A 118,641-nucleotide genomic window follows, 5' to 3' on the forward strand; every position below is an offset into this window, starting at 1 on the left:
CTCCTCCTCCTCCTCCTCCTCCTCCTCCTCCTTCTCCTCCTTCTCCTCCTTCTCCTCCTTCTCCTCCTTCTCCTCCTTCTCCTTCTCCTTCTCCTTCTTCTTCTTCTTCTTCTTCTTTGAGACAGGGTTTTGCCCTGCTGCCTAGGCTGGTCTGGAGCTCCTGGACTCAAGTAATCTATCACCTCAACCTCTAAAAGTACTGGAATTACAGGCATTAGCCATCATACCTGCCTGAAAATAATTTAAAATGAGATTAGAGTGCGACCAAAAAAATATTGACCTTGCAGTTAAAAAAAAAAAAATTGGATTCCTAGCTCCAGCACTTGAGATTTATGCATGGCATGATGCAAATAAGTAAACTGCATTGAAGTTTTTTCGTCTGTAAAATGAGCATAATGTTGTTTGACACCTGACTGCTGTGAAATAAAAATGGGATAACAATGGAGGGCCCAACAGTATCAGCACACAGTAGGTCCTCACAGATGTTTCTTTCCTCTGGAAAGCAAATTTGCTTGGTTGGTTTTCACTTTTTTGTAAGACATAGATCAAAAGAGTCGGATTAGGCCTGGAGTGCACCCTTATTCTCATTTGAAAAGTCTTGTTATTTAGGGCCAGGGGTTGTCCATAATTTAAAAAAAAAAAAAAAAAAAAACCATTGATAGACCAGTGGGAGATCCTGAGTTAGTGTCTTTGCCAGCACTTGGCAGAGGTACAGTAGCACACATGGGACGTTAAAGTGCCACTTAAAGTATCTCCCCCAATATTCACAGGAAGGCTATATGTCCATTTAGCCCTTTAGTCTGAGAGCTTCATAATGAAAGAGTTTCAAGGGACCCGAAGTTCCAATTCTCCCAAACAAGCTAATGCTTCTCTTATTTCTCAGAAGTTTTCTGTCCAGTGATCTGATCTGCTATCTCCAGATATCTTGGTGGTTGGGTTCTGAATGAAAGAGAGTAAAGTGAGCAAGATCTTCAGAAAGCACTCAAGAGTACTAGAAGCATGAGAAGGTTATGTCAGCTCATTTGATTTTTTTCACCCATTTCCATAGGCTACACCACCAGGAGTAGATTCAAAAGCTACAGGTAAAGCTGTTGGCATATAGCAAACTATCAACAAATGCCAATTCTTCTCCTCCTAGAAGAAATCTTCATATCACAGCCACAGTATTTACGGAAAACCTCAAAGCTGATCCAAAACAAACTAAGAAAGTATAGTGCAGTAGCTTTAGCAGTTACCAGGCATTTGGCTTTCAACAAGGTTTTTCACTAGTGTTGTCAAGTGACAACCACTTGAATCAATTATTTCTTTCTATCCTATTATCAGTTCTGTGAGACAGATATTGTTGTCCTCATTTTAGAAATAAGGACAATGTCAAAAGTGTTAGAAAGCTTCCTAAGATCTCACAGCCTGTGAGTGGTTAAAACCTTAGATCCCTTTGACTGCAAATTAGTTTTCACTATACTTCTATATCTTCAGCTCTGAAATGTTATCTAGAAAAATTTTCCCCAAATCTAAATATCTACATTTTTATTATGTGATTTAATGAAAAAATTGAAGTTCTACTACTCAGGTTTTCCTATGCTAGGGATAGTTAGGTGATGTCAGGAAGAATAAAATATGAAATTTGTATTGATACACACACAATAATAATCATAATACAAGATAGAAGTGGCAACCGTCATCAAGAAGCACTAGAAAAAGGGCTCAGGGCCTTCAGAAAGGAGAGGAATTGGGTCTTCCAATTGAGCAGGCGAAAGGAGACTTCTGGGAGGAGGAAGAAGAGTATGCTCTAGACCTCTCAAATGTCTACTCAGTGTTCAAAGAAAGATACTTGTATTTCACAGGCACCAAGACTTTTGTGCTTTTTCTGCTTCTCCGTCTGGGTTGAGAGAACCCCTTTATGAATTGAGAGCTTGATATTATTTTGGACAATTTAAAGGCAAGAGAACTCCAAGTGCCCATAACAAAGCACATTTCAAAATGCTTGCTTTAGAAAACGACTATGACATTGAAGGTTCACTTTCACTTCATCATTATTGTCATTTCATCTATAAATCATGTACACATGGACATCTAAATAATTCAGAAGCCTTACTGTCAAGCTTCTCCTCTTGGTTCAAGGTGGGCAGGTAGAGAGTTTGGATTTCAAACCTTGGACACTAAACAGAGCTCTGCTTGTTTAGAAAGCATGTAATGGCAAGAGAAAACACAGGTTGCACTTACCCCCCTGCCAGGCATGATTCTAAGTGCTTCACGTATACTATTCTCATTTAATACATGCAGTCATCCTATGAGATAGATACTATTAATATTTCCATTTTACAAATGAAAAAGCTGAGACACCAAGAGGTTAAATAATTTGCCAAAAATCGCTCAGCAAGTAATTGTCAGAGCCCAGGTTTAAACTAACAAAGCCTAGTTCTTGAAAATGTATTCTTCACCATGGTTCCGCATGGCCTCTTCCTATGTGTACACGAATTGACTCAGCTGGATTAAAATTAATAAAAGGGGAAAAACTATCATGATTCTAACATTTGGGGAAAAACAAAAGAGAGGGGGAGAGAGAGAGAGAGAGAGAGAGAGAGTGTGTGTGTGTGTGTGTGTGTGTGTGTGTGTTTTACTGTAAACTTTTGGCTCAGTGTATGATTCACAGTTTTAATGGCCTAAATTTTATAGGCTTAGATTTTTTAAATTATTGTTAAAATGCATATATTGTAATACATGTAATATTGAATTTTTTTAATACTGAGTGTAAATCAAGATTATTGTAGAAAAAATGATATACACATTATAGTACAAAGAAGACAACAAAATCACTTATGAGACTTCGACTTACATTTTGGAGGATTTCCTTGTAAATAATTTTTTTCTATGTATAGCTATGTATTTGCCTTCTCTATGCACATATTGGGGACCATGATATACCCAGTTTAAACATTGATCTTTGTCCATGTTGTCCCATCTTATTAAAAAAAATTTTCAGTCTCATTTTCAGGACAAAAAATAATCCATCTTATATATATAATAACTGTACCTTATATATATAATCCATTTTATATATATATATAAAATGAACATTCTATATATAATATATTTAATAAAACTTCTATTGTAAGCATTCAGGTTGTTTACATTTTTCCTGTTAAAATAAATGGTTCAATAAACATCCCTGTACAAGTTTATAACTGATTATTACTTTCTTAAGCTTGTTAGGTTTATATCCAATTTAATTAATTCCATAAATATATACTAAATATCTATAAAGGACCAGCTGCAGTTGAGGGGCTAAGGACACTATGGTTTCACTGAGTCAAAAGGGATGAATATATTTAAGAATCTTGACACATATGACTAACTACTTCACTTGAAAGGTTGTTCCAGTAATTTAACCCACATGAGCTGTTTAAGATTTTGCATCTCGCTAAATCCTATATGCATTAAGCATTATATTCCCCAGTTTGAAAGGTGAAAAATTATATCTCATCATTACCTTTACATTTCTCTTATTTTTTGTGAGATTATACCTTTTTTGTATATTTATTATTCATAAATGTTTAATTTTTAAACTCTTGTTCAGGGCCTAGTCTAATTGAAAAAAAAAATCCCATTCCATATTTCTTTATAGCTTGAGAAAATGCATATCAAAAATACTCCCTGAAAGCCTTAATATTGCCTTTTAGTACCCATAAAAGTCAAGGTCAGGCTTTTAATACTTCTAGCTCTCAGAAATCTGGGTTATTGGAGAACATCAAAATGGGCTCACTGTCTGCATTGAGAGCTTAGAATGACCTGGGCAGGGAAATTAAACCAAATTAGGTAGAAGACATAAAATCTGTTGGTCTCAGCTCAAGGAAGTTTAGCAGGCATATCAATAGTTAGAGGAGTTCTTCCTACAAAATATTTTAAAAGACCCAAATTTGTCTCTAAGGCAAATTGTTATTTAATGTAACTTAAAATAATGTACTAATGTTACTGAATATAACGTGTGCATTTCACTGAATCCTATATGCAAAAAGCATTTCAAAATACTTTACAAAGTCTCTTTGTAACCTATTCTTAGAAAGAGCATCCTTTCATCTTTGCCGTATTCTATTCATTAGAAGTGAGTTACTAAGGCCATGCACATCAAGTCATTATAAAAGGGCATGAATACAAGGAGGCAAAGATTATCAGGGATGACTTCAGAAACTGCCAATTACACTTTCTATCCTTTACCATATTTTATTTTCTTCATAGGACTTAGTATTCACTAAAATTATTTGTTTGCATATACATACATACATATATATATATAAATTTTTTTGAGACAGAGTCTCGCTCTGTCACCCAGGCTGGAGTGCAATGGCCAACTCTCTGCTCACCACAACCTCCACCTCCTGAGTTCAAGTGATTCTCCTGCCTCAGCCTCCCAAGTAACTGGGATTTCAGGTGCACTCCACCACGCCCAGCTAATTTTTGTATTTTTAAGTAGAGATGGGGTTTTACCATGTTGGTCAGGCTAGTCTCGAACCCCTGATCACTTCAGCCTCCCAAAGTGCTGGGATTACAGGCGTGAGCCACCACGCCCAGCTTCTTTGCATATATTTTTATCATCTATTTCTCTTCTCTAGAATGTAAGCTCCATGAAAGCAGGGACTTTATCTGTCTTGTTTGCCACATTATCCCCAGAGCTTCAACTGTACCTGGAATATAGCAGGTATTAAATAAATATTATTTAGTTGATTAATCAGTTGATACATCTGATAGAATACAATGGACTGAGAAAGCATGTTTATTGGTCATGAGCAAGGTCTGTTGAGTCAAACAGACTTGAGTTACATTCCTGTATTTGCCACTCACAAGCTGTGTGACCTTCAGCACATCACCTAACAATTTTCTTTCTCAATTCCCATATTGCAGTTAGTTGACTTGCAGATTTAAGTTGACCTTGACATAAATCAGAGGCAGAGAGAGAACTTGGCATATAGTAAGTGTCCAATCCATAGTCATTATCTTTATAAATCAAACAATGCTTCTGATATGTATGTAAGACTAAGCCCAGCAGCTCAGCCTTGCACTGGGACCCATTTCCAATGAAGATATCTGCGGGGAAGGAGTGTGTGCCTCACTTCCCAGGAGGCTTCACTTCTTCCCCACCCACCTGGGGCCTTGTTTGGCCGAACTTACCCATGGAGAAAAAGAAAGGGGGTTGCCAAAGCAGAGATCCACATTGCCAGGAACCCATTTCCAGTCACTACCCAGCTCCTGGCCACTGCCCTCAGGCTGAACTGCTGACCACTCTGCTGAGTTTGTGCTGACCCCTCTGCACTCTTTCACTCTGTCCCCCTTGCCCTTCAGAATTTCCCAGTACCATCTGATGCTGAGGCGATAACTAACCCCAAATAGGAGTGTAACTGAGAAAACCAACCTTCTGCACACATTCTGACTGACTGAACTAAACCACTGTCAGGCCACAATCTGATTAAGCAAGTCAAGTTGGTTGAGTAGGGGTTAAATTTTTTCACTTACCTCAGATGAGCTGAAGATTTTCACAGTAAACAACAGTACATACAGACATTTATAGTAGTTAGAACTTGTTTATTATTTATTTGTCCATCTACCACCACATTTATTTAGTTTAGTGCAAAGCACCATGCATGGATCTTATGAGACTGACAGATGGAAGAACTGATTTAAGAAAATTGTGACAGAGTACAGTGGGATCTGGGAGGGAACGCCTAACTCAGGTATTTGTTTACAAAAAATCTTTGAAATGCATCTTGAAGAATAAATGACTCCTTTCTTCAACTCATATTTATCAAGTTTTTACTATACGTTGAGGAAAGTATTAGGGAATAGAGAAAAAACAGTGAATTGAGGTCAGGTGCAGTAGCTCATGCCTGCAATCCCAGCTCTTTGAGAGGCTGAGGTGGGAGGATTGCTTGAGCCCAGGAATTCAAGACCAACCTGGGCAACATGGCAAGACACCATCTCTACAAAAAACAAAATATTGACCAGGTGTGGTGGCCCATACCTGTAATCCCAGCTACGTGGGAGGCTGAGGTGAGAGGATCACTTCAGCCCAGGAAGTTGAGGCTGCAGTGAACCATGTTCATGCCACTGCACACCATCCTGGACAACAGAGTAAGACTGTCTCAAAACAACAAACACAGGCCGAGCACAGTGGCTCATGCCTGTAATCCCAGCACATTAGGAGACCAAGGTGAGTAGATCCCTTGAGCCCAGTTTGAGACTAACCTGGGCAACACGGCAAAACCCAGTTTCTACAAAAAACGGTGGTATACACTTGGGCATGGTGGTATACACCTGGGCATGGTGGTGGGCATGGTGGTGTAGGCCCAAGTCCCAGCTACTTGGGAGGCTGAAGTGGGAGGATAGCTTGAGCCTGGAAAATTGAGGCTGCAGTGAGTTGTGATTGCGCCACTGCACTCCAGCTTGGATGACAGAGGAGACCCTATTTCAAAACAAAAACAGTGAAAGAAACAAATTCCTCAAATTGCTCCCTGTTTTGTGTAAAATAAAAGGGTAGGTGGGAAGTCTCTAAGAGCAGGTGGGTGCAGGATATAAGAAAAGAAAAGTTCATGACTTAATATTTTAGTATGGCTAAAACACATGAAATGTGGATATGAGGGGAACTGGGAGGGAGTTCATGGGAGACAAACCTGAAGAGAGGTGTTTGGTCCAGATTTGAAGAGGCAGGTGTCAAGCTAAAAAGTTTGAACAGGATTCTGTAAGCAGCATCAGCTGTAGAGGGGGTGTGTAGGGGAATTACATTATCAGATCTCTGTCTACAAAGATTCCAAAGGGACTTGTGTTGTACAGTGAGGAAATGAAAGCAAGAAAAGTTTTACAGTTTTCCAGGCAAGAAATAACTGGGCCCTGAACCAATATATAGGCAAGTAGAAACAGAGAGATGGGAGGGAGTCAAGGCGTAGATCAGGAAAGCTATAAAACATTGGGAGATACTACCTACTCTCAAAAGAGTTTAGAATCGTTTTAAGTCACCTACTCCACTCCTATTTCACAGGTAAGAAAACTTTCTTCCAGAGGGGTCAAGTTATTTGTTCAAAATCACACACAGCTGGCAGCTTTTCCCAGTCTGGTCATTTTGGTTGTTGTCATATATATTAGTTTGCTAGGGCTGCTGTAACAAAGTACTACAAATTGGGTGGCTTAAAATCATAGAAATTTATTGTCTCCTACCTCTGAAGAAGTCCAAAATCAAGGCATTAGCATGGCCAAACTCCCTCTGAAACCTCTAGGGAACCCTGCCTTGCCTCTTCCTGGCTTCTGGTGGTTTTCCAATAATCTTCAGGGTTTCTTGGCTTATAGATGCACCAGTCCAATCCTCTGTGTTCACGCGGTTTTCTTCCTGTGTGCGCCTGCCTTCACACTGTTAACTTTTTTTTTTTTTTTTTTTGAGACCAAGTTTCGCTCTTGTTGCCCAGGCTGGAGTGCAGTGGCTTGGTCTCGTCTCACCACAACCACTACCTCCCAGCTTCAACTGATCCTCCTGCCACAGCCTCCTGAGTAGCTGGGATTTCAGGCATGTGCCACCACGCCCAGCTAATTTTGTATTTTCAGTAGAGATGGGGTTTCTCCATGTTGGTCAGGCTGGTCTGAAACTCCTGACCTCAGGTAATCTGCCCACCTTGGCCTCCCAAAGTGCTGGGATTACAGGCGTGAGCCACTGCTCCTGGCTGTCATCTTCTCATAAGGACACCTGTCATGTTGAATAAGGAGCCCACCCTACTTCTGTATACCTCATCTTAGCTAATTATATTCCCAAATAATGTGACCTTTCCAAGTAAGAAATTTATTTAACCCATGATGCCATATCAAATTGTTCTGACAAAAAAGAAAAATGACACTCTTGGAATGATTTGGCTTCCTTTTGCCCAAATAGAGGTAAAGATCTCTTAGAGACAATATACAGAGATTCAATTACTCAAAAATAGGCAGGTCCTAGACATAGAAATTCCATTTGACCCAGCAATCCCATTACTCGGTGTATATCCAAAGGATTATAAATCGTTCTACTATAAGGACACATGCACTCGAATGTTCATTGCAGCACTGTTTACAATAGCAAAGACCTGGAACCAACCCAAATGCCCATCAATGATAGACTGGACAGGGAAAATGTGGCACATATACACCAGGAAATATTATGCAGCCATCAAAAACGATGAGTTTGTGTCCTTTGTAGGGGCATGGATGAACCTGGAAACCATCATTCTCAGCAAACTGACACAAGAACAGAAAATCAAACACCGCATGTTCTCACTCATAGGCGGGTGTTGAACAATGAGAACACATGGACACAAGGAGGGGAGCATCACACACTGGGGCCTGTTGGGGGGAAATTTGGGAAGGACAGCGGGGGGTGGGGAGTTGGGGAGAGATAGCATGGGGAGAAATGCCAGATGTAGGTGATGGGGAGGAAGGCAGCACATCACACTGCCACGTGTGTACCTATGCAACAATCTTGCATGTTCTTCACATGTACCCCAAAACCTAAAATGCAATAAAACAAAAAGATATTTTAATCAGAAAAAAAATATAGGCAGGTCCTACACTCTTGGTTAAAGGCACTCATTTTTAACTTCTCCATTTGGACGTGAAGTGATTAGAATAATGGAGGTACTGTCTGGAGATCTCAACTTTCTGTTTCATTGTTTCTGCATTCAGTATCTCCATCCTGATGTTCTAATGTGATCTTTCGCAAGTCCCTGAGCTTACCCAGAGGCTGTCAGTTTATCTCTCTGTACGGTGGGACAAAAGAGACCTTCTCTGTGTTGCAGTCAGCTAAGCCTTAAGTGGACAGCGAATCTACAAAGTTATATCTCAGTCAGCAAATGTATTACTCAGGAGAAAGGACCAGTGACAATAGCAGAATGTGGCCAATTCTGTAGTCTTCTTGACTACTGACTAATGAGGAACCAAAGAGTCCAAAATAGCTCATTAGCCCTCACCCAGGAAATGCATCCCCTACCCAACTTCCTCCAGAAGTCTCTGGGTTCTACAGCTGCTATAACCTCATACCTTCCCAGGGCTTTCACCTCTGCACAGACGCCTAGTATGCTCTGCTCTGTCCAAAGCTTTTCTAAACTTCTCTAGGTACCAGAAGCACCCCTTGAGGGATGTTCAGATGAGGAAGGGGAATGGAGATAACAGCATCGGTTCAGATACTTCACATTTACATCTGTCTTGTAAAGAGTGCCAGGGCCTTATAGAATCACTTGAGGGCCCATTGCATTAATCCCAAGGCTCCCAAACAAGTGAAAGTTAGATCACACTAAAGCCACCTTCGTTTAGAGTTTGTGGTCAATCAAACAGAGCCTAAACTGAAATTTAATTTTGCCCTAGCAGTGAGAATTTGCTAAGCAAATTAATGCTAGATGGCAAACAAGGCTTCTTGAGTCTGCCTAAGAGCCTTTAAAGGACAACATGCTTTCAAGGCCTGGAAGCAGTCTTTTTACATGCTAATTACAAATCCTACAGTATTTGTGAAAGCAGGTTCCTCTGGGATTTCTATTAGCCAATAAGTTGTTTATTTCCAGTTTAAAGGGGGTGAAGGGTCTATGAATTATTGAGTAGCTACTATGTGTTTTGCCTATGCTTGGTGGTGAGAGATTGTTTATCTTCACAACCGTCCTTGGAGCTAAGCATTGCCCCAATTTGCACCTGTGGGATACAGAAGTGGCTGGCAGCACAGAGCTGGTAAGGGATGGAGAGGGGATTCAAGCGCTGGAGAGCCTAAACTCTGGAACCTGTGCACTCTCCTCCAGCCTATTACCAACCTTTGAATGTAATGTCTGCTTTTCTTAAAGGAATATTCTCCAATTCAGCCTTCTTAATATTTCAGAATAGCCCATCCCTAATTAGTTCAAATTAGTTAGCTTTGTAAACCCTTTTTCACTTCAGTAATGAGGAAAACGAGGCATTCAGCCAAGAAGCAAACTGTGGAAGGGTAGGTTGCAGTAGGTCTGGGCTAAGAAATGGCAGTCCATGGTGCTTCCTGAGAACTACCAAGGACTCTGAAAGAAGACAAGATGAAAAATCACTCCCTCTTTTAGATATATAGTTTCTTTTGGGAAGACGTGTTTTCACCACTCACAGGAAAGACTGCTTTCTAGCCTTAGCACAGAAATAGTGCTCAGATGATACCAGTGAGAAACAGCCTGAGAGGTCTAATCAACCTGGGATTTGTAAAAGGTGATGTCAGGTTGGTAGGTTTAACCCTTCGATTGCACCCTTTTCCAATACAGCTGTCACTGCCTACTAAGATAAGAAAAACTGACAAAATATTGGGAAATAGCTTCATGTTTTGAGAAATGCTACAAAGACCCTTCCCCACCCCCACCCATGAGACAATATCTACAAGTCACATCATATCTTTCCAGCTTAGACTTATTTTTAAAGCACACACAGAACACATTTTAGTGTAATTGGAGAATTAGTGCTTTTGTCCCAGAAATGAAACGGCTGTTGATTTCCAGGCTGCTTGTCATTAAAGAGAAGACTTGAAACACCAGAGGCAAGTTCAAACTCTCTTCTAAGATGCAGCATTCAACTTTACTTGTAGCTGATGTGCCAAGAGCTGCCCAGCAGCACAATGCATGAAACAAAACAGGTTTCAAGCAATTATAAGGCACAACGTATAAATCAAGACTTCAGAATATTTATTAAGGCTGAATTTTTTATTGCAAAAAAATACTTTCAGAAAAACAAATATGACTCTTAGGACTTATGAAACTGGCTGTTTGGATGCAGATCATCTTAACTGCTTGCACACTCCTTGATATCTTTTCAGCTAAAGAGCCATTCAGGCTCAGCTTCAAGCGCAGAGGAAGTGCAAATAACCCCTGCACTTCAGAGCACAGCTTGCTTTGCTAAGAGACAGTTGAGCAAAATCCCAGCACGCTCTGATTCATTCTGCCTGCTGATTGGTCGTTCTCCCTGGCCGCTGACATCATCCTGTTGCTGGGTGGAAAACTTATGCAGCACAGCCCTCATACAGACTTCAGATTCTTGTGAAGGGGATGTTGTTGTACTCAACCCCGAAATCAGATTGTAGCTCAAATGGAATTGGAAGATATCTTTTTTTGTGTGATCACTTCAGTCATCTTATGCCTCTTACATTATAGCGCCCTCCCAACCCCCATGCCGTAATCTAGCAAGGGCTTTTGTGTGGCAGTTTCTGTTCCAAGCCACCCAACCCCCAACAGCCTCTAGAATACAAGAGAATAAGAAAAAAACCTTATCGTTTGCCTTTGACTGTAGATGGAAGATGTCTTTCGCGTCTCCTAGATGGGGCTGGCTTTCTGATTAGCTCATTTGCCTTTACCGTCAGAATTAAACTATGTCTTCACTTGCTGCAAGGAATTGTGAAGTCATATTTAGGACTTTCTATTAAAAATGCCTTTTTACCTCTCATTTATTTTCCCAGCATTCTGTAAGCCTTAGGTAAACTGGGGAAGTGATGGCAAAGGCCAGCCTGTCTGTTGCCCTTTACAGTGTGCAAATAACTTTTTTATATGCAGTGCCTCATATGTTCTTCACAGCAGTCCTATGAATTAGCTACTATTACTTTCCCCACTCTATAGATAAGAAAACAAACTCCCAAATAGTAAATCCTTTGCCAGCCACATAGCTCGCACATGACAAAGCTGGGACTCAAACCCATGTTTTTTAATCCTAGTTTCTGAACTCCTTTCACTCAGACATAGGATCTTTCAACCTTCCGAGCCTAAGCGATTTGCAAGAACCAGTCCAAATTAAGTAGTTAAACCAGTGCCAGAGCCCAGCAATTCTTGTTCTTCACACAAGGCCTTTTCTTCCAAACCTCTTGGTAGCTCTCAAGACAACATTGGAGATGCGCTTAGATACACATTTATTTTAGAAATCTTTAGGCTTTCACAAGCTTTTACTGATTAAGTGCAGCTTTGAGGGAAAAATATAGAAGCCTAATAATTCAGATGCACATTTCCATTTATTACATAAGGCTTCTGTGAGGGGTAAGATTATCCAGTTGCAGGCTTATTTTAAGTTTTAATGGAATGACTTTGACAGAGCAGAAATAGCAGGCTTAGTAACCAGCTCAGTAACTTAGATGTCAGAGACATTTCCATGGTGGATAGCAGGGCTCCTCAGCTCTCAGGAGACACTGGATTTCTCTTGTTTAACTCTGGCTAGGATGATTAACCACCCTTTGCTTGGCTTTCATCTTTCCTGGCACAGCTTTGTCTTTTATCTCATTCTTTGCTCCAAAACCTTCTTCTCTTTAACTTTTAATACACACACAAAATATTTCAGCTTCCCTAAGTAATTTTTACATAAACAGAGCGGAAAACATGGATATACTTCACGGAACCTGCCACATCTGGTTTGCTCAGGTGAAAACCATACTCCCTTACACATCTTTATTTTTAAATGAGACAATGAATCCTTCAAAAAAGGCTTAAGAGATGAAAATGTTGGATAAAGGAATGAAAGAGTGGGGGAGAAAGATTAGTCAGACATAGAGGTGAATATTTTTATTTTCTATCTTGATCTTTATGACTGTAGCCCCAAAACACAGTGTTGTGACTTATAGTCACTATGTACATAGCTGATTCCACGCACTTTGCATTCTTCTCTCATCTTCCAGTTGCCTTTTTGGGTGGTGGGGGGACATTGCGGGGCTGTGTGTCCCCTGGACAGGTCTTCTACTTTCTATGTATGACTTAGGCACATGTAGCTCACCCTCAATTTCAGCAAAACGTTTTCTCTGAAAGTGACTTCATTTCACACCACTCAGATCTTCACATTTTCACTGCCTGTGGAAATACAAACTTACCGATTTTTGTCTTTCTGTGTTATTTGAAGGTAACAAACAGTTTGTTGTGCAGAAAAACAGAATCTTTGTCTCATAGACTCCCCAGAGTGAACCTGGCCAGTTCCTACATCCAGCTCTCTCCCTCCCTGTTCAGTGGACGTACCACACCTTTGTTCCTGCTATCTTTTTTGCCTAAAGTGTATGTCTTAAAATATGGCACAGTAAATGCTGAACAAAAACAACAATAAAATCCTATGGTCACATTGTTAGTGGCAGTTAAAACTGAAATTAGACCCCAACCTCACATGATTATTAAACGAACATTTTAATGATGAAAAAAGACATTAATGAGGTTTTTTAAAAAATGTGTGCAACATCCAATTCTGAAACTCCAGACAGGCACAGTGGCTCATACCTGTAATTCTAGCACTTTGGGAGGCCAAGGTGGGCAGATCACTTGAGGTCAGGAGATCAAGACCAGCCTGGCCAACATGGTGAAACCCTGTCTCTACTAAAAATATAAAGAAATCAGCCAGGAGTGGTGGGAGGAGCCTGTAATTCCAGCTACTTAGGAGACTGAGGCTCGAATTCTTAAGGCTTGAACTCCAGAAGGTGAAGGTTGTGGTGAGCCAAGATGGCACCATGGCATTCCAGCCTGGGCGATAGAGCAAGACTCTAACTCAGAAACAAGCAATAAACAAAAAAACAAAATTCCGGACGTGAAAGTCCATCCTGGGAGTCTGGGACTTGGAATCAACCCACTCAGCCCCCACTCCCACTTCATCCATTTCCCTTACCTGTTTTTTACTCTGGGAGATTCATTTTGCCCAGAAAGTAAGAGCAAATCAGGTCCACAACTAGACATTATGTTCTAAGCTAAATGATCTCTAAGGACACTTCCAGCATGGCATTCTATGTTTTTGAGCCCTTTGCAAAATCATGTGCTGGGTAAAGAGTTTAGCCTCTGGAATCAGGTCCCATTCAAGCTTCAGCTCTGCAACACACCAGCAGACTACAGGGAGAGACAGAAACCAAGATAAGAGTGGGGATGATTTAACCTCCCTCTGTCTATTTCTTTTCTTTTTCCTTCTTTCTTTCTTTTTTTTTTTTAAATAAATCAAGCAGAATAATGTACCTGCATCTTATAGATGAGGATTAAATAGGATAATAGCTATGAAATCCCTAAATCCCTAACACAGAACTGGATGTGGGATGTTCAAAAATCCCAGTAAATGTTGCCAAGTATTTTTGCCAAACTGATAGAAACTTGGATACCTTTAAAAAAAAAAAAAAAAAAGATGGAGAGGAATTAATGAAAGCAAATTTCAAAAATGAGTATCTGTGGTACTCATAGTTTAGTTAATCAAAGAAGAAGGCAAAACATGTGGGGACAGAATGAAAAACTATAAATATCTCAAGATGGTTTACATTAAAAGAAGATTTTTTTTCTTATTTCTCTTTCAATGAGCTTTCCCAAAATAAATTGTAGTTTTTTATTATATTTAGTATAACTGTTAACCAGAGTTCTATTCTCAAATTCCAGGCTCTTTCTACATGTCCTGCCAATGAAACTGGAGATCAGTGATAAGGAGGTTACACATCTCTTCTCTCCTGATTTCACTGCATCATATGTGGAATCTCTGAGATGATCTGAAGACACTGATAACTCCTGTGACATATCAGGAAGTGCTCCAAAGACCTAAGTGTATGATTCTGTGGAGCCAACACCAACACAAAAATGTGGGACCCAGTTCCTAACCACGTAGAGCTAAACTGGCTGCAGACCTGAGAACTGTCAGAAGGGCTAAATTTTATATTTTAACCCTCAAAATTTATCAAATAGCCTGGGTGTTTGGAAAGTCCATAGAAATCATGCAGGTTAGGTCACTGAACATTGTTTATTGAGTGTCAGTCACATGCAATACACTGTGCTCAATGTTGAGACCTTGGTGATGAATAAAATGGCAGCCCCATACTGACAGATACATGATATTAAAATATAATGTCACAAATAGTGTAGCACAGGTGTTCACAGGTGCTATGGGTGCCCATAAATAGGGCACTTATTTCTAGCTATAAAATAGAGGCTTTCCAGGTTAAAACATTGTATGGTACCCTACAGGTACTGACCAATCAATTAAGAACCACCTGGAAAGAAACCTTGACTGGTGCCATGCTAAAGGACTTAAGGACCCTCTGAGACCTGTCACCAATATTTTTTTTTTTTTGAGACAGTCTCACTTTGGCGCCCAGGCTTGAGAGCAGTGGCACGATCTTGGCTCACTGCAACCTCTGCCTCCTGTGTTCCAGAGATTCTCCTGCTTCTGCCTCCTGAGTAGCTAGGATTGCAGGCACACACCACCATGCCCAGCTAATTTTTCTGTTTTTAGTAGAGATGGGGTTTCAGGCTGGTCTTGGACTCCTGACCTCAAGTGATTTGCCTGTCTCGGCCTCCCAAAGTGCTGGATCCATTTTTTAAATAAGATCTTGAGTTAACAAAAAGAAGACATGATCATCAGATCTGCATGTAGCATAAAGTTGGAAGAGAGAGCTAGTAGCAAATGCAAAAAGATACCGCAGGCTGGGAGGATGGCCTGAAACCAAGAAAAATGTAAAAATTTGTATTAAAAAAAATCAAGTGTATAAGAACAGGAGGTGAAAAAACTGGTTCAGAAGCACTCCATGTGAGAAGACACAGGGAATGGTTCCCTGGAAGTTCTTGGTTTGACTATTAGCTTCTTTAATGAAGCAAAATGTCATTTCTAAACTGTCATATCCTTAAGGGCAGGGATCACATCTTAGATATCTTAATATCTCTCCTTTATCTAGCATATGGCCTAAAACAGAGTATGTGCTCAATATATCTTTCTGAAACAGAGTCAAAACTAAGAATGCCCAAAGGAACTGGCTCCACTAATGAATGGGCTGTGGTCAGAACCACCAGAGAAGGCTGTTTCAGTTGTTCTCTTATGTACAGTCTTTCTGACACTGTTCTGGGCTTTCTCCTCCCATTTTCTTCTTAAGATAAAAATCAAAATCTTTTGCATGATTTAGGAGGTTGGACCTCTTCCCCATTTGACCTCAAGCCCCACTTCCCACTGCTCTCTTCCTGGCTCACCTACTACTTCCACCCTTTGAACTCCTTCCAGTCTGCACACGTGCCAGTCTCTTTTCATGGAGCACTCCTTGCAGCCTCTCACGCTCACACACATGCACATACACTTTCCACCTGTTTAACCTGTTTCATCTCTGCTTGTCTTTTTAACCTCCCCTGAACCCACAGCCCAGGCTGAGTCCCTCTATTACATGCTCTCCCACTTCCCCAGCACTAAGCACAGTCATTATTCAATGCAAGCTATTATTCAGGGTTAATTATTGTTTCAAACCTGCCTTCCTGCTGGAGTGGAACCTCCAGGAAGGCAGGAACTTCAGCTGTCTTGTGTCTTAACCATTGTATGCCAAGCACCTGGGTCAGTGTTTCTCAGACTTTAATGTACCTGTGAATGATCTGGAGCTCTTTTTAACCTGCAGCTTCTGATTCAGTATGTCTGTGGTGGACCCTGAGGACCTGCATTTCTTGCAAGCTTCCAGGTGCTTCGGATGCTACTGGTCACCTGACCCACTTTGAGCAGCAAAGGCCTGTTGGACAGCCTGGCCTCTCATCTTCACTGCCTTTAAACCATCCCCAGCTTTCCATCCTCACAGCTACTGCCATAGTGGCATTTCTTGGTACCTCTCATCCAGATAATCTAGTCTCCCAGCTGGATTTTCTGCTTTAGTTTCCTAGAGGTCCAGCCCATGGGTCACATACTCTCAAAGTATCATTCTAAAATATAAACTTAATCATGTTGTTCCCCTTCTTTAAAAACTTTAGATGCGCCCTGTCAACTTGTAGAAAAAAAAAAAAATCCAAGGTCATCAAGGTATTGGCATGGCATTCAAGGCTCTATCATGAGCTTATCCCCAAATAGTTTTCCAATTCTACCTCTTCTATACCCTTATCTCACATTTCACATTTCTGCCCTATGAAAGCCTTTGTATTTCCTTGGACTCACTAGGCTGATCCATTCCTCCTATCTCTGCTCAGGACATTGACTTCCTGGAATACCTTCTCCCACTTCCATCCACCTGTCAAAGGTCTACATTCCTCTCCTGACTTCCCTCCATTATGTGAGAAGCTCTTTAGGGATTCCCCTCTCCAAGAAGAGTTGGCAGCTTTCTCATTAGGTTCTGTTATAGGTGCCTGTGCTTGACTGGCCTATTTACATGGCCGCCTCCTCCTTCTGGGCAGGGAGTCCTTCGATCACAAAACTGTATCTCATTCATCCTTGCTATTTTCGTGCCTCACACTTGGTTAGGACCTAAGAAATGTGTAACACAAATGAATTAATGCTATCATGCTCTGTTCCATATTTTTAAAAAGGATGATTTGACACAGGGGAGTCCTTCTAAGGAAAGAGCAGCAGTATTGGTCCAGAATATCTGTGACATGAGAAATGGTTTAAAGAATGATCTAAACATACAGCTTGGAGAAGAAAATGTGTCTGCACATAGTAGGCACTCAGTAAATATTTATTGAATGAAAGAATGAGTAAAATGAGACCTAAGTTCTCTCTTCACATGGAGTTGTCAGATGGAAGAAAGAGTACATGAATTTGAGTTTTCTGTAGCTTCAGAAGCTGGAACATTGTATCTAGGTCAGCAGATTTTAGTCCAATAATACAACACATTTCCTGATAACACCAAGACCTACCAAACTTCACTTCCACTAAGAGCCATCTAAATGAGCCCTTTATTTTGAAAATATAAAAACTAAGTAACATAACTTAGTCTCTGTACTAGTGTTATTTTTGTGGCAAATGACAGAAAAATAAAGTTGTGGGTGATTTAAAGCCTCTAATGGTGTCATCAGGACCCTCTGTCTCTTTCTCTTTCTCCCACCTTTTCCTGTGTGGCTTCAGTGTAGGAGCCCCACAGGTCTCGCACGTTTCTCCCCAAAGTAAAGGACAGCCTTTCACTCAGCGGCTCCTCTGACAAGACCAGCTGAGTGTATGGATGAACAAAGCCTCATGACCGCAGTGGGGGCTGTTCCCTGGAGGAACAGAAGATCACATGCTAATGCTAGACCCACTGCATCTCGGGGAGGAGACTCCTAGAACAAGGACAGGGCTGAGTGCAAAGGAGGGGGCAATTTCTCAGACCCAAGCTGGCTAAGAGTTACCCAAAGAATGACAAAAGTAGCAGTTATCTACTGCAGCCTGAACACTAATTCCTATCCTGAAACTTACAACTACATTCAACATTACATTTACACATAATACATGATAAAAATTCAATTTACAACCACTGGTTATTAAAAACTCTTGAGTAATGCAACTCATATTTGATTAACCTGATAAGAATTCACTATTCCTGTGACATAGACCAGATGACTTTTTTGCATGGACTTTCTTTATTCATTTTCTCCCAAAACATTATTGTATTGAGGATATAATGATGAGAAAAACTGTCCTCATGAAGCATATAATCTCATGGAGAAGGCAGCCAAGCAAAAAAACAATTGCAAAGAAGGTGAGAAGTATTGCAAGAAAATAACCTGTATCCATATTATTGTATCAAGATGTAAAATGATAAAGTGGAACAGTTTAATCAAGCTCCTTCATGAATAAATATCAGTTTTCCACGTTAACTTGATGAAGATGGCAGAAAGGCTATTTTTGCTGAAGTAGTTTCAGTTTTTTTTTCCTGACATATCTGAAGAAAAGGTATCTACTTGCTTGGAGTATCCAGTTTCAAACTCAGCAAAGACACCACTGTAACACAGCAGACACTGAAATCGGCACCTTCAGAGGCACAGAAAACATAACAGATTAGTTCAGGTCAAACAAGTGGCTTCTGTCAGTGGTTGGGGTTGTAAAGAACAAAAAGTAAGGAAAGTGAGGATATTGCCAATGTCTTGAATTCCACACCCCCTCAATCCCTTATGTTATCCTTAGTTCTGATGTGGGTCCTGAGTTTCACTTATTTTTCTCAGATTGATGCTTTCAGCTTTTTCTCCCAGGGAGTATGACCTCTGAGGTGTCACCTGTGCTGTGGTTATTCTTTTTTCTATCTGCAATGACATGGCATATGACTCAACCTTCAGAATTTGAAGTTAGTGAAAAGGTTTGGATGATCCTCACTCTTTTCCTGGGCAGAGAATAGCAATGCTTTATCTTACTTGCCACTCCAGCCTCCATCATATATTTCAAGTTATTTTGCTCCTGAATAATGGCAGTGGTAGCTGAATTACGAAGTTCACTGGAATTCTGATCTCAGCTTTTCACCTATTTTTAAAAATGTTTCCTGTTGCTTGTCAAATCTTAGTTGCTATTGTTAAGTAGCACACTGTATTTACAGTGAGTTAAGGAACATCAAGAAAACTGCTCTGGATTACTTTGTCAACTCTTTTACAGAAAGCACAGATGTACTACCCTCAGGTGACCTAGGAGGCAATGGGTTCCATTGTCATTGTTGGCCCACATTGTGTACCCAGCTGGACTGACATTTTAATTTCTGCCTCTTTTGTGCCTTCCATTATCCTGGGGAGCAAGGTATAACGTGTCTGGAATCACAATTTGTGGAACGTTAGTAAAATTTTGAAATAGGGCCAGGACTATTCAGTGCTTGGGATGGATTTCTTGGAGTCTCTCCAAATGTATGGGTTGTCCATTTGTGCCATGTGGCCAGACTTGAGTCTAGAATAGACAGTTAAGACAAAATTATGCCTACTGCAGGCTAGTTTTACAATGGAAAAAAACTGAAGGGACCAGTCTGGAGAGGGTTGCCTCTGTGCTTTAGAAGGTTTGTTCCATGGGGGAATGCCGCTTGAACATAGTAAGGCTTTAGGATCCTTAGGAGGCCGCTACTATATAAAGGATGATTTAAATGGAAAATGATCGCGAAGACTGAAAAACCTCTGGTTCTTGGCAAATGTTCTGTCTACTCAAAAGGAGTATAGTTCTATGTGATATATAAAAGCAGGGCATTTTGATTCAGCCTGAGTTAGTATCCCAGCAGCACCAGGTATCAGCTGTATGAATTTGAGAATGTTAACTTACTTCTTACAAAAAAGAGTGGTATTATGAAGTTAGGGTTAAATGAGTTATTACATATAAATGTTTAGCATGATAACTGACACATTCAAAGTGATCTGCCAAATCTTATAGACAACTTGAAAGATTATACTCTTAGGTTTTCAGGGTCCCCTTTGGGAATCTGATGAAAACTGCAGATTCTTACTCCTCAGGAAAAATATATATACAAAATTTTTGCGCAGTTTTAGGAAATTCAAAGATCCAAAGCAGTACAGTATTTTAGATTAAGATCCTTTGTTCTAGGCTTAACCCATTCCCAAAAGAAAGAATAAAGTTCTGAGTTTAATTTATATTGTATACATTTTTGATCATTTACAATCATAATCTTCCTTTTAAATTTAGAAGGATCTTATCTAGTCTAAATTACCTATTTTATTTATTTTACTTTATTGAGGAATAATGGTGCTAAGGTCCTGAGAAAAATACTTAGTATTTCAGTTAAGCAGATAACTCTTTATCAATTTTGCATCTCTATAATTTAAAAAAATGCATTTTATCTTGATCCACTACCTTTCATATTTGAGATCTTCCTTAAATTTTACTTATTTCTACTTTGCCCCAATCCTGTTCTCTGAGATACATTTACAGCCCTTATAAATTAATGTTTATTCAAAGGCCCATGATGGATATAATGATCTTTTCATTTCTGTGTATTTAAATTAGTACATTAAACTCTACCCTGCCATATCCAGCTGACATTGTGCTATTTAATGGAAAAGAACTTCATGCTGTGCTAGAGTAATAACTTCATCGGGTACGAATTTAAATTAACAAAGACTTATTCACCTATAATAGGTGAAGCTTCATTCTATGTCACCTCAAATACATGAATGAACAGAATCCAGACACAACGTGTGCCCTCATGAAGCTTAGAGTCTAGCAATGAAAATGGTCTTTCTTTCAGGAGAACATTCTGGGGTTGGAATTCAATTCATGGGTGGGGCCAGAGATGAGCTGCAAGTTTTCAGCCATGTGAATGCCACCAATGTCTCCATTACCACTTCACAAGGACACTTGCTTTCACTTGCTTAAACAATAGCTGATTAATGATGGGCAGCACAAAACATAGGATGACCAAAGTATGTCTAGGTAAAATCCCACCCATAACTTCCCTCTGGCAGGAGCATGAACCATGGGTGGCAACTAGGACAGATTTAGGCAAGTCATCTCTAGGCTTTTTACTGCAAAAATATTTTTAAACTCTTCTACTTTGCTACCAGGATAATTTGGGTGACTTTTGAGGAGAATTTAACAATAAAGCAAAGGTCCTAGGGTTTAGCAGTTTGTTCTAGTTAGAAGGTGGCAGGAAGTAGGGCAGATGATTTAGAAAGAAGCAGATTAATAAAAGGGTTGGAAGACTGGGACATGAAAAATTGGAAGTAGATCAGATATATGTGACAGGGCCAAAACAAAAGACATGAAAAGGCCTTGAAATCATGTAACATTGTTGAAACTGCTTATTCCTCAGAGCCCTGGGTCCCAATGACATGTTAGCTCTTCTGACTTTGTGTCACCAGTGGTGATCCATGGGCTCTGATGAATTCACCTAATCTTACTCCAGAATGGGGTCGAATGATGTTGCTGGAGCCCTGTAGGCAAAAGGCAAAGAGAACAAAATGATGAGCTGGCTCAGAGCAGGTAGGGTATGGCTCCAGCCTCTACTCACCCTGGGTTGTTGCCTTATCTAGGGGAACGGACTGCTGGTCTTCATTTCAAAGCTACTATGGGAAGCACCAGGGCTAGGGAAACTGTGATGCCAACACATGAAGGCATCTACCTTTCCTTTGCTTTTTCCACTCAGAAAAATGTTACCCCTCTCGGTTACCCTCCATATCTAGAAACTTATTCTTGTGTGGCTAAATATACCCCCTAGTTCTTTGAAAAAGGGAGAAACTCTTCTCAATATTCTTAGGAGGACTGAACTCAGACGTTGCTTCAGCCCCTCTTGCCTGAGATGTCACTGCACAATGAGCTAAGGACTATAGATGAAAGGCAGAAATTAGGTTTATGACATCTGAGGAAGGCAAAATCAACGTAAACGAGTTGCATCATTAACTCAAGAGAACAAAATCATTTACTTATAACCTGGTAAAGCAGGACTTTTTCATATACTCTTATAATTCATAGGCCACAATATATTTAGTGGAGGAATTGCTTTTCTCTTCTTCCGGTGAATGCTTTGATAGACGACAGTATAAATATCCTGTAGAATGGGTCTATGGTTTTATAAACAACCAGAAATAAATAAGGCATTTTGCTTGATGACTAAGCCAGACTTATAAAAAGGCTTCTACAGGCAGAAGGCAATCGTAAAAGGCAAGGAAGACTTTTTAGAAGAAGAACTGTGGTGCTCGCAACATGCTTAAATACTCTTAGCTATTTACCACCAAGGGGACTCTCTCAGCCTGGCCCCATATTTATAAAAATCAGACTTATTTATAATATGTTTGGATTATTCCTTGAGTCATACAGAAAATATTGGGCACATTATCTTTTCCGTTTTGTTCATATCACAAAAGGTAATTGCTTCCTGTAGAGTAAAAGTAGAAATCATTAGCTAAGCTAGTAGACAAACCTCTTGAAGTATTCCAAAGAGCTCTATCTCAGAGTTCCAGCTCTTCAATGGGAATAATATTTCCTTTTCATTAACTGGCAAACTGTTATTTTTCAGTTAAAAACTTAAAGGATGGTCTTTAGCTTAGAAAAAAAAAGAATTTGTTGAAAGCAGGACACATAAAGGTATATATACATGTGTGTGTATGTATGTGTATGTACACATACACTCACCTGCATACATATGTAAAGCCACATTTTAGATATCATCTTTCTTCATTTAGAGGGAGGTTAGAATGAAGAATACATTTGTGCCATTTAATTTCTCCATGACCCTAGCTTCTTCATTATTCAACAGTATCACTGACGCTAAGTTTTCGTAGAATGTGACTGGATAGACTAACAGAAGACAAAAATGTACTTTGCAAACACAAGTGCAATAAAGATGTTTAACGATAAACCCTGAGTGGTATCAAGCACTTGAGGCCCTTTTAAATCAAAACAAACTGTCTTGTTAAATGGTACTAGGGAACCCCAAACATTAAAATTCAAGTAAATTTTGATTGCTATTTTAAAAATATATTATTTTTGTATGTAACTTTTAAAAAATAATACAAATAGCTAACATTTACTTAATACTCATAATAGGAGAGACACTGTTCTAAGTGCTTTACATATGTCTTTTAATTTACTCCTCACCAAAAAAAAAAAAAAAAAAAAAAAATCCTATAAAGTAATGAAAAGTGAAGTTTGAAGAGTTTTTGAACAGTGACTAGATTATACAATATTGAGGTAAAAAAATCAGAGAAAATTTTCAATTTTACCCTTATAGAAGTCTTAGGCAATACATTTTAGGTCACAGCTAGTTATACTTGCATAACGAGAATGTTTCCATTTGCTTCCATTCCTGGACATTCTAGTTCCCCATAGACAAGTGGAATGCCTAGATGTTCATGTCTTCACTGAGAATAGAAAATGCAAAGTGACAGGTCTGGTATATACAGATATAACAGTAGTGCTATCTCACCAAGAGCAAGGCCAGAACAACCACAACCCATCTAGTATTGCCCAGGGAGGACATTTTCTTTTCTTCACCATACCTGAAAGATGGCAGAGCGAAGTACCTTCTTTATTTTCCAAAGGTTTAGTGAATCCTAAGAACTATTTCACATATCAGATAGAAAATGAGTTCAAGGGTTGCTGAGCTCAGCATGAGTCCAGGATAAACTAGGGAGAGATAGAGAGGCAGAGAGAGAGCGAGAGAGAGAGAGAGAGAGATGGATTTAGAAAGGAAAGGAAGGAGCAGTGGCTCCCGCAGAGATGAGAAATATGATACAAAGGAATGGAAAACCAGAACAGTCCAGCTCTGCTGTGATTAGCTGAGTCTCCTCTAAAGTTAGCAATTGACCCTAAAGAAACATATCAGTTAGTTGTCCAGGGACATTCTACCTCTGGCAAGTTGAGTGACATTAAAACATTTACACGTTTACATTTCCAAAACTAAATGACCTCCTAGTATACACCTGGTCCCCTTTATAACCACCCCACAGAGGCTACCACAGTGATATTTAATTTGCCTCCTGACATAAAGTACCCTCATTCCCTTTATTTTTGTCCTGACAACTTCCTTCTTAAAAGCCTTTGAGGAAATTTAACTTTGATTTTTGTTTTTATTGCTTTGCTTTTCTTTTTCATTCATAAACTCTCGGAAATCATTAAACTGGACCTGGAGGCCTTAAGTCTGAATGAAGGATAATGTGTGGAAAGGGAGAAAGCCTTTGTCTCTCAGTTTTCTGTGTAGGCAGTTGATAGCATAGACATACTAGAATCACTTTAACCTGAAACCTGGAGAGGAGAAGCACTCTGGGTAATAGATTACTGATTGTTGTTCTCTAACTTGGAACAAAAAAAGGTTCTAAAAAGTTTGAGGTTTTTGCACAGCAAACATTCTTAGTGAAACATAGACTGTAAGAATTTTTCTGTGTAAAAACTGAAACGGGGGTTTTCTGGCTCGGTAAGTTCTAGTTCTTTCTTTTGGAATGTCCTGACTTTCACATCCATTTACTAATGAGAACTAAGGGTAATATTTCATATGTATAAGTGCCTGACATTGAAATGAAGGAAGATTATTTCCATCAGTCTCTTTCGGTTGAAAGAAACAGAATTAAGTTACTTCACAAAATCAGCAGTGGGAGGAGATTAGATCAGTGAAGGAAATTATTACAAAGATACACAAGGACTGGAAGTGGAAAGGCACCAGGATTTAAGGAACTCTAAATACCAGCATCTTAAGCTTCTTTGCTTGCTTTCTGTGTCTTGCCCCATCCTCCTTCCCCTTCCAGCTTCCTCACCCTTTACTTCCTATCCGTTTTGTTCCTTCTTCGTTTTAGTTTGCATATGGTTCATGACATCCTCTTACAATCTGACTTTGCTGCCAACTGGCTTAGCATCGTAGTTTCCTGATGCCAAATTTCCAAGAAAGGAATCTGATTGGCTCAGATTATCATCTTGAGCTAGTCCATACAGATGGATGGCTAGGTTACAGAATGACTGTATTTGAGTCAAGTGTCTATTCCTTGGTTGACTCACATAGTACAGAGCATGATTATTTAGAATAAGGCCACCAGCAGAAAGATTTATTTGGAGGAGGCTGTGGGTAGGACAGGTTGATATGAACATCTTGAATTTGCTGGCAGGTTATGTGGAAACAAGTTTATTCATCATATTTCTAGAGAATCTAATCCCAGTTCATTGCATTAGGCCTTTACTTGCCTTTATATATCATGTGAAAGTACCAACAGCACCTCCTTCTACCCTTGTTAATTTTATCAACTTTGTCTTTATCATGTCCATCATTTTATCTCCATGACTAGCCAAGTGCTTAGGAATCTTCAGACTTATATATCAGAACATTTGGAATTTTGACTTGAGTGCAAACAAAAGTATTTTTCTTATCCAAAGATCACCCAAAATTTTTTTTAGCATAATATGACAGTAGGTAGTAAAATACTGAAATAGAGAATAATGGATATGGGTCTTTGTCTATGTTCATAGCATTTATTTCAATAGGTGTCCAGTGACCTATATTTGGTGGATATACAAGAGATTTACTCTAGTGGACCTTATAGTTCTATAACCTAACAGAGATAATTAGTTCAGAGAATATAAAAATGACTAACTGAATAATGCCAAAGCATGATTTTATAACGCTGTAAATGCTAGTGGCATCAAGCAGACCTGGGTTCAAATCAGAGCTCTACCTTGTGTGACTCTGACCAAACTTTCAATTCCTGGAAATCACATGTAAAATGAAGATAATAATTATTATTTCATAGGTGTTTTATAGATATTAGGCAAAACAATGCAGGTAGGTTATTGAATAATTATTGGCACATACTAAGTACTCAGTAAATGATAGTGGTTGCTTCTATTACAATACCGATGATGATTATCACTACCATGAGGATGGTGGGGATTACAGAATATAGATTAGAAATATGATGGTTATCATCAAGTACTTTACTGTCTTAAGACAGATAATATAGATGTACTTGTTAGAAGGTGCACACATATCACTTGCACATACAAATGGAACTCAGCAGAGTGGGAGCTAAGTGTGAAATGCTAAATGTTAGATACTAAAGTGATATTATTTAATTTGGAAAAAGATATTACAATTTTGGTGAATTTTTAATAGGGATAGTGCCCGTTAGAAAAGAAAGGAAGATTTGCACTCCTCATGAAAATTTGCTTGCTGCAATGTAAAAAGCCAGGATTCATAGGAGTTTTGCAATTGGAACATGAACCATATTAAAATGGGGAACTGGAACACTCAGAAATGACCTACCAGGTAGAGTATCTGGGAGTTACTGTTGGAAATCAGGAGACAGCCCATTTCTTGGGTTAACATTTCACTTCCTCAGGGAGGCCTAGAGCAGGTTTGATCCCCTGGTCTTTGTGTTCCCTTCTGGAGTTTTCTCCTACTATGACACTCATTACACACTGCTACTATGACACTCATTACACACTGGCATTATTTGTTTAAAGTCCATCTTCTCTGCTGGTTTACAAATTCTGACTCACATTCATCACTTGTGGCCATGACTAGTCAAGTGACTGGCACATAGTAAGCACTTCACAAACACGGAGTGCTTGAATGCATGAATGAGTGAAGTAATGAACATGGAATTAGGAGATGATTTCATTATATACTGTTTTGTATTGTTCTCTGGTATTTATAGGAGTTAAGCCTATCTTCCTGTTGACATTGTAAATTGCACTGAAACACAGCAAGAGTTTTGCATATATGTCTTCGACACTACCACTGAGATGTACCCAGTTACAGGCATAAATGCACAGAAGATCTTTCAGGACTCTGCTGATAACCCTTTTTATATTCTATTTTCTATTTCTCTTCTGTACCAATGCAGAGATTATACTTCGGTCTCACTGTTAGATTATAAGCCTGTCCTTTGTTACTTTTATCACCAGGACTTACTACTCGGTAAGGGTTCAATAAATAAATGACTAATAAAGCATTATCTAGACAGCATATATTTCAAACCATAATTTTCCAATTTTGCAGCTTTACAGAATCTCAAAAGTTGCTGCTGTGATTCCAAGCTTGCAGCTCATGTGAGAATGCATCATCTCAAGACATTTTATCTTTGAAATTGCTGTCTTTGTTGCCGTGATTCACATACGTTTTGTGAAATGTGTCTTCTTGCTCATAAGGCAAATTTTACCCTTTGTATAAAAATATATTTACAATTTTAAGACATTTGGGAATTGTTTGGTTAAAATAATCTGTTCACTTGATTTCTAGTTAAAAACTCTAATATATCCAATCATTTCATTCAGTAAGTTTTTTGAGCACTTCTTAGATTCCATCTTTGTCCCTAAAGATGCTCAAAGTCTGGATATGCCGTAGTCACATCCAGAAGATCTGAAAATGGAAGTATAAATTATTCCCTTCAAAGGGCTCTTTCAATCCCACCTATGTCCTGTGTCAATTTCCTGTAAATTCCTTACAATAGAATACTACTTTATCTAAGACTTCTAAATCAACAAATTATAACTCCTTTGTACTTTCATTAACCATATCCTACTCCTAAACTGCCTTATGCCTGTGTGAATTTTTCTATTCTATTCATCTATTCCCCTTTTTAACACTCAGACAGCCAGTATATTTTACAATAATGCCATATATATATATATACATAATATTTCTGTCTTAATTTCCTCAGTTCTGAAGAAGGATTGAATATTTGGGACAGTGGATTTGGAAGATCAAGAAGACTGTGGATAACAGAAAAAATAATCCCTGAGAGAACAAATGAAAACCAATACAACTCTAGTGATATCTGAGAATAGAGTTGATTTTTCTTTTTCCCTGCCTACTTGAAAACATTCTCCTACTTCTTCTATACACTGTTTCCACTAGATTCTCATTGAAATATACTAAGACAAAACAAATTCACAAAATTATGGAGTTTAAAGAGGTCTTTGAAATTCTCTACTCAGACATGAATTAATCATGAATTTAATAAAGTTTAAACTTTAGGGTCTCTCACTAGCATTGGTCCCTTTGAGGCCCTGGGAGAGGTCCAAGCAATTTACTCACATGGTCATACTTTTAAAAACATTCCAAAAGTAAGCTATTATAACCACTGTTGGTAAAGACGACAGTTTCTTTGTATTCCAATTTCCATCCTTCACAGTCTCCCTCATGCTGGAGGCATTGGAGAAGCTGTGGGTATCACTGTTGATCTGGCTAAGGGAAAGTTGAAATGGATATACCTTTAGCTTGAGTTTAGTGAATTAAACTTATGGGTACCACAGTCATTTCAGGTACTGTTGTTATTTCCAGTGGTCCCAATAAAAGAATGGGTTCTAGGAATACTCCCACTGCCCACTGGGCCAATTCACCAGGCATAATATCACAAAGATGTAAGATTACAGACTATTTCATGACACACATATGTCCTAGGACACTCAGCACTGGGAATGTATGCTAGGGGAAAGACTGAATTATCTTTCCATTCCCTCTAAAAAAGATAGTATTACAAAAATCATTAATAGGCCAGGCATGGTAGCTCACGCCTGTAATCCAGCATTTTGGGAGGCTGAGGTGGGTGGATCACCTGAGTTCAGGAGTTCAAGACCAGCCAGGCCAACATGGTAAAATCCTATCTCTACTAAAAAAATACAAAAATTAGCCAGGTGTGGTGACATGCACTTGTAGTCTTAGCTACTTGGGAGGCTGAGGCAGGAGAATTGCTTGATCCCAGGAGGCAGAGGTTGCAGTGAGCCAAGGTTGCATCACTGCACTTCAGCCTGGGTGACAGAGCAAGACTTCGTCCAGAAAAAAAAAGAAAAGAAAAGAAAAGAAAAAAAGTCATTAACATATGAAGAGGAAATTGGAATATACAGCCTGAAAGATGTAGGGAAAAAGTAATACGGGGTTAATAAAAATATATTATTTATCTGGATTCTGTGATTTTATAGTATTTTTCATCTTTTAAAAATGTATTGTGATTTTATTTCTAATTTTAAGTGACTATTCAGTTTCATAACTATTAATAATTTTGCACCCAAGATTTTACATTCCTTTTTTCAAAGAAGGTTCCTATAGCATATAAGTTTTGGTCCCCACAAAACCTGATCTACTTTGACACAATTTAATCACCCTTCCACATTTAATAGATAAGGAAGATGAGGTCTAATATCATCTAGTTCACAGTTACTGAATTAAACCCTAGGTCTCTTGACTTTCTGTACAGTGCTATTTCTACTACCCTATATTATCTTACTTTTGAGACAAGTATCCCAAAATCAAAGATCTTCACTGGAAAAAAGAAAAAGGTAAATTTTAAAAAATCTCCTGGGCCAAGAGTGGTGGCTCACACCTATAATCCCAGTACTTTGGGAGGCTGAGGCAGGAGGATCACCTGAGGTTAGGAGTTCGAGACCAGTCTGACCAACATGGAGAAACCACATCTCTACTAAAAATACAAAATTAGCCAGGTGTGGTGGTACATGCCTGTAATCCCAGCTACTCGGAAGGCTGAGGCAGGAGAATCGCTTGAAGCTGGAAGGTGAAGTTTGCGGTAAGCTGAGATTGCGCCATTGCACTTCAACCTGGGCAACAAGAGTGAAACTATGTCTCAAAAAATAAAAAATAACAAAAAAGACTCCTGACGACAGTATATAATAATATAACTTACATGACATTTATTTTAAGCTATGCATTGTTTTAAAGTGCTTTATGTAGAATTCATTTAATCTTCAAAAAACTCTATGACAAAGCTAATCTTAATATCTTCATTTCTGCAGATGACAAACATTGAGATGCAGAAAAGTTCAGTAACTAGACCAAGGTCACACAATATGTGGAGACTATAACATCCTTTATATCGTGTCAGATCACAGCAAGCACTTATTTAGGGCTTACAATGTTTCGGTCACTTTGCTGAGCACTATAATGCATTATTTCACTCCATCTTTACAATTTCTCTTTGAGTCAGGTAGCATTGTTACTCCATCTTATAGATGAGGAGATTGAAAACAGAAAAATTTAGTAATTTGCCCAAGGTCATACATTTAGTAAGAGGCAAAGTCAATACTCAAATTTATGTCTAACTCCAGAGCCAGGGCTGCAAATTTATGTCGAACTCCAGAGCCAGGGCTGCTAGCCTGTATGTGACTGCCCATCAAATAAAACACTCTCAATGCATCAGGCCTGACTTCCTTGCTTTTTCAATATTACCACATTCCCTGTGGCTCCTTTATCCTAAAGCAACAATTAGAATAGGGATTTGAGCAGAATAAGGATAAGAAGTGGAGTTAGCAACATAAAGGACATAGTAGTTCCTTCTTAGTTAATTTTCCTCCCCACTGTGAGATATATATATATATACACACGCACACACATACACACACACACATATATATATAGTATATATGTGTGTATGTATATATATTAGTTCATTTTCACACTGCTGATAAAGACGTATCCAAAACTGGGAACAAAAAGGTTTAATTGGACTTACAGTTCTACATGGCTAGGGAGGCCTCAGAATCATGGCAGGAGGCAAAAGGCACTTCTTACATGGTGGAAGCAAGAGAAAGATGGAGAAAAAGCAAAAGTGGAAACCTCTGATAAATCAGATCTCATGAGACTTATTCCCTGTCTCAAGAATAGCATGGGGAAGACCGGCTCCCATGATCCAATTACTACCCCCGGGTCCCTACCACAACACATGGGATCTCTGGGAGATATAATTCAAGTTGAGATTTGGGTGGGGACATAGCCAAACCACATCATTATACATATATATTTTTTTCAGGGTACCTGATATCATCATACATCACAATATTGCTTGCATATTCTTAGCTTTTGTTATAGTAAAGAGATGACAAATTTATTTTTAATTAATGTTTTCTGATAAAGTTAACAGCGATAACTAACAGATCAGTAATTTAGATACTGGAGAAGGTTTATGGAGTTTGCATATTCAAATCCCTACAAAGGGTGAGAAGATAATAGAAATAAAGTGGGAAAAATTTAACCCCTAGGGAGTGGCAGGGACTTTAGTCCAAACCAAATAGCAGGTACAGAGCTCGACAGATGGTCGCCATGTGGGAATATAAGCTCAGTGTGACCAGATCTGATAATTTTTCTAAAGAAACTGGAAATCTAGATTTTTGGTGTAAAAATTCCTAAATTGTGAATATTTGAAAGCAATTCAAAAAAATTTTAAAAAGCATCATGGTAGCTGACATTGTATAAGCCAAACAAATAAACCACACCCTTCACATCTGTAGGTCTTTTGTAGTCTGCTTTATACGGAGGTTAAATACAGAAAATTCTGATCTGAAAGGTTAGAAGAGAAAGCTGACAGGAATTTGAGTCCTGGTGGAATATTTGTTTTTTTGAAAAATGAGCTTTGATAAGAATAATCTTAGTGGAGGTGGGTGATTGAAGAGGTGAAATAAGATGGGAACGAAAGTAGTGGTCTTTTGGGGAACAGATCATCTTATTTTTCCTTTGGTGTAATATTGGTCTTGGGCCTTACAAAAAAAATAGCAGGAATCTAATTAACAGCTCTAAGGGAGCAATCAATTTACAATTGTGTGAAGTGTAAATTCCTTTGTGCAAGAAACAAATTACAGTATTTGCAAATGTGTAAATAATGCAGCACTTTCCAAGCAATCCAAATGCTTTGGGTGTCCCCATGAGAAAGAAAAAGAAGCTGGAAGAGGCAAAATGTTAGAAAATGACTTCTTGTCCCAAGAAATGGAATTTAAAAAATATCTTTAGTAATTAATTTTTCTCAATTAACTCTTTATCTAGAAACTATATAGATGATCTTAGTTCTTCGGTCAATAGAGTGAGAATATCTAAAGTAGTAAACAATTTCAAGTCCAAAAGTCACAGCATATTAATAACAGGGTAACTTCTTTCAAAAGTGCTGAACACAGAAGTTTTCCTTCATCCCTCCCCTACATTTCTGGTTTGTAGGCAACAACTTTCATTTTATAAAAGAGAGAATGATGCCCAACCCATAATAGTTAACATGTTTAATGTCAGAGAAGAATTGGTGAGAGATAAGAAGATGAACCTAAACTCTCTACTTCAAAGTAGCAGATTTTTGTGAACAATTCAATTCACACTTATTGGGGCACTTAAAGAGTGAAACTCATTACTTTCTCCAATATTTTTTTGAGCACTTCCCTATGGAGTGAGCTAGGAGCCAATGATACAAAGTAAATGTTACTTTATCCTGCCTTCAAGAGGTTTGAAGTCTAATGAGAAAACAGGATTTAAATCTATCATTTCCATAGTGAGCTTTTTGGTAAACAAGAGGTATAGAGGGGCACTACGGGCACTTGGGCCAGTGCTTCATTCAGCAAATGTTTCAACAGGCAGAAGGAAGAAAGGAAAGGGATTAAAGGCAGAGGTATGTGGAATACTGACAGGCCTTATGTAGAATTATAGCTTTCAATGATTGCTCTCACCTGTGTTCTTATTCAATCTTTCTATAAAATATTTTAGCAAGTTGCACCAGGAGCCTTAAGACATATGTATATCGCTTTGCTCAGAAATTCCAGGCCTAGGAATCAGAGATGCTGCCAGAAACTTAACATAAACTTACAGGAAGTTTATTTCATTATTTGCAACCATGAAAAACCTGAAACAACTTATACATTCAACAGTAGCATAAGAATTAAGTAAGTTATGGCACATCCAAGCCATGTGATTTTATGGATTCCTTGTTTTAAAAAAAATCATATTTTAAAAGAACATTTCAAAGTAAGCAAAATGATTATAACAGCTTTGAAATGATATGCAATGTTTGTGAAGTATCATCCTAATTTTGTAATAAAAGAATTAAAAAGTAGTCCAGTGGCAGGGTCTGAGGAAGGGGTGGCAGGTGCCATGTCCGTCCAGGAAGGTGGCAAGAAGAAGCCCCTGAAACAGCCCAAGAAGCAGGCCAAGGAGATGGATGAGGAAGATAAGGCTTTCAAGCAGAAACAAAAAGAAGAGCAGAAGAAACTTCAGGAGCTAAAAGCGAAGGCCAAGGGGCAGGGGCCCCTGGCCACAGGTGGAATTAAGAAATCTGGCAAAAAGTAAGCTGTTCCTTGTCCCTGAGGAGATGGTGGTCCTTTATTTCATCTGTATTTAAACATCTGTATTCCCTGCCATAACATCTTTTGCCACCGATAGCTGGAATTAAGTGTTGTCTTGGAGTTGTTCTACATTTAATAAACTTTTGTTAAAAAAAAAATTAAAAAGTAGTTCTCAATATTGGTGGTAATTTTCACTCATATCCTACTTTTCTAAAGTTCTTTCTTATTTGAGACATACCAGACAACAAAAGCGTGGAGTTTCTCCTTGTTCTATGTAAAAGAAAAATAACTGGCTTTTGTTTCCTTTCCCCCTGGGTTTGCAGATCACATTCTCTTTATGGTATTCAGCTGGCTAGGAAAGGAAGAAAAGCCAGGTGAAGAATGAAAGAGAAAGGAGATGTCCAAAACTGGACATTTCCATGGGAGAGGAGAACAAGTATGATGGGAGCGAGTGTGTGAGGACAGAACAGAAAGGGTGGCTGCTGTGTTAAGAATAAGGAACTGGCATTGAGTAGTTGAGGGCAGTACATAAACACATATACGATGGTTCAGTATAAGAAATGTCACAATGCAATACATGATTAACTGCCAAATAAATAGCACTACAGACAGTACATATTATAGTAGTTTGGAGGAATTTGGTGGAGTGAGCCATCATATGTCAGATACATGTATGTGACCATACATTATTGAAGATATTCATCCTCTAAAATCTCCTGTTAGCAATCTTTGTTAGAGGGTGTTATTGTATAGGGCTAGATTCTCTTGGCTTTACTTTCTGGGGGATTGAGTTACTAAAGAACTTAAAGGATTTCATTTTGAAAGGATTTTTAGCTGTCAAATGAAAAAAGAAAAGGTTATAAGAAGAATGTGCTAGAAAACAACATGAATTTAAAGTATTATTTGAGAAAATTCAATCTGCACAAAAATTCACTTCATCCTTCAATTTCTCCTTTCCTTTAAAATGTACTCACATAAAATCTGCTTTAAAAGACAGAACCAGCCAAGAATATAGCCCAAGAAATTTACCACTAAATGGGGACACATATGTGTTTCTTAGAAAAACTGTGCCTTGCTGACTTTCTCCTTAGATTTCTTGGTTCTCTGCATCGAAGGGCATGTGGTAATTCCTTCCTTTTCTGAATTCGGTTGCTTTTACAGTTTCTTCTAACTGAATGTTAAGCACCTTCCCCACACTACTGCTATTTAGGTTATATATGTCTACACAGCATCAAGCTACCTTTAGCCAACACTGGCTAAATGGATCAACGCCTTTACCCAACTACATAACTTAGACTCTTTTGGGGTTTTCTACTCTATTTTAATCTATTTAAACCTGACACCAGCAGATTTCCATTTCCTTTGTTCCTTGTGTAGACTTGGTTTATATGTGTTGGCCTCTAAAAAAGGACAGAGAGGAGACAGCTGTTGATAAATGAGATTGGCAGTTTTAACCACACAATTTGGTCTAATAGCTTTGATATGCTAAACTTGCTAGCTCCTCCAAATGTACCTTTCCCATTTTGCATAACACCACCCTGAATCCCTAAGGAAACGAGGGTGTTTTTTTAAAAAAATTAAAAAGAAAAGAAAGAAATGCAAACCAGTGAAACTGTTCTTTTAAATCATCTCCACACAGATTTCATTCTACGAACTGCAAGCCTTCACAAATCCTGGTACGCTAGAGATCTTTAAAAGAGGAGAAGCCTAGAATGCTGATTAGGTTCTAAAAATCGAAAACAGGTGATGTCATAATGCATAGTCCTGTGGCCACGGCCATGGCCGAGTTGGAAGCTGGGCTCCAGTGAGCACAGCGCTCCGTGCCAGTAGGCGATGCAAGTTATCTCTGAGGCCCAGAGCACACGAGTGAGAACCTGGCACCAATCAGGTTTTCACTCTGCGCCTGCCTTTGTTCTCACTCGGGAGCAGGTTGCGGGCGTCCAGCATCGGGAACCCGCATTCGACTCGCACGCGCATTGCTAGCCCCTTCGGGAGACCTAGCTCCACTGCCGGTCTGTACCCCCAACACTCCGTCAGCCTGCGCTTTCCCCAGTCACGTCTGCCTTCTCTCCGCATAACGTGGACGCTAAAACCCTGACTCAATTTTTAGCTTTGGAAGAGGCAGGTTTGGTCTAATAGTTTTAAAAGGTAATTTGTTCTTTGAACCTTTCTTTCTGAGCAGGGCTCTGTTCTGCATGTATCCGAACAGCTGCCTCAGGAAGGACTTTTGGGCGAGAAAACAAGACCCTTTGGCCTTTTCGTGCTGGACAAGTAAAGAAACTTTCATCTCTTAAGATAACTGCGAGAAAGTGCTTCTATACATAGAGGAGGAAACTGCTAAACCAGAGGTTTTGTGTTTCTCCCCTCAAACTCGATTACTTGCATAAATATACATGTAACTCAGACATTTATCCTCCATCCGCCTCCCAAGCCTCAAGTAACTGAAGTCTTTGCAGAACAAGGTTCACAATAAATGATGCATAAAGTTCTTTGAGATCGCTGGATACAAAGTGCTACATAACTGCAGTCTTTTTCACAGATAAAGTTAGATTTTGGTGGAGAGAAAGCCTAACCACTGCCCTGAAGTAACATTTAATCCTCCCGCCCCCCTCCCCCTTTCTCGAGAGATCAGGAAATATTTAGCTGAATCTTAGACTCTCTAGCGAGCTCTAGCTCCCAACTATTTATCTCATTCTCAGCATTTCTGCAGGGAACCTAGATAAGGGGGCGTGGCTTGTCTTGGGGGTGGGGCTTGGAGGGCGGTATATTTGCATATGGCACACCCTCGTCCTCTTATTGGCAGAGAAGAGCAAGCTGTTCCTTGCTACCCTGCTACTTAGCTAACCGCCATCTCCCTGCAGTTCGGAGCCTCGGAGATAAACTTAACTTGCCCGGAGATTCAAGGCGTCCTCGGCCCCTGCGATTGGCCGGCGCGACTCTCAGTCCGGCTCTCGTTGCTCATTGGCTGCGGGCTAGCGCCCTGGGGGCGTAGCCGGAGCTGCCCGATTGGCGGGAGGGGCGGTACCGGAGCGTGGAGGTGGTGAAGGTGGTGGGGCGGCGGAGGCGGGGCTGCACTGAGGCGCTGCGGCGGCGGCGGTGGCGGTGGCAGCGGCAGCGGTGGTGGCTGCTTGTCCTAGCCTGGCGGGGGCGGGGGTCTGGAGGATGGGGGCGGGTGGAACAACGGGCCGGTGAGGTGCAGCCGCCGCCGTCTCCGCCGTCGCCGGGGCAGCTGCCGCGGTGGTCGCCTCAGGCACTGCCGCTCGCTTTCTGGCCGTCGCCTCTCCTCCCGACATCCCGCCCTGAGGAGGCTGAGGCGGAATAGCGGCTGGCGGCGGGGGGACGGACCGGCCCCGCAGTGGCCGCAGTGACAGCCCAGCTCCGGCCCTCCGCCCGCTCTCGCCTCGGAGTCCGCAGCCAAGATGAACCGGGGCGGCAGCAGCCCGTCGGCCGCCGCCAACTACCTGCTCTGTACCAACTGCCGGAAGGTGCTGCGGAAGGTACGGGCTCGGGTCTGGGTCATGCCGGCGAGGGTCGCTTCCTGCAGGCCGGGGCTCGGGCGGCTCGGCCCCGGGTACGCACTGGGGGAGGCGCAGAGGGATCACCGGGCACCGTCCTTCCGCAGGGACTGAGAAAGGGGGCGTGGGTTGAGGGCGGGAGGGTTTGGACTGCTGCTGCTTTTTTATCTTCGCAGGGACAGACCCAAGTCCGTAGGGGTTGGGATATTTTTTTCTTTGGTGCCTTTGGTCTCCTTTCCGGCTCGTTTCCCTACCTTCCTATGCCGGGTCGGCTCCTTGGGCGGAGGGAGAGAGGGACCAGTTCGATCCTCCTCCCTGTGCAGTTGAGCTGTTGTTGGAGGTCGGTGTGAAATCAGAGCAGCCGGGTCGGATCCGGAGGAACCTGGCCCCTCTTTGCGAGTGTTGTTTTTGTTTATTCGGTTGCTTCTGCCTTGCGCGCCTTGCCCAGCACCCCCCTTTACTAACTGTTTGGATGGTCGTCCTGTGCCTGTAGTTCAGACTCGAAAGGAACCAGTAAAGCATCTTGAACTTTATGCCCATGGGAAATGCAATTCGACCTGGCCAGTTTCTGAGGCTGGGGTTGGGGGAGGAGAAGACTGAGGTGGATGTGGGTTATTCCTTCTTAGCACCCTCCTCCCCCGGTGTTGAGCCAGAAAAATTAGACACACCTGATTTCAGTTTATTGCTGCTGCCTAGAGTGACTGATAGAAAGTTTACTCCAGTATTGTTTAGCTTACTTGGCTTAATCACCCCGTGGGGAAGGGCGAGAGGGATGGGGAAGGGAATGAAAAAAAAGGTCTCTAGAGTTTTTGATCACATTTTAACAGCTGCCCCAAAATAATATTATGGTTTATTTGTATTCAAACTCTATTTTTACATTTTATTAAGTGAAAACGTTAGGTGAGATGCTTCTGTTTGTTCGCTACAAATGAATTAAAATTGCTGAGCTGTGCAAATGCATCGGTACTGAAAGCGGAGATGAATATGGTATCGTTTTTAGTCAATTTCTCTAAATACAGTTCACTTTGGGATTGTTCTTTCTACATTTTTTTAAAAGGAAGAAAGAAAAAAAGCACATAAGTAAGCAAGCTCAAATATTTGCGCTCTTTGTCCAAAAACTGTTTTTCTTCCTCTGTGGGTCAGGCCAAGTGCCAATCAAAGTTGTTTTTCAAGCCTCTTTTCCCTGCAGTGGGGCTGCTGCTTTTTTTTTTTTTTTTCTTCCTATTTTATTTGAGAGCGTGAGAGCAAAATGATTGCAGATTTGACGTTAATTGAACAGTTAAATATGCCTTAAATTGTGTTTATTGGATATGTTTCTCTTGAAACAGATTTTCATTAAATGTGCATGTTGAGTATGTGCAGTTATTTTTTTCCATAAACTCTAGGATCAAATTACAGTTGATACTTGTTCAGCTCTTTGTAGGGCAGCTTGTGAGAAATGGATCAGAAGTGCAGATCAGCTTAGGTGAATGTTAACTCTTTCACTGCAGGGCCAGATGTCATCTGAACTTAGCTTTCAAAAAATTTTATTTCTTAATTTTAAAATTGATGTTATGTCTTTAACATGAAAAAATGTGTGTTTAAGACACGTTTGATTCAACTGCAGCCTGTTTAAAATGAGAGCAAGTTTTTTAATTGAATAAGGAAAAAGAGCACTGAATTGACTTGGATAAAATTTTTTAAATGCCTCTGGCAATTTGTTAGGCTAATAAAATGTTTGGAGGTATTATTAGGCTTCAAAATGTATTTCACCTTTTTTTTTTTTGAGAGAGCTGTGGCTATGGATCCATGACACTTTGCTGGCATTTAAGATATTACATCTTTCCTTTAGCTTTTAATAAACTATTTCTGTTTACCTAGAAAGAACATCCTCATTTCTAGCCATTATTAAAAGAAACATGTGGAAAAGGAGTATTCACATTTTCATATTTTATAATTGCTGTGCACATCTCTGCCAGTATTCCAGTTTTTAGTAACTCCAAGGTATTTAATATTGATTCATGCAGTGGCATGAAATAACTTAATGGAAATAGGATTCTTTGAGCCAGTTATAACATGACTTGGCAACATTTGCAGCTTTTTAAGAGTGTCATTTTTAAGTGCTATTAAGAGAATCAGTATGTAGCATTTTAAATGTTTCATCATTCTTAAAATAGCAATGAAGAGATTATTTCTAATAAATACATGTCTTTTCTTGTTGATAAAACTCTAAAAGTCATCTATAACTCATAAAATGTGGTTCTTTGAATTTATCTTGTTTTCTGTTTAATATTCAGTAGTATAGCAAGGTGAGTCATAGCATTTTGAATGTTTGTTCAGTGTAATTCATAATGGAAGAATGAAACTCATGCTGATCCAGTGTGAATTACTTTTGCTTTTATATTTCTGTATAATGATGGAAGAAGTGTCACCTTTATATGTAACAGAAAGTGTTTTTCTCTCATTAAGTGGCTTAATTTGTTGCAATGTGTTGAATTTTAGGGGAACTTGAAGAGGAACAGAATTCACCTTCAAATGAAATAATTTGGGTTAACACAATGCCTGAATATTGAATTGTGTATTTTATGAGAATCACCTTTATTCTTAGAAGTCCCTTTACAGTTTTGATTTAGTGTCCTCCAAAATAAAGAGACTTACTAAAATATTGAAAGTACCTAATTTGATAACCTTAGGTCAGTAAAAAGAATGGAGAGGTAAAAAATATCCAGAAATAAATGAACCATCCAAACTACCCTAAAATCTATAACTCTTATTAAGTTATAATAAGAGTTGCTCCATTGTCTATGAGATAGTTCCGTAAAGTTTTTAATAAAAGAGGAAATGCTTCTATTTATTTTGTAAAGTTAATGAGTTTTTAAGTTTAACATTTTATTTAAAGAAATTCTAGTGATAACTAGAAGAACATAATCCTTTAATTTGAAAAGTGATATGTCAGACTACATTAAGGAAGGGAGGTAATTATCAGTCTACTCATCTTCCAGTAAATAAAAAAGTGGCATATTACAATGTACTTTTGAGTATTGAGCAGTTAGTGCTACTTGAATGAATAGTTTTGTGCTCTATGTTTACAGGATCTAACATTTAAACTTTCTTAATGTTACGATAGTTATAGTGCTATATCTTTGTATTGTTATTATACTTTTCACTGCTTATATGATCATACACTTTCACAACTTTTTGATGGTTTTATAAACAAAGATACTGTCAAAATGAAAAATACTAGATTGAACCATATGAGCCTCATTTTTATAGTCAAAAGTAATAGCAACTTTATATGATTTAGCCAATAGATTGTATTCACTCTGTGGACCACTAGTTATATTATGCCTTGGTTAATCTGTTTTCTTGTGTTACATATTTTTGATTGTCAAAGGCAGTTTTCATATTGATTATCTGAAGTATTCTAAGCAGAGATCAAGTAGTAAATTCTTGATGACAACACTTTATCCAATGGTATTCAAACTGTTTCGTATAGACTTTTAAGATTCTTTGGGGTTTTAAAATGATGGAGTTGTCTCCAAATTTTACATGTTTTAATTTATTTTAAAACTGTAATTTAAAAATATGGGTACCCCCAAATATGTGTACATAATTTTAACACACTGGTGTCTACCACCATTATCTTTTGTTACAAAATTATTCTTGTGCAGGTCTTGAATTACAATTTGTTCTGCTATCTTTGTACAGATACTTGAATTTTTTTGTTACTGTTTCATGAATGTGAAAGACTGTCATTGATTATGAGGGCCTTTTCAAAAGAATTCCTTCTATATTTGTTAAATGTTGACATGTGAGAACAAAAATTTAGTAATATTTGTTACTTTATTACAAAAATATTAAAGTTGCTTGGTATATTTATATGCTTTATAGTTCAGGTTCAATAGAAGATTTAATTTGTAAAAAGAGTACTGCTGCTTCCCCCAATTCCCCACCATTTAATAAATACAAAACATAACTACTAACGTAGTGATACTGGAAGCCATAGATGTTCTTGCATTTAGGTCTTTGACAGGTGTTTTGATTTCGAAGCAGTGTTTTCTCTGTAAAATGTTGATAATTTTTACTTGCCTTACAGGTTGCTGTATAGTTGGAGAGAGATGTGTGTTAAGAACTTTATAAATCATGAAGTACAATTGTAAGAAAGAAAAGGACAAATCTACATATTTTTCCATTTTCCCAGAATACCTTAGTTCTTTCTGTGTTATGGGACTATATTTCAATACATACTGAGTAATTTGGTTAATACTCACTTTTCTGTCCTGTTTAATTATTGCCTGTAAATGAGAGGTAAAAATTATGCTTTTAGTTAGAATGACTTCTCTAAACTTATTTTTGATTTCCATGTTTCTATCTGTATTTCCAGCCCCTTTCCCACCCCGGCACTTAAATAGTAATTCAAGGCATTGGCTTTTAATTATCAAATAATTAAATTGCCTCCTTGACACATCAGCATTTAAGGGGAATTGGTATTTAGTTTGAAAAGACTAAGAGGCAAGGATAATTGTGCTTAATAAAAGTGGGGGTAAATCTAGTAAAGCAAAAAAATTTTAATTATTTTAGTTTAAGAGAAGAGTTATGGAAGTAAAAGTCTCTTAATCTTTTCTCCCCATCTCTTCATCTTTTTAATTTTCTTTGTTTGAAAGAATTGGATTATAACTACTTAAGTTTGTATTGACCTTCACCCCAAAGTTTTTGGGGTACTTTCACATTGTCTCAGCTGATGGTCACAAACTGAGAAGATTTAAGTGGCCTGGTCTCTGTCATACAACTAATAAACAAAGGAATCCATTTAATTCTTAATACTGCCTTTGTAATAAGCTGTTTCTAATTGTCCTCTGCAATTAGAATATACCTACTCTAATTGTCCTCTAATAGGGAATATCCCTACTCCCAGCTTCAGCATCTGTGGAATACCCAAAGGTACTTAGGATTCTCCAGGTAATATTGGTTGGAAACATGAAAGTTAGCCAATCTTTGACATACTATTGTAGACTAACTGAAAGAGTAGAAGAGTAAGCTGGCAACTTTTATCTAATGGTTGTTTAGCTAATTCCTTAGTAAGATAAAGCAGCAATTCTCAAAGTGTGGTCTTTGGATCCCTGTGGGTCCAAAACCCTTTCAGAAGGCCTGAGAGGTCAAAACTGTTTTCATAATTATACAAAGACTTTATTTACTTTCTTCACTGAGTGCACAAGCAGTGGGGGTAAAACTATGCTAGCCCTTAGTATAAATCAGGATAGTGGCACCAGACAGTTATCACTGTATTCTTTACCACTGCACATTCAACAATGCGGGAGAAATTTCAGTATCGCTTAAAGTCCTTGAAGAAGCAGTAAAAATTTAAATTTTGTTAAATCTTGACCCTTTTGTGTCCATCTTTTTAATATCTTGTATGACAAAATGGCAAGTGTATAAAGTGCATCCATTGCGTAGCAAACTGTTTGGCTCAAAGGGAAAACTTGTGCAGTTGTTTTAGTTGCAAGCTGAACTAGCCACTTTTTTCATGTAGCTCCATTTTTACTTGAAACAGCACTTGTCAGACAAACTTTGGTTACTGAGACCTGGGTATTTGATAAACATTATCTTATAAATGAGTAATGTGATCCTGAAAATTCAAGGAAACTAATTGACAATATTTGATGCCAGTCAGAAAATTTAAGCTTTCAAGGAAAAATCAGAATTTTTGAAAATATGTATCTGCCACCAGTAGCCTTAAAGCATCCCAGTTTTTAAAAGCTGTCCCCTTGAGATCAAATATGATATTAGTGAATGTAATTTTTTGATAATGTATAAATAGTTAATATTTGAAAGATCTACATAACTCATTGAACCAATATTTTTCAAATGACCAACACAGAAATACATTATTAACCGGGGTCTTTCTTTTCTTTTCAGCCAAAAGCAGCCAATAAGAGCGTAATGGCCAAGGTAATCTTTGGATCTGACCATTCTTTTTATCACTGGCAATGAATATTGTCAGTTGTTTTCCTCTAGTTTTCAGGATCACTTTGCTCATTTTTGAGGAAATGTTTATCAAAATCGTGTATGGGTAAAATCTATTCAAACTTTAAAAAATGTACAAATAGATTTTAATGTGTTATAAACAGTTGAGATCATGGATATGATTTCAGATACCACATTGCAATCAACCTTTAAGAAGCTATACTTGTTGAGTTTTAGTGTGGTATCAAAGAAAATATACTTACCCTCCTTTTCCAACTATGTAGCTGTGTCAGGTTGGATTTTTCTCACATAGTTCAATCAAAACATATCACAACAGATTGAATGGGGAAAATTCAGCTGTCTTGTATTAAATAGACATTAAAAAGATTTGCAAATAAATGTAAATATCACTGTTCTCACTTTTTTTGTTTTGGAAAATACAATTATATTCATAAAAATCTGTGATTTATGTTAACATGTAATAGATTTTGTTACTATTGTAAATGAATTAAACATTTAAAAGTTTTCTCAGGTTTAATTTCTAATACAATAAATATGGCAGTTATAACCCACACATAAACAAAGCTCTTTGGGGTCCTCAATAATTTTTAAGAGTGTGAAGGGGTTCCAGGACCAAGACATTTATGAACTGCTGAGCCAGAGTTAACTACTGATGCCAGCATATGGTATATATAAATGTACATAATTCTATGGGGAAAATAAAAAGCTTAATACCAGTGACAGAAAATATTGATAAGGCCAACTCAGTTACTCCTGTTTGGTGTGTGTTATCACTTGCAGATGCTGCCTGCCACCTTTTCAGTGACATCCTAGAAGCTTCTCTACTACCACAGTAACTGGCTAACTGAAAATGGTCTTTCCCTAATTTTCATGAGCATCTTTGTATCTGATAGAAACCAGGGAGGGAAAAAAAACAAAGTTCATTTGCTTTGAAGGGAATATTCTCCTTTAGTACTGTGCAACAGCTGAAGAAGGGTCAAACCCAAATATTATAACTAATTGATTGGTTCTTGGCTGCAAGGGAAAGAAAGACCCTGAGTTGCAAGGTTAGCTTCGTTGCCTTGAAAGATGAGAAGTGTGGGAGAAGCACCACCAGCAGCAGAAGGAATAAGAAAAAATCAGAGAGAAGAGACAGAACTATTAATGCAGGGTCCTGATAACAAGTGTTGTTAAGACAGGAAAACAAAAACACTGCTGTAAACAGGAGATAGGATAGCTCTGAATGTGGGAGTTCCTTAATAAATCCACAAAGGTATAGTGAACTTTCTATTGTGTGTGCGTGGTGGGTTTGAGAGGGCAGGGTGGAGGGGGTGTGATACACTATACACAAAAGCTATGACAGCCAACAATTACCTGCATTCAGTGTGGTCTTGAAGGCATAAGCATAAGGATCTATTTACTCTATCTGATTAGCTCTGGTGAGACCTACAAGTGACTACCTGTATCTAACTTGTTCCTTAGACATCACTGCGATAGGAGTAGTGATGGTGGGACGGAAGGGGAATTCACTATATAAAGTAAATGCATTACCAAGCCAAAACGTTTAGTCATCTATCCCTATAACAGTTACCTTAAACATGTGTGATATAAACTATTTAAAAATATATATTGCATATAATTTAAACCTGTAGTTACCATATAGAATTCCTATTTGTCTTTCAAAGATGTTATTCAAAAGTCTGATGACATTTCCAAAGAGCCTTTTCTAATCTTCCAACTCTCTTCCTTCTCTGTCCTCTAAACTGCCATGTTATTCAATTGCACTGCATTTATTGCACTTAGCATATTGAATTATAATTAACAATTACATAAACCTTTCTCCTACTAGGTTGCCTCTTACTTTGGATCTAGTTAATCGAGAGTTTATTAGCAAAATAGGATTTTGATTTAAAGATATTTATCTTGAAAATATCAGTAGTATATTTACATTATATGCAATACAATATAACAAATAATAAAACTTTTCTTATTTTACAAAATATGTCTGTTCTTTATGGTTTTCTTCTCTATAAGAAACACTTTCAGAAGTGCCATAGCAAAAATTATTTGAGAAAGTAGACTGAGTGCATTGATGCCTAGACTTCTTTGTTTCTTTGTTTTTGCTTTCAAGCATTTCATCATCCTTGTGGCCATGAAAATGTTTCAATTAAATGGCATATCACTTTTGAAGGAAATTGTGATAAGGAGTAAGAATGTCCTACCAAGAGACAGGGTCAAGACACCAGCCTTAGCTGCTGATTCTTCTCCGAAATGTGAAGTGGCCATTGCTTTTAAATGGACACATGCTCCACCTCTTGGAATCTGCTAGTATTTTTTAAGGGATGGCTGTGTTAAGAGTATTTAAGGATATACTTTCAAACTTCCAAGATTATAGGTGAGCCTAGGATTCCAGTTTGAAAGTCTAAGCCAGAATTCTATAGTCAGTCTTCTACTTCCTCATAAGCCCTTTACTTTGAAAGTCTCCCAAACCAGCTGTGATCCCCTTGGCCACCAGGCACTCCCTTAGTAAGTGTAAAATAAAATTGGTCATAAGCCCAGACTACCCTGTAACTAGGCTTTACTTTTTAAATCCACCCAGAAGTGAGTCATTTATTTTATAGGCCAGTATATTGGCTGCCCCTTGAGAGACACATTAATATTATGAGACATTTTATTCCTATTTAGACAGGTTGAAATATCTTGCATCATACTGCTCAAAACTTCTAATAAGGTATAATAGGCATTTAACCTTATGTTTTACAAAGAATGTATTGAAAATATTATATGTGAATAGATATGACCAAAAATAAAAATAGCAGATTTAGGGCCATATGATTTCTTGCACCACCAGAGACTTCTTTACAAGTATCAACTATGTATTTTAGTAAGACTTATTTTCTTTTTATTCTCTGCTAATTAATACAAGTAGTTATTAATTTGTTCTCCTTTCTAGATACATATTTTATTTTTACATCTTCCTATACTGAAAAGATGGAACTGGTCAGTTGAAGAAATGAAATTTATCTTTTCAATTATCAATATACTGAATATTTAGAAAAATCACATTTACCTCATGGGTAACTAAAGCTGGGTTTTGTAGAAGATCATTGTAATTATCTGAGACTGTGACTCTTTTTTTTTGAGATGGAATCTTGCTCTGTCACTCAGGCTGGAGTGCAGTGGCAGGATTTCTGCTGCAACCTCCCCATCCTGGGTTCAAGCGATTTTCCTGCCTCAGCCTTCTGAGTAGCTGGGATTACAGGTACCCGGTACCACTCCTGACTAATTTTTTTGTATTTTTGGTAGAGATGGCATTTCACCATGTTGGTCAGGCTGGGGTGAACCTCTGACCTCAAATAATCTGCCCACCCTGGCCTCCCAAAGTGCTGTGATTACAGGCATGAGCCACCGGGCCTGGTTGTGACCCTTACTTTCAAAACACATCTTATAATATCTATAATGACAATATCTTCTACTGAATACGGTTTATATGCTATGGTCTGTGCTAAGCATTTAAGCTCTACATATGTTATCACATTCAAGCATCACAATTAACCTGGATAAAGAAACCAGGGCTCACACAGCTTTATTAACTTCTTAAAGGTTATCATACCAATAAGTAACGGACTCAGGATTTGCAGTCAGGTCGAACTCAAAAGCCTAGCTCATTATACAGGTATGAACACTGCCTTGTCTTATATTTCACGTTTTTCTTTGTGTGAAAGCCTGTTATAAAATGTAAAACTAATGAAACTCAATAGGACCTGATTATTCAAGAGTTTATAGGAGTGATTTCAAATTCACATGTATTCTATCTTACTTTTACATTAGAAATTCAAAAAATCATTTTATAAGGTTAAATCAATTGAGAAACACATTAAAGTTCTTATGAACAATTTTAACCTATATAATTATCTCTTTTATTCATATAAATCCCAATTATGTGACCATTCTTTCTTAACCTCTGGATTTCTTCCCTAACTTACCAGCATAGTTTGCCCTCCTCCTCCTGCCAAGCAGTCTTCAATTAGTTCAATAACATTGAATCATTTAATACTGCTCTATTGTCTGTGACAAACAATATTATTTGGAAACATTTTGAGTTTAAATGTGTCTCTTGAATTGGACCTCTAAGAAACAGTCTCACTTTTGGTAATTTTTTTTTTCAGTAAAACAATTATTTCTGAAGGTAAATAATAACATGAATGCTCATTTCCACCACTCATTTGGCTTTTATTATATGTTGAGACAAAAATTTTGTTAAAAGGAAGCAAAGAAACCTACATCTCTAGAAGAGTTTCCAGTCTTACAAAACGTTTGTGCTAGGGAGAGGGATTTATGGGGAGATGTGGTTCTGCTATTTATTTTTAAGTTAGAACTCTGACTCTGAGGTTTTCCATGGAAACACAGTAAGATAAGTGGTTAAGTTCCAGAGTACTGTTAATATTACAGGTATGTTCAGGCATTTGCTAATTAGCCTAGAAACCTAACCTCTAGGTATAATATTGTTTTCAAAGGAACATACATCCTGAAATTCAAGTAATTGCTTCACAGGAGACTCTCTTTCCTAACTTGTTTACTCAAAAAGGTAATGATTTTGGCAAAAAAATATTTTTCAATATGTTTACTCCAAGGATGTGTTTGCCAGTTGATTGCTGTGTCTAATAGAAAAAATTGTGTTAAAGAAGTTCCATCCAATATTTAGATAGGAGTTGAAATGAAGAAAGAGATAAACTAGGATAATAAGCAAGATGTTGGGACAACTGATGGCCACTATCAAGCTGGCTTATCCTTGTTCACACAGTACTGACTAAGGCTTGGGCCCAGCATGGTGAATTTTAAGTTGGGTGGCATATTTGTTACTACTTATTTTTGCCTTTAACACAAATGAAAAAGAAATCATGTCTTACCTATGAAGAAAGTTCCTCTTTGATATAAAATGAGACATTTAATATGTATTTTTTAATTTTTTGGTGTAAATTAGTAAAGTCAGTGCAGCAAATGTGCTCCACTAAAGAAAAAAAACTAATAAAAATAAATGACATTTAAGCTAAAGATACCTTAGCACTAAATCCCATATACTGTTCAAATTCTTTTATTAAAACTGTTTTGTATGTTACTTGAAATTAGTGAATCCTTAGTAGGGATGTGGAATAGCTATTTGTATTGTAGTTTTATTGTTTTAATAGGGTATGACCTGTATAGTTAATAATCTTATGAGATCAGGTTTTATATTGCATAGCTATTAAAAATAAAGCTCTAGTTTCTAATATTCTTTAGGCAAAGTGCATTATTGAACACTCAAAATTTGCATAAAACTAGTATTTTGGTTACACAAGAAACCTATTTAGTATTTGGTACTCTTAAAAATGAGGGTAAATATATGTTTAGGTAGATAGGAATGTAGAAAGTTTTCTTTCTTCATAAAATTATACAGATTGCCATTTTGTGCTTATCAGAATTCTATGTCAAGTGGTATTACCTTTTACTGGCCTTCAGATTCTTAGGCAAGAAGTGTTAAGGCTGTTAACATTTATACATCACTGAGTACTATATGAATATCCTTAATTTATTTATTCATTTAGCAAACATTAAGTGCTCTCACCTGTTAGGCACTGAACAAACTCAGAATGAAAACATCAGGGTGTTTACCTATGTAGCATGATAACTTCCAACATATGTCTGGGTCTCATAGAGATCTTCAAGGTTATGCCTTTCACTTGACAAGACAGTCAAGAGCAGGATTTTGTAAACTTTCTGTGGAGGGCTGGGTAATAATATATGGGCTTACAGGCCATATACATAAGCATAGTAGTTTGTCTATAGTAAATAATTGTAAAGCTTTGAACTAATCATCTTACTGTGTTAAAATCCTAATTTCCTACCTACCTTCCCAACCAACATTAATATAGTGTGGTGCTCAAGAAATGTGTCTTGTATTAAATGAACCATACACTTACTCCAGAGGGGACAAAAAAAATAGTGATACCTGATGCAGGAACATGTGAGTGTTGGTATTGGGAAGTGTTGTAAAAGGAAGGTAATTCAGCAGAAACAAACCCTTCCTCTGATGAGCAGAAGTGGTAAATGTCAGTAATTAAAAAATGGAAAATCAAGTGATTCAGAATACTTTTTTTTTTGAGACAGAGTCTCACTCTGTTGCCTAGGCTGGAGTACAGTGGCACAATCTTGGCTCACTGCAACCTCTGTTGCCTGGGTTCAAGCAGTTCTCCTGCCCCAGCCTCTGAGTAGCTGGGACTACAGGCGCCTGCCACCACGCCCGGCTAATTTTTGTATTTTTAGTAGAGACAGGGATTTACCATATTGGCCAGGCTGGTCTTGAACTCCTGATCTCGTGATCTGCTCGTCTCAGCCTCCCAAAGTGCTGGGATTACAGGTGTGAGCCACCGTGCCTGGCAGAAGAGTATCTAGTGCAGTGGCACAATCTCGGCTCACTGCAACCTCTGCGTCCCAGGTTAAAGTGATTCTCCTGCCTCAGCCTCTAGAGTAGCTGAGATTACAGGCATGTACCACCATGCTCAGCTAATTTTTGTATTTTTAGAAGAGACAGCGTTTCACCCTGTTGGCCAGGATGGTCTCAATCTTCTGACTTCGTGGTCTGCCTGCCTCGGCCTCCCAAAGTGCTAGAATTACAGGCGTAAGCCACCATGCCTGGCCCAGAATACTTTTTGTGGGGATAAGCTTTTAAAATTGCACACTGATCATTTAATCAATGTAATTAATGTGGCACCATTACCATGGATGCACATTTGTGAAAGCATTTATGATGCTTTCCATGGTTGAGAGCTAATGAAACCCAGATCAGGCCATGACACAACCAGTGCAATGTATAAGATTCAAGCCCTAGTCAGAATTCTTCCTTTGAAATGAGAATTGAGATTAAGCTTTTTTTTTTTTTTAAGATGGAGTCTTGCTCCACTCTAGCCTGGGCAACCCTAGTCTTGTTGCCCAGGCTAGAGTGCAGTGACACCATCTCATCTCACTGCAACCTCTGTCTCCCAGGTTCAAGCAATTATCCTGCCCCAGCCTTCCAAGAAGCTAGGATTATAGGCACCCACCACCATGCCCAGCTAATTTTTGTAGTTTTAGTAGAGGCAGGTTTCACCATGTTGGCCAGGCTGGTCTGGAACTCCTAACCTTAAGTGATCTGCCCGCTTTTGCCTCCCCAAGTGCTGGGATTACTGGCCTGAGCCACCGAGTCTGGCCGACAATTAAGCATTTTAATAAAGTATGTGTATCCTTCAAATTGGATTTGGTAGGGAGTCAGTCCCTTGATGAACTTGTTATTTTTATGTAGTTTTATGATTAAATATGGGAGAATTAAATGCACAAAATGCATGCATTGAAATGGGTGATCTTTCTTATTCTCTTTTATCTTTTATCTAAATGCATGTGGTTTTAAAAAAATTCCCCGTGATGTATAAGCATATAGTGGTAGAAAATGTTTTACTCTTAATTGATGTTAAACTGTTTTGTTTTGTTTTTTGAGACAGTGGTTTCGCTCCTGTTGCCCAGGCTGGAGTGTAGTGGCGAGATCTCGGCTCACTGCACCCTCCACCTCCTGAGTTCAAGCGATTCTCCTGCCTCAGCTTCCCAAGTAGCTGGCATTACAGGCACCTGCTACCATGCCCGGCTAATTTTTTGTATTTTTAGTAGAGACAGGGTTTCACCATGTTGGCCAGCCTTGTCTCAAACTCCTGACCTCAGGTGCCTCGGCCTCCCAAAGTGTTGGGATTACAGGTGTGAGCCACTGCACTCAGTCTGATGTTAAATTTTTAAACTACTAAGATATCTGTGTTTTTTTGTTTATCTTTCCTCATTTACTAATTATTGCTAACATCTATGTGATTTTTGTCTTCCTTTACTAATTATTAGATTTTTATTAGCACTATTGTGGAGAACATATTTGTCACAATGGAAAATGGAAAGAACTGAAAATAAATACCTCAGTGATAACTCTATTTAGAGTTACATAGATATGTATAGAAACAATTGGGACTTCTAAAAAAAACACTGAATAAGAAATTACCTAGGATGTGCTGCAGCATCAATGTGCTGCAGCATTTCAATTTTTCGTTTTAGATGCTACTAAAATTTGAACTCATTGTGACAGTGTATATTTAGTAAATTTTGCATTTAATAACAACCACTGTGTTATTCATTAAAAGTATCCTGATGTCACAAAAATGGAGTAATATGTCCTCTAGCATGCCTAACATGTCCATTGCCTTTTAAGGGATAGGTATACATTACATGACTGTAAAAAGTTCATTTTCACCATAAAAGGCTATTTCTTTTTATATAACATTTATAGTCTTCTTAACACATTGTAGTGTTTGTGGATCATCAACTATTTGACAGAAAGTGTAGAGCACTTAGAAACTAAAATGCAGTATGCTGTCTATTGTATATCAATCAAGATAAATTATTTCTAAAATGAAGACTTAAGTCAGTAGAAAAGCTAGATCGAATTCACAGTAACTTGATACATACCTTTTCTAGAACATATGTAACACAAAATTGGTTTACAGTTATTTCTAGGAAAAATTTACATTCAAATACTAAGTTCCTCTTCATTATTTTATAATAGATATTTGTTTGTTAAAGCCAGTTGAATTAACAGGGGACACAGACCGTTTACTACATGCCAGGTGTTTATTTTCCTGAATGTCATTGTAATTCAGTTCACCAAACTAGATAACAATTTTTAAATATTTAACTTGGTCTTCATTGAATTAATATCCTTCCCAAATTGCTACAATTTACTGTTCCTACCTCCCCTTTCCCAGAACGAAGCTATTGTTTTATTTAAAATGATTGATTTTGAGAAAGGCTTAAGTATTTACCAGCAAGGCATAACAATTCCGTAGGAGAATCAGTTTGTTGAATGTCTAGGATGGTGATTTTGTAGTGTGGTTCTAGAACCAGCAGCATCAGTATCAAATGGGAGTTTGTTAGATTACTGTCCCACCCTCCACCCCTAGACCTGCTGAATCTTCTGAAATTCTCGGGATGGGACCCAACCATCTGTAGTGTAACAAGCCTTCCAGGTGATTCTGATACTCTTAAGAATTTAGAACCACCGGTCTAGTATTATTAACCAAATGCTTTCACAAATGAAAACTGTTTTTAGTTCAACATCTATTATCAGTTGTTTGAGACAGATGATACTGGCAGTACCAGTGCTAGAATCAGGAAGATTCCTTTTGCTTGTTTTAAAAAATACCGATTTGAGACCTTCAGGTATAATGTGGTCTAACTGTAAGAAAAATAGGTCTTACTGGCCAGGGGCAGTGGCTCACGCCTGTAATCCCAGTACTTTGGGAGGCTAAGGCGGGCGGATCACCTGAGGTCAGGAGGGCAAGACCAGCCTGGTCAACATGGTGAAACCCTATTTCTACTAAAAATACAAAATTTACAAAATTGGGCACGGTGGTGTGTACCTGTAGTCCCAACTACTTGGGAGGCTGAGGCAGGAGAATCACTTGAACCTAGGAGGTGGAGGTTCCATTGAGCTGAGATTGTAGTCACTGCTCTCCAGTGTGAAGGACTGAGCAATACTTTGACTCAAAGAAAAGAAAAATATGTCTTATTTTATTGTGCTACATTCTGAACTTTAGGGGAAAAGGAATCGGGTTTTGAAAGCTTGTTTACGACTGAAATCAAGTGAAAATATCTCTTGGAAGTGCTTGCTTACATAAAAATAAGTGTTTTGGCACTAACATTAGTAGACTCTGGTAGGTCTTTCCATCTTAGATTATTTTTATTTCAAGTAAGACTGATTTTTTAAGCTTTTGTAAAGAAAACATTTTTTTAATCAAAGAAGAAATAACATTTGTCCTGATGACAGATTTGGGATTGATACATTGTTTTTTAAAAAATTCTTTTGAATCTCTTGGACAATATTAAATATATATATATGATCTCTTTCACCTATAGTAACTTACTCTTCAATTAAAAATGGAGTGAGTGTCAGAAAGTCTCCATTTGGAGATGGGAAGCCTGCAAATGAAAACAAAAGAAACCCATGGCATGTGTCTTATATATAGACCATAGATAAATAGAAGATTGCTCTTTGAAAAGCAAAGATTGTTTCAGTTAGTTGCAGTTCTATCTAGGACAGTAACTATAAGCAATTTTATTTTGTTCTTTGGTTGCATCTAATTTTGAGGTAATGGGTATTTCCTCATATTGCCTCTAAGTTAGTACTAAAATTTAACCTGTATTGTGTTACTTATGTGAATAATGGGCTGTATTAAATTCCCCCACTCCAATTCCAAATTTCCTAATGAATGGGCTGCCCCAGAAGCATATGTAGTTACTGAATTCTAAACCATGGTAAGTCATGCTTTTCTATTGACCATTTTTCTATCCTCCTCCTGTGAGGAAAAGGCTAATATACTACCTTAAATAGAATTGTCTCCATGGCAATGGAGAGTCAGCTTTTGACTTTGAGTCTCATGAAAAAGGAAAATTTAAAAAGCATTTTAATGGTCTAAAATAGCAGGATGGCAAAAGTAAGGGATGAGAATATTTCCTCTCAGTTATTGCATGACGGATTAAGGTAACAGAACTTAATCTTTTTTTCTTTTACATAGGACTTTTTGAGTATTTTGAAATGTTACAGAATTCCTTCTTTGAATTAATAAATGATAATTATTCTCTTTCTATCCAATTGATAGAAAACTTGAGAAGCTTAGATATAAATTTTTAGGATGGGGTCCATGCCTGAGAAAAAAGGGTTGCCTAGCTCTGTTTATAATTTTACTCTTATAAAGAATAAAAATACTGACTAAATTATGGGTCATTCATAATTACATTTAAACAGAACTATCTCTGGAACACTGGAAGCAATAACAAGATTAAAAATAAAAGCTTAACAAATTATGCCAGTTTTTTCCTAGGCAACTCCTACGATTTGGGATCTACAAATTACTTATTTTAAAGACTCCACTGGCGATCTGTCTCCCTTGTTTACTCTTCATCCATACTCACTTAACAGGCAGAGCCCTTTGATTCTAGCTGCTTGTTCACCTAGCTTTCAGTAAAGGTCAGTGACAGTGCTGTATATTAGAAGCTAAGAATAAGACCACATTGTCATCTGTAATCTTACTTTGTCTTTTTCCTTTCTATAGTTGTTTCCTCCTTGACTAAATCTTATGTCCATATATGGCTCATTTCCAGTTGAATAAGCTCTCATCTTTAAAGTATCTTCAGTAAATGCTTACTACTCTGAGTTTACTGTTAATGAGGGAATTGGTTAAACAAATTATGTGACATAAATATAGTAGAATATTGGGCAACTCATGGGATATAGATCTATGTATAAAAGTGGACAGGTATAATAGGTTATTGAGTGGAAAAGACAGTTTTTTTGTTTTTTAAGAATATGAGGATTTTTGTTTTCATTTTTAAAAAATACACAAGGAAGGTATCAAAAATTAACAGTATTAATTTCTGGGTGGTGGGGTTACAGGAGATTATTTTTACCATTTACTTCTCTTCATTGTGCTTTGTTTGTTTTTAACAATAAATATATATTTTATAAAAATTTAAAAAGCTATTACCATTTTGAAATAATAGAGAACAAATAATTTAAGTGATGGATGGTACAGAGAGCAGATTCAAATGACATGGCAAATTAAAGATGCATTGAAATAAAGACAAATGTTCACAGGTTTAATAGATATCCAAAGTAGCTATGGGTAAATCACCAAGGGAATAATAATGTGTGTGTAGGAGGCTAATGAGGACTCAGATGCATAGACATAGATAAATACAATCTGGAAATGAATGAAGGTACTGTGCCTATCTATAGCATATTTCTGTATGTTGTCATATCAATCATTCTCTTTAGGAATCTGATGGGTTTATTAATATTTCATCAGAATATTAGTTCTTCTCCTTAATGATGAATTCAAAAGATAGCGGCAGTTCTATTGCTCTACTTTTATACCATATGGTAGATAATAAAACTTAGGGTATAAATTTCAGGAACTTAACAGATATATAATTTGAGCACTATATGTTAATCTAGAGATATTATCTATTAGGAACTGAAATAGAAAAAGATGCCTACTTTATAAAATAATGTAATTTTAGAATTATTTAATTAATATGTATACTAGGATTTTTGAAGACTAAGAAAAGGTGTATGGAATCTGACCTAGGTTTTAGCTTACTGTGTGGTTAGAGAGAAAGATGTTTTCTGAATAACTATAAAAATAGCGAAAACTGGGAAATTATACCTTTTAACTTTTTGTAGAGGTTGTAGATTATTATGTATGTTCTCTTGTGCAAGCATGGATAATGTTTCAATTTAATATACTACTGTATGGAAAAGAAGGGTAGTTAAATATTAAATACTCGTTCTTATGTTTAAAGCAAAAGTATGTGGTTTCAATGGACTGTCTCTATTTTTAATGATTTTTTAAAATTATATATTTTAATCCTCAAAAATGCAAAATGTGCTATAGAATCACATTATAAAGTATCTATAACCAGTTATTTTATAAATGGGCATTTTTAATGTAAGTAGTTTTACTTCCAGTTTTCTTTTCCATTTCTAATAATTTGGGTCATTTATTGAACAAAATATTGAATTAACGGCCTACTGTGAGCCAGTTGATAGTTTTCTAAATCCAGCCTATTCTTTAAATCTTTAACTTGTAAGATAATTTCTAAACATTTTGGCTAGTTATGTTGTATTAAGGGACTCAATATTGCATAATTCTAATAGCAGATACTTTTATTGTTGTATAGATAATGTCACACTCTTTTAAGAGGTTACAGATATTTACTCATAATATTTTCCCTGCCTGTTTAAATAGCCTTCAGTTCACCCACTGCTATGGGAGAGACTGCCACCCTTGGGTCATGGCGGTGGCTGAACATATAACTAACACTGGGCAGATGAGATCAACAGTGGTTTATTAGTCACATACACTCATAGCCCAGGGGAAAAGGACACTCCACACCATGCAGTGCACTTGGAAGTTGTACTGTGGAACATAATGAATAACCAGTGACAGTGAGAGACAGGCTTTGTAGAATAAAGAGGGTGAGATGCTCCAAGTTTCTACATGAAGCTGTGATTGGGTTGTTTACATAATTGCATGAACTGGCAGTAAACTGAAACCTGCCACCTAGGAATAAGTAGAAATTATACCTGGTTCATTTGATAAGGTGAGCTGTTTGGCCAGGGGACCTTATCCCCATGAGCAAGGTGGGGGAGGTGAGGGGAACTTGGAATTAGCATTTAAGATCCTCCCAATTTTACCAGATGTCAAGGGATCATATAATATTGAACCTCAATTTTAGGCCTTATACCACACTTACCCTATGAGGTATGAGCTGTTACTCTCATTTCGTAGATGAGATTATTAGATAAATAAGGTAACTTGCTTAAAACCATAGCAACCATTCCCTCAATTGTTTTCTTCTATGTTTGCTTTCTTTCAACCAAGATATTATAAAAATTCTTGGCCGGGTGCAGTGACTTATGCCTATAATCCCAGCACTTTGGGAGGCTGAGGCGGGCTGATCACCTGAGGTCAGGAGTTCGAGGCCAGTCTGACCAACATGGAGAAACCCCATCTCTACTAAAAATACAGAATTGGCCAGGTGTGGTGGTGCATTCCTGTAATCCCATCTACTTGGGAGGCTGAGGCAGGAGAATCACTTGAAACCAGGAGATAGAGGTTGTGATGAGCCGATATTGCACCATTGCCCTCCAGCCTGGGCAACAAGAATGAAGCTCGGTCTTAAAAAAAAAACAACAGAGAAATTCTCAATGCCCAGAAATAAAAGGAAAGCATATAGATATGTGATGTTTTAACCCATTTCCAACTCAGAAATGAACTACTATTTTTACTAATTGCCAAAGTTTTTAATCCAAGTCCTCTAATGATTATATTTTCATTTATTACTACTTTAAAAAAATTTTTTTTAATTGCATTTTAGGTTTTGGGGTACATGTGAAGAGCATGCAAGATTGTTGCATAGGTACACACATGGCAGTGTGATATGCTGCCTTCCTCCCTATCACCTATATTGGCATTTCTCCCCATGCTATCTCTCCCCAACTCCCCACCTCCCACTGTCCTTCTCCTATTTCCCCCTCACAGACCCCAGTGTGTGATGCTCCTCTCCCTGTGTCCATGTGTTCTCATTGTTGAATACCCACCTATGAGTGAGAACATGCGGTGTTTGATTTTCTGTTCTTGTGTCAGTTTGCTGAGAATGATGGTTTCCAGGTTCATCCATGTCCCTACAAAGGACACAAACTCATCATTTTTTATGGCTGCATAATGTTCCATGGTGTATATGTGCCACATTTTCCCTGTCCAGTCTGTCATTGATGGGCATTTGGGTTGGTTCCAGGTCTTTGCTATTGTGAACAGTGCTGCAATGAACTTTCATGTGCATGTGTCCTTATAGTAGAACGATTTATAATCCTTTGGATATATACCCAGTAATGGGATTGCTGGGTCAAATGGAATTTCTATTTCTAGGTCCTTGAGGAATCGCGACACTGTCTTCCACAATGGTTGAACTAATTTACACTCCCACCAACAGTGTAAAAGTGTTCCTATTTCTCCACATCCTCTCCAGCATCTGTTGTCTTCAAATTTTTTAATGATCGATATTCTAACAGGCGTGAGATGGTATCTCAATGTAGTTTTGATTTGCATTTCTCTAATGACCAGTGATGATGAGCATTTTTTCATATTTTCATTTATTAGTCTACAAACTCTGATATAGGTAAATTTGCATTTTGTGATTGAGAGCAGATAGACATAGTCTTTTTAGAGAGAGGTAAGGGATTTGGTTTCCTCTTTAAGAACCTTTAAAAGCAGAATGAATACTAAGATAATTTGGATTTTACTACTGTTTGGAAGGAATGGTCTACTGATCATCATTTCTAAAGACCAGGTTTTCTGTGAATAATTTTAATTATCTGTGTTTCTTAAAAATGTATAAAAACCTTTTGGTCAATAGAAATTTTGCTGGTTTACTTGATTACAACTTTAGAGTTTCCAAACTTGGTTTGTCATTATTGTTTTCACACATATTTTTCTATATGCTGGGAAGTAATTAATGATTATCTGAGATATTTATTACTATTTTTCTATTTAGGAACAGCTAATATATAATAAATAGATATTTATTATTCTCTTCTGTAGGTCTTACAGTAACCACTATAATTGTGTCAGAGCATCTTTTCATTTCTCTTGATAAAACTGGCTATCTTTCTCTGAATTTGTTTTCATAAAATGCAAGTATAATGCATTTCACATAATGCAAATGTAAACTAGCTGCTTTTGTTTTTTCCCTTTAGTGTGGCCAAATCTTTGATATGAAGAAGAATATTTATAGAGTATTATTTATAATGAACTCTTGTGTCCTAATTAAAAGCAGATTTACCAAGTTTGGGTTTCTCTCATTCCCTTTATCTTGCCTGTGAACTTTGTCAAATTAACTTTTTAAAAATACAAACAATTTAACCTCTGTTTATTAAAGAGTCTTGAATCTAGTATATGGGATAATAAGTTTCTTTAGTCTTCCTTTTTGTTTTAATAGGAGCTATGCTTAAGTAATGTAGTGGTAGAATACAAAATGCTCACAGTTCTGCTATAACACTTATGCAGATTTGTTTCAATCGATGTATTAGGGAATAATTTGAGCATTAACAGTGAATTTTATGTATTAGGATACCTACTTCAAACATCTACCCTCTATCTTAGTTCATCAGTGTGTTACAAGCTCCGTCCATTCATATCTGGCGTTGCATTGTTCCATCTTATTTCAGATCATCCTTCTTCTGCTCATTCATAACTTACAGGATTATAGGCCTTGCGGTAACCACCTCCATAAGCAATTTTCTTTTTTAAGGTAGGGCGCCATATATTATTGTACTATTTGTATATTTCTTAACCATTTAACCTGTGTAAAACTGTGGTACCATATTTTATTAGATTTCTTTTTTTTTTTATGTATAACTTATGCAGGTTTGTTTAGTGTTTTGCCCTTAACCTCATTTTTACCCATAATTGCTGTGGTTTTTATTGTATGATTTTTGCATAGTAGGGGCACATATGTTATATTATAATCGAATTACTGTAATTGAAAATTAGGACAATTTCTATTTTTTTATTATTCGATGTAGTTAATTATTGTAATAGTATGATTAATTTAGTAAGTGTGCTAATTATAGATGTGATAAATTTGGTATAGAAATTCAGTGGTTTTATTTCTTTTTTAAAATATAATTAGATAATTATAGGTCATAAATGTCTTTGAAGTATGCCATCTGTGAGGGCACTATAGAGAGCTGTCATGAACTTGTCACCTAAATTCATAATTAAAAGTACTATTAATTATTGTGAAGTTCTTAAAATTTAGGATTTGGAGGAAATTATGGAGAAAAAATTATAAAATAGTATAAAATTCCCATTTCTATTTAGTAATTTTATACTTTTTATTTCCACTTATTTCGTTTTTGAAATGGAGTCTCGCTCTCTTGCCCGGACTGAAGTGGCAGAATCACAGTTCACTGCCACCGCTGCCTCCTAGGTTCAAATAATTCTCCTGCTTCAGCCTTCTGAGCAGCTGGGATTACAGGTGCTCACCACTATAGCCCACAATTTTTTTTTATTTATTATTTTTAGTAGAGATGGGGTTTCACCATGTTAACCAGGCCGGTCTTGAACTCACAACCTCAAGTGATCCTTCCACCTTGGCATCCCAAAGTGCTGGGATTACAGGCATGAGCCACTGTGCCTGGCCATATTTAGCATGGCCTGGCCATATGTAGTAATTTTAAATTTATGCATAAAACTTTATGCATAATTTTTATTTATGCATATACATTTAAAATTAGTCATTTAGTAATTTTAGTAAATTAGTAATTTAGTAATTTTAGTAAAATTAATAATTTAGTAATTTTAAATGTATATGCATAAATAAAAATTATGCATAAAACTAAAAATTATGCATAAAATTTTACGCATAAATTTAAAATTACTAAATTTTAGTAATTTTAAAATTACTGTGCCTGGCCATATTTAATAATTTTAAATTTATGCATATATGTATGTATGCTTAGAAAAATATTTCAGAAAGATAGAAGCCACCATGTTAATAATGGTTATTTTTGTATGGTGAGATTATAATGAATTTTTGTTTGCTTGTTTTTACTTTATTTTCCACCTTGAGGAAATATTACTTTTATAACCAGAAAAAGGAAAAACCTATAGAGGCAGAAGGAAAGTGCCCACAAATGGGTATTGGAGAGGGTGCAGTACTACTAATAATTTATTTCTTAATGAAGCTCTTGGGAAAGCATAATCTAGAATAGGGTAAATTAGTAAATCATGCCAGAAATGGTTCTAGTGAAACTTTGAATATAGGACTATTTTTCATTTCATGTTCACTGTGTTCTTGATATAATAGGTTTTTTTCCTTCGTATATTATCTCATTTAATCCTCAACAATCTTATGAAGTTGAGATCCCATCCTCACTTTATGACCGAGTAAATTAAAGTTTGAAAGATTAAATATTTACCTGCTGGTTAGATACTGCACTGTTATTATTACAGCATATTACTTTTTATTTTCTTTGGAAAATGTGTATTTTTTGAACATTTTCATTTTTTAATTTGTAATACGAAAAATACTATCATATTTTTCTCTATGTTAGAAAAGGCATACATTTTCTGGGGGAAAAAAGTTGTCAACTTTTACGGAAAAGGACCCAGTTGCCTTATAATCTTAAAGAATATTCTCTCTCAAGACTTATGAATCTATATTTCATGTTATGGCACAGAAGACTAAATGTTATTTCAGTACCTATTAATAAAATTAAGCTGGTGCCTGTGTTTCATATAGCCTTCTTATTTGGTACTTTCATGTTTTTATATAAGAAATGAAATAGCAGTAACAAAAAGAATTTTGTATTTATATGAGTTATGTGAAATGCACATCTGTTGGTCTGTTAAAACTATTTAAAAACATTTACCAACTAAATTCTGCAGGTTAAACAGTTATGTATAGCTATCCAATCGTATTAAAAATATTTTTATTCACATTATGGGTAAGAGTGACCTAACTTTGCCTTGATAATTTTACTTTACTCTTGACCATAAAGTAAAATCACCATTTAATTATTTTTAAAATCCTCTAAAAACGATCATCGGACTAGTTTTACTAATTTGGAAATGTTCTTTGTCATGTGGACCTTAATTCTTAGGTCTTCTTACCACTCATGTAACTACTGAAAAAATACAAGAGTTGTTCCTGCTGTAATATGAAGAAATGATTGGGTTACAACCAGGCAAACTAAACTACTTTGCTTTTGAAAGTAAAAGTAGCTTTTGAAAACCTAACAATAAAAACTCATGGGGTGCATCTGCAGCTTTACTCTTTGCCCATTTGGATGTTTCCTTTTGGACCCAAGCTACCATATTTGGAGGTGACAAAAGCAGCTCACTTGAAGGAAAAGCAAAGAACTCTAGCCAACACCAGCACCAATGGTCAGCCATTTAAGTGAGGCATTACTACCTACCAGCCAACCCATGTGCTCTGATACTTATAAACACATTTGGCACACTGATGATCATGTAGCTCTTCTTAAAAATGTGTTTTTTGGTGATTATGTTCTTGGAAAGGAACAGCTGTATTTGAAGTCCTGTTATGATTATATGAACTCTCTACAAAACAGTTACGTAAAGTTAAAACTCACTAATATACACAGGCCCAGTAATACTTCATGCTGAAGCTAAAATTGTTTAATACACTTTTAAAATAAATACATGTAAGGACTTTGAAAAGTCATTCATATACTACTAGATTATAAAGGTTATAAGACTACTCTCATCATTTACATAAAACACTATAGTGTAATCCCTTGATTTATAAAAAGCTAGGGAAAGAAGAAAATCATTGAATACCATAAATCCTGATAATAAATAGATTATTATTATTATTTCTTTTTTTTAAGAGTATAGTATGCTTTCTTAACTGGATCATTTATAAAGAACATAAAGTGGCTGGGCATGGTGGATCACGCCATTAGTCCCAGCACCCAAGGCAGGCAGATCGCTTGAACTCTCGAGTTCGAGACCAGCCTGGATAACATGGTAAAACCCTGTCTCTACAAAAAAAAAAAAAAAAAAAAGGTGGTGGGGGGGTGGAGAGAGAATCTAGAGTGTACAACATTGAAGAGAATTTTAGATATATTTAAAATTACAATTCTGCTATGAAATTATGTAAAGTATGTGATATATATCTACAATAGAGCTTTTTTCTAATCTTGATTTTATAACATTTTACCAAAAATCCAGAACCTATCAGTTTATTAATAGGTTAAGTAAAATTATTTTTAAAATAAGAAAATATTTTTTAAACTAGCAAAATAATGGGAAAGTAATTTTAAAGCATTTAGCTTATTTTCTTTCTGAAAACTTTCTACTGGCATTTAGAATCTCTCACAGCATTCTGTATAATCATGGAATGTTAATGCCAAAAGGCCTCATGGAATGTCTCTCTCTCTCTCTCTCTCTTTCTCTCTCTCTCTCATTTTTCAAATGTGAAAATTGATTCCTTATAAAATGATCAAAGCACTGATCCTTTCCGTGCTAAGAAGGGAAAATAACTCAGGTTTTAGTACCCTTTTCATTATATCACCTTACTGCTAGCATTCAGTTATACATTATTTTGTTTATTGCTCTTTGCGTGTCTGCCTCTAATTTTACCAGCTAGTTTGTAAACCCCTTTAGGCAGTTTTTACACTTTCTGTTCTTAAAAGAGCTATTACATGAGCTATGTAACAAAGAATTTAGTTCGTATGTACTGATTGGTTGGTTGATTTCTTTGATTTGAAAGTGTTTTAAACTTAGAATGCTTAGTGCAGTTCTCTGGTCTTCACTGATGTCCGAAATGACATGCTTAAAAAGTAGTAATGTTTAGGTCGTATGAGTGATTATTTTGAGCTAACTGAAAAACTGTTGATTTAGTACACTAACATTGAAATCTTAAGTATTGGCAAAGGATAACAAATCCTGTTATCCTTAGTTAAGTTACTGAAAAAGAATGATAAAGAAAACAAACGGACCTGAATAGCATCTGTATGCAAAATATGCAAAAAATGGGAGGAGATATTAGGAGAATGACAAATTAAAGGAAGTCTTTGTGATTATTAGAAGATAATTACTTTCACAGATCTTAATTATAGCATAATTATAGCTTTTTCTTTCTATCAAAAACTGCACTCTGAGAATTTTCTTGCCAAAACAGGATAGGATGTTGTGAAGTAATTATATTAAATTGTGTGTGTGTGTGTGTGTATATGTGTGTGTGTGTGTGTGTGTGTGTGTGTGTGTGTGTGTGTATTTTAGGACTAGCATAAATCCAGGATGCCAAAAAACATTTTAAGGTGGTTATTGTTCAAAATAGTTTCTAATATTATTAAATGTGTAATAGACTGAGTAATATATAGAAATGGTATGTTAGCAATCAACATTTATTGAGCACCTGATTTGAATTAGTCACTAAGATGAACACTTATAATCAAATTAGTGAAAGAGAAGATAAACACCTTTATATAAAAGGTGTATAAAAGAGGTTTATCTTCTCTTTCACAAAATGATACCAGGTGTCATATAAATGAAAATTCAGAAGATGAGAAAACTCACTGTGGGTTTGAATGAGTCAATATACAGAATTTTGGAACTGTGTTGGGGCTTATGGTGATGACTTAGAAACGCAGTAAATTATGAAGAACAGTTGCGGCATTCTACATAGAGGCTCAAGAACAAAGGAACTAAGTAAGGTGTAGGAATAATAAGTAAAAGAATGTTTGGAGAATACAAAAGTTGAAAAGTTAGATTAAGAGTCAGAATGTTGGAGATTTGCCTTTCTGCCTCTACTGTCCTTCTCCCCACTCCACCCCCTCAATAACTAAGGATAAAATAATAGTCTAACCTGGGGTAGTAGTGTTAGAAATAGAAAGCAAATTAGAGTCACTGAGAAAAAGTTTGTGAACAGGTGGTGAGATAACCTAGTATAAAGTTGTTATTAAATATTAGAGTGTAATGCATAATAAAAGTTTGGGTCTTTAAATGCGAAAATAATGAAACACTTGATTCTTGACACTTTAATCTCCCTGAAACCCATATCCTTCCACATGGCTGTCTTATAAACATGTATCCCTGGATTGTGACAATCAAACTAAATCTAAGCTGCCTTATTGTGTTGATTTCTTTTATATCAGTTGGTGTCACCATTATTCATTCATCCAGTCATCTAATTCAGAATTCTGTGAGACATCCTAGACTTCTCTCACTGTTTTACCCTGATATCCCAACAGTCACTCAATTCTATTTAGTCTTGTAAGTAGCTGTCAATATAATTATTTTTCTTTAATCCATACTGCTTAATTAACCCAAATCTTCTCTTGCCTAGATAATATGGTAGCCTACTAATAGCTCATATTTCCTCCAGCCTCCCCTTCCCCATTCCACTGGATGTCAGAAATATTTTATTAAAAGACAAATACAATTATTTTACTATTGTCCATTGTTAATATAACATCAAAGCTCTTTAGTATGACATTCATGATATGACTCCTGCTAATGTCTCTAGTCTTATTCGCTGAGAAAATTTCAGGAATCATGTAGAACAACATACTTCCCTCAATGTGTCATGTCTTTGTATTTATATATATATGTATTTGGTGGTGGTGTATCCTCATAGACCTAACTATCCTTTTCTAGGTATCCTGAACAACTTTCTACTCCTTCCCAAGATTTATCTCATCTGGAAGGCTGTTTTAGTCCATTCTCTTGCAGGCAGAGTGAGGCATTTCTATTTTGGTTACTCTCATTATAGCTCCTAACATATATTGTAATTGTGCATCCATACTTACTTACCTGGCATTTTCCTTGAGGCCAGCACTTATGCTTGATTTATCTTTGTATTTTCAAGTACTTAGTTCAAGGTCTTCCAGGAAATGAGCTTGTTTTAGTCCATGAAGGCTGCTATAACAAAAACTGAAGATTGGGTGGCAGGAAAAATGAACATTTATTTCTCACAGTTCTCAAGCTGAGAAGTCCTAAATCAGGTAGCCAGCAAATTGTGTCTAATGAGTGTCTACTTCCTAGTTCATAGACAGCTATCTTTGTACTGTATCTTCAACAGGGCACAAGAGTGCCAGGGAGCTCTTGCAGTCTTTTTTTTTAAGGGCACTTATCCCATTCATGAAGACTCTAGTCTTACGACCTAATTACCTTCCAAAGCCACCTCCTAATTCCATTACATTGGGGGTTAGGATTTCAACATATGAATTTTCAGGGAGGGGAACACAAACATTCTGTTTATAACAGAAGCTTTTAAAAAATCAAATGAATAATTCTTTATTATAGAAGTTACAGTGTTTCAGTGTAAGATTTATTAATATTCATTTTTCATTAACTTGTATTATAAATTATAAAACTGTATTTTAATAATTATTATTCATTTAAATGCCTATTTATCTCAGGTACCTTGCTAGTCACTTAAAAAAATTACCATGAAAATTTCAAGCGACACAAAAGCAGAAAAAATCGTGTAATGAAGCTTCGTAAACCCATGACCAAATTTAATCTTGGAAAGATTTTGTCACTCTTAACTTCATCAGTCCTGTGTTGCTATTATTGCTCCTGAAATAATTAAATCTCAAAACTCATTTTCTTCTACCCACTGTATAATTTAGTATGTATTTTAAAAATATAAGGACACATATAACTGCAATACCTCCTAACTTTTTGAATTTGCCGCAACAGGGTCAGCTGCCAGCAGGATCCAGCAATTCTGGATAAGAATGTCTTTGATCTGCTTCTTGGAAGCCTCATTCACATATTTCTGGTAATAGGCCACCAGAGATTTGGAGACATACTGCTGGATCACACAAATCTGAGCCACATGACCACCACCCTTCACATGGACATAGATGTCCACACCAGCTAACCACTCCTTGTCCAGAAGCAGAGGGTTCAATAATTTTTAAGAGTATATAAAAGTCCTGATATTAAGAAGTTTGTGAACTGTTTACTTAAGTGAGCATAAGAATGGTTTTAATTCTGATTACAGTAGGTTTTAAGTTTACCTGTGCACATGAAAACACAATCATGTAGTTTTTTGCTTATAGACTTGGAGATTGACAAAATAGAGCAGAAATGAAGTTTTGTGCATTTACTGTACAGATCAGATCGTTCATTCTATTCCAGGCAAAAATGAAAACATGACTGCTTCTTTTAAAACTAGGTATAAAGACGTCTGTTCTTTTAAGTTTCATTAAAGCTGAAGTTTAATATAATTCAAAGTAAAATAAAATTTTACTTTGTTATCCTGGGAGGCTGTGTGAAAGCTACTTTCTCAATTTAAATGAGAACATGAGTTCTTGTTATTTATGACTCAGTGTGTAAAGAAGTATTGGTTTTCATATGGCTAAATGTTTGTTTGTTTTGTAAATCTATAGAAATCAAGTGCATTTAATGCATTTTCCCTGATTCCTCTAAGCTGAGCAAGTGACTTATATTTTGTTTATCATTGTGTTTTGAAAAATCTGAAAGCCATCCTTTCATTCGGTGTTCCATTGGAATAACTTAAAGCCCTTTGATTTTATAATCATATGGTCAAGCTGGTAGATGCTGAATATGGAAGCTTGATTTAAAACCCCCTTTCCCTCATACACCAGGTAACTACATTCAGAGCATATTTTTGTTTCTCCAAGGTACTAGTAACTATCAGTCATCTACTGAGTAATATTAGAATGTTATATAACTATAATTGTCTCTAATGGGAATTTTACTTTCTAAAACCTCCAGTTTTAATTTCTTTTCATCTAATTGAGACATTATTTTAATAGGTAAAGCTTTCTAAAATTCAAGGTAAAGTTTTATTATTACACAATACAGAAACTTTAAAAAATTGTTCATATAGAAGTAAAGCCCTTCTTAATACTTTTTTGGGACCAGATCTTACAATTAGTGGTAGAAAAGTATATCATCTTTATGTTAATAAAGAACCATTGAATTAGGTGCTTACGATGGACATGCATTATCTCAGCTACAAAGATTTATAGTTACCTCCTCATTTTCTTGGGCTTTAGCTAAAAATTTTACTAGCATATTCAACAACTATATTTTTTAGCTCTTAGCTCTTTAGAAAGTGTTCAACACTGAAAAGCTTATATATGAGGCTTTGTTGTCCCAAGATTAGTGTCACAGTGCGCAGTATTACTGATTTCTAAGAAAGAGGTACAAATTAAGAGAAATTACAGATACTATTTGTTTTAATAACTAAGAAAATAAATAGGCAGAGGGTACATGGAAGGTAGTAAGTAGATTGATGTTTAGGACTGTGTCTTATATATTTGTTTAACTTACTGGTGTTTCTAATAAGAGTATAGAGAACATTAATTTCCTTAAATCCACAGGATGTGCTTCTTCTGTTCAAGGAGGATAAATGAATGAAAGAGCCAGTAGCCAGACTCCTATCGCCTTAATTCCATTCAAAAAATATATGAGAAAGCATTATTTTCACTTTGCTGAGCTATATTGCCACAGATACTGTGTTAGGAATTGATCCTACTCTTTAAGGAGCTTATAGTCTGAAAGGAGTGATAAAATAATGATACATGGTAATAGCTATAAGAGAAACAATATAACTGAATCTTAAGAAAAATAAATTTAAATTCATAGGAAAGCTTGGGAATTGGCAGGAGTGATGGAAGACCAAAGGAGTTGGTATTTGAGACAAGGCTTAAAGGAAGTATAGATTGCATTTCAGTAGAGATGAAAATGGAAGGCAGATCCTCAGGAATACATGGGTTCAAATATAGCTAAATTCCACAGAGCACAGAAAAGACAAGTCATTTTAAAACTACCAATTACCTTTTAAATTTACAGGTGACTCTAGCTTTGATTTATGTCACTCTGTGGCATTACAGGGAAAATAGAAAAAGTATGTTCCTTGCCACTTGCCTGAGTGACACTGGACATGAATGTGATTTTAGATTTATTTCCAGTTTAAAGGACTAACTAGTAATGCTAATGGTGTAAAGACAGTCTTACAGCATTTGTTCTTAATTATTTCCATTTTTGTAGATTTGTACAATGCTGGGGTCGTACAGGGTTCCAGGGCTACCTTGAAGTGGTCCTTTTGTTTTTAGAAGCTTGCCACTCCAGAGTCAGTGTATAAATATAAAAACTTGCTTGCACTTTGAACAAATTCACTATGTGTTCTAATGAGTAAAATTTAAGGGATTTTGTTACTAGCCAAGCAAAAGCTTGTTTAGAAACTCAGCTATACTGCAATCCAAATTAAACTCATTAGCTTCACTTTGCTCTATGGATACACATTTTTAATTCTTTATACATTTTAATTCTTTTAGTACTCAGATGAATCCGTTCATCTTTGAATACTTAACTGCTTCTACTACAGTAAGTACTACTGCCAGTTTCCACTAATAATAGCAGTACTCATGGCTACCATTTCCAGAGTACTCACTAGGTGAGATAGTGTAGCTTTGGGCTCACAGTAAAACAAGTAAAATTATGTAATGGTTCTTACTAAATGGCACACCAAGATTTTTTTATTTTAATGAGAGTTGCTTAATCATAATATATTATTTCTTAGAAGTAATTCTTTTGGAAAAGTGAAATAGAAAAAAAAATACTGCTATGCAAATGACCATTATTACATAAAGCTGTAAAAACTAGACCAGAAGTTTGCCTCACATGTACACCATTCTAAGGTTGAAGTAGTCAAAGATGAACATATACAGAATGTACTATACAGCCAGCCTGCAAGGAACTGATAACTTAGCAGAGACAGAGGAGTTAAAGCAATTGCTATAATACAGTTGATGACCTACAGTACTTTTGAGTGGAAATGTTGTGAGAGTTCAAGTTAAAAACGGAATTTCTTATATATTGTTGAAGAAGGCTAGATTTCACACTATTAATAATAAGATCTTTTCAATGTTCCCCAAATGACTACCCAGAGGTAAAACTGTTGCAGGAAGGACTTGATAGCCTTGTTTCTAATAGCTCAGTTAAAAGGAGTTCACTCTTAAAGTCTCAGGCCTCTAGGATGAGATAAGATTCCCTATTATGAAGGAGAATTTTGAGTGCTCTTTGGAGCGTCAGTGAATTTCTGACACCCCTGTAGTATCTGCTGGGCTTCTGATACTCAGTGGTTGCTTGAACCACTCTAGCTTCAAGTAAAAGAAGAGATGTTGATGTAATTTAAAAGATTCTCACCCTTAGTGCCATTGCCATTTTCTGCTTTCAGATCTTTTCTTATGGAATGACCTTGGATCTCAGTTATTATAATCTCATAAACATCAATACATATTTTAATATTGAATAGAAGTCACAATTTTTTAAATTGTCTTTTGGATTCTTCTTTTAGAAATAGTGGGAACAGAATTTATGTTCCAGTCAGTGACTGTCTTTAAAGTTAAGTTTACTATAAAATTACCAATCCATTATAATTCATTTGAAACCTGTTGTTTTCTCACTTGGGGTTACATCAGCATTATTTCATAGCATAAAGCTGCCTGTCCATACCTACTTTTTTTTGGTTACAGTGTTTCTGCCAAAATGGAATATCTATAACAAAAAGAGTCAAAAACTGAAATTTACTTATATATACCATTACAGTTGTCTTTCTTACATTCACACGTAAAAATTTTGTTTGGGGCACGTATTTTGTATTTAAGGTATTTTGTTATTGTAGTACATTTAAAAAAGAATGTTGACACTATTAAATTATCTTCTAAGGATATCTTTAAAAATTGTGGCATACTCTATGGAGTCAAATTTTACTTTTCTGGTATATTTTATATGTTGAACAGATTTTCTTTAAAAAAAGATTCTTAAGTGTTTCTGTGTAAATTAATTACACCTTTTGCTCTTAATATTTTTCTTCTCTACAGAGATAAATTATAAGCAACTTTACATCTTAATGGATAGAAAAGTATGTTTTTGCTTTTCCATTTCTAATGAAATATACTGAAAAAGATAAGTGAATATTAATTTTAATAATTTACTATAAAGCATTTAGTAGCTTAAACTGCAGCAATTAATTGTATTTGGAAGTCAGTCTTTTAGGGGCAAGTAATATGCTGATTACTGCTAAAGACTTAAAATTTTAAGAGTTTCTAACTTCCAAATACAAGTATCTTAAAAATCTATTGGGATCAATTTATATAAAGAGATCTAATAAGTTGCTTAGCTTGTTAAGTGTCAAAATAAGTAATTTTCTAAATATAATTCATCTTCATCCTTTCTGTGTTTTGTTTTTCAGCAGATAATTAATAAGCATAATCTCAACTGATGAATTTCAAACATAACTTTTTTCAGCTATAATGAGGTATCCGTAAAAATGAATTTTCCTAATCTTAGCATTCTTGAGATTATAAGCCTTGTAAAATAATCTCTTAGAGCACATACAAGTGACACATAGAAGGTGTGAGTTTCTATTATATAACTAGTTTTTTCTTGATTAAAATTATCAGATTTTATAAAAATAGTAAATTTTGAAAATCATGATTAAAGTTATTACTGTTTAAATTTTCTTAAATTTACATTTTTTAACACAAGTCAACATTTTAGAGAATTTTTTTCATTTTAGTGATTTCAAAGTTATCAAATTAAGACTGAAGAATGGTATCTCTCATCTTTTCTGTTATTAAGGTTAATTGGTTGGTTTTATTAGGTTTTTCAGTTTTAACATCCAAATCAATTTTTTATTTCTATGAAAGTACTTCAGTACATGTTTATTATGCTATGTTTATTCCTGATTACGTAGCCATTTTATATCTTTGCATTATCCTAGCAGCTGAGCAATATTATGAAGCAACACTATACCATAGAACCTTTGGCAGTGTCCAGAACACTACCCAGTAGCCACATGTGGCTATTAAACACTTGACATATGGCTAGTGCAGTTGAACTCTAAATTCTTAACTTTATTTAATGTTAATCAGCTTAAATTTAAATAGGCACATGTGGCTAGTGACAGCGAAAGAAACTCTAGCACTTGCTTTGGGTCTTCACAGAAACTGAACAAGATTTATTATTTAAAAGCCATTGTGTAAGATTCACTACATCTTTGACTAAATAATCAAACTTGTTTATTCCCCCAAATAAGATAGTAGCTTTAGCTTAAATATTTAGAGGAAAATGTGGCAATATTATTCCTCAAAATTAGTGCAGCCACTGCTTATTTTCATTCATAGCATAGAGCAACCCTTGCATTTTTCTAATCAGATAGCATCTGTTGAGAAATTATATTATAGCTGTTTTAGTTTTGGAATCATTTTTGACATTGAGGAAAATAAGCAGAAGAAAAGTAAAAATATATTATGCTTTGTGTGTTTTACATTTTTATGTGGTGTCTTCTCAGAGCTTCCCAACAACGGGGAAAAGCTACAGCCTAGAATTGACATCATTCTCAGTTGTGAGGGGAAAAGATTTCTTGGCATGAGAGAAATCTTAAAACTGAGAAGGGGCTGTAGAAAGGATGACTTAAAGATTTAGTTGGTAAAAGACAGAGGATTTGGCAACTGTTTGAATGCAGGCCCCTAGGATAAAGAGTTGAAGATAACTGAATCTGAGCCAGGGGTGCTGGTATATGTGGTGATTTTATAATCTACAGAGGAAAGTAAGGAGGAACAGCTGGTTTGAGATAGAAGATTTGTTTTAACCATGTTGATTTTAAGATGTTAATGTTGCATCCAGGTGATGTCACAAAATACCCAAAGCCAGACTGGAGGGCAGAGAAGAGCTGGCTAGTTCTTCTCTAGATATAAAAGACTCAGGAGACAGTTGGATGGGTTGCTCATTTTCATATCATATGCCCTTATTTTTTTCTTCATCTGCTCCATTGTCTTCCCTACAATATAGTGACTGTAATAAATATGAGTAGAATTTTGTTTTATGGAAAGAATATGGAAGCCATAGAAGAGAACATTGACTTGAGAGAATCAATATTTATAAGGAAGGAGATGCAAGGAACATCTAGGAAACATATAAAAGTAAATGATCAAAGAAGTTAGTGGGTTGTGAGATAAAGTGATATGGAAGCTCAGCAATGAGAGAATTGCTTAGAAGGAGGTAGATCCGATTTGTGCAAAGAGGTAAGAAAGCTGGGGATTACGTAGGGAGAATCTCAGCTGTGATCAGAAGACCGTGTTTACATAAAAAGCAAAAAACAGTATGGTGGTTCCTAGAACTGGGGATATGGAGAAATGGGAGTTGCTGTTCAATGGCAATAAAATTTCAGTTATCCAAGATGAAAAAGTCCTAGACCTCTCTTCTGTAAAACATGCATATAGTTAACAATACTGGGATTGTACATTTAATTTAACAGGGTAAATTTTGGGTGTTTTGTATGTATGTAGGTACATATGTAGGAATGTATTACCACAAAGGGAGAAAAAAGGAAGGAAAGTGAATGTGCCCTTGATACTTTCTGGAGACTGTAATGTAAGCAGAAGCTGAGACAAGGATCCTTGATACTGGCTGATAATTTTTTTCTTCCTTATTTGCCCCTATTTGGGCAAATTAGGTTGATTGGTTGAGAGCATTTCTGCAATTACACTAAAATGCTTGGTTCTGGGATTGAGTAGGTGTGACCATCAAACCAGTAACTCTGCAGAGCTATCATTTAACATTTCAAAAAGGTATAAAAATGTCTGAAAATGCAGTTTTAAAAAAGCAAAACCAAATGAGTTCAGAGCAGCACTGTCCAGTAGAACTCTGCAGTGGAAGATGGAAATGTCTGCACTGTCCTGTAGAGTTCCCATGGCCCTATGTGGCTACCGAGCACCTGAAATGTGGTTAATGTGGCTGAGAAACTGTTTTTAACTTTCTTTAATTTTAATTCATTTAAATTTAGCCATGTGTGGCTGATGCTTACCATGTTGGGCAATATAGGTCTAGAGACTTCAGAAAAGTTAGAGTATGAATCAAGCAGGAACTTCGTCCTTGAACATTTGGGATTTGAAAGGAAGATGGGGTAAAGACAGTATAATTTGACCAGAACTCTAGCTTATGGTCTTATCTTTAAAAAATCAATATTTTCAATACAGTCCCTCCTATTTATTTTGTATTTGATCTTCCTTTAAAAGCATACAGCGATAGAAAAGTGGGTGGAAACAAATTTTCAGAATGAAATGTGTTTAATGTAGAATTTATGAACAGCTTTGATCATTTTTAAAATTGTTTTTCACCTTCCTGTGAATATACAGAGCAGCCAACTGAGACAATATAGTAGTAGAGTCCTTACCAGAAAAGATTCTCCTAATGGAGAAGCAGAAACTGAGCTGATCGTTTGAAAAGTGGCAACATTGAAAAATATAATTGAGGAAGAATACGTGATGGTAAAACTTAAAAATTGTGTCAGTTTTCCTTTATGTTCGGTATACAAACAAATGTTTTAGGTCAGGCCATATTTTCTCTCTCCTGGACTATTACCAGAGCTTCCCAGCTGGGATTTTTCCCTCTCAGGCCCAGGGCTATGTCACCCTCAACACTATTAAAAACACATATCTGATCCACGTCTCTGCTTAAGAACTGTTTACTACAAATAAGCATGCAATAAATACTTCAAACACATTTTTGGATGCTGCATTTTTCTTTTGAAATTAGTGAGTTAAGTGCACATTTTCTCAGCTGATGAAAATAAACTTGGTAAGACATTTTTGTTAGCATTATTGGCAGTAAGCAACAAGAAGTTTAAAGATATTTATAACGCAAGCCACAGTAAGTCCACTTCTGGTAATCTTCCTAGAGAAACTATTGTAAACACCACAAAATATGTCCCAAGTATTTTTATATGAAGGTGCTCATCACAGGATTACTTATAAGAGTGAAAACTGTATATAGCTAAAATGTTCAACAGCAGGAAAATGACTAAATAAATGATAATTGCGAAAATGATGTCGTCTTTTGTCACTTTTTGTATGCATCTGCTGTGGTGTATGTCATATGCCATACTTAGTTGTATGCATTTCTTCCAGTCTAATTCTTACTTGTGTCCTCACTATGCCTAGCACATTGTAAATGCTCAATTAATGTTTGCTAAATAAATGAAGAAATCAGTGTTGACACAAATGAAATTAAGTTGCTTTTTTTCAACTGCTAAACACTAAGGGATGTTATATTCATTTAAGTGCAGTACCTTTCAGTTCCATTTATGATGAAAATGTTTTTTCAGATTTAAATCTTTTCTGTTCCAGAAAAGATTCAAAATAATAATATTAAACATTTAAAGGTAAATTTAGTTGCTAACGGTATCAAATTGTGGTTTTTATAAACAAACTTAATAAATCATCCTTTGTTTACAAAATCCCATGGTGCATCTTAATGTAAAAGAGTTTATGTTTTGCTCCCCCTACGTATTCTCTAAGTTTTATGTATTTTTTATTATTTAAAGATTTCAACCTCAAACCTATAATTTTTCCTCATAATGAGTTTTTCCAGCTGCTTTGTTCATTTGAAATAAATACTTGTCCAGAAAATTGCTTTTCATATACTACTTCATTAAGGTTTTTGTTGTGGTTCTTTAGTGAGATGAGGTCTCACTCTGTCACCCAGGCTGGAGTACAGTGGTACAATCCTAGCTTACTATAATCTCATAGTTAATTCAGTTATACAGAGAGTGTTCAAATTTTTTTTTTTTCTGTATCTTATGGAGACTAGCAAAAGGAAGAAACCTGTTATTTTCCTTTAAATTATCTGTCTGGGTAAATCTCGATTTGGTTGACATAGACAGGAAATACCAATATACGAATTCTTTGTCCTCTTAACATGCAGTCCTCCAGTGTAGTTGACCAGGAGATTGAGGCCTTTGTCATCATTTTGTAAATATAACCTAGATGCCTAGTTATTTCTGAAACTTTACCAGGTTAAGAGTATTATTGTTTAATATATTTATTTCAACAGAACCTTGAAAATTGATGAAGATTGTGTGCTAAGCTCATGAGGGCAGAGAGCCTATCTGTTTGCCTCACCCTGTATCCTCAGGGTCTATCACAGTATCTGATTAGGCTCTGAAAAAACATCATGTTGAATGCCCGACTACCTGCTTTCACCAATTTCTTTTGTAACTGCTTCCTAATGAAGTAAAGGATTTAAGAAATTTAAATAACTATTTTGTGTTTAATAGGCTGTTTGATTGTAAGGACCAAAAAAGACTCAGATTGCCTAGTAAGGTGGGGAGAATGGAAGGGAGAGAAGGCCCCAATTCTCCGATTAGAATTTTTATGGCTTATATCACACTTAAATGAGGATACTAAAATATTCTTCAATTTAAAAAGTTAACAGAATTTTTGAAAACTTAAATCAGCACTCAGACATACCATAGGCAATCTATCAATTGTTAATACCAACAGAATAGCAAATAGAACAATTAAAATTAGTATATTCTCCATTCTTTATATTGAACTAACCTTCCCTTTAATTTTTACATTTTTCTTAAAGTTTCAAAACTTCATATTAGATATGCTTATTGCTTTTTTAGGGAAAAAAAACACAGGTAATTGCTTTGGAGAGTTATGTAATTCTCTTTGAATTTAACCTTTAGTGTTCAAATTGATGTCTAACAGAGTACTACTATAAGACACAATATTATTATGGAGGTTAATGGTTTTCAGGCATATCAAATATGGATTTAAAGTCTATAATATAGACTGTGACTAAAGGATATGACATTTTGAGGAGGCTGTGCTGTACTTAGCACTGTGGTAGGCATTTGCCCTATTATTTCATCCACACAGTGGCCCTATGGGTTTTCTTTGATCTGAGACCCTACACTTATTCTGGTTACGCATAATTTTATTTAATTATTTATTGTATTTATTTTAGTACCTTAGCAATAAATGTGTACAAATTTAACGTATCTTAGAAATTCATCATTAATAGATAAAACTTTTCTTTTAAAAATAGGATAAAAGAATCAGAGTATCTCAACCCTTGACAAGAGGACCAAGTGCCTTTATTCCAGAGAAGGAAGTAAGTTTATCTGTCTTAAAATATACAAAATATGATTTAAAAATAATTTCATTGTATCAAAGAATATCTCTTTTTAATATGGAAGTCAGAATATATTTTGCTCTTGAGTTTCTTATTCACGTATCAGAAAACCATGGAGATATTTTCTTTTCAGCTTCACAGATATTTATAGAGCGCCGATTATGTGCCAAGCATTGACTTAAAAGAAGGGACTAGTAGAAATAGAATAATACCAGATCATTGCCAGAGTCAACAGTTTTTTCATTATCAAATCAGTTTTTTAGTGACTTTACCACTTAAGTGCAAATCCAAAGTGACAGTAACATTTTGGGAGCTTAGTAACAACAGTTAATCTGGGTGAGGACCATGCACTGGAGAAACTGCCCTGCTTATGTCTATTTTTCTCAGATAGCTTGAGGCTGCTCTAAACTGCCTAATACATATAAAGACTTCCTGAAGCACAGTCATTTTTCACAATATATATTTGAAGATAATCTGGTTTTTGGAATCTATTGCATCATATGAATCTATTAATCTAACTGGAATCTTAAGCATCCAGTTAGAAGAAACTTCTGCTGGGGAAAGCAAAACAAAAATAACAAATATTCTATTCATAATTATATGTCTTTCATCTGGATCCCATTATATTTTTAACTGTCTTAGTCCCTGCAGTTGACAAAATGGTACAGAAGTGAGCAAATCAAAGTATACTTGGCTCCATAATGAGTTATACCGTTATAATTAACGTTTCCTCACAATTTATACTTTTCAAACATTATATTTCCTCGGGGATTAAATTTCCCTAAGTCAATAGTGCCTTTGTATAATTTGTATTTATTTTTCAAAAAAGACTGAAGCCAGCTCTGAAGAGTAAACAGTTTCTTAATAGTAGTGTGGATGTTTGGAAAGATCATTAGTCTGAACTTTAGTCAATCTGGATTCTAGACCAGGCTCTGTTATTAATAAGGTGCATGAGCTTGAATTTAATCTCTTACCTGTTTCCTTATCTCTAAAATAAGTCTAGACCTCTAATTCTGAAATACAAATAAACAATGAACCACTCCTAGAATTATGCATTTCATGTCCATTAACTCCCACAGGGTTGGGCCTTTCTACAAGGTGCTAATAAGCTCTTAACACCTTCAGAGCCAGTTCTTGGTGTGATGCCCAAACTGTCATTGTGTATGAAGCTATATATAAGTAATCTATTTTTGAAAAAAACTCTTTTGATTTCCTAGGATGGAGAATGTCCATTTTAATAACTTCCCTTGTTTTTAGTAATTAATATTGTCCAGCTCAAGATAGAAATAACAGTATTCAAGTGTCCTCATTAATTTTTCAATTAATACTTTTCAACAAATTATCGTATATTCCTTTGTCCCTGACAAGACTTGAGAAAGCTCTTTTTATGTTGAATCACAAAAGCAATCAAAGGATTAGACTGAAAATATTTGTCTAAAAATGATGTGCTTATCTTCATAGGCTGATAAGATGAAATTGTAAATGTACGTAATCAGATGCTGCTTGTGCTTTACCACACATTGGTGTGACAATGGACAGGCAAATGGGCCCTGAAAAATCTGGCAAAACAGATGGAAGCAGCTTTTCTTCACTTTCATAGCTGTGTGTATAATGTTTGATAATTTAACATTTGTTGTTTAATAAATTGTGGTACCAGAGCCAAAAATGAATGGTGCTTTTTTTTAAAATTTCTGTTTCCAGTATGAGCAACTGCGTAATTTCACTGTCTGTTAATATCAAATGAATATTCATTTGCTTCAATAGTGGCATAATTTATGTAAACCAAGGGTGTGTTTATGTCTCAGTAGTCACTTTATTTTGTGTTTGGTTATAAGGTTGTCCAAGCAAACACAGTGGTTGAACGTACTAACTTTCTTGTGGAGGAATACTCTACATCTGGTCGTCTGGACAACATCACCCAGGTCATGAGTTTACACACTCAGTACCTGGAGTCTTTCTTGCGGAGTCAGTTTTACATGTTGCGCATGGATGGTCCCCTTCCTCTACCATACAGGCACTATATTGCAATAATGGTAGGTGCTTATTTTCCTGTATTCAGATAACATCTTCCTCACTCTTTTTCCCTTCCAAAATATGTGTATGTGCCCATGTGTGTATAAAGCTAAGTGTAATTTAGGAATTGAAGAAGTCTATGGCCTTTTGGATACCAACTTTCTTGGATACCTTTGTAATATGTTAAGCCACTTAATGCACTCAGTTTCTCATTTAATTTTCAAAAAAATCTTTTTCATATTTAATCTCTTACAGTTAGACACTTATAGCATGCGAAATAATATCCCACAAGTTTTGTCTTTTTTCTTGATACCTTGTTTTTATAAAAACCCAAGTTCATGACATTTTTTCTTAGTGATTTTATATATAAAGAATATCACTAATTTGGCCAAATAAGAGGAAATTATCAGTTAGCATTAATGGAGAATCTGAATGAGAGAAGAATTCTTGAATGAATTGTAACCTTCTAAGTATATTTCTTATTACAAACTGGTTAACTAGTTATTGGCAGGCAGTAGAGGTCAGGGAGGAGAATTATAAAGTTTTCTGTGTGCTGGACTTTAATGGAGAAAAAGAAGAACAAGAACATGACGCAAGTGCTATATATTTGGAGAAGTTGGGGTAGAAACTGGACTGATAGGGCTGGCATAACTAGCCAGGAATTAGCAGATTAAGTTTGACCACATTTGATTTGGTTGTCTTTTTTATAGTCTTACTGAAGTTTTACACAACAACAACAAAAACCAACATTCCATGTTTTATTGAATGATGAACTTGACTGAGCTAAAATTATAGCTTAAGGTTTTGATGACAGTAAGGCTGAAAGCAGACTTAGAATGCTCACAAAACCCAACAGAAATAAGATGCAGAGAATAGAAAGAACAAAATAGTACTGTTTTACTGAGAAGCAGCCCTGAGGAAAAAAGAGGTCAATTGAGGGCTGATTCTGACTGCATAGGAAGAAAAGGGTCAGTGAACTTCCATGTCATCTGAGTAGGAGGATGTGTGCAAATATGACTGAAGTCACAGTTATCTTAAAAAGGATAAGAGAATTACTCAAATTAGGATGAATCCTGAGTTATTAGAATATAAGCTAATGAGATTTTATTATGTTTTAAGTAGAATATAGTAGATACATTTATCATATTGAAAAGGAAGTGTATTTCCTATTCATAGCTAGAAAGTAGGCTCTGGCTTAATTTATACCAACTTCCAGACAAGGAAATAATTGGCTTCAGGTGACAATTATTTGCTTATACAAGTATCAACTTCATGTATTGAATCGATTACATCATTATGATGGATGTTTTAGAAAAATGATTCTGTAAGAAACGAGGTATTGGCTATAAAAATCATTAACTCCATCTGAATTATTTGTTTAGAAATAGTGGAATGAAACTCTACTGTGATACTTTTATCAATGAATTTTTTCTTTGTGCTTTAGGCTGCAGCTAGACATCAGTGTTCTTACTTAATAAACATGCATGTGGATGAATTTTTAAAGACTGGAGGTATTGCTGAGTGGTTGAATGGTTTGGAGTATGTGCCACAAAGACTGAAAAATCTTAATGAAATTAATAAGCTGCTAGCACACCGACCTTGGCTGATCACAAAAGAGCACATTCAGGTACTGAGTGTTTCTTTGACATAAAAAGGAATTTTCCTAGGACTTAATTTTAAATACTTGTATATTAGGAGCTTGAAATATAAATAACAGTGTCTTAATAATTGTAGAAAAGATAAATTTAGAAAGTCAGTGGATTTAAGCGTAAATGAATACTTCTCTTTAATAATGAATTAGCTTATACAAGTACTTTGGTGAATGGCTATGAGAAAATTTGGTTTCTATTTTTAAGTAGTAGGTAGAACAAAGAAAATACACTAGCATAGGATGCCTGGGATCTAGTCTGTACTCTGTTACAAGTTTGTGTCCTTTTAGTAAATTAACTTCTATGGGCTTCAGTTCTCCCCTCTACAGAATGAGGGAGCTAGATTACATGAGTTTTAAACTCTTTTATAGTTCTAACATTTCATAATTTTTAGATTCTCAAAAAGTGATTTTGCAAATAAAAAAGTGATTTGCCAGCTGGTGTGTGAATGCTTAGATGCCTTTTAAAACTCAAGCTTAGATGAGAAATAGAGTTGTCGTGATTGACTGAGAGCACTTGTACTTCTAATGGTACTTCCATCAAAGCCCTACAGGGTGAGGTCATTATTCAGTATGCTTAGCACTATTCTTGGCACATAGTAATTAGTCAATAGATGGGAGCTATCATTTAAATTATCAGTAGAAACTTCTTAAAATCTCTGTTCCTAATGCATAGAAATGACCTTGGTTTTTTTATCCTCTCATTAGACTATTTTGTTATTTGCCCTTTCAACCAAACATAGTGTTTATCAGTCTGTATGCTCTCAGATTTGATGATCTGCCTGGGAATCTGAAGCACGATGCTGTCTTTAGATTTATGTTCTGATTTGATAATATGTTAGCTAGATAGAGGAATTAATCTTGTTTATTTATTTATTTGTTTATTTATTTATTTTGAGACAGAGTCTCACTCTGTCACCCAGGCTGGAGGGCAGTGGCACAATCCCGGCTCACTGCAACCTCCAACCCTCAGGTTCAAGTGATTCTCTTGCCTCAGCCTCCTGAGGAGCAGCTGGGATTACAGGCACCTGCCACCGTGCCTGGCTAATTTTTTTTTGTATTTTTTGTAGAGATGGGGTTTCACCAACTTGGCCAGGCTGGTCTTGTACTCCTGACCTTGTGATCCAGCCACTTCAGCCTCCCAAAGTGCTGGGATTACAAGCGTGAGCCACCACGCCCAGCCTAATCATTATTTTTAATGTCATATCTTAATTACTCTGTGCCAGATACTTTGGTGGGGAAAGATAAAGACCCTGCCCATGGATTTGCTTGGAGTCTAGGGAAGAAGAAGAAAAGGGTAATGACAATAATCATTGCACAACAGTGTATGAATGTATGAACAAAGAGAATGGGACCAGAAAGTTTCTTTTCTGAAAGAGGTAATGTTTGAGCTAGGTCTTGAACAAGTGGGAGTTTTCAAGTAGAGCAGGGCATTTCAGAGAAAGAACAGAGTATTAATATTATGGTATATTGGAGGAATAGCCAACAGTTTCAGATTATTGAAGTGTAGGGTTGTTTATGTAAGGTGGGAACTGGGAAGAATTGAGATCATATTGTATGACCCAATGAATACTGTATTAAAGAATTTGTATTTTCTTTCAGAAAGTTATGGTCGTCAGGGTTGTTATGGTACTCAGGGCATACACAAGAAAATTCTCCAAAATATTACGAAATATTTGTGTATATTCTTCTAATTTTTTGTGTATTTTATGTTATTACAGTATACATATGGAAATTATATAAAATATATTTTATGTGTATAAATTTACAAATAAATACACATAATATCCAGGGTTAGACCTCCCCCTAATTGTTACTTTTGGAAGTACATTTGATCACAAGACCATGGAGATCAATATGATAGAGAATTGAGAATCATTAAATGTTTTTGTGCCAAGTTATAATATAAATACATTAGGTGATATAGAAGATAAATCACGATTGTACAGACTAGAAGCAGTGAGACCAGTCACAGTACTATACCTCAGAGGTGATTTGTTTTTTAAAGGCATGGGAGATACATAGGAAGGATAAGATTATAGTAATTATTCTGTATGAGGATAAGCAGGACTTTGGTGACTGGTAGGATATGAGGATGGAGAAAATAGGTAGGACAAGAGCATGACTAAGGTGTCCTTCTTCATGACATGAGCATGCACAGGCTGACAGCAACAAGTGATGACATCTGCAAAGTGATGTCTAGTTTCTAAAGGAAATACAGGTCTTTAATTCAAGATAAAATGTGAGTTAAAAGTAAAATTGGATAGTTGTTTACAGATAAGCAAAGGTCAGCTTGAAGGAATGAATGGCCCATCCAAAAAGATATCACACAAGGAAGGAAGATTGTGGATGAAATACAGCAATAGAGAAAGGTCTATCTCAGGGTAGAAAATGTACTTCCCTCCTCAAAAATGTGGAATTGTTGAAGTCAAGAGAGATTAATGTCAAGAAGGGAGAAAGTAAACAATGTAAATTCTGTGGAGATCAAATTAAATAAGGACTAAAAAGAAATAGTGAGATTTGACCATTTGGGAGGTCATGTGTAATCTTAGTAAATGTAGCTTCAGGAGTTTGCTTGAAATAGAAACCAGATTGTAATGAATTTTTTAAAGCAGAAATGAATGTGAGACAAGAAATTAGAGATGATGAGTGTTTGCTGTCCTTTCATATTTAATGATAATCCTGCAAAGATTGGTGAAGGCATTGTAAATCCTACCAATCCTTTTGGAGAGCTCTTTGGTAGTATTATCAGAAGTCATACAAATATTAATACTCTTTGTTCTAAAAATCCTATTAGGAAATGTTTCTAAAATAAGAACAAAACTATAGCATGAAGATGCTATTTATAGAAGCAAATGAAACAAAATTAGAATGTGAATAATGTTACAGGAAAGGAGAAGTAGTTATGTACATCCATTGATGTATAGTATAGGCCTTGCTTAAAAATTAATGACAGTGTGGCCTTAGGAAAAATGAACACATCAAAAGGTCAAATTTGAAAATCAGAAAAATAGAGACATATGTGGTTATAACTGTATAATTACAATAGAGAAAAAAAGATACATAAAAGAGTGGTAGAATTTTTTTCAGTCAGTATTGCAACCATTTATTTTGTGGCTACAAGGTTAGGTGCATAGAGATGTAAAGCAAGCGTATTTTCTGGTGTATATTCTTTTATTATTAAATAATGACCTTTATTCAGCTACTCGGGAGGCTGAGGCAGGAGAATTGCCTGAACCCAGGAGGCGGAGGTTGCGGTGAGCCGAGATCGCGCCATTGCACTCCAGCCTGGGTAACAAGAGCAAAACTCCGTCTCAAAACAAAAAAAAAAAAAAAAAAAGACCTTTATTTACATTATTACAAATTACAATAATGATATTTTTGTCTTAATGTATCTTTTTAAATTTTATTTTTAATTGACATATCCATGAGGTACACAGTGATATTTTGATATATCTAATGTATAGAGATCAGATTAATTAGGATACCCATCATCTCATTTATTATTTCTTTGTATTGGGAATGTTCAGTATCCTCCTTACAGCTATTTGAAACTGTATGTTACTGTTAACTATTAATCATCCTACAGTGGTATAGAACACTAGAATTTATTCCTTCTATCTAGCTGTAATTTTGTTCATTAACAAGTCTTTCCCTATCTCCCCCACCATAGAGTGATAGAATTTGACTTTCTTTTCTTTTCCCTGAGATTTTGGTAATATATTAAATTATATATGTGTGTGAAGTTAAATAATGGGGAGTAAAGCAAAAGAAGGCAGTTTTATTTTTTTGTTTCATTTTGTTTTAGCCATTAAGTAAGCCAAATGAAAGTTTTAGATTTAGAAAGAGGGGAAAGAGAGGGATGAGATTCCCCCCTCACGCACACACCACACACACATCGTGAGAGAGAGAGGGAGAGAAAATGAACACCAATGGGAAAGAATCCCTGAGGGATTCTTTAATTGGTGGAATTCACTCTTGGACAAAGTGGGTGGAGGAATTACTGTTTTTAATGGCTTCATTTGTGATCCCATCATTCAGCTGGAAGGCCAAGTGAAATACAGAATATGAAAAAGTGCTTTGAAATTTTTAAAATTCTTATTCAAATGTGAGGTAGTATTCTACATTTTCTATCATCTGCTGCAGAGGCTTTCTTTATTAGAAGATAGCTAGAGGATAACTGAAATTTGTCTTGCTGAATTGCGGTTTTTCATGATTTTGTGGGATGAAGTTTCCAATAAACCTTAAAGTGAATGGTTTTGTTCGATAATCTTTAAAGTCCTATCTAGCTTCAGTGTTCTTTGATTCTCTGAAAGTATTTCATTAAAATAGCATAATATATAAAAAAAAATGCTTTGGAAGCAGAAGATCTATTGGATAATAAGAGATTTAGAAAAAGTACGATATAATTGTATTGTTAGGCATGGTAGTTTTAATGGAGCATTGGCCAAAATCATATCTTTAACGTGTGAAACATTTTTTAAAGATAGTTTTAAGTTGTATTACTATAAATGGATATATGAAAATTGGTAGTTTTTCATTGAAATTGCTTTGTAGCATTCTAGAATTTTGATATTTGCTCTGATTTGCTTTCTCATTTCAGAAACTTGTCAAAACTGGAGAAAATAATTGGTCTTTGCCTGAACTGGTACATGCTGTGGTCCTACTGGCACATTATCATGCTTTGGCAAGCTTTGTCTTTGGTAGTGGTATCAATCCAGAGAGAGATCCAGAAATCTCCAATGGATTCAGGCTAATATCAGTCAACAATTTCTGCGTTTGTGATCTTGCTAATGACAACAACATAGAGAATGCATCCCTTTCAGGCAGCAACTTTGGGGTTAGTTTTCTTAGCCATTTTTCTTTACTATTTTTGCTTTAAACTTCTAATATTAAAAATATCTAGAGAGAATTGTTCTCCAATTAGATATTATATACTTAAAATATTTTTGCATAATTTTTATTACTGTAAAAATTTCTGATTTATCTCAAAGAGACTTTTAAAGCAAATACAAATTACTGCAAATCATAAAGACTAAACAGTGATGCATTCTAGTGATCATATGCTTTTAATGTTAGATCCTTTAGATGGTAGATCACAAAACAATATACTTGTATTTATAAGATGCTGGAACAACCAATGGGGAAAACATATCTTCTGAGAGCAAAAAGTTAAAAATTGTGCTGTCTCATTTTTAAGCTATACTATTTAATACACACCAAATCCTAGAATTCTAGATTTTATATACACATACATATATACTTATAAGCTTTTATATTTATAACTGAAAAAAAAATCATACTTCTGAAAATTTTGGAATCTGTCATGATTCCCTTTGAAACTGGTGAAAAACTCACTTAAGAAGTTAATAACTGTGCCTATGCTACTGCACATAGTTAGGTGACATTGGGAGGTGGACACATTTACCGGAACACTTTTAATATTAATAGCCCCCAACATTATCTTATCTGGTTCCAGATTGTTGATTCTCTAAGTGAGCTAGAGGCCTTAATGGAAAGGATGAAAAGACTTCAAGAAGAAAGGGAAGATGAAGAGGCGTCTCAGGAAGAAATGAGCACTCGTTTTGAGAAGGAGAAGAAAGAAAGTCTTTTTGTGGTCTCTGGAGATACTTTTCATTCATTTCCTTATTCAGGTACTTTTTTGCGTTCTTTTCCTGTTAGTTGTTCTTAGAACCCTGACAGAGCAACTTCAGTGTTTGCCATATGGATATGTAAAAATGATTCTGCCACCATCTTCCTCTTATTTAGTTCTCCTCTTCTACCTTACTCTCACGTTATTGCTTTCCCTCAGGCTGGTTCATGCTTGAATGTATTTCAGATTGAGTTGAAACTTTCAGCTTTGTAAGTTCATACCCTATCCTGGATAAAATATTATTTAAAGTAGGTAAGTTGCTTATAAAGTTAGATGGGCATATTTAATTTTTCCTACTTTTATGATTTTTTTAAATGATAAGTGAAATATTGTTTCAATAATTTTTTTTTAAATCTTTGCCTTTTTTTGTGGATGGGGTGTGTGTGGGAAGATTATTCTCACACTGCTGCTTTTCCAGATCAGTTCTAAAATTACACTGTACTTGCATTTACATTTCTTTGGAATTCTATAAAAATGTATCATTTAGGTCATTTTCTTAGATTGAATTTGGAGGAATTCATTTTGTGTTAAAAGCTGAGATTCTTTGCTGTATTCTTGAAAACAGTTTTTCTAACACTCGAAGAGACTGAAATAGGGAGGAAGCTTTTCAATTACAACTAAGAAAGATATTGAACACCACATAGTGATATTAAAATAACAGACTCAATACAAAGCTTAAACCCTTTAAAAGTAATCCATCTACATAATTTTTTTTTTTTGAGAGGAGTCTCACTTTGTCGCCCAGACTGTAGTTCAGTGGCGCAATCTTGGCTCACTGGAACCTCCACCTCCTGGGTGCAAGCAATTCTCTTGCCTCAGCCTCCCGAGTAGCTGGGATCACACATAACATTTTTTTTAAAAAGTAGAGTTCTGTTGATTTAAAAGAGGTCTTCAAAACTACTGCCTGTCTTAAAACTCATCAATTTCTTATATTTTGAGAATTGTTTCAGCCATAACTTAACATAAAACATTAATCAGTAGTTCCCAGTTTTACCAGAAAGAACAAGAACGCTTTTTATCATTTCTCCCGATGATCTTTTTTATGAAAAATGTTACCTACCAAATTGAGTAATCATTTTAATCCTTTTAATTAATTTAATCCATTGAAGATTACTGTCACTAAAATCAGCCTCTAGTTCAGCAGGAAATTGCAAACAAAGAAACTTAGTGTTTGGGTTATTGCTTTAATATTCACTCTGTAAACACTTATTGAATACTCCATATAGTTTAAGCATGGTGTTAGGTACTAAGGTTTTAAGACTAAATAAGGCATGATTCTTGCCCTCAGGGCACTCTCATTCTAGTAGCAAATAATAATAATAATTGTAACACATAGCAGAATGTGAAAGATGTAAGAGCCTAGAAGAGGGCACTGAATCCAGTCTTGATAGGTGAAGCGTGTAGGCAGAAGACGAACCTAGAGGAAGAATGCCAGCCCTTGGCTCTAAGATAAGTCTTAATACAGTTGAGTGTGGGGAGTCAGGTAATGGCTGAGGGGCATAGGAGGACATGGTAAACAGCATCCAGGCCCGAGCAAAAGCACAATAGTAAGAAAACAGGATGCTGGGTCCAAGAACAAGTGGTTCTTTGTTGTTAGGATGTACATCATCAAACAGGTAGTGTAAAGAGAAATCTGGTTAGGTAGGTAGAGGCCCTACCGTAAGGATCTTGCTAACCTTAAGAAATATGTAAACTACCATATTTTGGACATTTCAAGTAGAGATGTCTATAAAACAGCCAGTCTGGAAATGTTTTGCACAGCGCTTCTCAAACTTCAGTGTTTGTGAGTCACTTGGGAAATCTTGTTGAGATGCAGAGGTTGAATCAGTCTAGGGTAGGGCCTGAGAGGCCACATTTCTATCAAGCCTCTAAGTAATGCCAGTGCTGCTAGTATGCAAACCACTCTTGGAATACAAAGGGTAGAAGAGATAGGAAATCAGGAGAGGGCTTCAAGTTCAAGGTAGAATTTTTGAAGTTATCAGCATATAACTGGGAACAGAAATTAAAAGTTGATTATAAAAATCAGCTGGAGAGAACAGGTGAGGGTGAAGGAAAATAATCTATGATGAACCTTCTAGGTAAACAAATGTTTAAAAACGTAAACATTTTTATCAAAGTTAGTAATATCTGTGTGTCTTCAGAAATTAATTTATATGAGCTTCATTAAGATCACTAAAACTTGAAAAATATCAATGTTTTATTTATCTTAGGTCTTTTGAAATATTAAAAATATATTTTAGATTTCAGTCTCAACCTTCTTAAAACTTTAAGCGGAGACTACTGCCTTCAAAAGTGAATTTTGACTAGCAAGTCTTGGACCTTAGCCAAAAATTATGTTATAATTTTAATAGAAGAGGCTATTTCAAGGAAATAATGTCAGTATACATACATATACACCCTCATATATACACACACACACAAACTATATATATATATACACACACATATATATATACACACACATACACTACACACACACACACACACACACACACTATATATATATATATATATATATATATATATAAAATTATATATTTCACTCTTAATCATTGTTAGTACCAAATTTGCTGGCTGCACAAAGAAAATACAGAAAAAAGACTCAGTACAACAGTCAGTTGAGTCACTTGTATAGACTTACCATGTTTTAAAATAGAAATAAAAAGGGGTTTTTTTGTATAAAAAAAGTCTTGGTTTGACCAGTGTTATAAAGTATTCCAGATTCTTTGTAAGGATTCTAAGAATAGTTTTTCAAGTCTTTTGAAGAAAGTAAGTGTTTAAAATATTCTACAGGAGTCATATTCTGTAGCTTGGTAACAGGGTTAACTAGCTTTTACTGTTGTTTGTTTTTCCAGTTAGGTATTCCATTACTGCAACAGAATGTTCCTGTATTATGTCAGTAACTACTTCTTAGGGGCAGAATAATGCAGATAATGAACAAAATACTATTTCTTTTGAGTACAGACTTTGAAATATTTGTTTAGATAGAATTAAAACTAGAGTTTTAGGTTTAAAAATCAGAATGCTAATTTTAACTTCTTAAGATAAATTTGGGAAAAAAAGTATTTGTGGATTGAAGGACCTTTGTACATTTCTTTCTGTGAATAAAAATTGTCTAGGAAACAGATGTTAATTGACTCCTAAATTAAAAATTAGTGCATAGTGATTTTTCCTAGGATCATTTCTCTTATTTGGCTGACTACTTACTTTTTACTGTTTATTTTAAAATGTTTAGAAGTCATACAACTTGAAAATGTATATGAGCAAAACAAAAAGTAAAGAACCAACTATGTAATAGTCAACTCCAGTATCAATATTTGCCAAATAAAACCACTTGGTTGTGCAGTGTCAAAGGAAAAATCACTTCTAGAGAGACACTGTTTTATAGAGTTTAGTTATTATTTACTGTTTTTGATTTGATTTTACTTTGCAACCTATAAAACTCCTTTTCATATCAGCCTCAGTGATTGCTACTACATTTTATAATTTTTGCTTCAGTTCTATTATTATGTAATGAACTGAATTAAGGAAAGCATAAGCTGGTTTGTAAATGTTAAGAGAGAATGCATTGAAAATGCCATTTTTAAAGTGTTTCTGTTGACCTGAATAGAGTGCTGGAGCACAAGGAGAAAATAAAGTGGTTATGGAATTGGGCCGGGGATAAGCCTGAATATTCTCTTCACAGGACTGAAAAATCACTTAAAAGTTTCAGATCAATTTAAGCATCTAATGTTTAGACGTTTTCCACATCATCTTATACATCTACACATTGTATTTCTTATTGTTACAGTACTGACAATGGTATTAGTAAAAGTTACAGTTAATTTATTTCTTAAATGGATATTTCTTTCTGTAGTAATGAAACAAAAAATAGATACTAAGTGTGTAGTATAGTACTTGGTATATCATAAATACTCAATAAACGCCAATCTCTTTTCTTTATATGTAATAAAGAAGTTTGGTAAGAACTTTAATAAGATTCATCCAAAATTGGGTAGCCAGAGTACTTAAGTCTTTCCTTCTGTGATTATCAAGCACCCAGTTAAGTCCACAGCAGCGATCTAAAGACAGCTGAAAACCTGTGAGAAAAGAATACTTATTAGGATTTTCATACAATAACTAAGATTAAAGATAATGAAGTATTACTACCAGGTCTTTCTTTTGGAAGAATTAACATAATTACATTTGTTTTTTAAGCCTCTCAAAATTTTCCCAGTTAAGAATTACAGTGTTTTTTATTATACCATAATACTGTTTTACTATTTATTATTTATGAAATGTGACATTTAATACTAAAATACTTACAATGAAAGTATTATTCCTTTCAGGGAAATAGCTAGTTTTTTATTTTGAGAAATACATGTTCATTTTCTAGACTAGAAGAAGCTAGTAAATAAAGCTTGTTTATTCCCTTTTAATGGTTAAAATCAGAAAAAAAATGTAATTATAAAGACAAACCAACCTAAAATAAAAAGTGAGATAGAACTATTTTTACATAAATTAATATACATTGGACATTTAAACTTTTTTCAATGATAAATTGTTAATGTCATCAAGTATGCAGAAATCAGTTTTCTTAAAATATTATTATTGCCTTGCTATCTTCTTGAATGCCATATTGGTAATATTCTAATCATAGTCTGATTAGTCCATATGTTGTGTACTTTTTGTTTTCATATGCATGGAAAAGTGCATATATTTTAGGCATAAAACTAAGTAAATATTCACAACCTGAGCCTCCCCATTTAGCACTCAAGTGAATTAAGATAATGATAACAGCATCCAAAAGTCTGCTCTCCTCCCCATTGAGTGTCCTTCCTGATCCTTCTCCCTATGTCCTTCTTTGTAAGCTAAAAATAAACTATATTGAACTAATTTTTACTGTGAATGCATCACGATAAACTTTGTTAAAAATTACATGGTGTTTTATCTTAAACTCAGAATGGTCTTTCACCTTCATCTCTTCTCCTTCCTCTCATCCCACTTCATCCTCTGGAAAGAGAAAAGCAAAGCAAAAAAATGGTTAAGCATTATACTCACAGGCCTATGCTATCTTCCATTTCTAAATTAGTAAACTAGCATATTGATCCTTCACTACTACTGTTTAGATATTTCAGTTTAGTCAGTTTACCTGGAAAACTAATCACATGGTAAGACTGCCACAGTATTTGGTAATGAAATTATATTTTAAAATTTAGCAGTATATATTTTATATAAATTTAAGTCAAGAAGTCAATGTTTTCACTTTAGAAATCCATGGAAAAGCTAACAAGTGGAAGAAAATGGAGTTCCGCTTTATTGTCTTAACATGTACAGTATCCTTAACCCTCGATTGTTTATTATTGTCCTTAGAGTTTGAAGATGACATGATTATAACGTCTGATGTCTCTCGATATATTGAAGACCCTGGTTTTGGGTATGAAGACTTTGCCAGACGAGGAGAAGAGCATTTGCCAACATTCCGAGCTCAGGTATAATAATACATCTTTAATTCAGACAAACTAGAAAATACTGTCATTTTAACTGTCAGGTGTTGAAATATAAAAAATTCGCATCTAAAGAATTTTTGATAGCATCTAGAAATCTTTTTATTTCACCTAGTTTCAGCCTAGTCTAATTGGAGTTCCCAATAGATGGATAATTATTTCAACATTTTTCTCCCTAAGAAGACAAAAGGAAACAGTCTGCTTTATTCGGTTACTTCTGTTATTACATGGTATTTGCATAATGTTTATACCATTTTTTGGAGGGGAAGAGGGAGGAAAACAAGTGACATCACTTTTTCTTGGAATAAAATCATACGCTCGTAGTCATGGGCTTAAGGGTTACTCTAATCTTCACCCCTAGGAAATAGCCACCACAGTGATATGACTCCTAAGAAGGTATATGATTGAATTATGACAAACTCCTTCTTGGTTATTTTAGATGATCTGCTAACTGTCCATGTCACTGGATAGGTTTGTTCACATAGGAATATTCCAAGGTTTCCTGGGGCCCTTCAGATAAGGGCATAATGTGCATAGTACCTGACTATAGGAGGTGACCAGAGTTCATTACTAATATGGCAAATCCCGTACCCTATGAAGAAACATCCTGACACTCTGATCTAACTGATATGAAGGGTTCTTGGTAAAACCTTAGTAAAACTGCAAACCTAGAACTCAATTAGAAATATCCTGATATACTTGCTTCATTAGTTGTTTTAATAAAGACATAGAATTTACATGGAAAATACCCACTTTGTAATTAAATACATTTTACTCTTTTAGGACTATACCTGGGAAAATCACGGGTTCTCCCTGGTGAACAGACTTTATTCTGACATTGGGCATCTTCTTGATGAAAAGTTTCGGATGGTCTACAATCTCACATATAACACTATGGCCACCCATGAGGATGTTGACACAACCATGTTGCGCAGAGCTTTATTTAACTATGTTCACTGTATGTTTGGAATCAGGTACGTTCATTGTAGAGACAGTTTTATACATTTCTAAGTGAAAGTTCAAGCATGAGTTTTATTTTTGTCCTGTTTAGAGGTATATGACTCTGGGAAGAAAATATTACATGTAGACTTCTGATTTTTAAAATTTCACTTTATGGAGAAGCATTTTTCTTAAGTGTTACAAATCTTAACATTGATGCACATATAAATTTACTATGGAGGGAAAAAAGCATCAGTAATCATTGGGGATATGATAGAATTAGATCAAATTTGAGAATCCTCCCTGGAAGAATAGATGAGTTTAAAAAAAAAAAACAAAAAACGTGTAGTGTCCCTTTAGATCACTATAATAAATTGTGGTTTGTATAGTTTTGTTTTTTAAAAATTATTTTTTAAGGAATGTAATTAGGGTATAAACAAAAGTAGAACAGATTGTGCCTTCATAAGCTTACATAAGGTCATATAACACTGAAATGAAACATATCAGCCAATATAAATTAATGACCTCTAAATTTAGAACATTAGCATTGAGAGGACACTGAGTAAATGAGATTGAATAGAAAGCACTATTTTGGAGAATGTGCCTTTTTGAGTTGTGATTTTGAGGCTTTTATGGAGATAGATTAGCAGACAGAAAAGAATTACCCTTAGAAATATATTCAACTTGACCATAGATCAGAAAGACTTTATGAGAATTCGAATTCAATGTGTTAAGTGAAGTATTTTTTATAATTTTAGCTAAAGAACTCCAAAATTTACTGATAAATCGACTAACAACACAATATTCCATGTAAAAGATTATGGTTGTATGTAATAACCAAGCTATTTGTCCATTTACCGTACTAGACAATGTTATCAAAGAGTCAATACATTTTAAAACACATATACATCATGTCTACCTACTTAAGAAAAATAAACATAATGGAGCTCAATTTAAATGCAATAAATATGTATTGTATACAGGCAACAAATGTTATAGTGGATATATTTATCTGTTCGATGCTATGAAATGAAGCTTACATAAATTCATCAAGATACTTTTTTTTTTAAACTAAGCATTATATTTCGGTTAAAAATTACCTGAAATAGAGAAATTCCATAAGCTCCCAATACCACATTTACCTACCTGTCTGCAACTGTGCTCACTTACTCTGCTGTCTCTGTTGTTATTACTATGTTCCTATATACTTATGCACAAAATCCCATTTCTCATTTTCTAAAGATCCTAGTTCTAGCAATACTCCCTTCTTTCTCCAGCATAATCAGCTTTATTCTCTTTATTGGATCTTTCCTTTTAGCATAGAAACACACTTTTAATTTCTCCCATCTTTAAAGAAAATCTCAGTTTCACCTTTCATTTCCCTCTGGCCTATCGCCTCATTTTTCTGTTTTCATGCAAAGCAATTCTCTGACAAAATTGTGTATCTTTATTGTCACCGTTTTTTCATCTCCCATTCTCTCTTGAATCTGTTCACAGTATCAGGCTTTTGTCCCTATCAACCAACAAAACTGCTCTCACCAAGGTTGCCAGTGACCTCCATATAGCTACTTCCAGTGGTCAGTTCCCAATTATCTTACTTGAATATTTGGCAGCATGGGACTCGGTGATTACACCCTCTTCCCTGAAACACTTGACTCCTACCTCAAGGCCTTAACACTTGCTTCTTTACCACCATCTGGTTATTTGTTCAATATCAACCTTTCAGAGAAGCCTTCCTGCTCACCCTATTTAAAAATAACAACCCCTCTCCTCCCAGACCAAGTTCCATTTCCTCTCCGTGGCAGATCTGACTGCCATGGAGTCAGATTATCACCATCTGACTACAGTGTGTTTATCTTTTTAATTGTTTTTCCTTTTTTCATCAACAAAATTTAAGCTCCATGAGACCAAGAATTTTTGTCTATTTTGTTCACTAATATATCACTATTGCCTGGAAGGGTGCATGGCACATAATGGGCACTCAGTCAATTAGTTAATGAGCTTTTAGTATTTAATTACTAAACAATAAATGTCTATGACTTTAGAAATTAAATATTTTGATTTTGTCATTATAAAGCTATTGTTATATTGCTCATAGGTATGATGACTATGATTATGGAGAAGTTAATCAATTACTTGAAAGAAGCTTGAAGGTTTACATTAAGACAGTGACCTGCTATCCTGAGAGAACTACAAAGCGCATGTATGATAGTTACTGGCGGCAGTTCAAACACTCAGAAAAAGTAAGTGTTTCAGTGTTAAGCAGTATACTATAGACAGTTCTTCAGATAGGAAGTCATGGTTATAAAAAATGACACATGAAAGTATTAACAAATTATTGCCATTGACGTGGAAGTGGCATCATCTTTCCCTATCTGGGTTTTTGTTTTGTTTTTTGAGACAGAGTCTCGCTCTGTCACCCAGGCCGGAGTGCAGTGGTGCAATCTTGGCTCACTGCAACCTCTGCCTCCCGGGTTCATGCAATTCTCCTGCCTCAGCCTCCCAAGTAGCTGGGATTACAGGCGCTTGCCACCACACTCAGCTAATTTTTTGTATTTTTAGTAGAGACAGGGTTTCACCGTGTTGGCCAAGCTGGCCTTGAACTCCTTACCTCTGGTGAGCCGCCCGCCTCAGCCTCCCAAAGTGCTGCGATTAGAGGTGTGAGCCATCGTGCCTGGCCACTATCTGGGTTTTTAAAATGTTCTCTAAATTCAGGTTTATTGAATAATAACCCAATTGGTTATTGAATAATAACCCAATTTTGGTTATATGCTTTGTTCAACATAGTGTATAAAGTAAAAGTTTAGCATAAGCCTTTGAAATACTAGATCTAAGTATTGATATCTTCAAAGTACATTTGAAAACTGTGTACAGTTCTAACTATTAATAAAAATCAGACCTACTGAAATTTTGTATCTGGTGTAATTATATATTATATTCTATTTAGAGATTCTTTAACCACTAGAGTTAACCTATTAAGAAAATGGTTTCAACTGGTGTAGTAGCTCATGCTTATAATCCCAGCACTTTGGGAGGGCGAGGAGGGTGGATCACTTGAAGTCAGGAGTTCGAGACCAGCTTGGCCAGCATATAATAAAACCCCATTTCTATTAAAAAAAAAAAAAAAAAAAAAAAGCCAGGCGTGGTTGTGCATGCATGTAGTGCCAGCTACTTGGGAAGCTGAGGCCAGGAGAATCACTTAAACCTGGGAGGCAGAGTTTGCAGTGAGCTGAGATCACTCCACTGCACTCCAGCCTGGGCAACAGAGCAAGGCCTTTGAGCCAAATATACTATTACATAAAAATATTTATTTGAAAGAAATATATAGGAAACATTAAAACCTAATAAATGTTAAAGATCTTTATCAACATCATAGTATAAAAGCTGGCCTTATGTCCTAGGTCTTTTAACCTTTAAGTTAAAGAATCTCCTTTATACCACAGTTTCAAAGCTTGAGAGTAAGAAAATTTTTTAAGGAAACATTCACTAATAAACTGCATGATCTTATCAGAGAATGTTATGGCCTCAGTACCTAACAGATTTTTTGAAGTCTTAGAGCCAATCACATCAGGTAAATACCCATTTTATATCTAGCATTTCTCCCTGATGGGTCTTTATCCCCTATTTATATTTTTGCTCTAGATTTTCTTCCTTTGCTACATTGTATCTAGAAATTCTCTTTACTCATCGGGAGAATATATCCAACCATATATCCAACTGGTAGAAATATATCAAAATAATATAATATTAAAATATTTTTTATAGTAAATTTTGAAAACTTATGGAGACTCATTTTAACTTACTGACTGAGATGTGATTCCAAAAGAAATGTCCTAGGGAAGCTATGTATGTCTAACAAGTATCAAACACTAATTAGAAACTTTAAGCATCAGATTTTCAATTTAGTATCTTTCAAGTAAATACTAGGAAAATTGTTTAAAGCTTTTTCAGGATAAGCATAAACTGTAAAAAAAAAAAAAAAAATGAATGGCCGATTTTTAGTTTATAATCCAAAAGATTGACTTTACAAAAATAAAAGTTTAATAATCAGAATTTTTTTAGATTTTATGGGTTGTTTTTACTGCTTACAGAGCCATTTTTTACAGACACAGGTTTGAGTGTTGCATCACGAACATGGATAAATATACCTAGGCGTGTGTTTGTATATTGCTTATATACACATAAAAAAACCTTTATGAATGTCTAATGTATGAGAAAAGCCTAAAGTTTTTTAGGTATTTATAATGGTTACTAAACTGATAACATTTTCGCTTCTAGGTTCATGTCAATCTACTTTTAATGGAAGCACGAATGCAAGCTGAACTTCTTTATGCTCTTCGTGCCATAACTCGGCATTTGACCTGAAGTATCACCCAAGGAAAACGTCATACATGTGTAAAGACCTTTCACATAACATAAACATCAGAAGCTATTTGTGATATAGCATCAAAAATTATTCAGTTATCTAGTGTCAAAGTTTAGCCGTTTGTTTTTCGTTTTTGTTTTTTGCGGCTGTAATGTGCAATGATGTGTTTTATTTTCCTTGATGCTTAACATTACTAACAATTGCAAAAATAATACTGAGGAGCACTACTTTGCATTGTTTATAGTTGGAGTTTTGGATACTGATCATAAATCAAAAATCTGGCTTATTAATGCTTAACTTCAGCGCTTTTGGGTTGTGTGTATGTGTATTTTTTTTCTCCCTCCAACCCTGCCCTTTTTTTTAACAATAAGGACAAGCGCTTACAATCCGCTCAAGCAATTGTTTTACAGATATTGGAATTCAGCAAAGAATGACCTCTCTGGCCATTCTAAAATTTAATGTTGTGTCCTAAATCTGGTGGAGGAAAAGCATGCGCTGTTGAACCAAGCTGCTCACTGGACACCTATTTGTGTCCCCAGGAGATTATTTGTCAGGCACTGTTTTTTTTGTTTGTTCATTTGTTGTTGTTTTACTGCTATTGGTGATAACATGAAATGTGATACAGCCATTGTCCATAATTTAATGTGAAATTAATCATGATGAATTCTATAGCATGCTACTGAAATGCCAAATTCAGCTATTTTTTTTCTCTTCTAAAACAGAAGTTTCAGTTTTCCTATCAGATGTATATATTAAAAATGGAATTATACACAATCCTATCACTGACAGTAATCCTCACAGTCATCTTAAATAATCAGTGCTCACAGTGCTGCTTATAGTTCATTTAGTTGGCACATATAAACCTGTACCCACACAAGACTGACCAAAAATTTTCTTTGCACATTTTTCCCTTCTCATAGTTTTTTTCTATATTTTGTTAAGCAAAGGAAGGTTAATATGCCTATTTTTTTCCTGTTAGGCTTTTAGAAATTATTTTCCATGATTTTTCTTATAATAGGTTAGACAGTTTATTATTCAAAGGTAAAAATTGTGTTTCTATGCATTAATGTGATTGAACAAAAAAACAGAGTGCAATATGTTCAAAAAATACTCAACTAAACTTTCCCCGTCATGTCACTGCAAAAGTGTCCTTTTAAACAGAGCCATAAAGAAATTTTTTCAAATTTCTTTATTGCACAGGCTGTTTTCAGTTTTACCTTACTGGGATTGAACCATGTTCCTTTCATAATGCCAAAGCATTCCCTTCCCTTCCCCATAAAAATTTCCTTGGACAATTGGTTAAAAAAAGATATCAAGTCATAGGGGAGGAATAAGCGGCCAAAAAGTCACATTTTTGCATTGGTTTACGTTGCTTGATTAGACTATCTTCAGACAGCACAACATTATGTGTTTATAGCTTTAATTTGTATTATGTCAACGAACCAGTGAAGTGCCTAAAGAGATGCTTACAACTATCCAGTAGGACACAACTGCACTGCTTTTTAAATACTTTTTGGTTAGTTAAGGGTGACTTGAATTGTACACATAACACATACATGCTAATTTTTGAAAACATATCCATTTTTTTTTTCATAGTAAATAATATAGGTAAAATGTTCTGTTAGAGTTCCCTAAAAGATTTCATTTTAGACTTGTGATACAGGATTTAACTTTTCTTTTGAGAAAGAATTGTGAACTAGTATTTCATTAAATCATTTTCCTCTTCCATTTATCATCCTCTTCTGGTACAATATATTGGGTTGCTTTCTTTTAGATTTTGTTCTAGATAGGAAAACAAAGATGACTGTAAACTTATTAACATAAGGTAGTTCTGCATTTTTGGATTCCAGGATCCTGTCTGAAATCTTCCATGTGAGGAAAAAAATCGCTAATATTTTTAAAGACAGGGTGATTTATTTAAAGAGATTATTCAGAGAACTTGTGCCATCTCTCTTCTGTTTCATTACATATGCCATATGTTTTATTCAATACCATAATATGTAGATCTGTAATACAAAGAAAATAGGAGAACGGCAAAACACAAACGGCAACGTAAACGTCCATTTGACTTCCCTAACTTTACAACTTTCCAGTTGAGGATGTCTTTTATTCTTGAATTTGTTTTTTTACTATGTGCTTTCAGTTAATAGCCCTACATTTTTGTGCAGGTGAACTGTATAACAGGATAAAAAATGACTTGTATGTATTGAAAAGAAGGAGAAATTCTCACAGAACATCGTATGAGCTTTAGACCAAAAGGGGAAACAAGGTTTAAGTAACTAAAATGGCCACTTAGTTTTTGTTTATTTTTTTTCCCTGGAAATGTAAATTGTTGGAGTTTAGGCTATGAAAATATTAGTGCCTTTAATAGCTCTCTTTCCTTGCAAAGTTTCTTTTTAGCTCAGCATTGATCTAGCTCATCAATAGTCAGGAAAATAAGTTGACTTGGAACTATAAACAAAAACAAAAAACTATATTTATGAACCTCAGTAAACCAGCCTAGAAGAATTGACTTCTGAAGGTGCTAAAGCACCTACTAATACGCAGCATGCACAGCATTTCAGGTTGTGAATACCATTTTACAACGAGTTTGCTGTTAACTCTCTTTATCCAATGCAAACTTGAAATCTGATGCGGTTTTCCAGGGTGGTATTTTTTCAGAGTATTGAATTTACTATGTAGTAATTTATAGTATAGCTTTTTATATTAAAATGTGCTATTTTTAAAAAGAGATATCTGGTTCAATTGGTATAATGATGTGATTATGCAATATGCTAATCTCCACCTTGCGCTCACATTGTGCCAAACTTAAATGTGCGAGTGTACGTGAGAAAAGCACATGTGAATGTGAATTCTTTAATTCTTTGCTTATTATGTTAAAATTAGTCTAATAGTCCACTGATGTGTATGCTTGAATAATGTCTATTTACTTGGGAATTTCAAGATTTCCAGCTTCAATGATAATTTCTAGATCATGTTAAGAAATACTGAAATACTCTCCCATCTGAAAATAATCTGTTATTTGACCCACCTGACTATGGGAGTAGCCAGGCAAGGTGCCTCATTGGCATCTTCAGATGAGGCTTCTTCAGGTGGATGTGTGACCATAAGGGGAAAAGAGGCTTTTGAGACAGCTTATTACCTCCTTCACCTTTATGAACTAAGTACGTTGTCTCAGTCCCAGGACAAATTTGTCCAATTTGGGGTATTTTTTAAATAAAAGATGGCCAACATGGAATCTGGGGCATGGCCTTGGCCTTTAATTATGGTTTTAAGCCCAAATAATGGCAGAGGAACACAGGGCTGTTTTTACAACAGAAAACTCAATATAAGTTTTATATAAGAATCCTATAAAATTTGAACCAGAGCTCCTATTTGTTATAATTTCTCCTAAAGATTTTAAATGTGTCTGAAAGCTAATTATTCCAGAGCTTTTTCCTTTTCCCCCTTATAAAGTTTTTTTCCAAAATCTTAGATTTCTATGCCACAGCAAAATAAAATGATCAATAAAGATCTGTACTTAAAATAGTTCACCATTTTTAGTGAAGGGAGGGTGTATGCCTATATGATGGTAAGATTCTTTTCAACTCTAAGGACAATTCATCATGGAAAAAATAAATTTTAGTGCATGTTATAAAAATGATTTGCACTGTGTTAGCAAAATAAACTGTTTTAGGTTATATTTTAAAGACAATTCTAAATCATTTCTCTGGAAAGCAAGACCTTAAATTCTTCTCTTTAATAGGACTGCTTTTATGCAAAGAGATGGTCTTACATGGAGTAAAGAATATATAACAATAATGCTATGTAAATACTATATGACCTTTGCTTAGTCATACAGTTCAACAGCAAACTGAAAGACATGGATCCTCTGTTCAGATTGAGTTTTAAGTTACCTAATTTATGTAATCAGAACCTATTCTAGGTGGCCGTCAACGTAAACTGTGTTTCCCTATTATATCCCTCTGGAGACTGAGAATCAAATTAAATAATCTTTCTTCAAAGCAGTACTGTAACATGAATGTATTTATCTCAGTCAACAGAACTTCCATGCCCACTGTATGTGGAGCTTAATTCAATGCTAATTTGGCTTAGTTAACAGACCTAGAATATGCCCAGGTGAGATCTAGAACAAAAAGAGCTGGGGTGAAATGAATAATAGCGGTAGAGATATATGTCAAGGCAGAGCCCTATGAGGAAGGAAAAGTTTTCAAAAAATACAAGGAACATAGTGCTAAGAGTGTGGCTGCCCTCAGCATCATACACCTAGTCTAGAGAAAATATTTCCCACGTGGGTGCTCCTACCTGCATTCAGTCCACCCCTTCCTGCCTGCTTCTTCTTCCTCCAAGTGCCTCAACCTCTACATGCTCGCTCCCCTCCCCTTCCCTCAGCCCATGTTGGTCTGAACAGCTTTCACAATCCAAACCAAACATCACCAGCCACCTGCTGATAGTCACCAGCATTTACTTTTCTGAGTTCCTTTTTCTCCATTCATTGAAACTATGGATTCACCCCAACTCTTTCTAAATCCCTCAACCATCCAGCTATATTTTGGCTAACCTTTGCCCTAGACATCCTGCCAGATGTTATGCAGTATCAAGTGTAAATTGTGTCACCCTATTCTGTTCTACCCCTTTCCGAGCTGCCAAAATATCTTGCGCTCCTCTACCTCATCCCTAAAGAGCCTATAAATTCAGAGTATCCAACCTTTTCATGGATTCACTCACTGTTGTTCAGTAATACAACTTCCATATTTTAAATAAATCATAAAACATTTTTGCCTTTATCAAAGTAGGAATCTTTATATTTATACATGATACAGAAATTGAACTATTTCTATTATGCAGAATTAAGCATTTAGCAGGATTTTAAAGTAACTGATTTGCCATCCTAACTTGGATTTTTATTAGGTTACGAATACTGTTATTAGTCCAAGCCATTTGAATGTAAAGTCAAAATTCTCCAGCAATCCAGAATGACTTGTAACCCTTCAGTGGAATGGGAAATTTCTGGCATACAAATAGGGTGGTGTTACAGACATTTGTTTTATTGGTGGTGTTTGGGCCTTGAAACACATTTCTAATAGAAGGACATAAGGCAAAGGGTGTTTAGATGGTCCCATGGGATCACAGAAGCTCATTTGATTTATAATATAGATAAAATACCACAAGACTGGGTCCATAAGGGTTTGACTAGGCTTTTGTGAGTTAGACTAACCCTCTAACCACTGTTCCTATCTTGTTCTTACGGGAGGAAAAAAATGTTCTATGGGATGAAAAGAAAATTCATTGAGTTTGTAGTCTTTATTCTCCTAGCTACACATCAGGTATATCCAGAAGGAAGAGGAAATGCAAAGAGGAAGAAGATGTAATAGTTCTTCCTCTCCAGCTAGGTGCACTTGAGGTTGTTCATAGATGTAAAATTATATCAGGTTTCTAACATGGGACACTACAGATGGTTGTCTCACCTGATGAACCATCCCGTTTGAAAGTATAGATTATTATTATTTCTTGTGATATTTGGATGTTCTCCATCTCATTCATGAACAACTCAACCTGATAGTAGTATCCAATAAATGCCTATAAGGGCTCAGGATGAATTGATGTCCTAGTTAAGATATGAGACTTAATAATGGAGACTGGATGAGGTGGTTTGTATTAAATCATATGCCATGAAGTGTTCATTTTAGCTTTAACCTAAATATGACTGTACCACCATGAAGTACAGAATGAAAAAATATATATTTATATATGTATATGGGGGGAAACAGAATGAATATCTGATTCTTTTGAATGCTTGTGGAAATCTTTGAAATAGTGCAGGGCATACCACAAAATAGCCTTTAGAAGAAATACCCAATTTTACAGTTTATAGGACATCAAACATTAGTAAGTCTAAATACGAATAGAATTTTTGTTATGTAAATTTTGCTAAAACAGTATTTTCTTGTACCCCTCAAGTTAACCTCTTAAAAAAAATGAATGTATAACTTCTACTGAAAAAATATCAGAGAATCTCTCTGGTCTATAGTGTTAAAATATTGTTCACAAATCCTGATTAGTTAAGTCCATACATTATGAAACAGAATAAAACTTAATATACATCTTTCTTAAATTAATATCGTTGCACATTTTCAACTGGCTCCCCAAGTCTAATAAGGAAGGATCAAAAGATAGAAAAAAAGAAATCTAGTAGTTGGGTGGCCAAGAAGTTTCCTTTGTAATGTTGAGAGATTTCTGCTTTCTGAATTTCGCTGGTTCTCTAAGGTAAAAGAGTTAAATGGTACCCTTGTTCACCAAGGAAAGTGATCCAAACTATATATCTAGTGCAGATATTTCCTTTGCATTATTTAGTCTTCTCTAGAGAGAAAATACAGTTTCCCCTTCCTCTTTCTCTTCACATTTACTCTTTTCAACCCAAAATAAGAGATATAGAAAGCAAACCACAGCCAGTTTGGCATCTTCTCAGTGCTGCTAGTGTAGGCACATATACATGCAGTCTGAGCAAGGTAATAAAGAAACCCGTCAGGTCAACTTGGAACATGGCCTTGCTACTTGGATTAGCTCCTTTAAGCCTGAAAATAACTTTCCTGGTCATGGAAGAACTGGATGTATCTTTTAACTTATGAAATAGCAGTTGAACTTGAAAACTCTTTTTAAAAAAAAAAAAAATCCTGGTTTTGCAGGACAGCTACATAATGAATGTATATATTAAGACTTGGTAGCTGAATTGCACATGAAATCAGATTGCCAACTTCTTGACTTTCAACGTTAGACATTTATCCTTAAGTTGTGAGCGATATATGTAGCATGCTGTGAAACGTCTATTATAGTTCTTTAATTCATCAGTATTAATACAGAATTATCTTCTGCGTTCCTTGGTACTTTTTATTCAATGTAATCAGAAGCTGTGATGTTTTTGCCTTTGTAGTCCTGTGCTTTGTTACTGTAATTTTTTTTTTTTTTTTTTACGAAGCACGTGACTGGACTAATGTAAGGCAGATGACGTGATCTTTAAGACTGCTCTGTATATCAGTCTCTTACTCTATAAGGTTTTAAATTAGAATAAGCTTTTATCAAATAGATAATTGATGCAATTTAGGATTCACACAAGTTTCAATGTCAAATGGCAGTCTTATAGTTTCTATTCTGAAAATAGCAAACTTAATAAACAGCCACTTTAAACTTGTTCTGGCAAACCAGATCCTACTGTAGTTATAGTCTATCTAGGTAGTTAACCATAAAAGCCTTTTCAACTCTTAATGCCCTCCACATGAGTCAGCAGTTAAGAAGGTTGTAGAACCCAAGAAAGTTTTTCGTATGTATTACTAGGTTTTGTTTTTCTTATGTTGCTGATTTTACAATTCTGACTAAAGCTGATCTAAATGGATCAGTTTATCTGTAATATTCTAGTGCTTTAATGCCTCTTTTTTTTTTTTTTTTTTTTGGAGGGATGGGTAATATTATTTGGACAGATGCAGAAGGAACTGTTAGTGAGTCAAGACAAACGCATTTGAAATAAAGGAACTGTGTATTAACATGTTAACAATTCATAACTGCACTTTTTATGACATTTTAAAAATCTATTTATAGGTACAGAACAATGGGTTTTGTTAAACTGTATCACATTTATACTTGCAGAAATTTATTTCATTGTTATTAGTAGGAATTTTATTGGTTCAATAAAATTGGCAAAACTGAACACCAATCATTTGCCTACTTTATTTATATTCGAGTAGCATCTCGCTTGGTTTATTTCTGCTTGATTACTGAGACATGCATTCCTAAAGATACCAGAATTATAGGAGTCATTATTTTTACTGTATTTTTCCTGACCCATAGTTTCCTAGTGATATTTCTTATCATTCAATATTCCATTGGTGAAATATTGCGATAGAGTAAGGTGTGCAAAATGTATAGTTATTCTTATGTTTTAAAATATCAATTGTGATCTCAGCAAGAGGCAAATTAACTTAATTATTATCTCTTGTTAACCAAAGCAATAATTAGAATGAGGAAAGAGGCACTGAACATAGGGTCGGGGCCTGGATTCCAAAACCTATTTTCTTCATATTCTACTGGCTTTGCAACCTTGAAAGTAAATTAATCTCTATGATCTTTGATTTCTGCACTACATTCTATCAGGAGTAATAGCTACTTGGATGGTTAAGAATTAGGTGATGTGTACTAATGTATTTGAAATATATAGCACAATGAGTTTGGATAAACAAGCCCAGAGAATAGTGTTATTATTTCATATAAAGTAGAACGAAAAATTAATGGAGAGAGGAAGATGATACATGTCTAACGCGTAGTGGTGATAAGACTCCTAAGGATTGTAAAATAGGCTTTTGGAAAGCCATAAGGGAGGTGCAGTCTTGTGCAGGGTTTTCTAAGGAAGGACCTGACTTTTCATTTATCTTAGTTCACATATTACGTAAAAATTTATCACAAAGGCAAGATCTCTTCCTTTGTGCCATGTGTCTAGCTGTAATGGAAGCTCAGTAGAAACCAGCTGCTTGCTGATTAGAGTCTATTTTTTGGTTGGGTGTGGTGGCTCACGCCTGTAATCCTAGCACTTTGAGAGGCCAAGGCAGGAGGATTGCTTGCACCCAGGAGTACAAGACCAGCGTGGGCAACACAGTGAGACTCTCTCTCAAAAAAAAAAAAGAAAAGAAAAAAAAGGTCTGGTTTTTTTTTCAATACCATGCAACCCCAGTGGGAGACCAAGGACAGGGCATATTGGGCCAAACTTAGCTAACAACCCAGCCCTTCTACAAGTCGTCCCCCGACTCAAAATTAGACTTTTTGACACTAGTTTTCCCATGAATTTATTAACTTTGAGCCATTTTTAAAGTAAAATAATACTTCATGTTTATGTGTGTACTTTGTCCTTTCACATATACAACTTCCTTTAATCCTCACAATAATTTTGCAATGACGTTGTCTTCATTTTATAGATGAGAAAATTAAGTCATAGAAAGCTTTACTTGCCTAAGAGTTGGCACAGCTTTTAGAAATGGCACAGTGGAGATTCCAACTCTGGCCTTCCTGACATAATTTTTTCTATTGAACTTCACTACCTCAATTCAGCTTAAGTTTCTTGTTGAATTATATACATGACCATGCTATCTACATGACATTTTACTGAAAAGTAAAAGGATTATCCATGTTCAGACAAGGTTAGATAACTTTCCTTTCTGGTTTATTTGCAATGATTTTAATTTATAAAAATATATTTTTTTCCTCCAGTCCAAAATGGACTTTTTATTCAAAAGATGGTCCCTGAGGGGAAGATTCACAAACCAAGAGACAAAATCAGTACCTGTAAATTTAAAGTCTAAAAATTCTAAGAGAACAATAGGGCTGATCCTAAAGAATACTCAGGAAAACTTAAAGCTGTGTTGCATTTCTATTTTAGGAATGTTCTACTGTATTGTAAGAATTATGAATTCAATGGCCAACACGGTGAAACCCTGTCTCTACTAAAAATACAAAAAAATTAGCCGGGCGTTGTGGCACGCGCCTGTGGTCCCAGCTACTCGGGAAGCTGAGGTGGAAGAATTGCTTGAACCCAGGAGGCGGAGGTTGGAGTGAGCCGAGATTGTGCCACTGCGCTCCAGCCTGGTGACAGAGCAAGACTCCATCTCAAAAAAACAAAAAAAAAATCATGAATTCAAGTCATAGTTTTTAACGCATATATATAACTTTCTAACACGGGCTTCCCTTTCAGTAGATTTAGAAAAACATCTCAGAAAATTTCTTCTCTCATAATCTCACCTACTTGACGTGTTTCAAAACACAAGTGAGCCCAAGCCTTCCCATAAAACTCTTTAAAAGGAATTTGAGGGCAAGAGTTTTTATTTACTTATTTTGAGATGGAGTCTCACTCTGTCACCCAGGCTGGAGTGCAATAGCCTAATCTTGGCTCAACATGACCTCCAACTCATGGGTTCAAGTGATCCTCCCACTCCAGCTACCGAGTAGTGGGACTATAGGCACCACCACCATGCTCAGGCTTCCCTGAGTGCTTTTGGTAGGATGCCAGAGGGTACTGCCTTTCCACTAAGTATGCACCACCAAAAGTGCAAGAAGGTAACGCTGGGTAACCCATAACCAGTGCTTCCTTTCATTCCCCAAGCCACAGTTTTGAAACATAAGAGGGCTTGGTGGGATCGAGCACCAGTCCAACTCAATCAGTTGTCCCTTTCCTATTTCACTCCCCCTGTCCTTCACTCCTGCCGGCTTCCTTCAACCCAGTCTCAAATAAACGTTGGTCTCAGGCTTTATTTCCAGGGGGAAGCCAGGCTAAGACAAGGCAGTACATACAGGTAGGGGTTTAGAAAACAGTTCCTAAAATAAATTCAAATCTCAACTCCAGTACTGCCAACTATCTGGCCTTAAACAAGTTAATCTATCTTGTGGTTCCTCTGTTTTCTCATCTGTAAAATGCAGAGAAAAGTAATCAGAAGGAAGACATAACTCCTGTCCTTAAGAAGAGGGAAGCGCAGGGAGCGACAGTAACACAGGCATTGGTTGGGCATTAATATAGAAAATAAGAAGGTAATGACTTGTATATGGGGTCATAAAAACAGCCATCATTTATCAAGGACCTTGTAAATGTTAGAAACTTTAAATACAGTATTTTTATCATAATCACCCTGCAGGTGGGTATTACCCCATTTTAGAAAGTTAAGAAAAACAGGTGTAGCAAAATTAAGCACCATGTCTAAGTCTAACAGTAAGTGAACGGTAGAACTGTTCTCAAATTTGAGTTCATATTTTTTCTGTCTCTTTGAAACATGAAGAGGAAACACACTTTTGTCTGGGGTTATCAGTGAAGGGTTTTTTAAGCAGAAGGCCATATTTAAGAAGACACTGTAGGATTGTTAAGACTTGGATTTGCAGAGACTGAGGAACATCACGTTGAAGGTAAAGGAGACAGAGGAAACAAAAATCTAGAGTGTGGTGTTCAGGACATATGTGTGGGACTTCACGTCACAAGATGAATTTGGATAGCAGAGTTCGATCAGACAGTGCAGTGTCTAAAGGCTGTAGGCTAAGGGATTTGTATTTCTTCACTTAGAAAAGATTGAGCAGATTTTAAACAGAGCCATAGTCAACGCACAATGATGCGTCCCACTTTGAAACAACAGTATCTTCTTGGCAATCAGAGACAGTCTAGAATTTCAGAGCAGCATAAAGACAGGATCTTCAAGGTAACCATAATGCATCTGTTGAGTATGTTGGAATTTTCTGAATATCTTGAATAATTTCCTGAATACATTGCATATCCCCATTGATGTACATCATTGATAAAGCATAAGATACTCAAAGCAAACTGTTGACATACAAGGCCTTACCTTGCCACGTATGTGCACACAAACTCTTCTGATGCCTGGGAGCAATATGATAACCTTCAGAACTTAATGCCTTATAACTACATGTTAGGTAAACAGGTAACGCTTGGGTGATGGATGCAGTTGATTGTTTACATAACTGGCCCCAGTGGATGAAGCTGATTGTTTGCATAAATCCATATTCACACATTTTGGAACGTGATTTTATAAGTTCTCTCATCAAGAGGTAGAGTCTATTTCTCCACTCTTGGATCTGGCCTCATCCTGTGACTTGAAATGGCCAAAAGAAGGCAGCAGAAGTGGCACTGTACACGCTGCAGACCTAGGCTTTAAGAGACTGCGTGCTTCCACTTTCTTTCTGGATCGTGCCATACCTGGGCTAGGCTGCTGGAGAATGAGCCACCTGGAGCAAGCTCAGTTGTCCCAGATACTCTGGCAAAGGCTAGGGACACATGAGAAAACTCAAAACCAGTAAAGTCAACAAGCTTACCTAGAACAGACTGCAAACTCATGGAGGTACCCCATCAAACCCAGTTAGACCAGCAAAATCAACCAGTCAATCCACTGACTCATGAGCAAAACTTGATATTTACTGTTGTGCACCATTGATGATTTCTGGTTGTATATTACACAGTACAGCATTGTTGTAGCAATAGGTAACTGACAGAATGTAAATGCTGGAGGTAGTCAGTGCTTTATCCATAGAAAAGCTGGCTTGGAAAGCTTCTTCCTTATATCACAGTCTATTAAGGATGGCCCTGAATAGTCTTAGGGATTTTTACTTTTATCTAAACTGGAGTCACTATAGTTGGTAACTTAATAATCAGCCTTTGCTCATCTCTGCCCTCAGAATGTTCACCTTTGTGTAGTTGAAATGTATCACATTCCTATTAAGCTTGTTCTTTGTTTTTTTTTTTTTTGAGACAGAGTCTTGTTCTGTCTCCAGGTGCCAGGCTGGAGTGCAGTGGCAAGATCTCATCTCACTGCAACCTCCACCTCCCAGGTTCAAGCAATTCTTCTGCCTCAGCCTCCTGAGTAGCTGGGACTACAGGTGCCACCACGCCTGGCTAATTTTTGTATTTTTTAGTAGAGATGGGGTTTCACCATGTTGGCCAGGATGGTCTCAATCTCCTGACCTTGTGATCTGCCCACTTGGGCCTCCCAAAGTGCTGGGATTACAGGCATGAGCCACCGCGCCCGGACAAGTTAGTTCTTAAGCCTTCACCCTCAGTGTTTTAGACCCTAAGCATGACTGTATCTGTAAGTGGACTGGTGCAATTAGGACAGAAATACTCAAACATTAGAATATAAGAATCACTGAGTGTGACGATTGATTTTGTGTGTCAATTTGATTGGGCTAAAGGATACCCAGATAGCTACTCAAGCATTAATTATCCTCAGCACTTCATTGGCACTGAGTCCATCCCTCTTCTGCTGAAAGGGAAAATCAAGTGCTCTGGCATTTCACTAGAATTACTGGGCTGCCCCAGTTGTGTCTCCAAGGGTGTTTCTGAAGGAGATTGGTGTTTGAGTTGGTGGACTGAATGGGTAGGGTCTGCCCTCAGCATGGGCAGGTGCCATCCAATCAGCTGGGTGCCTAGATGGAACAAAAAGATGGAGGAAGGGCAAATTCTTACTTTCTCTTTTAGAGCTAGGATGCTCTTCTCCTACCTGGAGTTCTTGAATGTCAGAATTCCAGGTTCTCTGGCCTCTGCACTCTGAAATTTGCACTGGTGGCTCCCTGGAGTCTTGGCCTTCCCCCTCAAACTGAGAGTTACGCCACGCCATTGGCTTCTTTGGTTCTGAAGCCTTTGGACGCGGACTGGGCCATGCTAGTCGTTTCCCTCGCTCTCCAGCTTGCATATGGCCTAATGTGGGACTTCTCAACCTCCATAATCATGTGAACCAATTTCTGTAACAAATCCCTATATGTGTATATACAAAGACAGAGAAAGAGAGAGACAGAGACAGAAAGGTTCTGATCTAGTGAGTACAGTGCAAGGACCAGGAACCTCCTTTTTTTTTTTTTTTTTTTTCTTTTTTTTTTAAAGTATCCTGTATAACACGGCCATACTCCAAGGGAAAATGCTTAGATTATAAAAGGAGCATTCCAGGTCTAAATGTAATAAAACTTCAATACAGGTACACACCATAGAATAATGGAAGGCTGGAAGGAAAAAAAAAGCAAACCAAACCACAGGAAGACAAGTGGCCACGGAGGCAATCATGAAATCATGAAAGAGGTAGGGTACAAGGGAAAGACAGCTTTTTCTCCTGACTTTTCAATTAAAGTTCAGGCTACACTTTTTTTTCTTTTTTGAGATGGAGTCTCGCTCTATCACTCAGGCTGGAGTGCAGTGATGTGATCTCAGCTGACTGCAACCTCCACCTCCTGGGTTCAAGCGATTCTCCTGCCTCAGCCTCCCGAGTAGCTGGGATTACAGGTGCCGGCTACCAAGCTTGGCTAATTTTTGTATTTTTAGTAGAGATGGGGTTTCACCATGTTAGCCAGGACGGTCTTGATCTCCTGACCTTGTGATCCACTCTCTTCGGTCTCCCAAAGTGCTGGGATCACAGGCATGAGCCACCACGCCTGGCCCTTGCTACATTTATTGCTACCCCAGGTGGAACTTAGGCCAAATTAATAGTTCTCAACCATACTGCACCTAGAATCATCTGAGGAACTGAGAACCAACCCTCGCCCTGAGATGCTGATGTATCTGGACTGAGGTGCATCCAGGGTATTTGGTTTTGAAAAGTGTTCCTGGTGATTTCAATGCATGATACATTTTGAGAACCACTGGCCATAACTGTATTATTAACTCTACCCAATAGATTATCTTTCTAACAGCAAAAATAATTGCAGCTGTGATGTACCAAACTGGCCTACAGGTGGACTGGAAAGACAACAGCTGAGTTAGGCAGAAATGAGAAAAAAGAAACATAGCTTTTTCTAAGACCATGTCTTTAGGATGGGGCCTAAGAGGGAAAGGGGAAATAGAAACAGGCGCCTATTTGTCACATGACCCCTAGGGAAAAAAACAAAGTGCCTCTGCTTGCTACAGAGCAGAATATGTTGCCTACTGAAGTCATTCTAGATTTCTCTGTATCTGTATGCAGTGTGTGCACTTAAAAGTGTGGCATATGGGTTACGTAGTATTTTTTGTAATGACACTCCTCCCTATAGCTTGGCAGTGAGAATGCTTGTCAAGTATTTCAGATATTTCTTGAATGTATGAATCCCCTGTGACATACTATATCCCATGAAAATAAGATCTAGTAGAATTTCTTAGAAATGAAATAGACTATGGTAGATTACATTCTAAACTGTGATTATCAGACCTCTATCTGAGCATCAAAATCTATAGGAAACCTTGTTAAAAATAGACATTCCTGGAAACCACCATGCCTTGCTGAATCAGAATGGGAGGTGAGGGGCTCATAAAATTTCCCGTTTTACAAGATCCCTACACAATGTTTATTCACTCTGCACCACACCAGTCTGCTTTTGGAAACCATATGTCTTTTGGGAGCAGCCTCTCTCTTAGACAACATTATTCACAGAGTTACACAGCCTTAAATCCACCTTGACTTCCTACACGCTCTTTCTGTGCTCCCTATATAACTGGGAAACTGACAGAGTTTCATGAAGTTATTAAAGGAGCATATCAAATGGAATTCAGAAGACGCAACATCAAAGACGGATTTCCCAAGGTGAAAATAAACTCCCCATTACAAACCTGCTAGAAACTGCTTTTGAAATGGAAGTTACTGAAATGGAATTTCTCAAAGGACAAAAACACCCTTAATACTCTTGATACACATTTCTGAATTGCTTTTCAGAAACGTTGTGCCAATTTACAGCAGTGTGCATGAAATGCGCCTCCCTGTGGTCATGAGCACTTCCAACAAATTGTATCTCCTTCATAAATTTGTCCAGTGCTGACCTTGGTGAGATGACAGAGATATACCCTGTGAATGGACCAACGACTCAGTGATAGGCAAGGCCCAGACAGCCATGGGACTTCTGAGCAAGAGAGAAGGATTCTTCTTACCACTTGATTGAAGTGGAGATTCTGGGTAATGTTTAAGAGAAGTGTGGCTGTCCAGCCTGGCCAGGGTGCAAGCAGCACTTAGGTCTCCAGTTGTGGCCCAGGGTTGGGGGATGCCTCTTATAGAGTAATCTCTGACATAAGCAGCTCCTCTAGGCTGAGGCCAGGAGGCATCGCTGGGGAGGAACCCTAGATGAGGTACAGGGAATGACTGGGACGGTGAGAGATTAAAAGGGGTGGGGCCGAGGGGATCCAAGATGGCTGAATGGACACAACTCCAGTGCACAACACCCAGCGAGAGAGACGCAGAAATCCAGAGCTCTCCTACCTCCAACAGAGGTACCAGGTGCATTTCAACAGGTCTGGTCTGACGGTTAGCAAAGCCCACTCAGGGCAGACCAAGGTGGGGAGGGGTGCTGCTTCACCCAGAAAGTGCATCCGACTGGTGAGTTTGAGGCTCCCCCTCTGGCACTCCAGTCCACATACAGCGCTTCCCCCAAAGCCTCAGCAATACACAGAACCGGGGATCTTTGCCAGTCAATCGCCAGGAATTATAAGCGTGAAGTTGAATAATAATCCAGGATGGTGTCCCAGATTTGCACAAAGACCTAAAATGACGCATAAGCCCAAAAGGCAGAGGGGAGAACCTGCAGACTGAGCTATTGCCCCCTCCTCTGGCCCATAGAGAGAGGGAGCTGTAAGCAGGAGCAGCCGGGCAGCCCCTACTCCATGGCCGGAGAGAGAGAAAGCTGAAAGGGGGAGACTGCCCAGTGCGACTGGGCGGGTCCCTACCCTCCCCCACAAACCCAAGATGGCTGAAGCTCTAACTCTAGTGGGTTGTGCAGCCAGTTCCGCAGTCTGAGCTGAACCCTGAATGATTCAGCCCAGTGGAGGAAGGGCACAATCCACCAATAGAGGGGTGGGACTGGGCTACATGTTTTAACAAAAAACACAGGAAGCCTACTTAGCAACCAAACTTCGTTCTTGACAATCCAGCAAAGCCTGCAGATCAGTGGTAGAGGCGGGCCTAATCTCCCAGTATAAACAAAAAGGACACAGGAAGCTTCCCTAGTAACCTGAAGGAGTCCCTAGAAACCCAGTAGTGCCTCCACAGGCAGACAAGCGACCTCATCAAGCAGCTCCCTGACAACACTGCCAGGTAATCCCACAAAGATGGGAAAAAACCAGCACAAAAAAGATTAAACCGTCAAAGACCAGAACACCTCTTCTCCTTCAAGGGATCACAACTACTCAACAACACAGGATCACATCATGACTGAGAAGGAGGGTGAAGAATTAACAGAAACAGGCTTCAGAAGGTGGATAATAAACTTTTAGGAGATAAAGGAACACGTTCTAACTCAATGCAAAGAAACCAAAAACCCTAAAAACAGGTTAGACAAAATGCTAACTAGAATAACCAGCTTAGAGAAGAACATAAACGACTTGATGGAGTTAAAAAACACAGAACGAGAACTACGTGAAGCAAACAGAAGTTTTAATAGCCAAATCGATGGAGCAGAAGAAAGGATATCAGAAATTGAAGATCAACTTAATGAAATAAAAAGAGAAGGCAAGACAAAAAAAAGAGTGAAAAGAAATGAAGAAAGCCTCCAAGAAATATGGGATTATGTGAAAAGGCCTAACCTATGCTTGATCGGTGTACCTGAATATGATGGGGAGAATGAATCCAAGCTGGAAAACACACTCCAGGATATCATCCAGGAGAACTTCCCAAGCCTAGCAAGGCAGTCCAAATTTCAAATTCAAGAAATACAGAGAACTCCACAAATATATACCTCAAGAAGAGCAACCCCAGAGCACATAATCATCAGATTCACCAGGGTTGAAATGAAGGAAAAACTGTTAAGGGCAGCCAGAGAGAAAGGTCAGGTCACCCACAGAGGGAAGCCAAAGGGCAGCCAGAGAGAAAGGTCAGGTCACCCACAGAGGGAAGCCAATCAGACTCACAGCAGATCTGGCAGAAACCCTACAGGCCAGAAGAAAGTGGGGGCCAATATTCAACATCATTAAAGAAAAGAACTTTCAACCCAGAATCTCATATCCAGCCAAACTAAGCTTCGTAAGTGAAGGAGAAATAAAATCCTTTACAGACAAGCAATTATGGAGAGATTATGTCACCACCAGACCTGCCCTACAAGAGCTCCTGAAAGGAACACTAAGCACAGAAAGGAACAAGTACCAGTTACTGCAAAAGCAAACCAGTGGGCAAAGACCAAAAATGCAATGAAGAAAAGGAGTCAACTAATGGCAAAGAAAACCAGCCAGTAACAAAATGTAGGATCAAATTCACACACAACAATAACAACATTGAATGTAAACGGTCTAAACGCCCCAATCAAAAGACACAGACTGGCGAACTGCATAAAAAGTCAAAACCCATCAGTGTGCTATATTCAGGAAACCCATATCACATACAAAAACACATGTAGACTCAAAATAAAGGGATGAAAGAAGATTTACCAAGCTGATGGAGAACAAAAAAAAGCAGGGTTGCAGTCCTAGTCTCTGATAACATGGACTTCAAGCCAACAAAGATCAAAAGAGACAAAGAAGGACAACTACATAATGGTAAAAGGATCAATTCAACAAGAAGAGCTAGCTATCCTAAATATATACACATCCAACACAGGAGCACCCAGATACATAAAGCAAGTTCTTAATGACCTAAAATGAGATTTAGACTCCCACACGATAATAGTGGAAGACTTAAACACTCCACTGTCAATATTAGACAGATCAACAAGACAGAAAATTAACAAGGATATCTAGGACTTGAACGCAGAGCTGGACCAAGCGGATCTAATAGACATATACAGAACGCTCCACCCCATATCCACAGAATATACATTTTTCTCAGCACCACATTGCACTTACTCTAAAATTGACCACATCATTGAAAGCAAAACACTCCTCAGCAAAGGCAAAAGAACGGAAATCATAACAGTCTATCAGACCACAGTGCAATCAGACTAGAACTCAGGATTAAGAAACACACTCAAACCCGCACAACCACTTGGAAACGGAACAACTTGCTTCTGAGTGTCAACTGGATAAACAATGAAATGAAGGCAGAAATAAAGATGCTCTTCAAAACCAATCAGAATGAAGACACAACCTACCAGAATCTCTGGGACATCTTTAAAGCAGTGTCAAGAGGGAAATCTATAGCAATAAAAGCCCATATGAGAAACAAGGAAAGATCTAAAATTGACACCCTGTCATCAAAATTGAAAGAGCTAGAGGAGGAAGATCAAAAAACTCAAAAGCTAGCAGAAGATTAAAAAAAAAACTAAGATCAGAGCAGAACTGAAGGAGATATAGACACAAAAAACCCTTCAAAAAATCAATAAATCCAGGAGCTGTTTTTTTGAAAAGATCAACAAAATAGACCGCTAGCCAGATTCATAAAAAAGAAAAGGGAGAAAAATCAAATAGATGCAATAAAAAAAGATAAAGGGGATATCACCACTGAACCCACAGAAATAGAAACTACCGTCAGAGATTACTACAAACAGCTCTATGTACATATACCAGTAAACCGGGAAGAAATGGATAAATTCCTAGACACTTGTACTCTACCAAGACTAAACCAGGGGGAAGTTGAAACCCTGAATAGACCAATAACAATGGCTGAAGTAGAGTGAGCAATCAATAGCCTACCAACCAAAAAAAGTCCAGGTCCAGACGGGTTCACAGCCGAATTCTATCAGATGTACAAAGGGGAGCTGGTTCCATTCCTTCTGAAACGGTATCAAACAACACAAAAGGAGGGAATTCTCTGTAACTCATTTTATGAGACCAACATCATCCTGATACCAAAACCAGGCTGAGACTCAACTAAAAAAGAAAACTTCAGGCCAATATCCATGATGAACATCGATGCAAAAATCTTCAATAAAATACTGGCAAATAGATTGCAATAGCACATCAAGAAGCTTATCCATCACAATCAAGTAGGCTTCATCCCGAGGATGCAAGGCTGGTTCAACATACGCGAATCCGTAAATGTAATCCATCACATAAACGGAATCAAAGACAAAAACCACATGATTATCTCAATAGATGCAGAGAAGGCCTTCAACAAAATTAAACAGCCCTTCATGCTAAAAACTCTCAATAAACTACATATTGACGGAACATATCATAAAATGATAAAAGCTATATATGACAAACCTACAGCCAATATCATACTGAAAGGGCAAAAGCCAGAAGAATTTCCTTTCAACTCAAGCACTAGACAAGCATGCCCTCTCCCACCACTCCTATTCAACATAGTATTGGAAGTTCTAGCCAGAGCAATCAGGCAAGAAAAAGAAATAAAGGGTATTCAATTAGGAAAGGAGGAAGTCAAACTGTCTCTATTAGCAGAGGACATGCCTGTATATCTAGAAGACCCCATTGTCTCAGCCCAAAATCTTCTCAAACTGATAATACAAAATCAATGTGCAGAAATCACAAACATTCCTGTACACCAATAACAGAGAACCAAATCAAGAGTGAACTCCCATTCACAATTGCTACAAAAAGAATAAAATACCTAGGAATACAACTAACAAAGGAAGTAAAAGACCTCTTCAAGAAGAATTACAAACCACTGCTCAATGAAATAAGAGAAGACACAAACAGATGAAAAAACATTCCATGCTCATGGTTAGGAAGAATTAATATTGTGAAAATGGCCACACTGCCCAAAGTAATCTATAGATTCAATGCTATCCCCATCAAGCTACCGTTGACTTTCTTCAAAGAACTGGAAAAAACCACTTTAAACTTCATATGGAATCAGAAGAGAGCCTGCATAGCCAAGACAATCCTAACCAAAAACAGCAAAGCCAGAGGCATCACACTGCCGGACCTCAAACTATACTACAAGGCTACAGTAATCAAAACAACATGGTACTGGTACCAAAACAGAGACATAGACCAATGGAACAGAACAGAGGCCCCAGAAGAGATACCACACATTTACAACCATCTGATCTTTGACAAACCCAGCAAAAACAAGTAAAGGGGAAAGGACTCCATGTTTAATAAATGTTGTTGGGAAAACTGGCTAGCCATGTGCAGAAAGCAGAAACTGGCCCCTATCTGTCACCTTACACTAAAATTAACTCCAGATGGATTAAAGATTTAAACACAAAGCCTAACACCATAAAAATACTGGAAGAAAACATAGGCAAAACCATCCAGGACATAGGCATAGGCAAGGACTTCATGACTAAAACACCAAAAGTGATGGCAATAAAAGCCAAGATAGACAAATGGGATCTAATTAAAATTCAGAGTTTCTGTGCAGTAAAAGAAACCATCATTAGAGCAAATCGGCAACCAACAGAATGGGAAAAAATTTTTGCAATCTACCCATCTAACAAAGGGCTAATAACCAGAATCTACAAAGAACTAAAACAGATATACAACAAAAAAACAACCCCATTCAAAAGTGGGCAAAGGATATGAACAGACATTTTTCAAAAGAAGACATATGTGAGGCCAACAAACATATGAAAAAATGCTCATCATCACTGGTCATTAGAGAAATGCAAATCAAAACTACATTGAGATATTATCTCACGCCAGTTAGAATGGCAATTATTAACAAATCTGCAGACAACAGATGCTGGAGAGGATATGCAGAAATACGAACACTCTTACAGAGTTGGTGGGAGTGTAAATTAGTTCAACCACTGTGGAAGACAGTTTGGTGATTTCTCAAGGATCTAGAAATTGAAATTCCATTTGACCCAGCAATCCCATTACTGGGCATATACCCAAAGAACTATAAATTGTTCTACTATAAAGACACATGCACACATATGTTCATTGCAGCCCTGTGTACAATAGCAAAGACCTGGAACCAACCCAAATGCCCATCAATGATAGACTGGACAAAGAAAATGTGGTACATATACACCATGGAATACTATGCAGCCATAAAAAACAATGAGTTCATGTCCTTTGCAGGGACTTGGATGAATCTGGAAACCATCATTCTCAGCAAGCTGACACAAGAACAGAAAGCCAGACACCGCATGTTCTCACTCATAGGCGGGTGTTGAACAATGAGAACATGTGGACTCAGGGAGAGGAGCATCACACACTGGGGACCATTGCGGGGGTAGGGGAAAGACAGTGGGGGGTGGGGAGGGAGGAGAGGGTGGGGAGGGATAACATGGGAAGAAATGCCAGATATAGTATGCACCTAAAGTTAAATAAATAAATTAAAAAAAAAAATACAAAATTTCAAAAAAAAAAAAAAAAGGTGGGGGGTGGGTCCAAGTTAGGAGTCTCAAAATAGCTTCATTCTAACTTCAGGCATCAGGCATATCAGCAAAGGAGCCAGGTTAACCCTATGCCCTCGCATTCAGCTTCCTGGTGCTGTTATGATGCCTCTAGCTGCTCAGGACTGCACCTACCCAGCTTTTTCAAAAGGAACATGCCCCTTCTTGTCTGAAAATGGTAGTTTCTAACTGACTCCTTCCATCAAGTGAGCATCCTCTCTCTAAAACAGGATTCTGTAAATAGAGCTACTCAGTACTGGCCATGGCCCCAAAAAGGATTCATTCAAGAGGTGGCAATGTGTTTCCATACTGCAAAGTGAAATGATGGCACATTAAGGATTTTGCAAAAGTGGTGATCCCAAACCCATTCTGTGAGCCTTACCTCAGCCTCACTCCTGGCTATGAAAGAGTGGAGGCTGAAGATGCAGGAAGAGAGGATTTGTTTAGAAAGTGCTATGCTTTGAGTTCCAGCTCCCTTCAAGGAGTTCATTCTAAAAGATTTATATAAATCTTGTGGATTTTAAGGAAAAATATAGACTGGCATTCAACTCCAATCTAAAAGAAAGCATTCAGGTGGCTTGAGCTGCATATATATATATATACATAGGTAGGCTAGCCCAAGACAGAAGGCAGCCACAAGAACAATTGCCCTTCCAGTATTTGGCAGAGCAAAGAAATGTGAGCTCTCTGTAGGTCAAGAGAAGACCTTGGAAGGTAACAGGCTGGAGCTGTCTTGAAGGGACACTGCCCAAGAGGGTGGCTTGCCAGAGTGAAGTGCCCCAAAACACAAAGGCCAGAGGCTAGGGCATCATAAGAGATCAGCGAAAAAGTGCATCACTGGAGACAGCTTACTCTATGATCTGGGCTACAAAAGCCTTTAAAGCCCACACAAACAAAGGATGTTGGCTTTTTTTTTTTTTTTTTTGAGTCGGAGTTTCGCTCTTGTTACCCAGGCTGGAGTGCAATGGCGCAATCTTGGCTCACTGCAACATCCACCTCCTGGGTTCAGGCAATTCTCCTGCCTCAGCGTCCTGAGTAGCTGGGATTACAGGCACGCGCCACCATGCCCAGCTAATTTTTTGTATTTTTAGTAGAGACAGGGTTTCACCATTTTGACCA

The 118,641-nt window shown here is 36.6% G+C and overlaps 1 protein-coding gene, 1 long non-coding RNA gene and 1 pseudogene across 3 annotated transcripts; 2 read left to right on the forward strand and 1 right to left on the reverse strand.

Annotated features, from left to right (window-relative positions):
• Positions 1-12,542: 12,542 nt before the first annotated feature.
• On the reverse strand, positions 12,543-15,074 carry LOC116563164. Its single transcript, XR_004274254.1, has 2 exons — positions 13,956-15,074; positions 12,543-12,821 (listed from the first exon to the last, which is right to left on the reverse strand). It is a non-coding gene; the product is annotated as an uncharacterized LOC116563164 (long non-coding RNA).
• A 17,859-nt stretch (positions 15,075-32,933) lies between these two features.
• Positions 32,934-33,267, forward strand: LOC116563166 (annotated as a pseudogene).
• Positions 33,268-36,217: 2,950 nt separating this feature from the next.
• Positions 36,218-103,516, forward strand: SESN3 (sestrin 3). Of its 2 annotated transcripts, none has more exons than XM_032295725.1 (10): positions 36,218-36,638; positions 75,617-75,682; positions 77,539-77,736; positions 79,161-79,343; positions 83,968-84,204; positions 84,844-85,018; positions 90,370-90,488; positions 91,287-91,477; positions 93,541-93,685; positions 95,721-103,516. In XM_032295725.1, exons 1-10 carry the CDS (start codon positions 36,561-36,563, stop codon positions 95,805-95,807), a joined length of 1,479 nt encoding a protein of 492 aa, XP_032151616.1. In that variant the 5' UTR covers positions 36,218-36,560; the 3' UTR covers positions 95,808-103,516. The 2 variants fall into 2 exon arrangements, with proteins under 2 accessions (XP_032151616.1, XP_032151617.1); XM_032295726.1 differs by lacking the exon at positions 36,218-36,638 and adding an exon at positions 70,271-73,050 and having other exon boundaries at positions 95,721-95,807.
• Positions 103,517-118,641: the final 15,125 nt, after the last annotated feature.

The sequence above is a fragment of the Sapajus apella genome, unplaced genomic scaffold (genome assembly GCF_009761245.1).
Source record: "Sapajus apella isolate SASKATOON/1434 unplaced genomic scaffold, GSC_monkey_1.0 scaffold34, whole genome shotgun sequence".
Taxonomy (NCBI): Eukaryota; Metazoa; Chordata; class Mammalia; order Primates; family Cebidae; genus Sapajus; species Sapajus apella.

What these genes read in the sequence shown, in the direction of transcription:
- SESN3 (XM_032295725.1), top strand. Translation starts at nt 36,561, where the DNA reads ATGAACCGGGGCGGCAGCAGCCCGTCGGCCGCCGCCAACTACCTGCTC. An exon ending in GCCGGAAGGTGCTGCGGAAG is followed by an intron (nt 36,639 to 75,616) that starts GTACGGGCTCGG and finishes TTTTAAAAATAG; the next exon opens with GATAAAAGAATCAGAGTATC. An exon ending in CCTTTATTCCAGAGAAGGAA is followed by an intron (nt 75,683 to 77,538) that starts GTAAGTTTATCT and finishes TTTGGTTATAAG; the next exon opens with GTTGTCCAAGCAAACACAGT.